The sequence below is a fragment of the Rhamphochromis sp. 'chilingali' genome, assembly GCF_963969265.1.
Source record: "Rhamphochromis sp. 'chilingali' genome assembly, chromosome: 19".
NCBI classification, from domain to species: domain Eukaryota; kingdom Metazoa; phylum Chordata; class Actinopteri; order Cichliformes; family Cichlidae; genus Rhamphochromis; species Rhamphochromis sp. 'chilingali'.
In genome coordinates this window covers 17,364,355-17,508,533 of record NC_137946.1, presented here as the reverse complement: position 1 = coordinate 17,508,533, position 144,179 = coordinate 17,364,355, and the positions used below count along the sequence as shown (strand labels likewise).

Below are 144,179 nucleotides of genomic sequence, written 5' to 3'. Positions count from 1 at the left end.
ATGGCATGTCTTGGCATAATGTCCTTAAAAATTGAGAAAACTGGACAATTGGCAGACTAGAGAAGAAGTGACGGGACTAAAAACCTAAATAAAATGTACAGTAAATGAACAGTATCAGAAAGTCACACCCTTAAAAATTATGAGAGGAAAGAGGACCTGAAACAGAACCTGGGGGATGCATCTGGCCCATCAGTTGATCCATCTAAAGTTTGTTGAAGTCTCATCAATGGAAGGGTGAGTGTCAGGAAGCTATTCTTAAGGAAGAGAAAAGACATGTCTGTCAAATTGTATATGAATTGGACAGCCACTAATGTAAGACAGCAGTTTTTACAGCCATCTGACTATGGAGGCTGTGACATGGTTTAGGGCTGCATTTGATCCTGTAGTATTGGAGATCTTGTCAAAACTGAAGAATTATGAATGCAGAAAGTGTCGTCAGGTTTTGCTCTACCATGCAATACCATATTAAAGCATCTGATTGTCAACAGCTTCATTTTTCAGTATGACAATGATCCCAAACACACTGACAATCAGTCGTGTATTAGGCTCCCCAGAGCCAAGACCTCTTAATGTCGAAGCAGTGGGAAATAATGTTGACAGAGAACAGAATGAAATGCAACCAACATCCAAATAAGAGCTTTGAATGTCCTTCAAAAAACCTGGTTAACTATTCATGAAGACTACTAATAGAAACGACAAGAAAGCTTGGCTAAGAGAGTTCAGGCTGTGCTGAGGAATAAAGGTGGTCATGCCAGCATTTGACTTTCAAGTTTGTTAGAATTGTTCCGCCTCTGTTTTTCCCCTTGTGTAATCATGCATGAAATACTCTACATGTTTCGATAAATTGCTGCATTCTCATCTTTCTAGGAAGATATAAAGACTTGAAGGGTAGCTCAAGACTTTTGCACAACACTTTACTCAATTGTAAAATGAAAAAAGGGTTTTCCACACTACAGTCAGTTTAATGGAAATATGCAAAAACAACAACAACATGTTCTACACACTTTAGCATACATCATTATTACTGTACACTGACATTATAGCTTATAAGTGATTTTTAAAGAAGCCAGAGTCCAGAAAGATTTAAACCTGGGTCCTTCTTACTGTAAGACAACAGTGCTAGCCACCGCTTCAAAAATTGGGTTATTTTACACAGGATCACAGCTGTTTTGGAGATGGGTTATCTGTGGTTTCTTTCATTGGTCTTTAATTTCACAGATCTTTATAATAATAATAATAATAATGGATTGCATTTATATAGCGCTTTTCGAGACCCTCAGAGCGCTTTTTACAATGCCACTATTCATTCACTCTCACATTCACACACTGGTGGAGGCAGCTACAGTTGTAGCCACAGCTGCCCTGGGGTAGGTTGACAGAGGCGAGGCTGCCATATCGTGCCATCGGCCCCTCTGGCCATCACCACTAGGCGGTAGGTGAAGTGTCTTGCCCAAGGACACAACGACCGAGACTGTCCAAGCCAGGGCTCGAACCGGCAACCTTCCAAGACGAACTGCCAACTCTTGAGCCACGATCGCCTCGTCGACCGCTCTTTAGTGAGTTTTAGGACCATCTCATTTGTGTGGTCCTCTTCTTTGTGTTGGTTTAACGTCCAAATTTCAGCCTCTGTGTTAAGTAACAACTCTGCCCTCTGTGGGTGTGCTTTAGTATGTGATTTGAATGACGAGGAAACTCTTGTGGGCCACTGCTGTTTGTGTCTTTTCCTATTTTACAGTGTAAAATGATATATAGTACTCATAATAACAATAATCATATATTTCACAATATTGATAAGCTTTTATTTTGTTTGTTTGTTTTTATAAAGTAAATCAAATCTATAATATAATAGTGAATATGTAAAGACATACTGGTGACTCAGCGGTGCATTAATAGTTGTTTCACAGAAGGTGAACAGCAGTAAAAAAGTGCTCCAGTAATTCATGTGTGCCTTTGAGCACATTAATACTCAGCCCACTCCACTCCCTTGCAGGAACCCGCTGATCATTAGCGTGTGATTGAGCCTCTCATTGAAATTTGATGACAGAAAGAAGTAAATGTGCAAGCATAACACAGACACAGCATATTCTTGATGTGACTGTACAGTATGTGTAGGTTATGAATGAAAGCCCTGTGATTAGTGATGGGCTGAGGAGTTTCAAACGGCTCCTGCAGTCATTCATATTCTGAGGAAAGAGCTGGGAAGTGAAAATAAAGGGAAAAAGTGAGTGTTTTATTCATGAACAGAAGGGAAGTTGAAAGCAGTGCGAAGCCAAAAGAAACTCTTTCAGGCTTTTTTGGAAGAGGGTGTGAAATATCATATTGGAACATTTTACTAATGCAAGTGTGCTGGGATACACTATGAGTTTTCCAGCTGTTCATATGGGATTTTCCTTGTTCTTTTTTTAAAAAGTGTTGTTGTTTTCTTCTCCTCTTTTATTTGTTTGTTTGTTTGTTGATACCAGTCTCTGTCACTGCCTGCTCGACTGGACACGTGGAAGCTTGTCCTCTTCTTTTAAAGCAATGAAAGTGTTTTACAGCTTGCAGACATGTTAACAGTATAATCACATACACCATAATTAGCTACAGCTGCTGCTACTGCAAATGTGTGTGCACAGTGCTGTCCACCCAGATTATAGCCTACACCCGCCGTGGTCCCACCCGCGATTGGCCGGATACCATCAATTTTTTATAGTTATGATTGTGCAGTGAATCTTGATTTATTTCATTGAGGTGGTTTAACACAGGGGAGATAGATAAAATGATAAATACCTGGGAGATGATATCTGAGAGGCAGTCAAGTATGAAAACATTTTTATAAATGATGATCTTTAAAGAAATGTGAAAACAAGCGTGTGCTGTTTCTGGGGGACAACTAGTGAAATGAAATGTGAATCATTATCTCTTACACTAAAATGTACAGAAAGGTATTTATGCACTCACTTTCATGTTCACAATTATAGAGAAGCCTTCTTTAAATTCTAATTTAATTTAAATTCATCCCAAAACTGGATGGTAATTTGGAATAAAAAAAGTGTGCTGTTGACAAAAATTGCTTTCCCAAAAGCTTATGTTGGACGTCCTCTTCATTGCAAAGTTGTACCACCTTAACTTTAAATCAAGGGCCATAATTCAGCTGATTTTTATGCGAAAAATAACACATACATTGGCCACTTTATTATGGTACCTTGCTAATACTGGGTTGGACCCCCTTTTACCTTCAGACCTGCCTTATTTCGCTTACCTTCAGTAAGGTGGTGGAAAAATTTCCTTGTCCAATCTTGGGTGAGCCCGTACAAATTAAAGCCACAGTTTCCTGTTCCTTTATGGTCTTCTGCTGCTGTAGCTCATCTGCTTAAACGTTTTACATGTTGTGGATTTAGAGATGCTCTTCTGCATGCTTTGGCATCATCTGCGTTATTCTTGGCTTCCTATTTGCTCAAAGCAGTCTGGACATTTTCATTTAATCTCTAATATTAACTGCCCCTCACTGGATATTTTTCCTTTACTTGATCATTCTCTGTAAACCCCAGAAATGGCTTTGTGGAAAAATCCCAGTAGATCAGCATTTTCTGAAATACTCAGACCAGCCAGTCTGGCACCAGCAACTGTGACACATTCAAAGTCACTTAAATCACCTTTATTCCCCATTCTGATGCTCAATTTGAACTTCAGCGGGTCATCTTGACTCTGTCTCCAAGCCTAAAAGCACTGAGTTTTCTGTTATGTGATTGGCCAATTAGTTATTTGTGTGAAAAAGCAAACAACCAAGTGTAACTAGCTGAGTAGCCACTGTCGATTAACCCCTCCTGGTTTTCCTCTCATTGGTAGTTAAATCAGTAGGAAAACTTGTCAATATGCAAACAACATGAGGTCAATGAACACATGTGGAAAAATGGAGATGGCGTGAGCACTGGTAGGGTGAATACCACCACGCTTTCCTGCTACCAGAAAAGAAGAATTAGCCATGTGAAACACAGAGGAGGTAAGAACACATTTTTACTGTTGTAGAAAGTGAGAGAGAAAGTTTTGATCTCTTGGTTCGTCAGCGGCCACATGTGAGTGTGAGTCTGGCTGTACCGCCACTGTTTACTGGAATCAGGAGATGTTTTTTACTTACTCATTCATTATTTTGCAGACTCACCTGTTGACTCACATACAGATTCACGCACATTTAAAGTCTATCGCACACAAGATGTTTTTCCCCACTCATACTGCACATAAGAAATTAGAAATCAGCACATTTGACATGTGCGACCTGTGCAAAGTTTGACAAATATCATAAATCGGTTTATCAAACTGAATATCATCACTTCCATGGCAAAATGTTCATTATTTTCATTATGTACAGCACTTTGGTTCAACCCGTGTTGTTTTTAAATGTGCTTATAAATAAATTTGATTCATGATTTGAAAATACTGAATTAGTTTTAACTTTTTGTATACCTGATATGTCCTCATGGTGGCACCAAATCCCAAACCTAACCAAGTTTAATGTTTCCAGTAAAGAATGCGCCACGGCGTTAAAATCACTGACAGGTTACTTGTAGATTATTGATCATCTCATCAACATTGAATGTTCTTGGCTTGGGGGCAAACGATCCAATCCACTGACCTGCTTAATATCAAGCAGGTTTTCATCTTGTTGCTGATCTCTACAAATACACAAAAAAAACAGACATCATATAAAAACTTCTGCAAGCTTCCTTTGCTCTCATTACGCTCTTTAAAAACTCCTCAAGTCCTCTTTGATATCATCTCTTCTAAGAGATATGATGAGACCACATGATAATAACCATGGCAGCTTTTATGTTTATTTAATGATCTAAAACCTGCTTGAAATCATCTGCTGACTCCATGTAGTCTCCTCTGCTTATTGCAAACAGGACCTGTAATGAACACGCCAGTCACCACCAAGCCCTGAGCAAATGGCACTGATGTATTTTCTCTAAGAGACCACAGCAGCCTTGATTGCTTTGTTCATCAGCTAATGAGAAACGCTGCTAATAGACTGATGTTCTCTTTGAAGTGTTTACATTGTAGATAGACACCCCACCCTCTTCTTAAACAAAGAGGGTTTGACCTCACAGGGGTTGTTTAACACCCAAGCTGAATGCTCTCCATTAAAAGATACTTGATTAATGTGTTTCCTTTGAAGCAGGCACACGTGCTCACAAATGTCTATTTCTTGTATGCTTTTTGAGATCATGTGAGTTTAATATTTTGATTAACGCCAAAGCGTAGCAGGATAGACCAATCTTCAATTGGAGCTTCTGTCCATTCAAGGGTCAGTTAGAAAAGAATTATGCAATATTTTAGTTCACTATGAATCAATCAATCAATAAATAAATAGGATTAAAAGAAGAAGGTGGTGTTTTTGGATGTTTTTCTAGCATCGTTGTTTAGGAGCCAGTTTAAAATTCCATTAAGACAACTACTTGAGCTGGCCTTCAATTTCTTTAGGTTTAATATCTGTTACCACAACCCTGAACTGGACAAGCAAAAGAAAATGGATGGATTTCATGATTAAATTAATAAATGTCGCTTGCACATTCACAACAATGATAATAATACATTCAAGACCACTTTGCATGGAGTTGCAGAGTTGAAATGGGGTCAACACATGATGTAGGCATGTCAACTGAGCTACCTCAGTGACAACCTGAGCAAAGGTATTCAGAGAGGAATGCTCCGAAATGTGAGTGAATGCTCTGCAAAAGAAAGTGGACCTTGAGTTAAAAAGCTTACAACATAAAGAAGAACATGATGATTTAGATGTCAAAGAAAATTATTTATTCACAAAAAAAGACCAAATAAATGTAAAATAGGTAAAAAATGTAGAGGGAGAAAATTAGTAGACAAACAGAAAACATGTTTATGGGCAGCTGACATCTTTACACAGGTGCCCATGGTCTGTAATGGGAGACCTCAGAACACACAGACCAAACATAGACACACAATGGCACGTAACTTTAGGTTATCCATGTCAAGAGGCTGTCCTTGAGCCTTCAAGCGTTTGACCCCTACTTAAAGTAGCCTACGGGTAACTCTCATTAATTGGCACAAACAGCTATTACCATAGCAACAACAGTCTGGACTCTCATTTTTTTTTAGCTGTAATGTTTTACCTTTGAACCTCAACTGACAGTCTGATAATGCTTCTTACCACCACTGATTCATCACTGATAAGCATTGATGTAGATGCATGTTGAACACAGTATTAAACTCTCCCACTGAAGAATTAGTAATTCCTTGTGAGGCTTTTGCAATGCTGGAAGCATTCAGTGTTCCCCCTGTATGCCAGACATGTTATTAATGCTTCCTAAGTTTATTTTGCTTTTGAAACCAGCTACCTGCACTTGGCAGAGCACACCATAGCTTGTTAAAAACCACACAAATGTACAATGTACACTCGCATAATAGACACAGATGTGGTCAAATAAGAAGGCTGTGGCCAAAAGCATTTGCCTTAGTTGCCAAGACTGGTGTTTTACAGCTGTATTTGTTCCTGAAGCTCCAGGTTTATAGTGCACTCCACGTTACATCTAAACAGCGCCAGAGTATAAAGGGGGCTAGCACATACCCCCTCATCTCAACCATGCCACACACACACACAGGAGTATGAGGCCTGCCCATACACACTTAGCACGAAACAGCCGACATCAAAGCAAACACACTAATCCAGCCAGGAAACTGTGGATCCATAGATCTAATCACAAAAGTGGAGAAAAATGCAAATTAAATAAAATAAAGAGTTATCTCCTAAACATTTACAACATCTGGTTTTAATCACTTTTTAATATGAGCAATGATTCTTTACCTTAACGTTATTTATAGACCTTTAGGGATATTTCTCTCTAAAAACATTTGCCCAGTGGTACTTGGATTAGTGAGCTCATCGCCGAATTGCTTACAACCTTTCATAGACAGGATTTTAAATTCAAAGTATAACTACATTTCATCTCATTATAAATAAAGTTTTGATATGCTATTACAATTGCACAACACTATAAACCGCAGTTAGTTCGGTTCGCAGAGAAGAGCCGAGCAGCCACCTGGTGGGGCTGTGGGAGAGGGGAAGTGGACGGCAATCAAACAAGCAACCACAGAAACACCAAGCATTCATGGGTTTAAGAAGCATTCATATCCAGCCAACCACCACACAATGAAAGGAATAACACTTTTTTTTTCCATAGACATTCCACGCTGTTGTCTTCCAAAATGTGTTTTTAATGTTGGTCTTCTATTATGAAGCTGTAATAAAATGTTAGAATTACTTTTCCTCTCTCATTTGTGACATAAATTGATAGGGCCATATGAATTCAGTGGATTGAATGAGTTAAATGTGGCTTTGAGGCTTCAGAAATTGTATGTATGTAAGCCCAGGATGAGTTAAAACTGCTACACCGTTCAATTCGGTGAATTATACACTTTTGTACACAGTTCCAGCCAGTCTGTTTGGCCTCAGCCTTGTACACCATTTAAACCTTATGGAAGTGTCAGGAAGATTGCACTGTGCATTGACTCCAGTCTGGCTTGGTATGGATCTTTCTATTATACTGGTCAGCTGTCAAACCAAACAGAAGAAGGAGAGGCAGAATTTAGGGCAGATGAGCAGCGGAAAAGATAGGATACTTGGGTTTGAGAGCTGAAGTCCTGTGTGAGTCCCTCTGCAGGACTAGGCATCACAACAAAAGAGATATTCTAAATACTTCACTGACATCTGAAGCAGTTCTCACTGTAAATCCTAAAGTTGAATAATTAAAAAGGTAGAAATCCTTATTTGCCAAATGATTGATTGGAAGCAGAACCAAAAGTCAGCATTTACCACTGTAGAGGTAGTTGAAATATGCCTCTATCAGCCACAACAATAAACTCACTCCATGGATGCATAATAGGCTATGGTTAAAAGGCGGGGTCATTGCCTTGGGCTGTTTGTACTGTAGTTTTTTCATCATAGCAGGATGTATTGTTCTGCTGAATGAGACTGCTGACATGAAGGAGTGCCCTTGTGATGAAGGGGTATGCTTGGTATGCAACAATGCTTTTAGGTGGGTTGTACTTTTTAAAGTAACATCTACATGAATCACAGGACCCAGATTTTGCAAGCAGAATGCTGCATTAGAAGAAACTTATCAGTGCTATTCTTTATCCTTCCATAACCCCAATCAGTCGCGGCAGATGGCCAACCCTCACTGAGCCTGGTTCTGCTGGAGGTTTCTTCCTGTTAAAATGGAGTTTTTCCTTCCCAGTGTCACCAAAGCGCCTGCTTGTAGGATGTTGAATGATTGTTGGAATTTTCTGTGTCTTCTTTGTATTATTGCAGGGTCTTTACCTTACAATGTGAAGCATCTTGAGGCAATTGGTGTTGTGATTTGGCACTATATAAATAAAGTTGAATTGAAGTGAATTTATTAGCATATCAGCACAATGACTTCATACTAACTTGCAAGTACGGTGGTGGAGGCGTGGTAATTATGGCTTTAGGGCTGAAATTGAGTATGCATGCAGTAGGACAATGACCCCAAGCACACCAGCAAATCTATATCTGAGAGGCTGAAAGAGAAAAGAATCAAGGTGTGGATTCACCCAATTGAAATGCTGTGGCAGGACCTTAAAAGAACTGTGCCTAAAAAATAATACAAACCTCAAAGAACTGAAGCAAATGTGGATCACTGCTATTCTTTTCACCAGGCATTGCTTATAATGGTTTGTCTGATCCATGTATACTCATTCTTTGAAAGCATTTAATGTCATATCCAAATTTATGTCAAACGACCCACTGACAGACCCAGTGTGATTGCAGGCATTACAACTCTTAACAAGCCAGAGATGCAGCTGCACAGATACGCATACACATAAATAAAGACAAGGAATTCTACTTTTTCTTCAGAACGACAGAATGAACCACATAATATGTGCAGCTAAATCTTCAAAAATTTATTAGCTGTTTAGAAAAGCCGCACCGAAGAAAAAGCAAGAAACCACAGAACAGAAGACTCTGTAATGTGTAAGACCCCATCTTTCGCGCCAGAATATAACATCTTACCCTCTCCTCACCTCCCTTACCCCGTTGTACCCCCCAGCCGTAACATAAGAGCAGTAATCCAGATGTGCAAGACATGGAGGTGGAGAAAGAGCCTATCCAGCCCCCCAGAGATTTCCAGGTCTGTTTGGTCCTCAGGTGCCAGGCTCTGCTGACAGAAACCTGGCAGACAACAGATTGCTATCACTGGTCATGCTCAGTGGCAGCTAGTGTAAATGATTTAGAGGCTGATTCTGCCTTCCCCCCCCCCCCTGCTATAATATATAACATATCTTGCACTATGCAACTTTGCACCATCACTTTACTGCATTGGACTCAGCATTGCAATCACACCATAAAAATACACAGTCAACATATTTGGTTTAAATGAACTGAAATCGATTGTGATGACGAAAGTAGCTGCTTGCAGTCTGCCTGCATAAAACATTGTTCCACAGTGTGATGACGCAAAGATATTATCTACAAATATTTCTAAGGCCCAAGCACTGATTTTGTTTCAAAATTTTATTAAAGTTGAAAAATATATTCGCCTAAGCTTCTGATGAGTGCATTAAAATGTAAACTGGTTTCACGGGACTATTAATACGGAGTATATCCCAGTTTGATGTCAACAAAATGGAAATTCCATTGGGATGTTTACTTTAATAATGGTATTTTTCCATGTGTGCTGGGCCATATCTGTTAGATTTCGTGCAATCAGTCACCGGACAGAATTGGTAGATCCCTCCAGGGTCACCTCCCCCCCAAAAGCACACAGAGAAAGATGGATGCTTTCAGTCCTTTTAAGCCATTAAGAAGGTGAGTAAACCTCGAAACCCTTTAAAATGACAAAACCATCTCCCTCCTCTGCAAAAAAAGCAAATAATCTTTCCTGTGCTCACCTTGTTTTCCTCGTCTTTTGTCTATTCCTATTCTTTCTTCTATCATCACAGTGTTTTGCTTCCTTCCAATAAGATGGAAGGAAGCAAAAGCTAACTGTTGACTGGGTGACTGTTTAATAGAATGAAAATAGATAAATTGACACAGGGTGCTGTGTGTTTTAAAGTCATCCATTTCAAACAATCAACAGTGAACCTGCTGTGAACCTCAAGGGGGTTAATTTATACAGCTTTACAAGGATCTTGGTTTGCAGGGGGTTGCAGCCACCCAAAACAGCCACTTCCTAAGCTTGTCTAGTATGGGTAAGGCTGCTCATCAAAATGAACTTACCCTTCAAATCTGTTGAAATAAGGCCAACAAAGGGCATACTCAAAAAACCTGCCCTTGCATTCCTGAGATCCTGCACATCCAAAATGCCCTCTGTCACTACTGTCTTGAAAAATACAGTTTTCATTCATGTGCAAAACTAGGCATACACTTACTGCTTCCATGGGAATTAAGAAGGTAAGTAGCAGCCAAGTGCTGCCCATCAAATAGACTTGATTAGCTGATCATCAGCAAGTGTGACCATGTAGTTTGCTGGTCTGAGCATTGAGGTGTGTTGACACAGTGCTGTAATCTGGAAACCCAAAAGGTCAAACTGCAATGTTCAGAGCTCAAATGAAAACAAAACAGAAAACTACATTTCAGACCCAATCCAGTCTTTAAGTGATGCTATGATGAATCCTGCTTCCGGGCCCAAACTACTCTCTGTTTATCAGGGTTGTTGGGTTTTTCACATGTTTTAATCCTTTGTATCTTGTTATATATAATCTCAACAAGGCCCTAAAAACAGTTAGTGATCACTGTTGGCCTCTCTTGGTTTTTATTACCGCTATTTATTTTAAAGTTCAGCTTTTAAAACCGTACGATGTAACTACAGCCCAGGCAATGCAGCAGTTTATTAATAATGACTAACCTTATATTATGGATGGATTATCTTAATTTATATTGGAAGTGATAGCAGAGCTGTACGTCTTAATTTTTTTTTTAGAAATCCTTCAGTCAGAACATGGTGTATTATATTTAGATGGGAACTAGCGAGCTAACTCCCTGCTAACTTCTAACTCTGTTAAAGTTCATAAATTCTGTTTTCGTGGATGCCTGGATGTTAAACTTAATTGTTACACCTGGTAGAGCAGTCACACTGATCATTGTATTACAGATGAAAGAATTTAGACAGTTTTTCAACTCTCAGTGATCCCGCAGTGATTGTTTGACTCAGGGACTTGCAGCGTAGTTTGGGCGCAGACACAGCTAATGACGTCAGACCGGATAGGCCACCAATAGCATGTTAAATTGAAGATGACTGGCCATACTGGCTACTTGCTTGTGCTGTTGTTGGTCCATCAGGCAGCCACAGAGAAGAACAAAGTGATAACATAGAAACACCTGAAATGAAATCAAGTACAAAAAAAGAGAAGTGTCCACTGCAGCCACTTTCTGTAGTTCTGATACTAATATATATATATATATATATATATATATATATATATATATATATATATATATATATATATATATATATATATACTAGGGGTGCAACAATACTCGTATCGATATTGAACCGTTCGATACAGTGCTTTCGGTTCGGTACGCATATGTATGAACAATACAAAATGTTTAATTTATTTTATCAACTTTCCTTCTGAGATGCTGTCTGTGTTGAGCGCTCAGTGGATCTGCGCTCGACAGTGCAGCCTAGGCGGAGTAGTCGAACACTGATTCACTGAGCGCAGCGCAAGCTAGCGAGACAGAAGTTAAGCTCTCCTTGCAGCATGGCAAATTGAACCTCCCCCACCCTAATTCAGATCTGGCGTTTGGAACTATTTTGGTTTTCATGTGAAGTATGACCCTGAAGGTAAGCGCGTCATGGACAAAAATAAAACAGTATGTCGGATGTGCCACGCAATGCTCAATTACATGGGTGGGAACTAGTGCGTTAGCACAGTTTGCTCGTTAACGTGTTGACGCCGTCCAACCCCACGCACGGGGCGATCCGCGGTAGCTCGTTAACGGAGATTTGCCGTGTTGTGGCGTTAAAGTCATTTCAGATTAATGCTGACAGCACTAGTGGGAACACAACGAATATGACTGCACATTTACACCGACATCATCCTAGTGCAAAGACAAGTGGAAGCAGACAAAAACAAGCGCCCAACAAGCACGCATGCTACAAACTTTACCCGAGTCATTTAGACAGCCGTTAGCACATGATTCTCCTCATGGGGACTTGATATGTTTAATATGCTGCTGAGAATATAGCCCAGAAGAAGCGTATAGTATAGCTTTTATTTTGGAAAGAGCCATTTCTCTGTAATAAACTCTCTTTTCCAAAGATGAGTGATTTCTCGATCAGATTTTTTTATTACTTTGTTGTTTCAGCAACATTAAATTTAAAAACTGTACTTTTGAGTTAAAATATATATTTATAATTTTAATAAACAAATTAAAAAAGCATGAACATTTTTTTGTATCGAAAAAATATCGAACCGTGACACCAAAGTATCGAACCAAACCGAACCGAACCGTGAATTTTGTGTATCGTTGCACCCCTAATATATATGTATATATATATATTTTTTTTTTTTGTGCTTCTCCCATTCCCGGTGAACTACACTGTTGCTCCCATCCCTATTGTGGCCCACTTGTCAGCTAGTAAACACTCAATCAGTGCATATATCATCCACATCCAACAACATGCACTTTGATTTTTGGAGGACTCCAGGGGAGCATGTTTACGGTGGTCAGTTGAGTCATGCAACGGGACAATGACCCCAAGCACACCAGCAAATCTACAACAGAAGGGCTGAACAAGAAAAGAATGAAGGTGTTGCAATGGCCCTAAGTCCAGACCTGAACCCAATTAAAACAATGCGGTAGAACTCGGCACAAATGAATGCCTGAAAACCTCAATGAACTGAAGAAATGTTGTAAAGAAGAGTGGGCCAAAATTCTTCCACAATGATGTGAGAGACTGATAAAGTCATACGGAAAACAGTTACTTCAAGTTATTGCTTCTAAAGGTGGTTCTGCAAACTATTGAATGGTGCATTGTGCTTGGTTTTTCACAGGATTCCACAGAGCCCTGTGAAAACGTTCTTTTTCACATGGTTTTCTGTGCGAGAGTCTGCCTCTCTCTCACTTTTACATGTGAAAGTGAGGATTGTAGCTCAGACAAGAGGCTCTCCCCACCTACTTGTTTGTCCCCCCAACTTGTAGATTTTAAAATTCAGAGATTTTGTTTACTCGTGTATCCATTCCATTTTGTAACTGGCCCTGTGTTTGATAATGTATCCCTTTTTACTGCGGTTCTTTTTATGCACACAGATGAACACTGAGGATATACCCCAATGTCTGTTTGTGAAGATGAGGCAACCTAGCAACTCGCAAATTGGAAAAAGAAAAAAAAGTTCCTTGTTTTTTATTTACAGAGTGAAATACATTGTTTGGATTATTTGGATATGAGATATACCAACATCCAGCTCTGTGTGTATACTCTACTCTGCCAGAAATCAGCAGCTAAACTGCAAAAGAGTACAATCCCAACAAGTTGTAGTTTTCAAAGAAAACAACAAAACAAACACATCACAAAGATACAACACATTGTGTTGAGTTTTACTCTAGAATAACCTTAAATCTCAAGCTTTATTTTACTTCTGAATTTGCCTTCTTAAATAAGTGAATGTAAGGAAAATTGCCCTCACTCTGAAAAATAATAATAATAATAATAATGGATACTTTATTGATCCCCATGGGGAAATTACTTGTTTTTCTCTGCATTTGACCCATTCACTCAGTGAAGCAGTGAAGCAGTGAATGGGTCAAATGCAAAAAACCTGCAGATATAAGAGCTACTTCTAAAGCGTACACTCACACACATGCACACAGGGAGCTGTATTTTGAGATGGTAGATCAGAGACATGTTGACCTTATATAGTCATGGTCTAATTTTTCCTCACTGTGCTGCTGCCTGGACTAAATCTTGGTTTTGTTTAGAGAATATCAAAACCTGTACACCTGGGTTAGCACTCGCAGGACTCAAAGAGTGATTTTTTTATAGCCGCTATGATGATTGCAAACCAGTGCTGATCTGTTTTTAAACTCACAGTGCGAGCCAACTTATGTCATAAATTTGAGTTGTTTTTATCACAGAGACCCATAATTAGAAAACCTCTCTTTGTGGTTTTGCAACCTTTGGTTACAGCTGCTGAATCTCAGTCCATCCAACCATTCTTATGTACCTGCCACAGAGGTTTCGCTGCGACCTGAATTGTGCTTGTTTATGTTCCGCTTTACGGCGAGCAGTGAGTGAGTGAGCTGGTTTTTATGTTCCCAGCAATTTCTATCCTCTGAACATTCGCCGGATCAGCTGTGGAGATTAAACCAGTCGAAACTTGGGGTAAAAGTAAAGCGTGCCCCGCATTCTCGTACGAGTCCTGATCCTCCTAAAGGGGGAGAAAAAGTTCAGGAAAGCGGCGTTAACTTTATTCTTGGTGAGCGCAGCTTAGAACACTGCCCATCATGGCTTCTCAAAGCCTTTCATTGTGGCTTACTCTTAAAGCTGCTCATGTTAACCCCACAATTGCTTCTGATAGCACTAAGACATACATCCTTCACGGTTGAGAAATATGCAGCACAGTGGTTATTGTGCTCCTCACTCACATCCACCTCACATAAGAGTGCATACAGCATATCTAGGGTAAGACAGAAAAGGGTTTTACCATTGTATATTTCTCTGCAGAAGCTTAAGAACCAGTTAAATGCCCCCAGCTGCCTGAATCTCAGCTTGGTTTAGACTGGCAGTTTACAGAGTGGTTTTTTTTTTTTTTAATCATGCATTATAACTTAGATGTGGAAAGTGAACTTTAATGTCTTCTTTTTGGTAAAAAAAACAAAAAAAACAAAAAACAAAAAAAAACAAACCCCCACTATCAACTCTCTTTCTCTCACTTCTTCTACTTTCAAAAATAGGCTGAATGGCAAAAAAGGGGAATGGGGTGGGAGGTGTACTACCTTTCCACAGCTGTTTTTTGTCAGCTGTGGAAAGGTATCAAATAAAAGCATGTTGACTGCAAACGCTGTCGTGTTTCCTCTCATCTCAACAACAAATGCTCCCCTTCCACTTGTTCTTTTATGACATCATCCATCAGGTGACATTCGTTATCGTGCTTTTTGAGCAATCTTTAGTGACAGGGAAGATTTGTAATTCATTGAAATCAGCCAGTGCAAGTTTTTCTTTCCCATCTGACTAGATGTCATAAATCGTAGAAAAGGAAGGAAAAAAAACAGGTTGTGTTTTGAGCCTTATGAGTTACACTTGCCAAGAAATTTCCTCCCAAAATAGATACACATGTTTCCTCTGATTCCTCTGTTTTTTGCTGTGAATGCACATCAGGATGGGCAGATTTTGTTTTCAGCTTACACTTGTGTCCACGCATGTGCACACACACCCGTACCACACACCAGAGGGATATTCTGAAGCTTTACTACAACTCTGATTTACTACCTCCTGTGTCTGTGACTGTTTGCTCTTTACTTCCTGCCAAGATTTTTTTTGTTGTTGTTTTCTTTTTTTGGCTTGTTCTCAAAAGTGTTTTCCTGCAAAAGTGTTCTGCTGTTAGTCGTTTCATGGAGCTGGATATGTCCAATGACGTGAGGCCAGCAAATGTTTACACAAATAAAGTCGCATAGCAACAAAGCACAACATGACACCAAAGGCAGTGTTACGTCAGCTAATATGAGCACTTTTTCTTATTAAATGAACGGGCCGTAAATAGGTGGTTACAAATACAACAGTAGAATCCGACATAAATCTGATTTTAAGTTCCAAAAATATTCTGCAGGGAGGCAGCAGGATACGTGATGGGAAAAATCAGGTGTCTGAGACCCTTTTAGTCTCACTGCATTCCCCCTTCAAAGGTGATTATTGCTCGTCTGCCCCTTTTTACATGAATTAGTTCCAAGAAGCGTCGGGTTTGTTTTCTTTTCTCTCATAGTCAATCATCCTTGAAGCCTTTCTCAGCAGTCATAAGCACTTTGAATTTTGACCTTTAACCCCTATGCCCAAATCATGCAGATCATGTTCTGCGTGGGGGGTTGGGCCCAAACTCAAGCAGAAAAGACAAACGTTCAATGGGACGCCACCTCAGCGAACAAGCAGAACAAAAATAAGCCAGCAAATCATAAATATTTCGCCTTTGCCTTCTTCTTATCTCGCAGTTACAGACCCATATTCATCATTTTGTGACCTCATCTTACACGTCTCGATGTTTTGCAAAGGGGATTTACTCGTCTGCTCCATCTGAGTGAGTTGGCCAGAGCCGAGCTCGCTGCAGCCAACTGAGAATCCAGCAGAGAAATCACCCTCCCTCACATGGGGGTTAACGTACAAACGAGTAAATCAATAGATGAATAAATTGCCCTCTTCACCACAAGAGGACCCAGAGGAGGAATAGAGGATGGGCGAATAGAAGGGCAAAGCCATATCTTTTCAAGGAAAACTGGCCCTGAAGCTTAGAAGGCTGGTTTTGCTTTAATGAAGAGTCTTTCTTCTGAATATAAATGAGCAATAAGCAAAGAGAAAGAAGGGGATACCAATGAGGAAAGTGGAGCATCACCTAAGATAAAAAAAAGATATTGGTACTTCATGACTTATTTATGTGTCCTGTGTGGCTGGTTAGAGTCCCATGGGAAGAATTAGAGGGATGGGAGGCAGTGCACTCTCGGTGTCTCCAGCACCGGGACGTCACATTTGACCTCACTACTAGGCAAAAGGTCTTGGAGGAAAGTTTGCCCTGCCCCGTGGGACTCCTCATCGGTAAGCAGAATTATCTCTTTAAGATTATATTCTTTTCTAACTTTCTCAGCCGATGCATCTTCAGATCTGTGTGGCTCTTCATTTCAGGAATTATTTATGTTGACAAAGAAGCCTTTGTTCAAGAACCAAATCACTCCTTTTAAACTCGAGACACAAAGAAAAAATGGACAGTTTCTTAAGACAAACAAAAGCAGGGAGTATCCCAGTGACTGCACTGGCTGCAGAGTTTGACAGTCCAAAGCAAACCATGCAGACAGAAGCAGCATGCTGAAATAATATTAACTCTGAATACAGACACTTAAAAGCTGATCCAAATGGCTTTTGGCCTACCTCCAGCAGTACTTGGTATTTTCTTTACTCACTGAGAATTTAATCGCACTCAGAGTCGTGTTGACTCAGTTGGGTCACCTTGGTTTAGAGTGGTAACCATTCATTATGGCGGGACCGCTTTGAGCGCTCAACAGTTCTTTGTTGCCGAATTGATTGGAACATTAAATGCTGCTGTGCTACTCTGTGGGTTTTTTTGAACTGCTGGGAAGAGTGCAAAGTGCAAAACAAATATGTCTTTGATAAATGTTTTCTTGTCTTCAGAGACAAGCCTCTTTATATGACGCAACCTCAGACTAAAGTGTAGAGCATTAGACTTAATCAACTTATGATCTTCAAGGCGTATAAATGAAAGGACTTTAAATCATGCATTGGACTAAAAATGTGTTTTCTTTTTCAGCGTGACTCAGATATCATAAACAAAAATTGATTCCGTTATTCTTTTGCCCATTTCTTTTATTGCTCTTTTTTTCTCATATTCCTTTTATCGAGTCCTCAGTAGGAAGAGAGACCCAGATGGCAAGAGCAAAACACGTATGCACAATGACTAAAAACACATGAAAATGTGTAATATTTATCGTTATCCTGCTACCAGTTATTTAATGAGCAGAATGCCCATTCTTGAAATACAGATACCAATGTTAGCACAGTTAATTTTTCGGATTTGTCAGAGGAATTGGATTTGCTGAGTTGTGACCATAACCATAGATCAAATCAGTATCTGAGTTCCAGAGGGAGGGTGCATCTATGCAGACAGACCTGTCATCCAAATGTGCTAAAATTTGACAGCTTTTTATGATAAAATGACTTTAAAGCTCTTTTTTTGACATTTTTGTGGTGGTTTAAGGTATAAGGCCAACTCCTGTAGTGTACTGGCAACACATTTGTTCCATCTGATAGAAGAACAGCTGAATTAGATATTAGCAGTACAGTTACACATTTCCAGTCGTCCGTAGATTTAGCCAAAAAATGTAAAACATGTCTGCCATCAGGTCATTTGATATAGGCCAATAACAACAAGAAGGCAGGCACAGCCCATGAGACGAAGAAGGTAAAGAAACCTGAGTGTTGCATATGAGATGGTTCAGATCTGGCTTTTACCAAGAACATTTTAACTCGTAACACCAAGGGACAGTTTTATTCACAAGCAGAGAGAAGAAGAGTAAATGTAGCCCGCTCGCACTCGAGTCAACTCTCTAAAGCTCACACAAAGTAACACTAAAGCCAATCTGTCTTAGGAATAGTAGATACAGGGAAAAGACTGGGGCAGAAAGAAGGATGGATAGAAAGCGAAGGGCAATAAAAGCGTTCAGGAGGGATCTTTATTTAGTTTAGAGTCAGACTCTAAAGTGAAAGCAGATGGGACTTCAGTCTGGAATAGTTTCCACTTGAAGTCTTGGACTCTTGTTGTTCTGCTCGTTGTTTCTGACCTCATTCCAGTTTTCTTCAACCTGTGCTCTGAGCCTTCAACGAGAGGTTTCGAACCGCAGATAGGAACACATATGCAAATTCAGCCTGCGCTTACAAGAATGTAGATCTGCATGTTTGTACACAGATGTTTGAGAAATGGCTTTAAAGAGTACACAGGCATGCAGGAAACATATGCTTTGCACCAAGCTGGTTGGCTGTGTGGGGTATTGGCAAGACCCTCCACAATGACAGGGTGAGAGTGAGAGAAACCCCAAAAACAAAAACTGTGAGATGCCTTGTTGAGCGCTGCAGCTAAACAATGCCGAGTGAGGTTCATCGGAGGTTAGCTGACAGTGTTTTTGTAGTGGCACACAATACTTTACAGTAAAAGTTTAGAAAATAGTGAGGCCGTTTATTTTGTCTTCTTCGCAAAAATGTTTGCAACACTTAACTGTAATGTGAGACAAAGGCTAGCAAATAACCAGCCACATTATTTATCCTCATATGAACACACCATCTGCATTGTTCTACACAAAGAGGGTGACCTGACTGCACTGTGCATCCTCCATCCAGACAAACCAAACTGCCACCCATTCAAAAAGCCTGAGACTGAAGAATGTGTGAAAGCTTAAGAGCACGTTAATTGGGGGAAAAAATGGACACACCTATGCATTTATATTTGACATTCACAATAAAGGTGTGTTGAGCTTTCCAAACAAACATGAGCTACCATAAGCAACAGTCCTTCTGTGAAACACATTTATTGTGTGTGTTTTGTAAAGCCAGGTGCAAAGGCAAGCGCACATAAACTATAGATGGTGATTAAGCTGCTTCCATCCCATCATCTCTGGCCGTGCTCTCTGGAGAGTCGCTGCTTTGGCCACCTTCTCCATCACTTAGTGTTGTGCTTTTGCATGTTTTATTTTTAGCAGGTGATTAATGGCAGTAGCTTATTTTGTGAACAGTCTCCCACACACCCATTATTCAATGAAACACAAAAGCATCCACACTGAAGTCATTCTTCCGTTGTGTTCGAGGACTCGCCCTGAAGAGCTGTTTTCACGCTCATTTCAGTTTGCGTGGCTGTGCAGGTTGAACGCAGCCTCTGCATCATCCTAAGGTATGTTTGACAGCTGTCTGGAGGGTTGCAAGTCCTCTAGGTTTTCTAAACCTTTTTAAGGTCCACAATTCAAAAGTATAGTGAAATTCCAGTCCTCTGCAGATGAAGCAATGTGCCTTTATGAAAGAAAAATCAGAAACAATAACTGTAAAATAAGTAAATATTTTTTACTATTAAGGGCAGCGTATGGCTTAGTAGGTAGAGCAGGTTGTCTACCAGTCAGAAAATCAGTGGTTTAATCCCAGTCTGCATGTCGAAGATGCTGAACCCCGAGTTCCCCTTGATGGATCAGAGCAAGTGTGTTTGTGAACTAGGTATAGAAAAAAAGCACTGATATGATTGGGTGAATGAGGCTCATAATAAAAAATACTATGAGTTCTCAGTGTAAAAAGTGCCAAATAAGTACCAGCACATCCATTTATTATGTACATTTAAATTATACTAATTTAATTGATTGTTTGTGCTCACACACGACTTTAATCGAAATGAATTAAAAGGAATTTTCAGCCACTCAGGAAAGCAGAAGTGAATTGCTGTGTTCTAGGTCTGCATTGCAAATTGTTAGAACACTTCTTTGAGACCTCTGGGACAGCACACTGAGGTGTAAGATGCCATGAGATGATGTAATGATACATGCAGTGATAAATTGTCTATTGCTGGCAGCTGTTTCTCTAACTGTGCCTACAAACATTAACATACAAACAAGCTTAAAAGCTCATTGCAGGCCACATTGTGCGCATAATAAGCTTAAGTAAGACCTTATTATTACCACACCTACAGTATCAAAGGCAACAGTGCTCCAAAGTGTCTGTGATTGCAACACCGTTACAACTCTGACCAACTTTGAACCTCTCTCACTTTAAAATTCTTTCACATTGATTATCTTTTGCTTGAGACTACCCAAACCCTCAGTATGTATACCAGGTTTAAAGCATTTGGAGAAAATATTAAGATACAAACGTACAGAACTGTAACTGATGCTCAAATCTTGTCTTTCTACCTTCAAAGTTGAGTGGAGAACAACAAGCAGTGATTCCTGTCAGAAAGTTATTACAGTATATCGTCTACCTCGTAGCCTGTAATTCTTCGGTGCAAAGTATGTCGTCTTTGCAAACCACATCCAACACTGGGTTGATTCAGCTATGCTTTATCAGTGCCACTTGTTTAAAATGCTGGAATCACCTGACGGCACACAGCTGCTGATTTATACCTGCACAATCTGCAGATGTGTAAAATAATTTATATTAAGCAGAAATTTTTTTTACACCAAAAGTGTTTTACTCTGTTTGGCTTGAGTAATGTAATGTAATTCTCACCTCATCCATCTTATTCCAACAAACAATCTCTAGGGCCCCCCCCCCCCCTCAAACCCCCACACTTTCTCCCGCCTTCAGTGATGGCTTGCTGCCCTTGACATCTTACTGTTTCTCCGAGTGACATGCCACGCTGCCAGGAATTCAGTTCATCTGAGCTATGTACAACCACAAACCGTATCCTTTACAACCTGGAAGGCTCACACAGCGGGGGCCGAGAGAGGCGTGAGAAGGAGGGGATGGAAGTTCTGCTCTAAGAGGGAGTGAACCAGGCAAAGCTAAACATGTCAAAATTAGCTCCTGTGACTCTTCTAAAATCTGAAAGGCAACTTTTTTCTTCTGGTCGACAAAAAGCGAGCTGATGTTGTTATTCTGTGCTGTGAAGCGGAGAAAGCTTGCAGCTGGAGACTAAGATTTCAAATCAGTGACCGTTAGACTAAGCAGCAGAACAGACTATTTTCCTTCTAAAATATATATTTTCACAATTTTGTGGAAGCCCCTTATTTTTTAAGCATTATAAAAATAAATCAAAAACCTGGATAAACCTTTAAATAAAAGATTCGGTAGGTCTTAGGGGGAAAAAATGAATGTTGTTGGGTTTTGGTTTTTTTTACTATATTTATGTATTGTTCCAAATTTCCCCCCATCTCTTCATGACCTAGAATATAGTTTAATTTGGTGTAAAATGGACCTCTGTGCTCTGTGTATACACTCCCCTGGCACTGAATCGTGTCTATGCTTTACTATGAAAGTTTTAGCCAAGCCCACATCCAGATCTGTTTCTTTCCAAGGTAAAAGACTTACTGTGCAGCCATCCTTCACACTGACACAGCTGGAACAGAAACCTTGAAACACAGAGCGGTGCCGTGTTTCATTGTGCAAAGCCTTAAAAATAAAATATGGCCTAGAAGGACCGAGCACTATGCAGTAATTTCACCAAATCAGAAATAGATAATAACGGATCAAAACATCACCAGCAGCACAGTGACTTGCAACAAAATATTTTTCCTTGCTTGAGTCCCCCCCCCCCCCCCCCCCCCCTCCCCCTGCCGCCATACCCTGCCAGCACTTGTTTTTCCTCAATCAGCAAGTGTTTAAGCCTGTGTTTTTCCACAGGAGATATAATTCAAAATGACAGTGCACTGTGTGATACAAAAGGGATTTTTGGAAAGGTGCAATACCCCAGAGTATCTATCTAAATCTCTATAACTATCAGAGTTTAGGGAGAAGGGAGGTAAAGGGAGTTAGCAGAAGAGGACACAGTAGAGGAGGTGACAGTGATGAGAGTGAACTCTTATGCTCAGGTTACGGGGGGAGTAAACTTACTGGACATGACAGGAAACATGGGAGCCATGGGGGACACCTCGAAGACATCCACAGCACCCCTGTAAATCTTCATCGCTCACAGCTCACTCCACCTGATATCTCTATTATACAGTCGGTGGCTCTCATCGGTTAAGAAGCCAAACCAATTTTTCCGTTCATTAAAAGAAAACACTCAATTTTATCTCCAGCTACACCACCCACTTTGTCTGAAATAATCCTTTTACGTCTTTTGACCTTTTAAGCACCGCGAATGACTTCAGAATAAGCCCCCCCACCCCCCCAAAAAAGTAATAAATCCGTGAAAATAATCCAGGTTTTTATTAGTCAGAAAACAATTTTTGGAAATTGATATGATTTCACATCTCTGCAGTACCACGGCTCTTCTCGCTTTCTAACTCCTTTCCGTGCGAGAGAGAAGAAATGTGGTTTCATTACTCATTTGGGCCAAAACAGATTGTCCTTGTTTTCCTGATTTTTCACCACAGAAACAGCCTATGAAAGAGTCCCTGGGAGCGGTGTAGCGCCCATACACACTGGGTTATAATCAAACACAGGAGCCACAGCATCCTGAGTCAGCTACTACTTCTACTGACAGCTGTGATGACTCAGGTTTTTCAAAGACATACTTGAATGTCATTTCCAGTAATGATTTATTATATATTGGGCACACTGGATTAGTCAGTATCCCTGCTGAGTTTTTTAAAAGTTGGTCTGTCTTCATTAGCTATACCTGAATTAAGATTACAATGACATAAAGGCAGGCCCATTGTGTATGGCATACACTCCTAGGTAAGTTTGTAATATCCTGTAATAGTATGTTATTATTTAGTATGGACCCAACTGTACAGTAAGTGTAATCAGTCTGACCAACAGTGGGCAAAATGGGGATCTCCAAGCAGAATTGTATTCTGTCGATCAGACAAACACTTAAATCAGAAGGGAAACAGTCTCGGCTACATTATTTAACATAGAAAAGTTAAGAGGGATAAACAGTCGAGTGTCCCACTTGCAAAAGGGACAGAACAGCCAGCTGTGCTGCAGGTCAGTCACCTTCTCTAGTATGCTGACAACCTCCACAGGGATCTGTGGGTCAGCCCAGCCTCAGCAGGCCAGCTCTGCCTCCAGTCTGCAGCCTGTAGAAGGCCTTGGTCTACACAAAGAAACAGGAAAACAGTATTCAGCTGGATCTTAACTGTACGACTCAGAGGACCACAAATAAGTGTCTGCTATGAAAGTATTGATTTTAATCTGAACAACCAGTCTAAACTGTATAACAGAACTGCAACGGAGAACCAGGAAAATGTGAGGGAAGTGCTCGCCGTGTGGTGCATAAAAAGACCAGCCTGAGCACATCCATTCACTACTAGCAGCTGTGAAATGCATACAAAAGCACTCCAAAAATCAACACTAATTGTCTATAGCCAATGTGAAGGTGAGCTACTGGGCAGATAATGCCAATCTACACTGTTACACCAGTGCATACCTCAAACCCAATTCCAGAAGAGTTGGGAAAATCTCTCAAATGTAATCATTGATCCATATTTTATTCACAACAGAAAATTCATTAAGGTTCAAACTGAGAAAATGGACCATTTTAGGAAAAATATCAGCTAATTTTGAATTTGATGGCAGCAACATGTCTCAAAAGATTTGGGACAGGACCATGTGTACCACTGTGTAGCATCCCCTCTTCGTTTAACAACACTTGTAAATATCTTGGAACTGAGGAGACCAGTTGCCTAGAGAGGAATCTTGTCCCATTCTTTTCTGATGTTGGAATCTAGCGGCTAAACAGTCCTGAGTTTTCTTTGTCATATATTTCATTTTGATACTATGCAAGCTAATGCCATCCATCGATCTGTCCTCTTCCACTTATCAAAGTCAGGGCCACTGGAGGCTGAGAGGCAGGGAAACTGGTGATCTACCATATATTCAACTGATATTTATGTTGTTTGAGTCTCTCTCTTAACTCTAAACTCAGTCATTTTGCAAACATGATGTTGCTGTACATGTGTCTGTCATAATACGCTTTGCTTGACTTGTAGTCAATTTATTTAAGTGCAAATGGTGTGGATATAAGCCCTGCTGCTTAGCAATACGTCCCCCCTTCAGCTTAATCTAAACAAAGCGTTGAGCAAGTTTTTCTGTGCCTAGAGTACTTAAGTGTTCCTGTGCTATAAGCTGAAATGACAGGCAGTTGGCTTGTCTGAGTGATAAGTCTGATCCCCGTCTCTTCTTGGCTAAAATTCCCCCATACAACTGATCTCCCTCTTCCCATATTTTTCCTTAATTCCTTGTTTTTCTTCTCCACTTTGGACAGAATCCTCTAAAATGATATCTTGTATTAAGTGAAGAGAGAAAGACGCAACGGCTCTTCTCATTCAGCCATTAAAAAGTTTGCAGTAAGTTGCATTGAATATAAAATATAGCTTTTTCTGGTTCAAGCACAGAAAGGACACTTGTGAGATGAATCTGCTAATAATCATTTTAAATTCTTTAAAAAAAACCCAGCATCTTTGCTTTTCGATTGATACATAGAAATAATTTTATTTTGGAGAAACAAAAAAGGAAGTTTACTAAAATCGTAAGTAACCTGTGTTCTGTGGAGAGAAACTAAACAATGGTCTGTCTTCCATCGAGACATGTCGTTTTGTTTTCATTGTCGAAACATTGCACTCTATTCCAGCATTAAACATAAAAATGCTTCTGCAGAATAGCTGCATATAAATGTAATTAATAGGAAGCATGTTTTGAAGAAAAGCAGGGTATTTGCTCTCACATTTCAACTCAGACTTGAATTGAAAAGAAGCAGAAATGTCAGTGAAGCCACAGCCCTGCGGATGCTTGCACTTGACTGATTGGGGATTTCATTCTATTTTCTCAATTTCAATTTTTGTTGATTAGAATTTTTTTTGTGAAAAAGTAAAGAACAATACAGCATGCAATGATTTATTAAGCAAGCTAACTTTCATTATCTTCAACATGCGTGGATATTTATCACACTTGTTAAATACGAGTACAGGATGGACAGTTCTGGCGAGCTACCTTTTTACTGCTTTTATCTAATTCCACTCATAAAATTCCACTCTGATCAGTCTCTCGGAGAGTGTCTGCTGATGGGCACATGCCCGCCAAGCAGAAAATTTACATGTTCAGAAGGACAGATGTTGTTTACAAATGCCAAGGAATAAAATTTAAATAATTGTAGGAAAGCCATAATAGACCAGGGTGAACAGAAGTTGCCACAAAAGAATTCTGAAGGCCAGTTAACTCAGTGGAAACTAATTATTTATGGCTTAAGTTCCTGAATAAATTTGTGTCAGATAATGGTCATGGGAGATTAGAATGAAAAGAGAATTTATTCAAAAGGGAACTTGCAGAAAACTCTGTGACTCTGTAAAAAAAAAAAAACACCTTCTGCAATTGTTTACACCGCATATGGCCAAAATGCAAAACAGCAAATGGGTGCACTGAGATCTGCTGTCCCCACTGATTTGCTCTGCTCTAATTGAATCCATTATGAAGATTTATATGCATGAGGTTTAGCTCAAGAGTTAGTATTGAAAATGCCTGAAAAGAAAAGTTTAAAAATGAAACTAACTGTTTTGGATTTTATGGGGAAAATCTGTGGAGGACAATGCCTGACATTTCATACAAAGAGAGGAATCACTGACTGTTATACCTCCGTGCAAAATCTGGGCTATCACAGAGCAGAATAAATAGCAGGTGTTCACGTGATCTGCAAAGCCGCTGGGAAATAAACCAACAACTGTGATGTTTTAACATGCTCTAGATATTCAATGCAGCAGTATAGACTGAATTTCTCCATGTAAGAAAAGGCTTGACCTGCAGTCTATCAATCTATCAATCATAAATCAGCATAATAGCTTGTAATGTGAAACATATTTTCGCTTCAACTATAATCGCAGTTTTTTCCTTTTATGGGACGGCGCGGGGCCTTTTTTGTTTGCGATACCAGAGAGAAGTGGTTTTGTTGTCCTCTTGCTTTGCCCCGCTGCCTATGGTGTTGATTTAACCTTCATGATTGAGGGCCAAGAGTGTTTTCTTAAGTTCTGTATCTCTGTCAGACCTTTGGCTCACATCTTGCACGCAAAAAAGAAGGCAGAAAATAAATTTGAGCTGTGAGAGAGAACGAGGGAGGAAGAAGGTAGTTTGACAGTGGAATAGATAGAGGAGAAGTAGAGACTGCCACACGACAATAGACTGAATGCAAGAAAAACTTTTGATAGGAAATTATACATGCATATATATGATTTTAAGAAAGCCCTCATGGACGGATGGGGCTGTTAGCAGAAGAGCTAAAACCAGTATCAGTTCCCCTGCTGCTTTTAGGTGCTGTGGAAATATGCAGTCACGGACAGAGTGAAGACAATGAAGAGACAAGGTAGAGAGAGGTACGGAGCCCATTAGACCTTTTGCGAGAAAATAATCCCAGCAATCACTCAGCCAACCTCCCTCCCTTTTCCTCCGTGCTTTCCAACTGGAAGCCATCCACATTACCTTTGAACCCAGTCTAAGCAGATGTGGCCTTTAATTCATGTAAATAAAGAATTACTAACCAAAAATGTACTCCACCCATAATGTCTTGGTCAGTGACACCAAATCATACACATGTTCAAGTGTCCCATTCATGGTCAGACCATGAGATCTTGAATATGTACTTTATTCTTCATAATGAGTAAAAGCAGACAGAAGTCTTGGGGATAGTGTCAAATGATGAGTGTATTTTGACCTTCTGCTGTCTGGTGAGTGTCTTATTCAACCTGCATCACACCTCAGGTGGGAAAACCACAGGGAAATTTGTGAAACGTAAGTCAAAATGCAAAAGACTATTAAAAGGATGGTTATTAGCAAAATATAAAAAGGGAGAATGGTTTGAAATAGCAAATTTATTTGGGTGTATTATCTCATCACTAGGAAGTCTTGCAGTCATGCATAAGAAATGGTCAAAATCTAATAAGCTCATTTAGGGTTTTGCAGTATGTTACTGTATACTGTAATGTTGCATTTAAATATCCATCCATATGTACAACCAATTTAAAATCACCTAACCCCATGCATATCTTTAGACTGTGGGAGGAAGCCAAAGTGCAAATAGAGAACCAGTGCACAGTCCCAGCCAGCCGATTGATTAAAACCCTGGACCCTTTTTTTGTGAGGCAACAATGCTGATTACTGCACCACCACGCTGTCCTGCTTAACTTCAACTGTGTCTGCCAAATTTTAAATGCTTAATATGTTAGTTTTTCCTACTTAAAGGTAAACTTGACATCTGAAACCTTTGATATGAAAAAACATCTTTGTTGAAGTAAAGAAGGGATTTGATTGGTTCAGCTATGATGGCTCATGCTGGCAAACTTTAACTTGGTACAGATATGTGATGGAAATGGTCAATTTGCTGTCTTTATGACTACACTTTATGACGCTTTATGGCTATAAAACACTTTCTATGAGGCACTAAAACACACTGTTACTACTCTTGTGCTTTAATCACGAGAACAGTAAAATTAAAATTGCATAAACTGTAAAAAAAAACAAAACATCATACATCTCACACATCATACGAGGAAAAAAAATAGACTGTTAGGTTGTATTGTCACATAAATGTAACAGACATTTGCAAAGATTTCCTGGAACAGCTTGGCATAGTTCATATATTATGCCTTGCTCAAGGTGCTTTCAGTCTTTTGAAAGCCAACAGATTGAATTACTGACCATAAAGGAAATGTTTGGACCCTCACCAGAATGTTTGACACCTGCACACTCTCACAAGGAAACATTCAGTTCAGGAGTTGGGGTGAAATGAGCTTTATTTCTCAGAAGCTCAGTGTATTTTTCATACTTTATACTTTACAGACTGATTGCTCTACACTGCAATCTAGAGAAGAGTTTATTTTTTCAGCATTTAAAATTAATTATTGCTGCGATTTTAACAATGTACAAACAACTTGCATTAAACACTCACTCAAAAATGTATTTAGAAAAGCTTGAACTGAACCCCAGTCTCTGTGGAATCATTCCCTTCAATCCTTGTAATTTCTCGCTAATTAACAGAGTAGCAGAGTTCAATCGCTGGCTTGTTATTCTGACTCTGGAACACAAACTTTCATTTGGTTTTTATGACCAAACAGGTACTGTGAGGTTTTTTGTTTTTTTGGACAGTCTCCCTTGCCATTTCCACAGCGCCCTCTCCTCCCCTCTACTTCACCCTCCTTTTTCCTGCAGTGTGAAGTGTGAGTGACACTAGTGAGGGAGTCCTGTAACACAAGGTCAGCACAAATGAGAACCAGCCTCACACTGACTCAGCTGGCTCATTTCTTCTGTCATTTTTCCTCTGCTTGACACCACAGAAAAAAAAGTGGAAACTCACTATAAATAGCAATTTGGAGGCCAAGAGCCAAATAGCCCCGGCGACTGTTTTCCCTCCATGGATCCTGTTAGTCATGAAAGTGGCACGACATAAATAGGAGGGAGAAATGAACTCTGCATAGGCAACAGAAATGAGTTCAATGTTGGCAAATTTTGCACTTAAAGTTTCGAGAATTCTGCAACTGTTTGTGGCTAATGAAAACCAGGTGAGGCACAGCAACCGATCAAGCTGATATTTGAAAGTTGATCACATGACAATGTGCTCAGAGATGAAAAACAGGGAGACAAACATCTCAGCCTTTCAACGCATATGGGCAGGACACACATGCACAACGCTCCCTTACAGCAACAAGTGATGAACAGCATGAAACTGGATCTTGGAACCAAAGGAGCTCCTGTGAGGCTTCGAGTCACGAAACGTAGGGATGAGTGTGCGTTTACGGTAATTTCTCCAGGTCAGCCCTGACCTTGGAGTAAAAGCTGATTTAGCCAACTTCCACAAGTCCTCTTTGTAGTTCTGGGACTGTGTTCAAAGATATCTCTGGTTAGATTGGACAGAATCAATTGAGTTATTCTTATAAAACCTTACATGGGACGATCAAATTGTTGACTCCAGTGAAGTGAAATGGAAAATGATGAGCCGATTTTATTCTGAATGCATCTCTTTCAGTTCTATAAATGTCTTTTTAAACAGGATTTCTTTTAAAGGCCATTCCAGTGAGGATGAGAGGTTCCCAGTTTGGATTAAGCAGCAATAACCTTTCCCACAATGCCATTTAAAAAAAGACTGCTTCTTATATAGTGCTTTTCTGCCGTTCACGAGCACTCAAAGTGCTTATGTGCCCATTTACACACATGGGCACATAAGCACATACAAACACTTTATTCTACATCTAAGTACTTTCTATCTAACATAGATACTCTAATGAATTCACTGGCAGAAACTCAGGGCTCAGTATTTGGCCCACGCCCAAGGTACGCACACTGTACCACCAACCATCCTGCTCTACCTCCTGATCCACAGCCACACTGGAAGTGTGAAGTTTGCTTCTTTCAAAACTCATGTTTCCATTTTATAATCTGTATATTTGTAATTTGTAGTGCTAAATTGTCCATGCAGAAAAAAATAAAAGCTTTGGCCTTAAAAAAAAGCACAACATTACTCATTGAGACCCATGAAAGAAATCATAACTATGGTAAAATGTTTTCATAGTCCGTCTGTTCACACTCGTGTTTCATGTGAAAAGTCGGCACTGTGCTCCTTAAAATATTTGATCACCAAATATGTGCGTTGATTCACAATATAATAGGAAAACACAGTAGTTTGTTAGTTCGGGTCATAGGTTTTCATACTTTGCACTCATTTCCGAGTACAAGACAAAATAATTAATGTCTTTGAACTCTTCTCCCCCTTGGATGCCTACTTGGGGTAACCTGTGTTTTTACTATAATGCTCCAGTTGAGCCACAGATGCCTTGTTTTGGTCTTAATTTTCATTTTTAATCTTTCTTTGGTAAATAATAGTTTATACTGTAAATCCCTGAAAGAACTCAAAGCTAGTTAAAAGTTCCCCCCCCCCTCTCTTTCTCTCTGCACTGACCTACATTAAAGAGTAATGCATCAACTGATAGAGTGCATTTATAGTGTCTCGTACTGTATACAGTACATCATCCTTACCAGCAGCATGCATATCTTATTTTGAGGTACCAGTACATTTAGGTACATGTACCGATTCATCACTTAATGAAACCGAACTGATCAAAGTCAAAATGAGAGAGCACCTGGGTTTTAACTACAGTGTGGGCCAAGTTTAATATGATGTTTACAGGCTTGATTCCCATTGAGTGCAGCTGCAGATTACCCAGACCCACTGGAAGGAAAACAAAGTCTTTAACAGTGTGTACTTTCTTGGAATGTAATGAGTGGAGAGAATAAGATTCATCAAAGTTCCCGTTTGCCAGAGCTTCCAAACACTTGGGATCCCTTATCTGGTAATTACAGTTTTATGTCAAAAAAACAGTCCAAATTTTCCTAAAACTTTTAGGCTTAAGCTAGTCTCATTTTTCATCCATTGAATCTTAGAAGATGAGATTAGGCAAGACTGTCTTTATAGACCATTAACTCACAGCGTGCCCAGTGTTCATTGTATACCTGTGAAGTTCTGAGGGGCCTTAAATCAATTTGAAGAGTAAATGTAAAGGAGGAAGTCAAATGGACATCAGTGATGATTCTGTGCATCTTTTAATTTTTATTTTCACGAGCTACTATTTCAGTTTTGATACTCTGAGATTTCTTGGGTTACAGGGCTTTCTTTTATCTAGTTTAAAGCATATTTAAATGCTGCATGTTGTTACGGCTACAAAAAAGTCTAACAATATTTTATGACACAACAGTACTGTACCATGGATTTCAGACTTGGCTTACGTCTTGTCCTGCACTCGGCTCCGCGTAGATTTCTCCCAGATTTTGCAGCTTGAAGAACCAGCCAAGTATGTGCCTGTCGGAGCTGGATCGTAGCCAATATCAGCTGGGGCAGATTTGTTTTGGGCCATGCGTGTCACTGTGTAGTAGCCTCTAAGTACATGTGTGGTTGTGATTATTTGAAGTTGTGTGGGGTTAGTGAAGGAGTCTTGGGAGAGCAGGCTGTACACACAGCTGTGTGTGGAGGTGAACAGGCAAGCTGGGGCAGCAAGCCCCTTTATTTTTCTGGCAAGGCCACAGTTTGGGTTATATGTTTCATTTGCAAAGCAGCCAGATGAGCTACAGTTGTCTGTTTAATATCAGAAGAATGCATTTATCTGTGTGTAATTGCCCCTGTGATATGTTCAAGTGATCATGTTGAAGTGATCATCATTACCTCTCATTTGAGGCCTTGCATTTCTCTCCTACACTCAGGAGCTTCTGTCTCTGGCTCTTTCTCTTGGGCCTTGTCATAATCCATGACTAGCTCCTTCTGTACATAACAATAACAAAGAAATGCTGCGAGGCTGTGCGTGATGACCAAATGAGGCAGAAATCCCAAGCAGCTATGCAAACATGCCTATGCATCATATGAAATAAACATTTTGCAATTATTCATTCAGATCAGTCGCTTCTCAGTTCTCCTCTCGCTGTCTTGACTCCTGAAAAAGATGAAGTACGACTCCAATTTGTCAAAAGAGATCAGTAGGAATTTATTATTTGCTTTAAAAAAAGAAATACAGCTTCTTCTTTTTTTCTTTCTGTCTTCCATTGCTCCACTGATCAGTCACTGGCAGTCATCTCAAACTGAACTCCAAACTGCGGTTCTCAAACAAAGAAATGTTTCTGAAACAGCCAAAGAGCATGTAGTGCTGGAGCTGGGCTCGTGACATGAGTAACTTTAAGCTGGACCAGTGCCAGCTTTGCATGATGGGGATCTGCACGGTTGAACACAGAACAGAGGTAGAAACCAAATCTTGAAAACATCAGGACATCCAATCACTGCAATTAAAATGATGAGTTTGATGATGAGTATATATAAAGAATGAAAAACAAAAACAACATTTTAAGATTGCTAAAACTGAGTCTGAGCAGTGGGTGTGGGTGGGGGGGCTGGTGTAAAACACCTCATCATGCTACTGACATTCTCGATGTGTAAAGTCACAGACATAAAAAACAGCACTGGTGGCTAAATCCTTGTACAATCATTAGGGCTCATGTATTCAGCCTTTTGGTTGCCACTTGTCTGGCTCGTGTGCTACATCTCTCCGGGTTTTGCCATTTGAGAATCTCATCCTGTTCATCGTTGTTTTCTTTGTACTGAGATGAACAACTTCACAGTAAAACGCATTCAGGTGAATGAGTGATGTAACTGATTTTAGGAAGCACTTTCTTTGAAAGACACAGAGGTGAACAGCAAACCGAGTTGTCCCTGAATAACAAAGGGAATCTTCTGTCACGGCGTGGCGCAAGTGCAAGTGCAAGTGCATGCCACGACAGTGCTGAACAGCTGCAAAGTGGAAATACAGACTGATCACAGATTTTTCTTCATCTGATTTATATGTGTTTGATTTAGGATGATCAACAATTTGACAAAAAAAAAATCTCAACACAGCATAAAGTGAGCTGCTGATGGTTTCCAAAGCTTGTGGTTGAAAGTCCTCTTTTCTTATTATAAATAATGCTAAAAACACAAACGCCTTCCTGTCACTCAATTCTGAACAATCACAAGTCTCTATAAACCTAGGAGACACATACAGTACACATAATGTAGCCCACATACATACAAATACACATATATTCAAATACTCAAAAACAATAACCTCTTCATGTGAAATAATGGATCTGAAATCATAAATTTATATAAAAATATAAAATAAAGGTTAAATCCAAACGAGTGTTGTCCGAAAGGTGAGAAAAATAATAATCTCAATTGTTTTTTTCACTATGCGATGCATTGGCAAATCAATGAATCAGTGTCTCTGTGAACACACACCGTTTGTCTGTCCATATGATCCGACGGGTGCGTCCAGAGACCATTCTCAGAGTAGCCACTAGATGGGTTTAATACTGGAGGGTAAAAAAACAGAAGTCCACAGACACAAAGAGAGGAACGAGGTCCTTAGCTCTCTGGCCAGCCAGCGAGGTAACATGAAAACTACACATTTATCTATCTACACACTAAGGGATCTCTGACTGCAGGGCATGGTAAGTGCACATTTTCTATTTGGCTCTTAACCCCGATCAGTTCGTGGAGTCCTGCGTCACTTTGTAGTGGATGGGTGGGCTGCTGCAGTCGAGCCCATCACACATATTCCTGCAAAGCTGCCGACACAATGGCAGTACAAATATTCTACCAGGAGACAGACGCTAAGTATTTTTTGTGGGTATTGCCCACCAAATGTCACTAGCGGGGAATTTGGGAAACCTTGATTTCTTTTTGTGGAATAAGACAAATGTTTTTGAGAATGACAATAAAACTGACACCATCACCGCTTGCTTTCTTTTGATCCATGCAAAAGAACATCCAAATGCTGGTCAGTCATGCTTTGTTCAGGTTGTCCGTCTTAGAGTTTCTCCCTAAATAGTAATGTCATGTTTCAAATGTTTCAATTATATTCTCATCTCATGATCGGGACTCTGTTCCAGTGAGGGCTCCCTGGTGCTGATCATGGACGCTGAGGGCCCTTGGTTGACTCCAAATGGAGAAACAGCTGGCGATCGAGCTGCCAGAGGGGACAGAGACGGGGAGAAGCTCGGTGACATCGCTGCTGATGAAATAGATCCCTCGTGACTGATGGGGGACCTGCGGAGTGAAGCCAAGTGGGGGAATGTCCGCCCAATTACAGGGACTTTGGGAGGAACTGACATGGCTCCTGGGTGGGCCACTGATGTGATGAGAGGTGGAGGGTCAATTCTAGGTTTAGGATCCATTTTGGGCTTGGGCTGGAAGGGCTGGCGAGGGTTCTGACTTTGCTGAGCAGTTTCATCTTTCAGCCTGGCAATCTCTGTGAAGACATTTGCAAGAGGCTGGAACTGAGGGCACCAGTTGAGTAGGTAATCCCAGTTATAGCTTCCACGGAGCTCCTCGTCACTGGCAACAATAGCTGTGAGGGAACCATCTACGGAAGGTTTCCCATCCTCCGGAAAGGCATAATCCTTGGGGAGGGAAATATTGAGACCACGGCCCACTCCTAGGTAACCACCTCCCTCATCCCTGTAGACCGGGAGCTGTCCAGAGAGTAAGGTCCCACTGAGGCTGCCACCTAGCTTCTTTCCTTTGAACCAAGTGCTGCCCTCCAAAGCTGCAGGCTCACAGGAAATATCAGAAAGCTGGTCAGCATCCTGCTGGATTCCAGAGTCTGGTCCTCTGGCAGAGATGTGCTCCTGCATTGATGAGGTGATGGATGCAACGCGGGGATACTCATTTATCATCCTGATCTCATCATCCTCTGCTGCTTCAGCTGATCCTCTACCACTGGAGTGAGAAGGATCCAAAGACCCTCCTCTAGTGTAGGGTCCGCCACCAGCACCACCTTGGTCACCAGCATAGCCTGGCAAGGCCTGGTGGTAGATCCTTTCTCCCCCTGGCCCAGGGCTGCAATCATCCAGTTTTTGCAAGGCAGTTCCCGAGGCAACAGTTCTGTTTCCTGTCTCCTGGCCTTTCTTTCTCCTGCGTGACTTGACCAGGAACACAACCACTGCCATGACCACAAGCAATACGATAAAACCAAGAGACACAGCAACTATGCTAATAACCAGGATGTTGACGTCAGCGGCCAGGCCAAAGTTGGTGTTTGTCACATCGATGGAGACCTGGGCTGTAGTAGTGCGAGATGTATCCAGAGGGCTGTGAGCTTGCACGTCTAAAGTCATAACTCTGGTTTCCCGTTTACTCCGACCCGACCCACTGCTGCTACTGCTGCCTGAACTGTCCAGCTTGAGAAAGACCACCCCAGTGGTTTTGTTTACATCAAAATATGGAGAGCTGGCAGTAAGAGAATAAAGAACAATACCATCCACCCCTTCATCCTCATCACTTGCCTGGACCTGGCCAATGCTTTGTCCTTTCTTGGCTCCCTCTGGAACTTCAAAGGAGAAATCAGAGGATGTGAAGAGTGGGTCATACTCATCCTCACCCGTGACAAACACCTGTACAGTCACAGTGGCTGAATGGTTGCCTGAATCCGCTGCCACTGCGACAAAACTGAAGGTGTTGACCTTCTCGAAGTCAAATGGAATTTTGCTTCTGATTTCTCCTGAGTTCTGGTCCACAGCAAAGCTTTCTTTTCCTGCCCCAGACCGTTCCAACATGTAATACTTCAGCTGGCCAAAAACCCCTGTATCGTGGTCTATCGCGTGCAGAACAGTCACCGCTGAGTTGGCTGGCTGGTTTTCTCTGATACTGGCTATCAGGACATCCACAGGGAAGAACGGATGGTTATCATTCACGTCTTTGACCTCAACAATGACTGGAGCTAGGGCGAAGTGACCCTGTCCATCTGTCACTTGAACAATGACAACATGTGTGGGCTGGTGCTCGCGATCGAGTGCTCGCTGAAGCTTTAAGGCTCCACTCCACGGGTCCACAGTAAATAAGTTCACCTCATTCCCAGAGCTGATAGAATACTGGACTTCAGCATTAGGAGTTGAGTCAGGGTCTGTTAAAAAATACAACAACAGAGTTCAAGTATATAACTGAGAGACCAAACAAGACAGCGAGAAACATTTACAGGTGACTGGATGAAAGAAGGAACACCCACCTGTAGCAGTCAGTCGTATGATCTCAGTCCCAGCGGTAGCACCCTCAATCAGTGACACGGTGTATTCTGCTCTGGTGAATGCTGGAGGATTATCATTCACATCACCGATCGTTATCACCGCAGCAACACTAGAGCTCCTCTGCGGCACGCCGCGGTCTGACACTACCACAGTGAGGTTGTACAGTGACTTGGTTTCAAAGTCAACTCCCTCGGCCAACAGCAGAGTCCCAACCGTCTGAAAGCCCCGTCCCTCCAGGAAGCGCACGCTGCTTTCGATCTGGAATGCGTTTCCTTCATTTCCGCTGGCAATGGCAAAGTCGAAGCCGCAGTTTTCTCGAGAGAGGTCGCTGTCGAAGGCTTCAAAAGTGAGAACTGTCGACCCTGGGATCGTGTCTTCAGAAACCGTAGCCCTGCAAACCAACCAAAGAGTATTATGTGAAGACGGCTGTTCGGGTTGCACCTCAATATGTCCAAATTCTAATGAGCACAGACTGACCTGTACTCCGACTGGTGAAACACAGGAGCGTTGTCGTTGACGTCGGATATTTGAACTTGGACTGTAGTAAGAGAGGAGAGCGGGGGCAGGCCTCTGTCGCGAGCTTCAATGACGATGCTGACTGATGGGCGCTCGGGGTCAAACTCAACTCTGTGATTGATGAACAGAGTTCCTGAAATCAGAAGGAAATGAGATGAACTTACTCATTGTGCCAAAAGTGTTATTAAAAATGAGCGCAGGGAAATAAAATAGAGCAGGAAGCAGCCAAGCTTATCTTTACCATTGCTCGGGTCAATGTAGAAACCCTCCTTGGTTGACGACATCACTTTATAGGTGATCCTGCCGTTCTCGCCGGAGTCCCTGTCAGTCGCTGTTACTGTGATAACTGCACTTCCTGGTGGTGTGTGCTCAGGAAGAGTAACCTAAGAGAAAAAGAGACATTAATTCTAACATTTGGATACAGGAAACAAACACCCCAGCATTGGATCATATAAACCTATAACTCACTGTGTGGAGGGCAACAGGCACTGCCTTCACAGAGGGGAAAATACTTTTTATAATGTAGTTCCTTTATCCTGTGTGTGTTTTTCTTTATACTGAGGTCATTTCCTGAGACAGAGTAGTATATTTTTTACAGGCTCATCTCCACAATGGTCCCCAAGTTAATATTAGGTAGTTAAATTTTATCACACCCACTGTGTGCAAGTCAGAAGTGTACAAATGTGTATTCAATGTGTTTCAAGCCCACAAGTGCATTTAATGTTGTCTACTAGAAATAAACTGTTTCTGAAAATAATTCACTTTCTTTTAAGATCTTATAATTTGTGAATACCTCAGACAAAAACACATTCAAGCAACTTTCTCTTTAGGTGCCTGTTGGGATTTTTAGAAAACAACAACAAACACAATAAAAATAAAATTAACGGCATACCTGATAAAGATCATGTGTAAATGCTGGTGCATTGTCATTAATATCTTCCACCAAAATTGTAATGTTGGCCTCAGTTTGGTGCTGGCTGTCAGTGGCTCTGACAGTCAGGGTGTACCACGTCTTCTCCTCAAAGTCCAGAGGGGCAGTGAGTGACACGCCTCCACTATAGCGGTGAATCCCAAACTTGCCTAGTGCTGTTGGGTCTAGCTGTAAAGAGTAGGAGAGGGCAGGACTGGAGTCGACGTCGTTGCCCGTCACGAGAGTGATTTCAGTGCCTATCAAAGTATCTAACAGAGAAAGAAAGTGGAAATGAACTTATTAGTTGCATTCAAACACACCACATATATTGCACAGGCATGATTTGTTTGATGATGATCCTTACTGTTTGTAAATGTCAGCACTGGGTGTTAACCAGAAACTCCAACAATACCTTTTAAATTCAGCAAAACTTACTCTCTGGGATGCGGATTTCCTGGTGTATGGGAATAGTGGGACTGTTGTCATTCTGGTCAACAATAATGACCGTCAGTGTGGCTGAACCTGCGAGCCGTGGACTTCCTCTGTCAGTTGCTGTAACTACCAGCCTGTGGGTGAGAAGAGAAGGTGATAATCCAAACTGTCCTCTGTTATTACACTTTGGTGCTACATGAATAGAAATGAATTTAACTGGATTGAAAATTATGTGAATATTCCGTTTCAGACTGATCACATTTTGGTTACAAAAGCAAGAAAGTAAAAGTTGAAGTTCTTACTTAGTTTGAGTAAAGATCTCACGGTCCATGATGGCTGCTGTGGTAATGCTTCCTGTCACAGGATCAATCTTGAAGAGGCCACTCATCCTTGATGACTGGATGGAGTAGGTCACCTGACCATTTTGGCCCTGATCCACATCCTCAGCAACAACCTGGAAAGCGAGGACAGAAAGGGAAACAAAGAGGAGGAAATTTATTTGTAGCCTTTGTAGAACTCCAATAGACCAAATATCTCTGTAACTCTGTATTATTATTATTATTATTTTAACATTTATGAGCACCTGTATGATTGGCATTTCATATCCTTGTGCTTCCTTCATGTAGGCCACATAATTCTGCAGCTGGAAGCGAGGAAGGTTGTCATTGACATCCTGCAGGATCAAGTTGAAAGCCATGTAAGATGTAGAGGACACAGTTTCAGCCTTCACAACAAGACGGAGTCTTGGGGTGTCTTCAAAGTCTAGTTCATTGGAGGTCTGCACCCTTATTTCACCTGTGGAACAAACAGTAGGAAGATTTGATTAAAAAATGAAGATCACAATATCCTTATACTAATTAACCATCTTGATAACACATTGCACGAGACATACTTTAAGAAACACTTAAAGGGTGAGTGTTACCTGTCGAAGAGCTGATACTGAAGGCCTGCTTTCTGTTCCCACTGAAGAGGCTATAGCTGATACCGTTACGAGAACCATCTGGGTACTGAGCTTGAGCCTGAGCCACAGTGGTACCTGAATTTTTTCAGTGGAGCAGAGAAAAAAAATGTGTTTGTAATTGTTTTAAAAAATGATATAGGAGAATTAAAACCTGGTGCACTACTTGCTATTCCTGATAACACTGCCCAACCTTTCTCTGCATTCTCCTGTATGCTGACATCTCTAGCATTCCTCGAGAAACGAATTCCACTGTATTCCACCTCCTTCACATAAATGATCACAACACCCTGTGTCGACTGAGCTGGGCTGCCTTGGTCCATGGCCTCCACTATCAGGGTCCTTTGTGCCTGGGTGAGGTCCGCCAGTCGCTCAGTGGCCTGTATCTCCCCAGTTAGGGAGTTGATACTGAAGCCTTTCACTGGGGTGGCGAAACGGTAAAACACAGAACCATTTGCTCCAAAGTCCTTGTCCTCTGCTTTCATCGTAGCTAAAACCCGCTGGGAACGCCTGTTGGACACTTCAATGACCAGTGGATCTTGGATGAAGAAGGGGGTGTTGTCGTTGACATCCAGGACAGTTACTGTCACCTGTAAGGAAGATATCATGTCTGAAATTAGATTTCAGATCATAAATTCAAGCCCATTAAACACCTGAAACAGCTAACCCCTCATTTACCTGAGCAGACGAGTTCCTAGGTGCAGCCGGTGAAAGGTCAACAGCAAAAACCTGGAAGCTGTATGACGCCAGTTTTTCGCGATCCAGAGGAGCTGACGTGGTGATGCGACCATTGTGCTCAACTACACTGAATGCGCCATGCGCCTCTTGACTGAGGAAATACAGAACCTTCCCATTAAGGTCTTCATCAGTATCAGTGGCTGAAACCTAGATACATACAAAAAAAAGTCAGATTATTAAAAACTTTTTTTCAAGTATTTACAATTTTTGAATATATTTATTTCCATTTCATCCCACCTCAAGAACCTGTGCTCCCTCTATAGCATCCTCTGAAATTTCCACCGAGTAGCTACTTTTGCTGAAGACGGGGTTGTTGTCATTGACGTCCAGCACGTTGACTTCCACTGTGACAGTAGCACTGAGAGCAGGGCTGCCTCGGTCTGTGGCCACCACCTCCAGAGTGTACTTTGCATGCGTCTCCCTGTCGAGCCCGCGAGACGTCGACAGGGCTCCTGTGCTGGCGTGGAGTTGAAAATCTCCATCAGGGTCCCCGGCTAGAAGAAGTGGATAGAAAAAAAACAAAAAACCAACCTGAATTCAATGCTGAAAGACGGAGAGGAATGGAGACATCTGTGCCAGCTCTGCACTTAGTCCAGATTTTCTCTCTAGAGAGGTAGTAGTGCTTTTGATAAGACTATATCAGGAGCAAACATTTGGCCACTCTGTGCAGGTTTTATTTGAGATATGGGAGAAACAGGGTCTAGTAAAACACAATAGGGTAAATTAGTCCAAAATCTCCTAGTCAGGACTAAACTCTTACAATAGAGTAGGTACAATATCAGCAAAAATGGGTCCAGGAGTCAATTTTAGTAACACATTAAAATCTCTAAATTCAAACTTTATGATTTTCTGGCCTCTAAAAAAACAACAAAAATGACAAAAATGTAATGTTTCTCCCAGTAAACAGCAATTACAGCAATTGTGGGAACCTAAATCACTCTTTAAAATCTAATAAAATACTTGGATTGGACACACAATGCAGTTTCTCACCAGCAATTCTGTACTCCAGCTCTCCACCAGGACCTGAGTCAGGGTCTGTGGCCTTGAGGATGCAAAGCTCTACAGGAGCCTGGTTCTCTGGCACTTCAAGTCCATAAAACGGCTTTGCAAAGATTGGAGCGTTGTCATTCACGTCCTGCACCTCCACTCGGACTACAGTCTTGGCAAAGTTAGGAGGGAGGCCTCCATCCCTGGCATATACTGATATGAGACAGAAATAAAAGAGATGTTAGAGTGAGTAAAGCAAGTTAAAATAAACTGTTCATATGAGCTGATGTATGCTTAAACTAACACATTAATTAAAGCATTTAAATAAACTCGTAAGGCATTTAATACCTGTAAGAGTGTAGTGATCCTGTAGCTCTGTGTCCAGTTCCTTTGTGGTGGTGATGGCTCCTGTCACAGGGTTGATTATAAAGCCTTCCTCTGATACTCCTCCGTATGTTATTTGTCCATTAGAACCTTCATGAAAAAAAACAAGACGCAAATAGAAATAAAGGCACACAATGGACTTGGCTACATTAAATGTAATAAGGCAGTAATTTCAAAGAATTACAGCTGCAAGTGCCGGTGCCGTAAACTTATAAGGCTCTGGATGAAGATTGTGACCACACATTATCGTTAGCATCTGCATGTGATTGATTTAAAAAGATTTGGTTTCTCAAAACCATTTATGTGTGTGGTTTAGTTCTATGGTTTTGGGGGCTGATCGGCTTCCTTCTTACTCATTAAACCAGCACTGAAACTTGGAACCTTTTTTTCCTTCCATATCGTGACTTTCTTGGCATTATTCCTTTGGCCAAAAATAACAACTGTCTTCAATTTGTACAATTTGCTCATCCTGAACTAAACGAGATCTTACTTTTTAAAGACGTTTTTGTCAGAGCCATGTATTAGCAATTGGAAAATGTCTCATTTTTAGGACACATTTATTTAATTTTAAAATACAATGCAAGCTGCTGCTGCACAGGTATCAAGCTACTAGCTTACATAACATTCTGTCATATGTTAGTCACTGGGAACCTTTGTTCCCATAGGTGGTCCCTTCAAATTCGCACCTCAAAGTTTAGAGTAGTTCATTTCAATACAAGCTCACTTAACATAAACACAGAGCACTTAACAAAAGGTATAAAGATACGATACTCATGAAATATAAAGAAGAAGAAAATGAAGAATTTCAGTGAATGTCTTTGTTTAGCAAGTTACTACTTCATGATTTAGTTTAGTGTTTTAAAACATGATGATATAATAACTCATATTTTACACAGTGTGTATATTCTGTCATTAGAAATTGGTTTGTTGTTGTTTTTGAGGTTTATATCAGTAAGGAAGCTGGATAAATACAAACTTATGGAGAAGTGTTGCGATTAAAGAAAACCAATCAGAGTAGATGGAGCAATATTGGGTGAATTTTACCTTATTTTTGTAAAGTATTTCTTTCTTTTTTTTTTACTAAATGATTTATTTTTACTTTTACTAAATAAAACAAACTTTTTGCAGCTAATGCTAATGTTGGCTTATTTTCACATTCCTACTAGTCTAGTTCACTTAAAACATTAAACAGCAGTGAGAAAAATGTCACCCATCAGTCATGTGACTGAGATAAAGTGGTCTTGTCAAGTCATGATTGGTTTATTTTAATCTCTTGCTCTCCAACTCAAGCACTTCTCCCACCTCTCAGCTCAGCAGTCATGACTGAGATTAAGCTGAGTCTCTTAAACTCTCATTCATTTGTTATAGCTTCATATGTTCAGTCCCAATTATTTAAAAGAAAATTCACTTTCATTTTAACCTCATATATCCTACTAGTGTTCACTGGCCATGTTTTTAGATGTCTAGCAAGTTGAGCGGACAAATTGAAGACATAAATTGCAGATATATTCTGCAGCAAACAGAACATATTTCTGCACATCCTCCCTGCCCTTTAAGCTCACTTCTTCTTATTGACTGCACATACTCTAAACTTAAAACTGTAATAAAACATTTAAACCAACCTTGGTCCCGGTCAGTGGCCGTTACTGTCAACACTGAGGCTCCTGGTCCTTGGTTTTCCATCACCTGTGCCTCGAACTCTGCCCGCAGGAACACTGGAGCCTCGTCATTCACGTCAATCACCTGCACGCACAGCACCTGAGAGGTGGAAAGCTGCGGTATTCCATGATCTTCTGCTACAATAGTGAGATTGAAGATTTCTTGCTCTTCACGGTCTAGGGATTTAAGGATGGAGAGAGAGCCTAGGAGGGAAAGAAAAGAATAATCAGAGAGTGCTGCATAACAGCTTTCGAAAACTTTCCCCCAAATACTTAAATTGAAACAGATACTCTAAAACAGATTTTTTTTTTGGCCTTTTTCTGTGTTCCTTGCTGTTTTTGTGTCTAAGTGTGTGTTTGGATTATTTTTGCGAACGTGCAATTTTCTGTACCTGTGATTTTCTGTATCTTTTATGCCTGAAGGACTTGTAAAAGCAAAAACCTTCACAGCTTTGCTTTATGAGATTTTCCACTGAAAGCCCAGAAAGTACAGCTACTTCATACCAGCTATTCAATTCTGGCACTTTGAACATGCATTGAAATGTGTATCTACTTATTATCACTTAACATGTATGATTACTGTAAACACTGTAAAACAGGCACACAGGTAAACACACGCTTCTGTTCGAGCTGCAATCCCAAATCAACTCATGGCCTTGCCTTAGGTCAATATGCTTTTTTTTAATGCAACACGATCATATGTTTGCATTTAAGTCTGCAAGCCATTAACCGAAATGGGTATTTTATGTAAATCATACCAGTTTACACAGCGTCTGTGATTCAGACTCTTACCTAGATGTCACAAACCAGTCATCACCCTGACGTTCAAGGCAAAGTAAGAGGCCATATGAAGTGTGTGTGTGTGTGTGTGTGTGTGTGTGTGTGTGTGTATACTTTTCGCATGAGTCTACAAGCTTAGCCGGCATGCAGAAGCCTGAGAGACGTGTGTAATTTCTAAATGTTACAGCTTGCCAAACATACATTGTGTGTAGAACTTTTTGTGAGGCTGAGGCTCTGATGTTTCTGTGAGGTCTCGCTAGCTGCCCTGTTTTAGTTAAAAGAAAACAGATGCAAACCATCTAGCGAACTATTGCATTACACACTCGAGCCTATTTTGCTTTACTGATACAGTATCGACCATATGATAAAGGCGGTGTTACCCTTTATCATCAAATGCCATATTAAATATAAGAAAATGTACATTAAAGAAAATGCAGTGCTGTAAAAAAGCCCTCATTTCTTTATATTTTGTTAGGAAAATGTGAAACAGGTGCAGCAATTTATTGAAACGTGTCGCCACACACAGAAACATATTATATAAGTAGGGCAAAAACAGTATATAAGGCAAAACAGTGTTTTGAACAGTTTTTATAACTCTAACAAACTTGAAAGTTAATATTTGGTCTGACCACCTTTATTCTTCAACATAGCCTGAATTCACTTGGGCAAGCCTTCTTATAATTTCTTCAATTAGTCTTGAATATTAGGCTTATTATTAGGCTTTAGAAAACACTAGTTTGATCAACTGAAGGGTCAGATGCAGGTCCTGTGTCAACTTTTTGTTGGATTTTTTCATATTGCTTTAAGACATGACTTTCATGTATTGTTCATATTCTATAAATAATTTTACAGGCCTGCCACATCTTTTTCACTGCACAGCATGGGAAGATATGCCAAGTTTTCAGCTAATAGCTCTTCGGGAGTCACATTGTTGTTGCAAAAATCTGATTTTATGTCTGTTAAAGTGTGTTATCTTTGGCATTTTTTGTAGATTCGACTAAAGAAATGGGGAAAAATATGTGTTATGTGACAGGCTGCTGGTAACAAAGCGCCTTAAGTTGTCTCTTATGCTTAGACAAAAAACTACTTCAATCATTCAATCTTTTGTGTGTTTGAATGATTCATAGGTCAGAGTTAAGTGTTTTAACAAAAACATTCCTTCGAAAATGCTCAGGCACAAGACTTGGACTGAAAACGAGGGGGGAAAAAGCAGCCAGTGTCCAAAGATGAACTTTGAAAGACCCTCACAAACCCTGGAGAACTATTCCTCAACGCCACTTTAAAAAGTTAGAAGAAAGTGTTGTTTCTTGGAAGCTAAATATAAACAAATCAGGGGTGGCTCAAAACTTTTGCAAAGTAAGTAAGAATATTTAATCCACAGCGCATAAATCACCCAAGTATCCATTTATCCAAGCATATTACTTAAATGATGCTCTAAATAGTCAGATATAGAACTTTATAGGCAATCAATAAAATGTAAATTGTAGTTCATAAAATAAAGTAATTGAAAATTAGAACAGCTTGCAGAGCAGATATATCACTTATAAGCAATAATAAATCTAGTGATACCCTTCACATTAGCCCAGGGGTTTGGTGCATGTCTTCACAATACATGCTAATGTGTCACTACAGCTATTAATAACCAAAAGCCTAACACCAACACGCCTGAGAAACAAACCAGAGGTGAAATCACTCCCTGTTAAGGAGCCAGACACTTGACAGTAATGGCGTAAAGACTTTCTTCCATCTGGAAGCTACATTAAGTGTCTGTGTCGTAGTTGTTAATCTCATCCCAGAAAGCGCTGAGCACGCCCACACCACCACGCTCCAACAATGAAGAGATCACATATGAAGAAAAAAAATATCAAGAGCTATCCACATCTCGAGCCCAAATAAAGATTGGTTCCCATGAACAAATCCATCAAGAAAAGGACACCAAGTATGATTCCAAAGAAATATTACACAGCAGCACTTCAGTGTCTAATTTTGATCTTCTGGAAAGTTTTGTTCATCCAGGCGGCTTCCATCAATCATTAAATCCCAAAGAAAAAGGCCACAGGCTTGTCCTGCTGTGTTAGATCACTTAAAGCACAAGGAACTATGTGGTGAATTTTACTCGTTTTTTGATGGAGTGTAAATTGGATAGTCATGGAAAGTTCCCTACGTCTTGAGATATCGATTTCACATTACAGTATTTTCAAATGGTACGCCCCACCCTCAAAGCTCACCGGTGTCAGGGTTCAGGCTGAAGCGACCAGCACTGTTGCCTGCCTGAATTCTGTATGATACTCTGCCATTTTCTCCTTCGTCTGAATCTCGAGCCATGACGTACAAAATCACAAACCTGTCAACGAAGACACAAACCAAACATCATCACGGAAATGCACTTGAGGATTCCAAAGATATTTTATTACCGACACTGACGTGACACTCACCCTACAGGCTGATCCTCCATGACGCTGACTGCAGATGGAGAGCTGAAGACCGGCGCATTGTCGTTTTCGTCTGTCACGAACACTCGGGCGGTGACCGAACTCCAGCGTCTCTGAGAGATATCCACTGCCTGGTCTGTGGCTCGCACCACGAGGTAAAGGGAGGGTGTGGACTCACGGTCTAACTTCTGCCCCAGGGTGAGGACTCCGCTTGACGGGTCAAGGATGAGGAAGTCAGGAGTTTCAGGCCAGAAGTGCTCGATGGAATAGCGCAGCTCACTGTTGGGTCCACTGCCATCCTATAAAACAAAAAGAAAGAATAGATAAATTAGACAGGAAGTGGATAGATTATTCTCCTTCTACTTTTCTTCTGCAGAAAATTTAACAACAACAACAATGATAATGAATTGATCATTAAATTAATAAAATACTTTATTAGGATAAAACGATCAATTTGAAGATGTCAGTTCTGTTAACAGATAACAGAATAACTGATATTTTAGGATTAAACAATGACAAAAAACAGTGAATACAAAGCTGAAAAGAACATGAATAACAACATAACTCAGATTAACTGTGCTTTATTGAAAGCATATTGATCCCATACACTCTTTCCTACCTGATCCACAGCTTGGAAGGTGTATATGGAAGCCCCTGGTTCGATGTTCTCGTGGATCACAATGGTAACGGGGTCTTCAGTGAACTGGGGCGCATGGTCATTGCTGTCCTGCACGTTGATATCTAGTTTCACCAGGTGGCTGCTGGGAAATGCCTGAGAGAAGTCCGACACCTCGATGTGCAGGGTGTATCTTGAGCCCTTCTCATAGTCCAGCTCCCGGACCACGTACACATCGCCCTTTAAGTGGTCCACCATAAAGGTCCCATCGCGATCTGTCCCTCCCACGACCAGGTAGGTCACCTGGCCTTCCAATAGAGCAGATTCATGCTGATCAGGTGGACGGACTGAACCAATGACAGAACCTGGAGCTGCCCCTTCGACTGTGTTCAGGGTCATAGAGAGAACGTTGGGCTTGGGGCTGGACCTGGAAGAGCTGAGAACCTAAAGAAAAGGAAACTAGTGTCAAACAAACCAATTTCCTGAGTATTTGTGGTAAAGTCTTTCCAATAATAATTGTGATTTAAATTGCAGTGTAATTCATCCTTGGATCTGTCCCAAAACAGACTGAAACAACACTTCTCGGTAACAAAAAGGAGGAAAGCGGCAAGAAGCTGTATACGTGTGTTAAAGGATCTGATTTCCTCTGATATTCTGCAGACAATGCATCTATATGGCTCTCACCCCAACCCATCCCTAAACATAGCCTTGGGCTGTCGTCTGTTTCTGTTTTGTTGTTAATGCTATAATAACCTTCACAGGCACTCTCACTGTGCATGAAGGCATTACGTGTAATCCTTCCAGTAAATATCTTGACACTGCCGCATTGTGGCTTCAACTTGAGAGTCAGGCTTTGTGACCTGTGACAAAATAATGAAGGGTGTGATAGTAGGGAAAACTGTAAGTGTTCCAGTTCAAATAATTCAGAGCAATAAGCAACCTCCACATATGCTACAGGCTGCTCCAATGGGAAACAAATATGAGCCAGAGGGCCTTTGACACTTTGAACCACCTCAGGGTTCAACACTGCTCTGGGACGGATCAAAGAGCTCTGAGGAAATATAAGCAGATTTTCTGGTTTCATCATCATGAAATACACACACGGACACACACACTCCTTTGTCCTCAATACCTATAGCGATTAGTGGAGGTTTTTTTCCTCCATTAATTGGATTCAAACTAAAACTAAAAGAGGAGGGACATGATGTGGTTAAGTCTGACCACTTTTTGCACGTATTTGCAGGTGAAATGCGCTACTATCCACACGTTATCAAGGCCCATTTGTTACTACCTCACCCCCACTCACTCACAACTTGACCCATGAGACCTTTAATAACAACCTTTTAACTCTTACTCGTAAGAGTTAAATTCTTGGGGACTTTCCATCAGTTTTTAGAACTGAAAAAGCCTCTATCCTCTATCCTTGAAGCCTCCAGTTGCTATAACTCAAGTGCCTATAGGACTACATCACTACTTTTGATCACTTTTTATTAAAAAAAAAAAAACAAAACAGCAGTAGAAGCAGAAGTATGTTGCAGCTTTTCCTCCGTGCTTGATTGTAGTGCCGACACAAACAATAACTGATTGCACTGAAATTCTGGGCTCAAGCTCCAAATGGATGACTACAGCTGGTGAAAGTTTGTTTTTTAAGTAATTTGCTTAAATGCACTTCCTCAGATCACATAATTTAATGAGCTGGCAGCACTAACAAATGTGCTGCACTGCACTACTTATACTTTTTCGCCTCATTTGCCTTTTCTCTGTACAGGCTAACTATCATGTGTACTGTAGTACATGTGGTGTACAACGGTATCCGTGTGTCTGATTTTACGCGCAGCTAAGGGAAATGTTATCTCAAAATCATTAACTGGAAACGTTACCTCATGCAAGTGTTTGAACGTGTCATTACAGCGAGCGTGTCTCTGTGCGTGCATGTATCACTGCTTGCTACTGTACTGCGGTGTATTCCCTTTCTCTCTGTGTGATTTGATGCAGCTGGCTTTCATCAGATCTCATCTGGGAGCATTTGATTCCAAGGTGCCTGTTTCCCCTCTGTCTAATCTCAGAGCCGCACAAGCAGTGCACAGGCGAAATCTAAGGCAAGCACTCCCATCGTAATTAGCATCCTTTTCCTTTCTGAAACCACATCGCACAAAAACACTGAGCTCCTAAGCTTTTTTTTTTCCCTGCAGTTGAATTCCTGATATTGTATGTTGATATGGAGGACTGACCCTCCTCCAGAAAGTTCACAGTATTAGCTCAGTCTTTCGCACCATGGGTTCTAGTTACCCCTCTAACCTTTGGATCAGGAAACACCCACTAGATTGGATAGAGCTCTTTGTTTATAAAGGCACAGGTTCAGTTTCTCTCTTTCTCATATTTACCTCTTTTCCAAATTCCTTTGACAGTCAAACTGCTCACTGTTGTCCTCAGATTGAGGAAATTACAGCTTGTGTTACAAAAAGAAACGCAGAAGGACTGAGGTGAAGCACAGATGTTTAGGTTCGCTCACCAGACTTTGTGTCCAATCAGGAGACGTCACAGAATATTTTGGAAATTCAGTGCATATGAAGATGTTTGGCAGCTGGATGAGGATATGAAAATGTGCAGATTGTGTTTACTTGTATTTGTAGCTGGCAGGTGGAGCTGAGTGTCGGTGCGCCGTGGTCGGCAGCAGTCACAGTGAAGGCGTACTCGGCTCGCTCTGTCAATCTCAGAGGGGAAGCGCTTCTAAGCTCACCGGTGGTTGGATTGATGGAGAAACGCTCTGCTCTGGAGCCTGAAGTAAATGAAACAAACATTAACGATGTATGTTATGTGGATGCCGTGGCATGTGGAAAAATCTGTAAATTTGTGGCTATAAGATGAATTATGAGGCTCACCTGATAATGAGTAATAGATGGTGCCATTCTCTCCCTCGTCTGGATCTTTAGCTGCCAGCGTCCCTATGACTGTTCCTGATGGAAGCCCCTCAGTCACCTGCAAAGAAGTATTGTTACTCACCGGGAATGAACGCAACTGCAGATCCATTAAATCCTCACTTTTAGGGCAAGTTGCTACGATACCACCTCTCTGTGGGTTTATGTCACACCCCACTAATAAAACCCCAGCATGCATAAAAGAAAATTAGATTCATTGATAGATAAAATTTATCCCCCAAAGCTGCTTGCTGATATAACTAATCTCCCCCTCCCTTCTCACCTGAAGCACCAGCTCCCTGTCAGGTCTGGCATGAATGAAACTGGGGGCGTGGTCATTTTCATCCAGCACAGTGATATGTGCAGTCCCTGTTGCACTGCGAGGGGGCGTACCCCCGTCCTGTACAACCACAATAACCTGATAGCTGGACTGCTGCTCTCTGTCCAGTGCAAGGCGGGTGCTAATCTCACCTAAAGCAAAAAAAAGGACACGAGGGAAGCCGTTGAGTAATTACCGTGTTAATTTAATTTAATTGAGAAAGAGCAAATCATCAACTCCTCAGGGGAAATTATGCCAGTATTATCACTGCTTATGAAGTAACTACATTTCATGCTGTGCAGCACAGTTAAAAAAAAGTGTACTATTATCCCTATTTGTGTTATGGTTACGGTGTTTATTGTTACCTGTTTGCGAGTTTATCTGAAAATGCCTGTCTGTGTGCAGCAGCCTGTAGGTGAGTCGAGCATTTAGTCCTGCGTCTCTGTCCGTTGCAGAAACCCTGCCGAAGCCCGTTCCCGCGTGCAGGTTTTCTCTGACAGCCAGAAACACCCTCTCCTGGCTCAGTCGAGGGGAGTTGTCGTTTTCATCCGTCACTGTTACCCGGACGGTCGCGCTGCCGGTTCTTCCTGCACCTCCTGGGCCCGAGGTGGCAAGAACAGTCAACAGGAACATGTCTTTGACTTCTCGGTCTAAAGAGCTCCGAACAAACAGCCAACCGCTATCTGCCATGATGCCAAAACCTGCGGCATCACCATCAGGTCTGAGGCGGTAGGAAATAGAGGAGGAAGATGATGATGAGGAGGAGCTTCCACCATTTCCAGAAGCTTCTCTGTTAAGTGCACGGACCTGAAGGAAACGCGTGTTTAGAGGGGTGTTTTCACGTAGCTCCACGCGGTACGTAAGGGTATCAAAGTTTGGGCCTTGTGCGTCTTGTGCTTGGATGTGGACCACAAGGGTGAAGGTGGAGCTAAGTTGAGGGGCTCCACCATCCTTGGCAACCACCTGAAGGTCATAGCGAGGGACACTTTCATATGATAAACTCCCAATTAGACGTACCTCCCCACTGCCCCTGTCGACGCCAAATGTCCTCTGGCCACTGCTGCCTGCAGCCCCAGCAGAGACTAGATCGAAGCTGAGCTGACCGTTATGGCCGGAGTCTTTGTCGGTGGCCTGAATACGGTAGATAATCGTCCCCATTTTGGTGATCTCGGGTAAAAGAAGGGACTCTGATGAGGATGGCAGGAAGGTAGGGGCATTGTCGTTGATGTCTGCAATGGTTATGTGTACCCGGCTGATTCCATATGCCGGAGGAGAGCCAAATCGTGCCTGGATCTCCAGGTCAAGACTGGAGCAGGTCTCGTGGTCCAGAGGAAGGGCTGTGCGAATGGTACCAGAGGCACTGTCCACTGTAAAGTAGCCATGAGGGTCTCCAGATGAAATAGAGTAGAAAATATCCTTAGAGCCACCTGATGGAAGACAGAAGATGTAAGGAAATAGTGAGAAATTATGCCACATGGGATTTTCAAATGAAAATACAATAAAACAGAAAACAACTGAGGTTGAAATATTAAGTGTTTACTAAGAAATAATAATATGAAGACCAAGAATCAGATTCACTGAGAGCCTTGTATACCACCACAGCCATCTGTCAACTACACCACTGATTATTCTGACTCAAAATTACATCCCAATTAAAATCCATCATTAACCGTGAGAGAAAATAGGAGTGCGAGTAGAAAATAATCGCCAGTAAATTGTGCACCGTGAGACGGATGTGATTTCTTAATGGAGTGTATACAATTGTTGCTTGGTTATTTCTACAACTACTCGAGAGATAAGGCATCATGCTGCAGCCCATTAGTGCATTTTTGTCCTGGTACTTGTCAGGAAGATGAAAATGGGCAAGCCGCACAGAACTGCTTCTCACTAGGGAAGTATGCAAGTGTTAAAAGCAAGCCTGAAATAACCAAAGCAGACCCAGGAATCCAATAAAGCATGTGAGCGTACAAGGGCCTCACCTGTCTTAGCAGAAGCACGAACCACTCCCACTGCCGTCCCCCTGAGAACATCCTCCGACACGGTAAAGAAGTACTGTGCCTGTTCAAACACCGGAGACGCCACTGAGCCCCCGACGACGCTCACGTTCACTCTGGCATTTACCGGTGCTGTAAGACCGCCCCCATCCTCAGCCGATATGACCATGGAGATTACCGTGTTGGCTTTGCCATGGAGTGAGCGGGAGAGAGAGATCACACCTGCAAAAAATAGATACATACAGACAACAAGTTCATTTTTATGTGAGTCATTTTCACATGTCTTGGTTACGGTCGTAACATACATGATTGTGCTGCACATGCAATAATAATAAAACACTACACACCTGTGTCCTTATTAAGGGTAAAGAAACTAGATCCTCCTCCAGGTACAGTGCGGTAGGTTACTCTTCCGTTTTCTCCGACATCAGGGTCATTGGCTGTTACCTTGACGACAGACGTTCCTGGAGCACTATGGGTACTGAGACTGACCGTGTACAGGACTGGATAGAAGATGGGCCGGTTATCATTGATGTCCACCACCGTGACCCTCACACGGGCTACTGAACTTAGACCACCCTGTAAAGGAAATGTTAAAAAATGGTTTGGTCTACTTTATTTGACTACAGAAAACCCTAAAGTATCAGCAAGCTAAGCCACCTTACATGAGGAGGCACAAAGAAGAAAAGGACAGTGCTAGACTGGATCAGCAGGAGGAATACTGTATTGTGCTGTGTAATCTGCTTTTTTAACCTGCTTTGCTGCTATCAACAGCCCAACAGCTCTAAAAGTTTCTGAAAGTTATTTACTGTAGGTTATCAGGATTATCCACACATCAGTTGGTGACATCACAGAAGCTACATCCATGTTTTATGTGCTGTCTTTAGCAGAAACCACAACTCGAATGATATATCAGAGCTCTGCTGACTTGACTATTGACCCATAACTGGATGCTAAACCATAAGAAGTGCTAGTTAAGTTAAACCAACGTCTCCCTCCCTTCTAGCACAATGTAACAAGGAAAACAGCATTCACTCTGTGTATTACCCCCTAGTGAAAAGTAACAATGCAGGGCTTTTAAAGGTATTAAACTATTAGAACAGTTTCATCTCCATGCCGTTGAATGCATTAGTCAATGAGTTTGCACTCATTACACTATCTCTCTTTATGAGACCATTAAAAACAGAAACAGCTGAGACAAGGGGCAGACGCGAGCTGAGTATTTGGAAATGAGCAGGTAACACTACAGGACCACGATGACTAACAATAACAAATTTACAACAATTCTTGCGTTTCTATTACCTTATGTAAGCCAACAATGATCAAGAGATTCAATGGTTTATTACATGTACTATCGAAATAGGAGTTTCAATTCCTATTTAAGTCAATCCTTTGGGAATAACTGATAGTTTAACCTTATCCCTCTTGGAGTTCCCTCTGATTGTTTTGCCCAGCTGCCGAGGAACTGGATAGTGTCCTCATTAAACGCGTCCTGTCACTTTGATCAGATTTACTCGAGTGCAGCTTTAGACTTCTTTAATTTGCTTTAACCCTGTCACTTTGATCAGAAGAAATATTACATATGCAACAGGCAACGTGTTTTGTCATGAAGCATCTTCAATCAGCTGAAATATCCCTCATCTAGCTACAGAACTAATGCCGTGACTTTCGTTGAAGTTCGAGCCTTTGACTTTTTCCGTCTCCTTCAGAAGTCTATTTCAGTTACAAATAATTAGGTTTTGATTGCAAAAACATGCAAAGCATGAGGGATTACTTCAGCATTTAATGTGCTTTTGCTTTGACTCAAAGAGGTAGCTGAAATGCTCCATATGTAACTGTGGCTGGTTAGCTTAGCTTAGCACGAGGAACACATAAAAGCGCATTTTATTTTCTCTGAAAACAGGAATTTCCAGCAGAATCTCTAAGGCTCACTAATTAACACATATGTCGTTACACTTTTTCTCACATTTAACATGCAGTTCTCACATCAGGAATGTAATTCTCACCAGTCTTAACGCAGTTCTTAAAACACCTACTGCTTCTTCTTCTTCCATCTGCTCCCTTTAAAGGATTATCTACCTCTGTTTTAACCTATCCCTAAGTCTCACTGCCATCCTATAAACTGATGTGAACATTGCATCAAAGCAATCGAGAAAAACTGGGATCTACCCTAATATAAGAAATACATATTGCAGTTTTGCAGGATGGTGCTACTAGTTTTCCCACATTACACAGAGAGCTTTCAATCCTGTCTCTTTGCAAGAAAGTAATGAAGCATATTCCTCAAATGTCACTTGATGTTTCGAGGAATATTCTGGTAAGATCTCAACCTTGCAGAGCTTACAACGATTTTCTGTAGTTACTTACTCCATCTGTTGCTGTGACAGTCAGGTCAAACTTGTCCAGTCCCTCATCCCGGTCCAGAGCTGTGCTGGTGCAAAGTTGGCCAGTCTCCTTGTTGATGGTAAACTGGGTTGGCAATGTGTTTCCAGAGCTTGAACCCAGGTTGTAGCTTATAGTACCAAAAGAACCACGGTCCTCATCTGTGGCCGATACCTGAGGGGAAAAGAGACCAATGTAAGACAGATGCTTCGCCAGTGCCAACTAGCCTAAGAGACACATAAGGATTTCAAAAACCATCACATCCAGCAGGTCCCACAATCTGCATGAAATAAATCCTACATGTGTCATGACTATTATATACGAGCTAAGGGCCTTTCTGTTATCACAATAATGTCCCATAACACAATCACCTCATAGGCCCATACATCTGCGCTTGTCCAAATATCACACACCATAGCACTACTTGTTATGATTTCCAGACTACTATAAAAACAAGCATCTGTGAGAGCAATTCTTTTTTATATACCGCAGATTGTGGTATGTAAAAAAGTAGATCTCCCCAATGGTGTGTTTGAAAAGCTGGCAAAAGAAACCATGCATATAGAAGGGAAGGGAAGGGAAGGGAAGGGAAGGGAAGGGAAGGGAAGGGAAGGGAAGGGAAGAGAAGAGAAGAGAAGAGAAGAGAAGAGAAGAGAAGAGAAGAGAAGAGAAGAGAAGAGAAGAGAAGAGAAGAGAAGAGAAGAGAAGAGAAGAGAAGAGAAGAGAAGAGAAGAGTATGTGGATGTTTATGGAGTCCAGCTTATGGCTTCAAACAAGACACTAATGGATGTGAAAAAGTCAAGTGGCACACGATGGCTTTCATATCACACTGAACTATGATTCAGACTGATACACACCCCGACTTGAGAACCACTTAAATACACCTCAGAAAATTTCTCTATTTCTTTCCTCTAAACAGGTCTGCATGGCCCAACCTCAGACCCATTTGCTCATATTTACCTAACATCCTTTTTGTTTTACCACACAAACTGAAAAGCACCCACCACATAAATATACATTAACCCGTATGTGCTGACAAATTCTATTAAAACATTTATAATACCACAAAGATTTCCTTGCAAAACACAAAAAAGGAAACGGCCTGTGTTCTCTGGGGTGCTGCTTCTGACTGAAGTTCTGCACGACTCCATAACTTTGTTTGGTGGCATTTATGGTCCTTGTTAAAAGTAACATTGTTGCTCAGATGTCCAAGCCTTGAAGGTGAGCCAAGATCCAGGAGGCCTCACGACATCGCTCCCTCTCAGTAGTACAGTCGCTTCTCTTACGGTAAATCAACAACAGTAACTTACAACATCTGAAATCTTGGATTTAGGTTTTTATTTTTTTCTGACAAAGGAAGCTTGTCTAAGACACAGTATTATATAGAAAAAAAACAGCTTTTATTTTCAGACCTGGAGAATATTGGATATTTTTTGTTTAAGAATTAAGCAGTAATTTTATAAGAAAACATTTTAGAAGTTACAGCCCTGGCTAACACCTGGTCTTACCACACTCAGTGCAGCCAGCAGATTTTTGGGCTAACACTTCCTGTTCTAGTCACTGCCTACTGATGAGGACAAAAAGCTATAAGAAAAAGCTAAACCAGTGTCAGATTATAGCTGATAATTTCAAAACTTAATTATGGTGGCTGCTGTCATTCTTTTGTCTCCACACAGATCCAGAACCCAGACTACAAACAGAAAACACACAGGTTATCAAACATGGCTACAATGACCAGTCAATATACATGGTAAATGGATTGGTATTTATATAGTACCTTTCAACTCAATTGCAGCACTCAAAGCACTTTCTACTGCAAGTCCATTTCACCAGGTCCCATACATTCATACGGTGCTCTTATCTTCACCTAAGGACTTTTATCTAACACTCACACACACACAAAACTCAAGAGTTCAGTATCTTGCTCAAGGATACAGCAACACGTGGACAGGAGGATCAATCCACCAAACTTCTGACTGGTGAACAGCCTGCTCTCCCACCTGAGCCACCACCATCCACAGCCATCAATTACAAACTTCATCATATAAACATTTCTGCATTTCTTCAGATATGTATGTTTTTGTGTTGGCACAGGATTTTCCCTCCCTGCTAGCTTCTCAAAAGTCATTTCAAATCATAAAATATGCAAGTAAAAGACACGTTCCTTATGTCTGTGCTTGTTATTTAATGACTTTGTCACACATCTGAATCTTGCATTCTGGCCCAGAACCCCACAGAGGACAGGACCACCGTAGCAGACATCCGGCTCGTCTTCCTTCCAACTCAGCAACACATGTCTTCATCATTACACTTACCTATTAGCTACAGATGAACACTACCACCTTGACTCATACTGTTTCTCATATAGGAAATTAAGACATGGTAATATTAGTAGAGCTCATTTACAGTTGCTGCATTACCATGGCGAGACAGTCGTGGATTTGAGGGGTTATACTGTGCCTCTTTTTTTGGGGCTGTGTTTACACCTAAGGGGGATTTAGATCATCGCTGGGACTTCCTATTGAGTACAATGTTGAGACTATGCTATCTTCAGGATCTAGGTTCATGTCTGAATGTTCATCATATCTTCCCAGCTGTCTGTGATGGATTAGCCACCTGTGGTCACAATATTTGGGCCATTGTCCACGTGCTTGTATATATGATGAGCCCAATTTTTTCACTAATTATAATTAAACATCCATGACCGCCCACTTGGACATGTCTATATTTACCCCAAAAGGTATGTCTCCATAAAGACAGGGCAGAGGATGTTCTACCATAAGTAGGACAACACAGGAGGTGTAATTAAATTTGCTGGGCTTATATGACACACATGGGTTATAGTATTGAAATACTCTCTCTTTTTTTTTTAATGGACTTGGACTGGAAAAAAACCTGCACAGGGAGTCTGGGAAGAAAAAGAAGAGCAGCACATTGATTCTCCACGCACTAAAATGTAAAAACCTAAACAGTATGGTATGGATTCTTCATGCTGGAAAAATATGCAAGACAAAAACACAAGACTGTGGTAGAAAATGGCTCGAAAGCTCACTTTCACATAAACCACGGGAGCTATAAAAAAAAGACAAAATGATTTGTGCTTTCATGCTGCTACAAACCGTATACAGTACAGTGGCTGTGTTGTTCAAAAGCCAGTGTGTGACAAAAAAAAAATGCAGAGTTAAAACTTTAAGAATGGAGCACATGACAATATCTTTAAATGAGATGTGTAGCATCAAATCAACAATCCTGAAAAGACATGAGCTTACAGAGTCATCTCTGTCATCAGTCATTTTTTCCTCTGTCAATCCATCTGACAGTATGGCACCATGTTTAGTTTAGACTGCACAGGCCGGCAGGATGGATGCCATAAGATATCAGAAATTCCCCCTCCAATTTGTTGCCATAACCTACAGCTCTTATCTCGACTTACAAAAAAAGTAGCACAGGTTTAAAGCCAATAAGGTAATCTTGTAAACACACACACTCGACATGTCTTCATAAATCAAGGGGTCTGGTAGGCCAGAAAAGGGTTGCTGCCAGGGACGAATCGCTCCAACGAGGGAGCCTGCTCTGTGCTCCATGAACAGCCTGCTTCGTCTCTGCTTAACTACTCCTTATCGTACATCCTGGAGGTAAACATGTAGCTACATAGTAACACAAAAACAGACACCCGTCTGTACCTTTTAACATCTAAGTCTCTCTGTGGGTTTGTGCATATTTAAAGTCAAGTTATTAGAGAATCTGTTTTGTAAACAAAAAGTCCAAAAAGATTCATTTCCTTTTTTTGTGAAGCTCTATAGCCAGACACAGAATTAAGAAGCACATATGGTGCTCGATATGACATGAAAGGACAATAATAGTGGTTTTGCAAGTTGATCTTTTACATTTTAGTGGAGCAAAGAGAAACTAATGGCTGCCTGGAAGGTGGTAAATGCCTGAACTGTGGTTCACTTTGGCAGTAATGCTAAGTATACACAATTTGCAGTTAATGGGCTAAATCTTGCAAAACCACTAATGTGGTTACTTTCTTTGGGAACGCTGATATCACACCTGACGTATGAAAAGGCAGAAATTTTTAGAGAAAAGATTGAAAAAATAAGGCAGGAATTTACTGATAGCAGCGGGTTAAGATAACATAAATCAGCCATTAGTACGAGGAACCTCATACCAGGGCTCCGTGTGCAATAAAGCCGTTTGGATGGAAATATTCAACTGAGTGAAAAAAGCAGGCAACATGGCTAAAATGTGATTTTATTGTGACTAACCTCTAGATCTTGTATGTGAAGTCCTAAATGCTTTCCTCTGAAATTCCATATTTATAACTTCCTTTCTGGCCTTTCTGGTACCAAAAGTCTTACAGAGCACTTAGCAGTGAAACACAAAATGACTTAAAAGAAACAAAAGAAACAATGCTTCACTTAAGCATCTGAATTTGAAATGCATCAAACACTGTTACACATAAAAACACAGTTTTGATTTGCCTATGGTGCAGTCCATTGACTGACTGTATATCTGTTAAAAGGCACAGCTGAAGTTTGAAGTCAAAGCCTGCCGAGGGCGATGTGAAAAACAGTCGCGAAGAGCGTGCCGAGTATCAGATTCACCCAGGACTGAGGCTGGGAGCTTTTTTGTCCACAGAGAGCCATTCATCCTTGGCTGGGACAGTAGAAGAGCGATCACTCAGCCAGACCTCATCATTCATTTGCCTCACTCTTCTTCACAACTGTTCCCTTTTTTGTGTCCCTCGTCTCTCTACCTTTCCACTTAGCTTTTCTGTTATGCGCCTACTGTCACTCTAATTCTCTCTGAAAAAGACTGGATGTCTCACCAAGGGTCCACTTAGATGTCAGATACACGCCTCACGCTCTGCCATTCAGCGCAGGTCATGAGTGAAAGAGATTTATCTGTCAGTATTAGTTTGTGATGCAGAGACGGAGCGGTCTCCTGTCTGGGGTGTGGTGTAAGCTAACAGGTAATGTTTAATGATACCAGTGGGTCAAAGCCTTTTTCTTTAGAACTGCCCATACTTTACTTTCACACCTCAATAGATACAAGTATTACATCAGCTGACCCCATTTCAGGTTTTATATGCTCTTACTTCTGTACTAGATTATGCTTTTCCTCTTTTCACCTTATTTTATGTCCTTTCTTTCATTATACTCATGACTTTATACCTTTTGCCATACTCTTTTTTTTTTTTTGCACTCTTTTCCAACCCATCTTTTTTCATCTTCTCCAGATGTGGGCGCAGGTCCAGATAGATCCTGCTGTTCTCTGCAGTTTGTCTCTGTAAAACATCAGCTAATGTCAAAGGGAGCTTGCGCACAGCTTCTCGGACACAGCTGCGGTTCTGCCGCAACTCAGGTTCTTTTACAGCTTCTCATGAGAGAAACAGAGAGGGAGAGAGAGCATCTATAAGCTTTGATGGTAAAACCTGTAAAACACAGAGAGCTGTCCTGATCTAATCTACTTTTTTTCCCTTCTGACTAGTGCCAGGCCTGAATGTTTATAAAGCCATCATCAGTGGTTGAGTCAGACGGGCCAAGAAGAAGCCTAATATCGATGCTCTACGATGATATCACTACTACAGCTACAACTTATTAGCTTTGGCCACCATCTCCGTGGCATTTAACTGCCACTTATTCTTAGTCATGTTTACTTATTCTCTGACAGTTTTTTCCTCAGTTACATAAAAGAAAAACTGTTGTTCTTAGGATTTTTTTTCTAATCTTCATTTTCTAGTTTGGCAAAAGTGAGATTTTATTTATTTGAAAAAAACAAACGGTTGACTGTTTACCATGACTTTCCATGGTCTTGCTCCTTTCCTTCATTAAACTTGTTTTAAGGATGTCACTGCACTGCCAGATTACAAAATTAGCTTTAATGAGCGCGAGCATATTATAGCCACTTTAAATAATGGCCCCCACAAAAAAAAACCCTCTAAAATTATACCCGTGCTTAATAAAATGGAATTTTTCTTTACATGAACAGCAGTGACCATAAAAGAGCATACTGGATCTGGAGCTAGCTAGTGAGCAGAATGCATCACTGCTGGGTAATTGCACATACGCCGAAGCTGTTTGATTTAAAAGTTATTTAAAGGTTACGCCGTGTCAGATGGAGAGAAAGCATTCATTTAACTTGTGTTGCTCTTTTTCCACTCGTACATTCCTTTGCTCTCTAGTGAGCTGCATTCCTCATATTAGGCATTCTCGAGTCTCAGAATCAATCTCTGACTTGCTGTTGCCAATGAGCTAAGGCACTATGGGTACAATTAAGATATATGGAAGGGAAGGAGCGCAGGGAGGGGAAGGTGGGAGAGGGAAATGAAGGAGGGGAAATATCCTGGCAGAAGAACAAAAGGCTGGGCTAACGATAACACGAGACCTTGAAATGGGAAAGAGGAGGATTGAGGCCTCATCTCCCTTCTCCTTCAATATCTATTCCTCCCTTGACCTTTCCTTTTCTTTTATACAGTCTCGACTCTTTTCTGCCCTCTCTCTCGCTCTCCCTCTCTTTCACTCGTTCTTTCAGCACCCTATTACGCCAAGTACTTGTTGTCTTTCATGTGGAGTTCACGGCTGGAAATGATTAGGAACATCAAACCTCTGAAAGAAAGGGAAGGGGAGGGAGGTGAAAGAGACCGAGCAAGAGCGAGAGATTGATTTCTATATTTGGAAGAAAGAATGCTATTACTATTAATGAACATAATAAGGGGTGATGGTCACCAAAAACTCTGTTTTTCCTCTGTCTCCCACAAATGTGCATACATACTTGTATACACGCACACAGCGAGGCACATTTCTAAGATGGTCCACGCTGAAAGCTTAGCAGTAAAGTGTAGCGTGGGTAGAGCTTTAGCCTGTGGAGTTTAACATGCGGACATGTGGTGTTTGTTAGGAAGTTTATCTTTGGGATGCTTCACATGTTAAAGGACACCAGGAACGCTTTACCAGTGTTGGTTTACCAACGTGCTGTCACTCCCTGCTCATATTTAAAGCTTAGTGGCAGATGGGTCGTAGCAGAAATCTGTTCCTCTGAATGGGCGGCTCACTTCAGCACTTTGAAACAACAGAATGGTGATAGGAGTGGCCATTTGGCTTCACTGAAGTGCAATTATACATTGCTTAAAATCGTGGACAAGGCAGCGCAGCCGTAGGGTTCTGCTGACCAAAAGAGATCAAGACCACAATAAATGAAATGAGTTACGATCGAGCATATGATCACACCACTTTGTGGACATGATTACTTCAGATTTTCTTCAACTTCTCTTTCACTTAAGCTAGAAACAAAGACTACTTACTCTGATACATAAATTATCAAAACAATCGGCAGTTATTTCTGACTGCTCCGTTGACTATTTTTATATGAGGTTGTTTTTTCCCCCTAAACACACTCAGAATATTACTTTAGATTTCGATTTTTAGTACCATATGACAACGTCAGCCATCAGAATCAAACTATCAGAACATGAGTCAAGAACAACTTCGCCATCTCTTTTCTGAAAAAAGGGTTGTGAATGGAGGTTAAAAGAGAGGTCAGCAGGAGATAAAAAGCTGTTTACAGGGATGGACAGTGATAGAGGAGCACAATGTGGGATGACATCACTGTACTGGATTCTGTGGAGTGATAAGAAACGCAGGAGATTTAGATGGTAGCGATCCTATCTTGTGCAAAGCCCTGCAATCTGGCTACTCTTGTGCAATTTTACGTGCGCTGTGTACGTGTGTCTCTGTGCCTGCCTCTCCCCCTCCCTTTTTCAAAGTGAATTCGCTGGGCTCTGACTGACAGCTGGCTTTATCAGACCTATTTTTTACTTATTGTTAAATATTTATAGCCGTTTAAATCCCATCTCAGGCCTCAGTGCACCGACTCTGACTGGTGCGGCAGCTGCTAGCAAAAGACCTGCATATCTGCGAAATACCAGACATTTTATTGTGGCTAGCTGCTAACAAGAAAGCTAATGAGGAGACCGAGGTCAGATATTAAGATCAAAGCAGGAATGTTGTGTGTGCCACCCAGAGATAAAAAGTAACTTTAACTTTCAGGGATGTCACAGCCTCACACCAAAAATTCAGTAGTTAGTACCATAGAAAATATAAGAGATGGATGTAGCTACCATGACTTTACTCACTGGTTTCTAAAATCCATTATGAAACCACTGTCGCCATCTTGGTTGCATTTTTAGCACATTTTTATACCACAGATAATCCTTAATTGTTGTTTGACTGATTGATGTTACTAGTCATTAAATTCATTTTGGCATTAAGGTACCATAACTATGAGTTCTGGTGACATCTGTTTTAACTTGTGGTCATTCAAATGAGCTTATTATGCTTTTTCTTTTTTTGTCATGTTTAAAACTGTGGACAGTGTTTTAAATAAAGAGGCTACCATATATGCAAATAACCCATGTGCGCCAAAGGTTTAGGCTTCACATAGCTCTAAACATTTGATTTCTGATGTTGTCAGGTAGAGGAGATATGCTTAAGCAGCAACCTGCTGTTAAAAAGATTCTCTGTTTTTAGATGGTGAACTGAGGGGATGCACCAATACCCGCAGTAAAGACGAAAAATAAGGATTATTGTGACCTGTGAATCATGCAACGCTACTGTAGTGGAGCCCATGAAGAAAAACATGAAGTTTAAAATAAGCATAATCATTCCTATTTAAATGGTCCTGAGCCTGTGTACAATAGAAGCTGTATGTTCTGTAATTATCAAGAGTTTTCAATATTATAGCTGCTTTTAAGCATAATTAGGGAAATCAATATTGCACCCTTGCAAATGATCCTTATTCCGCAATCAAATTCAGATATTTGTGAACTTAATGAGGCTGAGCGCTGTTATGCTGCTGATCAACAGTGTAACTGTTCTGTTTTATCTCAAAGTTATCACACTACTGCATGAAAGTAAGTTTTTCAGGGCACCGTCTTTGATTTAAGCAGTAAGGTCTGTGATACAAAGCAACCAAAGATTGTCACTTATTGTCTTTCGGTTGCAAGTTTGCTTCAAAGATGAGAAGAAAACAGTAATTAAAAAGTAGAGCACAAAGACGGATAGGCGCTGGACCGGCTCAGATGCGGGACTGTTGTCTGAGACTGTCTGAACTGTTGGGCTTTTGAATGAATGAAAGGATGAATGATTGAGAGTGAGCGGCTCACAGTTGCCTCAGGGACACCAATCTGGGTAATTTTAAATCCTCCAGCGATCAAAAACAGCAGTATGTGTTTAAGAGGATGCATCTGTGTTTCTGCTCCAGCCTTTGTCTCAGAATGGGAGCAGACGTGTGTGTATATATATAAATTTTGGGCATTTCAGCGGTTTATCCAATAAAAACATGACAAAGAGAAAGATCTTGGAATTTCTTTCTTTCTTTTTTTTTTTCCTGAATTGCCACACCACAGGATTTTATTTTCTTGGGTGCTGAAGTCAGTGCCTGGAATTTGAGGGTTAGCATCTGCTTGTTGATTACTGTTTCCAATTTGTATTTTATGTTCGTAGCGCATCTGCAAGGAAACGGAGAAATAGACAGAGACACGGTAATAAAATTTGGAACTAGTCATATTACCACTTTCTTTACCCCTTTAGGACATCTGCTATCATGTTAACCCTAGAACACTATCGCTGGGTGATTTACACCCGAGAAAATACATTTACATGATTTCTCCCCCCTGCAGCTGTTTGCGTGTCGAGGAGCCTGTACCATCACCAGGGAAGTCTCAAATGTCCCAGGAATGGGTGGACCAAAGACCAGCTTTCCAGAGTCATTATTTTGTTTCAGGAGTTCTATTTTTCATTTTGTTAGACATGGCACAGTTGAAAGTAAAAGAAGACCACTCTAATTTGTCATGTGTTGTCATATTTTGATATATTTGATTACTTTTCATTGGTTATATTATATCGGGTAAAAATCACCCGGCATTAGTGATCGTGTTACTATTTATAGCGATAGTGTTCTAGGGTTAAAGTATATACACAGCAAAAAATAAAATGTATTATCAAGTGAAAACAGTATTTCGGTGCTTTGTGAGACTCAGTAAAATCAGTTGTCTGTTCTGCTGGTCATTATTTCATTGTGTGGTTTTTGCAAACTAGAAGATGTGTATTCCTATATACAGTATTTTTGTGTGCCTGCGTTTTGTGGAAAGTCGCAGTGCACAGTGAGCAGTTCTGATTAAGGCTATTGATTAGTCCATCTGTGACAGCAAAAAGAAAGCACAGAAACGAGAAGATCAATAGGTGTGACTTGATCGATCTATCATGAAGACAGCTGCTGAGGGAGTAGAAAAGGATTTAAATCTTCTCTGGAGATCTAAAAGCATTTCTAAATAAGACTCTGTCATCAACAAAGTGAAGACAAAAAATCTGAAAAAAAATGTAGTCCTAAGTCAGCCATGCTCTCTTGGAAGACCCATCTCCATGTTTATGTACTCCTGGTGAGCTTATCCTGACAAAGCTGATGTTTTACAGACTTAAAATAAACGTCTTTACCACCATCTTTTCATTAGTCTCAGATGTTTAGACAAACTTTTCTAATCTCGGGCCAGCAGGAAAAACTCCTGCCCTCTCAATAATACGGTTCAAGTTCATTCACAAATAGATACACACAATGACCTCTAAACACGCGACACAACGGTTCAGGTTTATCCTCGTTGATTGCACAGCTTCGCTCCACTTAACCAAAATAGTGTCTATAAGCCTCTGCAACCCTCCGCCAATTTAGTCCAGCTTCCTGGATGTGATCCCTGTGGCCACTGGACAGATTCATCGTGGCCTCATCAGTCACGTGTCAACAGTCTTTCTGCAACACTAAGGACAATGGAGGTAAATTAATTAAGACCAGATGGCAGCTAAAATAAAGCACAGTTTTGATTATGGCAACTAGATTTTAATCACAAGAGCACCTTACCGTCAACATTCATCCATCCTAATTCGGGCTGGGCCCTGATTCAATAGTGTCATGATGAATAAAACAATTTCCCATAAGCTTTCTTTACACACTGAAAAGCTTTGTCTGGTGAGAGACATCATTACAAAAGGGTTTTTTGATTGTTTAATGCTGCATGTAACTTTGCATACATCTGACTGATTGTGAGATGAGATATTAAAAAAAACATGGCGTGTTAACATTGTAATTTTTGACCACAGTGCCACAAACTTGCAAAACACTTATTTCAAAAAGTTGTTTTTTTTTAAATTTTAGAGCAACTTGGGAATTTTTGGATGTATCAACTGACTGTGACCACCCTATAAAAAAAATTGTGTTGTGAGCTTTTGTTTGAAAAGAGAACCCAAACATGACTCACTGAAACGCCACGCACGTCTTTCCACTACTCCCCACTCTCCACCACAAAAAGAGTCAAAACAAGGCAGATAAAAATGGCTGGCCTCAAACAGCCACAGAGGTAAACTCCAAAAATCATTCATCACTGTCCCAGTGATTCCTAGTGTCACACGCCCACAGTGCCGCCTCATTGTCCCGCTTTGCCAGATGGAAGGCTTTAAAACAAAGGCTTACTACTACGCTATTTATCTATCACTATCTCCTGCCCGTGCGCTACGACTTGCTTAAATCTAGCCAAACTGGAGTTAAAGGATTCTATACTGACATGTTTCCAATTCAAACTAAATTGCGGGTGTGTAAAATAAAACTGATTGAACCCAAGTCCTCCCTTCGGTGGAGCAGCAGTCTTCGAATCCAGTCGAAGCCTGATTTTCTTCACATAAACATTTATGTTTCAGTGTCATTTTATTTCTCAATCTGTAAACCAACACGCAGCTATGTGGGAGGTTCGCTCTAATAAGGCGGAGTGTGTTTATCATTACAAGTGAGATGGGTTTTATTGGGGACAGACTAAACCACCTCTGTTTGCCCTCCAGGAATGGTCGCTCATAGAGCCAATGCTCATTTGACAATATTAGTTTCAGGGACGAGGGTCATTCCAAACTGTGCGCCTGTGCTCAAGTGTGCGCTAAGCGCGTCTGTCTGTGATCAAATCAGCGAGCGTCTCAAGGGTCAAAGGTGAGACAGATTTCCAGCTGCGGCTCTCTTTTTTCTCTAACCTCCAGAGACCATGTGCATTCGTGTAACAGGTCAGCCGTAATGAGACTTGAATGTGTCACTGTCAAAACAGGGGAGAGAAACACCTGTTATCTTTGTACAAAAGGGGGAAAAATGGAGACTTGATTATAGGGAATCAAATTGTGTCATATTGGGCAAAATAAGTGTGTAATCAAAAACACAGATGATGTAATTCTGTACAGTTAATCTCACTTTTATTTTTCATTTCTTTCTTTTATATTAGAGCCACACAAATCGCTCAAGAGTGCACATGCGGGTTCACTTTCCCTGAACCCCTCGTCTATGTCTGTGCTTTCTCCAAGTCGCTTCGTGTTTCCCTTGTTCTTCCTGAGGTCGGGCGGTTACTGACCTCCACCTCAGGGAGGTGATAATAGTAAAAGATAGCAGGAGCACCCCCTGAGCTTTGAGCTTACATCTGGTATTGGGTTACTCTGATAGTTGTTGACAGCAGAGAGAGATAGAGAGGGAGAGAAAATCAGAGGGTTTGTGCAAATGCTGTTGTGTGATTTTATACACAATTTTATACCAAGTCTGCATAATTTATGTAGAAATCACAATAGAGAGGAAACACGTCTGTGCACAGGGTGATGTCACGGAACTGGGGACAATAAACATTGTTTAATATTATACAAAACAGCATTTAACAAAGGTGAAATCCAGGCCAGACATCAACTAACACTCCTGTATATGACAGCCACTGTAAAAGCTCACTCATGCTCTTCCTGTCTCTCTTTCACACACACTGTACGTACACCAGTATCCCTGTGCAGCCACATGCAGAAATTAATACAAATCCTTTGATTTTTTTCCCATGTTCACATCAAGTTAAGTCCTGCATGTCATGCATGATAGTAAAAATTATGATTTATAAACCTTTTATAACACTTGTAGTTGCACACTACTAAAATATAAGCAATGTTCTCAGGTCTCATAAAGGCAATCTTGGAAACAACCAACAATAGGACTTTTGGGGGGGGGACACTGAAATACAACCAGATGTTCTGTAGTTGACAACATTAGTCACACATTTTACTGCACAGATTAAACCTTGATGCCTTTTGTCCAATTTGGACATTTTCTGGCCACCTGGACCCAAAAACTACAAGTATTACTTCAGTTTTATTGCAATTCATCATTGCTCTTCAGGCTTCAAACAGAAATCACCACATTGTTGAATTCTTACGGTGGTCGCTTGCCCGAAAATGTTTGTATTCTGAGGTCATGCAGACATCTGTTACTTTAGAACTGATATGCAAAGAGGACGAGAACTTCACAAGCTAATAGTAAAATTGTGTAATGTGTGTGCATTCGTGCGGATCATTTCTGCAGATATCACCCTGACCTCGTGCAGTTACTGCATTTACATTTGCATCATGCTTGTCAAACAACAGGCAGCAAAGATCAACAGGTGTTAATACTGGACCTCAGACTGACAATGGAGCTAAGTTGATTGTGCAGTTAGTAGTATAACTGGATTAGCTTGTCAATGACCTAGCTTGAACCACAGCCAGCATAAGAGATGGGTCACTTGCAGGTTACTATTGAGGGAAACAGAGACGTTCTTCTATCTTTGTTAATGCTCATCAGCATCTGAGTCTAAAGCTGAAACGAATCACGGTCTGCAAATTTAATACTGAGAAGGTAGTCTAACGACTGCAGATGGTGCTTGTTGGTCATTTAGAAAGTTAGACCCACTACGCACCCACACGAACACACAAACTGCTGAATGATCACCAAGCTATTACATCTTAATGAATTCTATTGATTAGCTTTTTTCTGCTGAAGGTTCAGGAGACAAACTCTGTCTGCTCTACACACACACCCACACACACACACACAGTTGTGCGTAATTGACCTGCAGAGACACAAGAAGCCTCCATGTGTCTGAGTAGAGAGTATTAGACACCGCGATTACAAATTCATACACAGCCTGGGGGGGTGAAAAACTAGCTTATACTTGTTAAATTAATTTCCTGACTCTGCACATGTGAGGTGAATATGAGGAAGTGGTGAGAAACACAGTCCTGATTCCTAAAGCACCTGTTAAACCACAGTTCGTGCAGAACCAAAGCCTGATCCAGCAGAAAGGCAGCCAAGTTACTCTTGGGATAAACTGTTCTGTCCAAAGGTATTTCAGCTGCTTAAATCTTCCTCACTTTCTGTTGTTTTCCCATTGATTCAGTCCTCGTGCTTTTCATCTGTTCTCATGAGTTTCGTGAGAGGGGATTAAAGTTAATTGTTCCTTTGTGTCGGCAACTTTCTCTCTCATTTGTTTCTCTGTCCCTCTGATATTGCCGCTTACTAAAGACAGCCACTGATGACACTGATGGCTCTGTCAAGCAGCAGGGAACCTCGCAGACTGAAGCAAGCAGCAGAGGGCTTTTAATACCCAATCATACTCGGTAAACCAGGTTGTCAGTGCTGTAGAACATCTATCAAATGTGTAGAGGTGCACAAACATGCATGTGGATGATGTTCCCCACAATTATCATTTCATCCTCCACGATCAGCTCAGCCAACTCAAATTTCCAAGAAAAACAGGTTGGCTATGCATGATGTAGCCCTGGGGTCAGAGATGCAGCCAGCTCATGCTGGGAGCAAATCAGGCAAGAAAAATGGGGGGGGGTTAGTACAGTACAGTAAATGGGGCTATTGCTGCAATTCTACAGGCGTGCAGAAAGAAGACTTAAATCAGCTGCCATCCGCACTTCATCAATCAGCTCTCTGGGAAATAACTTCTCAACACAAAGACAGACCTGAAGCACAACACAGCAAAGCAGTAGCTTCAAACAAAAACATTGTGGACAAGAACCGGGGAGACGGAGTCTGAGCCACAGATTACTCCATTGTCTCCAATAAAACGCTAGAAAAGCACACCACAGGTATTCAAAGGAATGCTGAATGCTTAGACAGTTACTTTATCTGAGTGTTGGGAAACTAAAAATCTTAATTGCTTGAACAGAAGTGTGGAAGCAAAGATAAGCGGGAATAAAGATTCATTTAATGCTGACTAGTCTCTATACAGAGACACTTTGGCTTCAAACAAAGAAATAATAAGTCTCCGGCGACTGATAAGTTGAGGGGCTTTGTCTGTCTTCATCACTAAATATTTCCTATTATTTGTATCTCAGCTGCTTTCATCCACAGCGCTAAATCATTTTCACGCCATCTCTGACATCATCATAAAAAAAACTTTGTCCATTACCTCATGTCTCAGGCTGAAAGTTTTAGCTAATTTACCCACACACAAGACGGGAAAAAAAAGTCCTAATCAATTGTAAGGACAATTGACTGCAAATCAAATACAGAGGAAACTAACTAATATGTCCTATGACTACTGATATGTTGTCATCTAAAAATCCCATATATCGGCCAAAATTTTTTTCTTTCAGATACATAAACATAGATTTCCCTACCACTGTTACAAGTAGCTATTTATTTGAGTCCTTAAGAAGAAAACATAACAATACAGTTTAAAAACACTCTTCATTTGTGAACTTCTAGTCTGTTAATCAGCCCTAACTGTCTCTGTATCTTGTATCCTTACAGTTTATGGAAGCAGCTTGCTAACCAAGCTTGTTAGCATTAGCTTATCACTTAGCACTCCGCTAATGCTAACCAAGCTTGTTAGCATTAGCTTATCACTTAGCACTCCTCCTTCTTGTTGACATGTGGCAACTTTTGTCTCTAAAAAGCCAACATTGTGCCGACCAGACTGGGTCATGATTTCTAAAGCAAGACATTGTGTATCTCAGATCTTTTTTGGCCTTTTTTTGGCCTACCACAAAGCGACAGCAAGACTTTTTGTTTTCTTCACACAGACAGTATGCTGTTTGAAACTAGGCGACTCACACCAATCTCAATGAATAAACAGCACTAAATGTCAGAAAAGCATGTGAACTTTTCCTTTGTGACTGTATAGAAAATGGTTTACATGGCTCATGGGTCAGGTAGGAGGGCCTCTACGCAGGAATTTGCTTAGCACTCCAGGGAGTTCGGGACAGGCTGCGATGAAGACCAAACAGAAATGTTGGACATGATCAGTTGCACTGTGCCGTATAAATCATAACACACTCATCATTGCCATCCGAGATAGGAAGAAAGGAGGTGTAAACAGAAGTCAGTCAGGAGTTAAAGGGATGGAAGAGCGATTACACTAATGTGTATGATGCTGAGAGATGAGGTGATGACGTGTAGTGAAAGTGTCGGTGTCAGGATGCGTTCAGAGGAGTGGAAATTGTTACACTAAGTGTGCGTGAGGAAAAGTGCATAAGAAGGGAGGGAGAGAGAGAGATGAACTAATGTGGTGTTTTGAAGATATGAGACAGGGGGAAGAAAGACAAAGCAGCGGGGAAAGACCAGAAAGTCAAAAGAAACAGGAGAAAAGTTTGCCTAAGGAAAATGGTGGTAGGATAAACTGTTATCATTGTGTAGACTTTTATTTGAAATGTGCTTACTAAATGGGAAGACTTAACTCTTTCAGTTGTCCATTTCGGCATCAAGTTCACCCACAAAGGAGGCGATGAAGGTTAGGAGGTTTAGCTAAGAGTTAGAGGGGGGATTAGCTTCAAGTCACGGGGTAAACAGACCTCCAACACAGTGAGTCAAGGGGTTCAACGTAGGAGGCGCTGACTAAGATGCACTAAGCCACACAGTAATGGGAAATGACGGGGTCCCAGCTATCACATGGCTGGTCACACTAAAGCTGCCTAGGAGTGGGATGAGAGGGGGTGGCGGACTACGGGTGGCGCAGATTATTACCCAGATCAAAGCAAAGTTAGAGCAAATTTGGGTTTCAGTAATGAGAAAAAAGAGCCAATATGTGAGACGAAGGAAGGATGAAGATGTAGAGATACAGTAAACAAGTTAACAGCTTAAATAATAACAACCTCTAGTCATTGCTCACCTCAGACTCCCACTTTTAGGTAAAGAAAACAGGTTTAAACAGGAAATGTGCATCTGCTGTGACAGATTTGCATCCCACTGCTCCCTACTTTCCCAACCCCCACTATACCATACTCCTGCCAAAAACAGCTTCTGCTCATGCTTCCTCTCTGTTAGCTCACCCTTAAGTGTATTTACTTGACCTCCAAAAGATATCAACATGATGATATTTTTTCTCACTCCTAAACTCCCTCCCTACACACACGGCTCAGATAGCAGTATCGTGCCTTAGCCAGCAAAGCTTACCCTCGCCAGGGTCACATTTAGCTCAGCTCAGCACTTACAAAGGAGAACCACATAGGGACAACTGATACAGCTGCAGAAGAGAGACAGTGGCGAGAGCAGAATAAGATATAACAGCAGAAAGGTAAAAAAAAAAAAAAGAGACAGGGATGGAGGGGCGAAGCTTACAACAAGCTAGCTTTGGGGGAAAGGGGGATCTGTGTTATCTTAAAAGGATTATTGGTTTTTATCCTTTATTACACAGCACGCCCGCTCCCTGTATTAGCTGCAACACCTTAACCAACACATCCATGTATGAGGAATCACTAAGTGCTAGCATGCGCAAATGTATCTTTTTAGCACGTTATGTAGCAGCTACATGTCCATGGGACGTTCTACTCAGCAGCAAAAGTCCAGCATGCAGCTTTATGCCCCCATGTGACAAAAGGCCATCCCTTACAGGTATCAATGAAGCATGAAAGGAGGCTAATTTCAGTGACGGAAACGACGGCAGCTGCTTGAACATGTAGAAACAACATGCCACTGTAAATTTCCATCTCAAACACATTGCTCCCAAAGGGGCCAGTCAAAACAGACCCGTCAAACTCAGTTAGCAAGCCACTATAGACACACAATGGCGCCTTGTGTGGAGGGCCAACCAAAACTTCTCCCAGGTTCCCCCTTTCTGGCCCATCTCTTCACTGACAGGGTATTCACCTTTTAAGCTGCTTCCTTTTATACCTCAGTTTCCCCTGTATTATATCCCACTCTCCTACTCGAGTCCATTTTTCGATCCTGGTCACCCCAGTCTTACTTTCATGGTCTCTCTGTCTTCTGACTCTCTTTTATTGACAGCTTGTCTCCACTGCCTTGAGCTCTAAAGGCAGTGTGTGCAATATTCTTTGCTGCGAGTAAAACCCAGAAAGCCAGGGTAATTGCCTGTTAAACTACAAACTGATTTCTTTTCCTTCACTCCATCCTTAAATCAATTTTATTTAAAGTGAATGCAATCCATCTGTATTTTTAAATCTTTACATTTCTGTCCAAGTCATCTTTATAGAAGTGTTTCAGGTTTTAACATTTTGTGCATTTTTTTTATTCTGTTTTCAGTTTTGGTTACAGTGACAGGGTGTGTCGCATTCATTTTTGGGTGTGTTTTTTTTTTTTCCACTCTCATTTTGGTTTTGTCTGAGGAAGCGAACCCAAAAATATTTCTGGTTGAGTATTATTTTATTTTCAGGGTGCACTGTGTTTCCTCTGCTGTACATTCATCCAGCAGCGGCTGCACCGCACTGCGGGAAAAAGTCAGCCAAGCTGTAAGGAAACCTGACAGATAAGATACTAATCATCATCACTGTCCTCCCACAAACACAGCACTTTTTATGATTTTTTGAACTCCTGTGTAGTTTCATTTTAATAAAACTTTATGTTTCTGTACTGCAACAAGCTCTGAAAGCGAAAATGGGATTGTCATCTCATTTTTTTGTCTTAAACAGACCACAAGCTAAAATTGACTCCAACTCCTGCTGTTCCCAAAGACACAGCACACAACCACCGTGCACACATACTGTAAACAATGTTAGTGATGAACAGATGGGGATGTTCAGTTGTCCCCCCTACAAAACACTAGTTAGAAAAACAGGAAAACAGCTTCAGAATTACAGTTACTTCTGAGAAGAATACTAAAATATTTAAAGCTTCTAACCATTAGATTATTCCCATGATAATTATTTTATTCTCAGGATGGCACTGATATTATCTTTCAATCAATGTCACATTAACGAGGCTGTGAAAAGTCTAAGATTTAGCTTTTATGATGCACACAACTGTGCGCTGATGCCAACACTGATATGAATATTTGCATGTGACATCATCTGGCCCTAACCCACAAAGGGACTGCCAGAAACCCTTAAAAGCAGGAAAAATCTATTAAAGCCTTCCTCGGTCGTAACCTTGCCAGGTCTTTTCAACCCCCGGTAGTTTAAATCTTTGTTTTTGCCTCTTCCATCTTCTGCATCCCACTCCCCTCCTCCTCATTTTCTGCACACTTCAGTCAGTGCCAGCCTCTGCTCCCTTTGTTCTCTACTAGGTGTGGCCGATGACAGAAGGCTAGGGGGCAGTAGACTCAGCCACTGCTCGAACACCGCTTCACTGATTTGCTGCTTTGAAGCTTTCGCTAATCTCCAGCACTCGCTGTGGCACACACTGGCACAGAGATGTACAGCCCTGAGTACATGCACGCAGGCCTTCAAACATCTTTGTGAACGTCTCTGAACAAAGCATGCAAATGGAGTTATGCTGTGGCGTGTACAATAAGAATAAACAAAGAGTTCTAAAGCAGACATCTGGAAAACCAAAATCTGCAGGTGCACAATTAGGATTCATAATTAGGATTACAACAGCTTCCATTAAAGAAATAGCCCCATCATTGTGTTTTAGAAAAATGGCAAACTGAGCAGCGTCAGGTTCAGAAAACAAAGAAGGCTGAGTGGGGTCACACACACACCCAAACTCAGCTGATTACTTCACTTAAAGGTATTCATCATTAACAGTGTCTCTGTGTCTCTGAATGGGCCACAAAAATTAGGCATAATGGTTTGCTAAAGACTTCACTTTTCCCCTACACTTAACAAATCGCATGGATGGTGTAAGAAAGTTTTCTCCCAGATAAGATGAGATTTCAGCAATTTCGAAATGTTTTCTGACAAAATTCTGAATAAAAATCTGAAGAATGGAAACTGACATCTCTTTTACTGGAACATGAGCAGAATTTACCACAGCAAAATGCCAATCTGAAATAGAAACCATGAGCACCCTGTGAGTCACTGTTTCGGTATCCTTGGACACAAAAAGTGTTGCCTCGTGGCATTCTCACTTCAAAACCCGATGCTCTGATTTGCTCTTTGGCACTCGGCTGATGCAGATATCTGTCTGCAATCATCGCAGCAGTTATATATAAATACTGTTTTTGGCTGTTTTTGTCTATGCTGACAGAAATAGACACATTCAATAAAATTCATACATATTTAGATTTGTGTCATATACAGAGCTATTTTGGTATCCGACCTTCGAGTCTGATGAACCCATCCACGGTGAAGCCAACTGTTGTAATTAGAGTAAAATCATTCTACATTTCTGCTATGCCAGACTTTTTGATTATATATGATAGGAGCTAAAATGAGCCCAAAAAGTTGCACTCAATCAATGCATCATTGCTGCATGGCACTGCACGGATTTTTCCATTACATAAGTTTCCCAGGCTACGTGAAATGTATGACAAAAACAAAGTTCTGCACAACAATGAGCCATTCCAGTTTCCTCCATATCCCTGACATGAATGTGAGTGGGTGTTGCATGAATTAAAGCACTAGATTAACAAGCAAGATGATAACTGAATCTACAGAAAAATGGCGAAGATAATAGTTTGACAGGCATAAAATTGTAGCTTTTGCATCAACAAGATTGACATTTCTTTGCATGGTGTCCAGTGTATCCTTAAAACAATGAAGCATAACAAATTGGACAAGTGGAGGACAAGAAATAACAGATCTGAAATAAATTATCTACAGCTGATAAACAATATCAGGAAAAATATCTGACACAGGACCTGAGATTCATCTGGAGGTTCAGTCGATCCATCTGCTGTTCACTGAAGCCTCATCAGAAAAGGTCTCAGTGGAAGGTTTGCTGTCAAGAAGCCATACTTAAGCAAGGGAAACAGGCAGAAATGGACTGAAAATCAGTGGCAAACATGTCCTATAGAGTGATGAATTCAAAAATGTCTGAAGATTAGAGAGAGTTCAGGGTATGTTGAACAAGTGATGTTTAGATGTGCTAGATATGCTGACTGTAATGAGTTCATGTTTTCCTGCAGGTTATTGAGTGAACTGAAAAAGAGATTTTTGGTGAATTAAATCACAAATCAAAAAGTTGGACTATCTTTCAAAGACCTTTCAGCTTTTGCCCTGGCCTTGATTCCTTGTTTGGGGTAGTGATGGATTTCCAGTTTCTTGGACCGGACACTGTGGTGTGAGACTGTCTTAGAACTGAGACAGGAAATGATGCAATAACTCAGGAACTCGCCACTATTGTTAGGACCAAAAACCGGAAGCTCTGCTCAGGACGATATGCTCAAGAACTGGACGTCTGTGCTGAAATCACACAAGAAGCACATCCACATGGAGGCACCACAGAAAGAGAACAGACACACACCCTCAAATATTCTATGTGAACATAAAGATATGCTGATGATGATATTTCCTCAAAAAATTATCAAGAATTTAATGTGTTACATTTGAGTATAAATCTGTACATTTGAGAGTCTACATATCTGACAAAGTATTAATAAGAAAGAATAAAAAGCTGTCTGCGCATGCTGAGAAAAAAAAATTGGTTAATCAAGAACCCATGAAAGAACTATTAAAAATCTGATGACGACCCAGGTGAGGTGAACCTGAGTGCATGCTTTGCAAACAGAAAGGAAGAAGTCTTTTGCCAAACTGGATTTTGCACGTTTTCATCCCCCATGCTTTTTCTGAAACCTTGTGATTGAAGACGATAACCCCAGCAGTCACTTACTCACTAGACTGACTCAACAATTGCAGTTTGCTGACATGCATTTCACACCTCTCCTGCACAGAATCAATTAAACCCTCTTACTGTATAGCCCCAGGAGAATATGCACAACCCTCCTTCTCTCATCCTTTCTGTCACACACACAATACGATTTCCAATGTCCAAGTCTCTGTGTTGCACACAGCACTGGTTTACACATCTTAAACTCTTTATCAACATCCCAGATTCTCCAAATTTTCTCATACCAACCGAACATAGACGCGTAGGAAACAGAATTGGTAGACACAGCGTAGAGCCTTGAAATGGCCTCAAGGAAGCCAATGCTTAGCTACGTTGAGCATGCTCTCTTTGTATAGCTTTCTCTTTGCTCGTACAGATCTGCCATCTCCATTCACTCGGCGAGCCTCATTATAAACGAGAACAAAAAGATGCATGTCAGTCAGAACATGATGGAAAAAATGGAATTACTTCATGCTACCCGCAGCTACAGAGACACTGTGCTCAAACGTGCGTGAAAGTATAAATATGTGTACATAATTGAGCACCCAACAGTGACAGCGAGACTATATTAGGCGTTAGGGATTACATGTGAAAACCAATCTCGCCCAGCCATGACCAGTGCTCTGTAAAATAATAAAGAATAAAATCTTTGCAGACAGAAGCTGAGGTGGAATGGACATATCGTTGGTTCATTATGGGAGTACACTCGCAGGAGGACACATCTGGATTCTTCATGCAGTCATATCAAGTGGTCTCTTTGCATTGGGACTTATATGCAGTTTGCAGTTTGTGTGTCAAAATCCATCAACTTTGAGATAGATAATAACTGACAAAGTTTTAATGGCCTTGCTGTGACATTAATAGGAATAATATTGTTATAATATTATTAGCACAAGGATTTAATATACTGCCTTCCCATTGTTTGAATTAATCCATCTATCTTAATTAATGCAGCTGTTTTTCTATCCCCCGTTCCATCTTGGTCCTGTTATCCAAGCAAACAGTGGCGACAGCAGATAATATAAACCAAGCTTGTTGTTTGCTTGCGTCTATATCCCCATTGCGAAATGATTTGATTGCTCCCTTGATAAGGTAAAGCATAATATACAACAGCTCGTCGCTGTATGTGATATTCTCAGGCTCTCCAGTCACTGATTCAGAGGAGCTGGAAGGTTGCACATAAGCTTTGAAAGTAAAACGAAAGAGCCTTGATCAACATGCTGCTCACATATGATGGCATTAGACACAAAACAGAATTGTAAGGAAACTTTGATTTGATTCTGAAATATAAAGACCAGGTTTAGGGTACGGTCTGTTTCTGTTCCGTCAATACAACATCTAAAGTGTACCTCCTTCTGTCAGCTCAGGGAATGCACTGCCTGGAAGAAATGAATCGGTTGTCTTGACATTAGAGTGTAGGAGGGGAAAAAAATCTCCGAAGGAATTCAATTCCAGAAAATTATTTTCAGCATGGCAGAGTTCAGAAAGAGGGGGGATAACCCTGGTACTTGGCTTACCAAAGTTAGAGCTAGGCGTGCTGTGATGTCGGTAAAGTCTGAACAGCACAGACAGACCGTACAGCAAGTGGACATGTAGTATAAACATCTAGGGCCAACGTTTTGATGCATTCTGTCTGGTTTTGGGAAAGTGGTCCTCTAAACAGCACCTTCATTCCAGCACATGATCAATAGGCCTGTAAATGTTGTAGCACTGACGCTACAAGGGGCATAAAATATTGAGGCGCAAGAGTGAAACACAATCTCCTGGGATATAGCATGGAGCAGGAGGGGGGTAACCCTAGAGAGCCAGGCAGCATTATAAACTACCCTCAGTTACTCTACACCAGCGTTTGAGGGAGGAGACAAAGACAGAGAACAGAGCCTGAGACTCTATCTCGATGATTTGATTGATCTTTAATTCAGTTTGTGATTGTTTCCCTGATATCATTTTCAGCACTTCATCAATAACACTTGTGACTGTCACAGGCAGTCGCTGGTAAAATGATCTGTCCTCACAAGACAAAATACACATAAACAGACTAAAGGAGATTATGTGTAATTTGTTTACATATAAACCATTACATAGCTCGAACACCGGCTTCCCATTCAACAACCGCTGACATGACAAATTACCTTTAAGCACTCCACTTCCACTCACCCGCATTCTTACAAACACTCTTCCCAACCCTGGCTCCACATGATTTACTTGCATGTATATACACCAAATGAAGTCGAACCCAATACGCACTGTATGCACAATACATCTAGAGCATACACTTCAGGTAACTTCAAAATGCGGCCCATTGTGCAGTAGTGGAGCTGAACTCAGGTTACTGCGGGTGTTGAATGACAACTAGGCATGAATGAGCGAAAGTTAGGCCTGAATGCGAGTCCAGCTTTACGACACGAGTAACATGATAGGCTGTATTTACGACAAAGGAAGCTGACCTCTGCTCGGTAGGAAGCTGGGTCGAGGGAGAGGAGGCAATTCAAATATGACTGTTGGAATGAAGGTTCTAGCTTGTTACAGCTTTAATCCAGTGTTTCGTATGTTTATACGACTTTTTTTGGTATGAAATAAGCACAGAAACACTGATACAACAGGCAAGTTTACATTTTTTTTAAATGGTTGAGAAGAGACAAACCCCTTCTGCCGCACATGTTCAACTCCAAATTACACCTTTCCTGATTTACGGACTTTGGAACTGCACTATTAACCCCGTGAGGATCTCCAGCAAGGACACAGAAAAACATGCTAATGATCACTTTCTCAACGAAAGTGAGACCCTTCAATCAAAGTATCAAAACCTCAAAACCTATTCAACATGAGAATAGTTTACCTTGTTACCTAATTTTAACTATTTTTGCTCTGTTTAGCAATTGACAGGTGTAGCATTTAATTTATCTTCCATTTCGTCCCACTGATGAAAAATAAAAGTCAAAACCTTGTGTCTGTGGCAAATTTCACAGGTGCCAGTGTGTGACGTACTACAAAAGAAGTTTATGCAGGCCATCTAACCCAATCTAACAGTAAATTTTAGCATTATGTGACAGGGGTTTTCGCTCAAGGCTTGAGTAGTTTCACTTCCCCTCTACATCTTCTTGGACATTGTGCGAGAGAGATGGAGCTGACAGATGGCTTAAGGTCCCAACTCACCACCTTGCATGAGCAGCAGGTCCCAGGCTCAGCTCTTATCCCCCTCCCCAATCTTTATATCAGCCCCCACTCTTAACCTAATCAGCGAGATGTATAAACCAGACAAGCATATGTGAATATTTACATACGACTTCTACGTCTATCCCTAATGGTAAAAACGGCTAAGAGAAGGAGGCAGAGACAATAAGAGTGAACTTAGTTGTGTAACACAGACAAAGAAACCGAGATAACAAAGCTCTCAATATTCTACCATCCTTTAGCCTAGTCAAAGTCTTCCTTGTGCCTTCTTTTATGCTACCAAGCCACTGCCATTGCAAATTCAAATCAGCAATTAGACTAATTTCCTCACAGCTGACTCACCCTGGAGGAGGTCAGCATTAAACTGTATGCCAGATGGAGAATACAGAGCTACAGTGCTGAGATCATTGTTGATAATTCACTCTTTCCCACCATTCAATATCTGAGGGGCAACACGAGGCGACGAAACATGTGACAGTGTTCATGTGGCTGTGCCAGATGACTTCCAAGTGTGTGTGAGGGGAGAAAATGAAGAAGATGTGACAAAAGTCAGAAATTAGTTTTCAGTTAAAGAAATAAATCGAGCCTCTGATGCGTAGAAAATGATTTTAATTTAAAGTGTGACGAGTGGAATCTGGATGCTATGCATGAAATACCAAACAGAAAAGTGATCATTGCGAAACCAGTGCACTGCAGATAGGCAGAGCCCCTACTTGATATGCTGCCTGTGTTAGGCTACACTTCTGTCCAGGCCCTCCATCACAGAAAAATTAGGCAAGCAACTGCGCTTTACCATGACTAAAACGATTTAGGCAATGAGGTGAGAAGGGAACATAGTGGAGCTGAGGAAAGGAGGCGCCTCACGTATAGCTGTAAATGATCAGTACTCTGGAGTTAGACTGAGAGGGTGCTGAAGTTTAAAACTGGGAGGGGTGGGTTACATGAGATTCTGACCTTAACCTCAGAGACCCTTAGGGGAAGTACTAGAGAAACCCATTTGTGTACACACATAGACTCAGAGGTTTATTGAATGTATAAACACGGCACATTCTCTGCTCTATATGGTGGGTTAAGTATTGAACTCCTCCATGTGTGTCTGGCTCACTTCACAAGTAGAAAAAGGCAAAGTGAAGAAGAGCAAAAAAAGAGGAAAAAGAACAGAGCCAAAGACACAGGCGGAGAGCTTGGACTATTTGAGAGCTGTCCACAGTAAATCACCGTAATAGTTCTCTTTGAAAATTCCCATAAGAGCAGACCAGCAGAGCGACGCCACCAGCCAACTTAATAGTGCAGATTAAATCTCTATAGCTGGACTATAAAATGACTTTTCTCTGTTTCCATAGGTCTTCTATAGCCTGCATCTCACATTACCTCTGTCCTGACTCTGTGGTCTGCTGACTAACCAAACCTGACTCCTTACTCCCAAACCTGACTCCTGTCTCTCTCAGGTGTCATTAAGCCTAATGCAGTGGTTTCCAAACTGGAGACAAGGTACCATAAGCTAGCTAGAGGGGCCACTAAGGGTCTAAAGTAATATAAAAATGGTCTGGCACTCAGGTGCTGGAAATCATATTAATGATTCAATATGTCTACAAGAATTACTGTTTCAATTATTGCTTCAGTTTACCTGCGGTTATCTATCCACCTGATTCCCAGCTTTCACATTCAAATCCATGTAAAACTGGCCTAAAAAAAAGTTCTTAGGTGAAGTCATCCTGGGAAACCGAATCTATGTCTCCACGATAGAGTCAATGACCAACACAAAACTGGAAAACAAATACAAAAGTATAGTCGCACTTCCTGTAGATAAATGGACTGGTTCTTACACGGTGCTTTACTTTACTTAAGCACTCAAAGCAGTTTTTGACAATATATCTCATGCACACACACATTCATGCAAGCACTTTTTCTATGTCTAAGTGCTTTCTACCTAACATTTATACACAATCACACTCGGGGTTCATTATCTTGCCTAGGGATACTTTAGCATGCAGACTGGAGCTGCCAGGGATCAAACCACCAACCTTCCAATTAGTAGATGACGTGCTTTACCTCCTGAACCACAGCTACCTCTCACCCAGCAAAAATGAGTTCAGGTTGTGCACAAATAATCAATAGATGTAAAAGTGTAATTTGAATATTAAAAATCAACCAGTTACCTTGTGCACGCAGAAGGAGCTGAACTTATTTTAGGGCAATAAGCTCTTTAAAGTAGAGCTTTCAGGAGAAGGCTTGAACTGAGAAAATATACAATTTAATCTTTGGCTAATATATTTAAAGCTGTTAACCAAACAGCCAGGATGCTGAATTATCTATTTCAGATAATAAATGCTGTGGATTCCTTCACATATTTCTTTTCACTGCAAAATAACCTTGTTCTTCTAATATGAATATGAATTTGTGTGGCAGTTGTGGTTACGCCCCACAAATGGAACTGCCAGCTGTAATTCTGTCGCAGATGTTAAGAAGTAAATGTACCTTTGTCTCTCACGCCTGAGAAACCTACAATATCTGACATATCCATCCTGTTCTGCCCAGCTGAGCCCAACCCACTGCTGAGTGTAGCACACAGGCAGAACCCAACATCTCTTCTTCTGTGGTTTCCAAAAAGGAGAAGCGAGCGACTGATGGCTTAACCAGAGAGTGTGTTTACATCTCTGATTCAGGACTGTGATACCTACAGTAGTCTTCCATTGTTCCACCCAACAGTGGAATCCAGACGAGTCTGCCTTGGGCTGGGGACGAACCAGAAGCATGAGCTGTGGAATTTCAGTGTCATACTTACTGTAAGTCACTTCATAAGTTTGCAGTCAGACATGAAATAAGTGTGTGTTTTGTTTTACGTCCATACACTCCAGCCAAGGTGATCTCTGAATGAGCGTGATTATACAAGCCTCTACATTTGTGAGACTGTGTGCTTATGTGTTTCTGTATATGTGTAAATGTGTGTGTACAAGTCAGCAGTGACCAGCTTGGGGAGAGGGTGCACAGTGAGAGCACACATACAAAATGAGTGAATGACTGATTTATTAGGTGTATAATTGCCACAGCTCTCCTCTATCTTGGCTGTAGATTTCTGCGCGATGTCCAATGTGTGTGTGTGTGTGTGTGTGTGTGTGTGTGTGTGTGTGTGTGTGTGTGTGTGTGTGTGTGTGTGTGTGTGTGTGTGTGTGTGTGTGTATCGGAGTGGGCAATGTGCAGCAGAGTTGAATTAATGGAACACTCACCACGCTAACTCCATGCAGACCACCAGCATGGTGTTAACCTCATATAATGAGACGGAAAGGCCATGAAATTGTGTGTATAGCTGAATATGAGCCTGTTTGCTCCTCCACCTGCATGCTTGCCCGTTTATTCGGCATCTTCTTTTACTTTTATTTTTAACTCCTCATGCAGAGGCATAATTTTATCTGTAACACTGGTGACTCAGTGGATCTCATTTAGGATTTCAGCCAAATGGTCTCTGGTGTATGTCATGCCCCAGTGATGTTAAGTCAAAAGAGTGAGAGGGAGAGACGAAAAGCTCACATGCATGCACTCTCAGATGCCCAAAAAGCTGTGCCAGACGAAGTCTTATTCATCAAATTTGACCTTGTGAAAATGAAGACTTGAGTGGAGTTCTCTAAATCACAGAGATGAAATGGCAGAGGGAAGAAGGAGCCAAATCACTTTATTACACAGTGCACAGGCTGGTTTGTATTCAAGCCATGCCTGAAACCAAAACAGATGATGTAAAAAAAAAAAAAAAGAAAGAAAGAAAGAAAGAAGGTGGTTAGGAAAAATGTTCCTCCAAAAATAGGAGGACCTGTTTTGCTTTTGGAATAAATATAGATCTAACCAAGGGATACAGATTTCTCACTGACAAATTCTTTGCCAGATAATATGATTATTTGTCTATTTAAACCCAAAATGTCTCCTTAAAGCCCTGCAAAATACTCCCAGTAGGCCCTACCTATGCCTTCATTCAGAAGTACTGAATGAGCCACTGATTGGATTTCAAGCCAAGGTTCAAGTCCTCACTCTTTTGAATGTTAAACCACTAAAAGAAGCCTCTGAATTCTAAGCTTTAATTATGTGTCTTCAGGGCTGTGCAGCAGGGGGACATTAATTAAGCTAAATGATCCTTCCTCTACAAAACACTTTGCAGCATTCACGATGGAACAAGGAGCAGAATTGCTCCTGCAGCGTGAAATATAGGTGTGCTTTGTATGGAGCTGTGGGCAGCTCCATGGGGTTCACATCCACTCCACTGTGAAAGAGAAGCAGCTGCAAGAAAGGCCAAGCTAATTTGTAAAATGGTGGATGTGTGACTGGTCTGAGGACGGGAAATGAAAAAACACTACGAAACAATCAGCCACAAAAAAAAAGGGATAACAGAAAGAGTCCACTCTATCCCATGTTTCAGTTTCCGTTTTCAAAGCCTATCCCTCCTTGCTCCGCCTTCATATTTCTCAGACACGGCTGGGATGGATGAAGCTCTTTAGTGGCACTCTGGGATTAGGCACACACATATAAACACATACAGACACGCATATGCATGCATGTCCTAAAATGTTCGCAAGTGCTACACATGCTCACACACACGCACGGGCAAGATACTGGAGGCAGCTTGTGAGGTGATTGTTACCAGATGAGGCGGGTTGTCCATCCACCCTCGCTCAGAGATAGACAAAAGATTACGCTGACTTTTCCTCATCCCCGCCTGATTGTGCGTCCGTGTGCGCATGTGGATGTACAGATGTGTGTGTGAGACAGAAAAGGGGAATTTTCAAGCACCTTCAAGTTGTTTTTTTAGGGGGAAGGGGCCTTGTATCTTAATGAATGAATGCTAAACCCCCCTTTTTCCAATGGATGAGCTGGCAGCTGGCATATGTATGTCCCATTCAAATAGAGTGACATGTTTAATTTGACAATTAAGAAAACAATGGAATCCATTTAGACACACAGTTGGAACACAGTTGGAGGCTGTGTATACTTCGTGTGTGTGCCTGTGTGTGTCCCTCATCAGTTCTTTACAGAATTGAAAAAGACAGAAGGGGAAGTATTGTGGATGCAGTAGCCTAAAAAGCTGCAGTAAACCTGGACTGTCAGTTTAGATAAGCAAGAAAAGAAAAGAATCCATGAGTAAAAGCAGGCAAGACCAAAAAGCAAATTTATTTTTCTAATTCTAACCACTGGGTCTGAGCTGCTGCTGCTCTACCAGTCAATGGGGTGCATGCATGGACTATTTATTGTTGTGGAAAGCAAAGTACTCATTACCTCAGTTTACCTCAAAGCAGCAGCAGACCACAGCGATTTAAAGGTGATGTAAATAACGCCAGCGCGTGCTGTTTCTTTACAGCTGGCTGAGAATCATTAACCTCACATTATGTCACACTTCAGGTGCTGAGAAAGCAAGCTGGGGTTTTACTCATAGACACACGTAGTCTGCCCAGCAAGTGTGCGGTGAAATTATGTTACCCATAATCGCACACAAAACACAGGAAAAGTCCTACGTAAGTAGTTTCCTACAAGCTAAATAAAAAAGACTTCGCTATTTCTGAAACGGCTCGAGTTAACTGTGAAGATTTAAGTACGTGTTTTTGCATATTCCAGGATATGAGGAACCACTAACTCATCTGAAGTGACCCCCCCATTTTGGCTCGACACCGCTTATCAGAAGATACAGACGGGTACCCCCCCATGCCTAATTCCTTCTGTCTCACCCTCTTTCTCCCCTTCCTCTACCACCTCCTCTCTTTTTCTTCCCTGTGGTCCTGAGAGTCCTGTTACCATGGTTACGGCTGAACGATGGCTCCAACCCTTTGAAAGCCACACACACATGCACACTTGCACATGCTATCTGTATGAAGTAATGGCAACCATCCTTCACGTGGCTGAGTGTTCGTACGAAGTCCGTCTGCCTGCTCCTCTCTGTGCCCAGTTACAATAACATGACCCCCTCTCCCCTTGACAGAGATGAAAAATATCACCGGGCAGAAGATTCATGTACATGCACAAGAGAGCCTATGCTACAGTCATTCTCAGCTAGTTGTTAAAATTTGCAAAGACAAAGTCCTCTGCAGCTATTATCCTCTAATGATAACATCTAGTGCATCCTTGTGCCATTTTGGGATACCACTCTCAGTTCAGAAGTGCAGTGGAAAAGATAATAAAGTGAGTGACAGTCGACTTGAACATGAACAAGACTGAGATTGAAATATTTGTCTTCTTTCACTTTCCCTGCATGGCTCCCCTATCCACTACCCGTCTGCTCCACATCCAATCCTCCACTGCACTGCTCTGCTTCTTGATAAATATGTGCTTAAACGTGTCTGCAAGGAAGGTAGACCACAGACAAATAGCCTCCTTCAAGGGTACTGAGACAGATAGAGGTGAAAGCATGCATACAAACACGCACGCACACACACAGATACGAGCAATGGTGATGAATCGCTTTGGCCCCACCTCCCCTGTCCTCTTTCTACTTCTCTCATTGTCATGGTAACCATCAGCACCTCTACTGCATCCTGCATTCATGCTTTCACACCAGCCATCCTTTTCATCAGATTTTTTTTTCCTTATCCTCACTCCTTGTCTGAAATCTGCTGAGTTGCGTTCCTTTCAAAGCCTTTTATTTCTTTACTATGAATCATCCACCTTTTCATTAGGTGTTCACACAAAAACAGTACATGTGTTGTATATTTCATATAATACTATAATAATGTTCCACAAAGACCTTTTGTGAAGCTTTTCTTGTATGCTTGGACCAACTAGAGTTGTGCAGTGAAAGTGCTCCTTAGGAAACTGGATTTTTTTTTTTTAACTTAATGGCTTTGCCATTGTACCTCTCAGCCATGCTCACACTACATCTGTCTTATGTAGCATCAATCAGCATCAAAGGCAGCTGAGCTGAAATTGTGATGTGACCTATTATGTCAGTTACTCCCTAATTTGCTTCATGATGATTCAATTCAAGGCCCACATTGGGTTCTACAATGACGTATAACCAACCCTCATTGTCAGAGAGGGAAAACAGCTCCATTTTGACATAGGGTGTCTATATCGTGACACACCAGGCCTCCCTCCAAACTTGTCATATATGAGCATTTGTAAAGGAACTTGGCCTTCACATCAAAATGAACTGAGTAAGAATCACTTTTTAGTGTGCTGGGTTAATGCTGTCAAGGGGCACATTTTTATCAAAATCACAAATCTTTTCCAAAACCAACAACAAGCAGCTGTGAGTGCCTGAAGCTAAAGAGCTAGATAAAGGGAAAAGGGAAAAGCAAGTGAACCAGTGCCACCCTTTCAACCTCCAAATGCAAATTTACTCTTTAAAAAAGGACCTTTGACATTTGCTGCCGCATCCAAACAAGGGAAACCAATAAAAAGGTGAAAAGGACAATTAAAAGGCTACAAAGGCTGAAATTTTGAATCTTCTCTTTTAATTTAGATTATTATTCAGCTTCAAGATTTTACACTCACTAATCCAAATGCGTTAACTCCCTTATGTGCACATTAGACACAAATAAAATTATCATATTGTAAGATAAGGTGCCAAATTTTGCATTTTATCAGCAGGCTTCACTGAAATGTTTATATTGTGTTATGTGTTATCGCCAAAATAAACATCACCTGCACTGCACTTCCTTGGACTCTTGATCTGTATGACTTGAAAGAGCTGTTCTTTAGATAAGAAACAAAGCCTTGAGAGAAGAAAATATCCTTTCAATGGATTCGCATTAGCCCTTGTATCCGGTATTAGAGGCGCAGATCTGGCACTCTGAGATCCTTGCAATCAAGCAGCTCCTCTGTAATCGTCCCCTGGAGCAGGGCACAAAATACTCTTTACAGCCTGCCAGCGGTGTGGGTGTTTACCAGAATGCACATGACTGCAGGGAAGCGTGTATGCATGGGTATACATAAAAGTGTGTGAGTCTGTATGTAGTTTGTGTATGTGAACACCACTTGACAGCATCAGAAATCACTTTCAGCTTTCTAAATTGATATTCCCCTACAGAGAGCTGGACGCCGGCCAAGAGACCAGCGTCCCTGACTGCTGGGGACAGAGAAAGAGACTGCATCACCAACAGGAACGCTCTCCCTCTTTTACCAGTCTAGACTGGAAATAGTTTTTTATAATCATATACAAATACAACTGCAGACTTTCTCTATTTTCACGCCTTGTATGTTCTACAAACCACGTGATTTAAAATATCTGGCTCGCCTGCCGACCATGATTCAGTCCTTGCATTCATTTGCTCTGAATGATGTTTAAAAAGGGCTTTAAAATCTATTTCTTTGCATTTTTTTTTCAAAAGAGATGTACACTATTTCTGACATCTGGCTCTTTCATGGCTACAAACCAAAGCCATTTTTCTTCCTTTCTGTGTGAAAATGAATGAGTGGGATATCGGATTGAATAAAGCTATATCTCATTTCATCTTCCAACCATCCAACTGTTCCTGCCTGCCACAACAGTCCCGCTCTGCTGAGCCATGATGTGAAAACATTACGCTGCGCTGAGTGACAGCAGCTAAGACACCAGATGTCGACATCTAAAGTCGGCCGGTGCGACTCCTTGTTACTTTTCCTTTTGTCAGTTCCTTTGATCATGAAACAGAAATTTCTTTAGCATATTGTGTAAAAATTCTAACTTTTCTGTCATTTAATTGTTTATCCATTACTTAATTACCCTGGCGTAGTAACGGGTGGGAGTGTTCAAAGTCTTTATGCACTCCTTCACATTTTCCAAAGCAGTCTGGTGTGCCAGAGTCTGTCAGGCCGAATTTGACCCCCAGGCCTAATGTTTGACATCCCTGGTTTACAGTAATACACACCTCATCTACCAGTTTTTTTAGATAGTACAGTTTGGCTTGAAAACATCATCCAGAGGCACTTTTACTGCTAAATTCCATATGACGGACATGTTATTTGAAAAAAGGGGGTGTTTTTTTCCAAGAACCTCCTAAACTGTACAACACATACCAGGGTGTGTTAGGCCAGAGTAAATCTAATCCAAAACCACAAAACTGTATTTTGTCTACATGCAGCAGAAATGTTGGTTATTGTAAATTGACATTAAATCTAACACATCCTTGCTTTAAAAGTGAAATCACTTACAGCAGCGAGACAAAACCTGGGCCAAAGCAGAGGATTTACCTAAGCTCAGCCAGCACCTATCGCCTAAGCCAAACGCCTGTAAATGTACTCGAGGTTAAAACATCACACACCGACTACTGTTTCTTGTCAAAAAGATTCATCTCGGAGTCCTTACGCGATTCCAACACTAACACCTTATGCATCATCTAACTTCTGTCGTGGACTTTGTAATTGCTAGACTTTTAATAAATTGCAACATGGGAATACTGACAGGCAAAGTGACAGGAGAGATGAAGGAACAATAGACCACCCCGAAGCAGCTAAAATGTGGGTTGAATTTTGAAATGCAGCCTGCAGAAGAAGATGTTTAAAGTTTTTAGACAAAGCGTGTCTCAACGAATCCTTCACATGACTTGGTTTCTATCACACAGCTGTTCCATCTGGTTGTTGACGGCCCAAAAACACTTCTGTTGTGTTTTGAGAGATTTTGTTTTTTTCTACTTCCAGTCTTTTCTTTTTTCTATTTCTTTTGTGTTTGATTTCACTTCTGTTGTACTTTTTTCTATTTGCTGTTGCTGTCTTTAGTTTGCAGTTCGTTAGTTTGCACCGTAGTTATGCTGTACAATAAACCCATACATATGGCACAGTGAGTTTATATCTGCACGTATGTTTTATATTTGTTAAAAGTATGTAATAACTAAGTAACAAAGTTCAAAGAGGAAGCTTAGTGTACATATATATACTTATCAGTCCCAACTAATCACAAATAGCTAGGAGAAACATCCCAAACAAGAGCTCAGAAGTCTTGTGGGGGTTAAAGATATTTTGTAAATGTTGATATTTGAAGCTTTTTTTTTTAATATTCCATCGAGGGCTTATTCACAACAACACTGATTTGGTCTAAAACTATAAGACCACCATCCATGAGGGATACATTTAGAGAGGGGACATTAAAGTCTGCCATAAGCACACTGTTGCCTTTGAAACAGTTTAATTCATGCCTCAGTACTTTTTTCATTTAAAAGGAAAAACGATAGGGAACATTATTCCTCATCTTAAGGCTGCGATTTGAATTGAGGTTCTGCTTGTCCTACATTGACGGGTTCACAGAGTGCACTAGGCTGCAGTGCAGAAAAACATCACCAACTCTGAACTCTGAAGATGGGACGTCTTCTGCTGATGGAGGAAAATTAATCATCAAACTCCATAAATCAAATTTCCTCGTGTTTACTGATTTTCTCTTCCAACCTTTCTGATCATTCCTCATTGAACCATTAGTCGTCATCACTCTTTCACTCATTCCTGTCCATTCGCGCTCGCAATTGAAGATTTGCACAGTTAATCCAAACAGATCACAGCAGTTGCCCATACAAACAGTAAAGCTATTTCCACTCGTGTAGTGCTTCCAGCCCTGTCTGACAGACCGCAGCCAGCAACCACAAACACTATGCATGTTCACATGTACAGAGGCTGACAGTGGAAATAACTCTTCCACTCACTGTGGTTTCTATCCTTAGAGCCCATGCTTTATGGTTTCATCATATGCTCCTTTTCTTTTTTCTTTTTTTTTGCACATGCATTTTTCACTTAAAAAATAATTATTAGCTCTTTATCTAATTACAGCTATACAAAAGCAGCACAGAGTATGTGCATATAAAGTACCTCATTTCTGTATAGTTCAGGAACACCAGACAGGAGTTGAAAAAGAGGGAGAAAAAGCCAGTAACGGAGGTTAGTGTGGGCAGGTGAGAAATAGTAAAAGATCTCCTGTAAAAGATTCCACTATAGGGGAGTGGAAACTTTTTCCCACTCTTTTTGATGCCGCTCAAACCTTTAATAGTCATCTCATGGTGAGAGCCATCCTTATAAAAACTGAAATCGGATGAAAAGACGATATAAGGTGCATGCATGACAGACGTGATGTGGACCATGCTGGATATAAAACCCATTTTACTGATGAGTGAGATTTCCGTGCTATCACATAGACTAAGCAAAACCAGCCACGTTGTGTAATGTTGGTTTTTCAAAGCACTATATCTGGAATACTAATATTCCCCCTCTCTGCTACTCTGAGCATCTCTCCATATTTGAGCTCCTGAGGTGAGAAGGAAGTAGAAGAGGACAACAAATATCTACATATGTACACTATAACATATACGCAGACAACAAACTGCCCAACTAATGCGAAAAAGACAACAAGGCAAACTGGATTACACAAATGAAATCATCCATATATGACACAAACAAAGCCCTCAGAGAGAAAAATCATGGTCACACCCAACTGGGACTTCAATCTAAAATCTATCCCTCTGTAAAGCCGACAGAAACTGATATACTGGGAAACAAGCACTCATACTGCCCTTCTCCCCTAACTTATTGACCACCTGCTGTTCCAAACTGCAGAACCCCCTCCCAAAGCAAATATGACATAAAGATACACAGGAAGCATGCTAATTTACACCAACTCTACTCAGTGTGTCATGAAATTAGATTAGTGTGACCTAATGAACCTGCTGCTCACGTGCGTTTGTGCCCTTTTCTGTCACTTTGTATATGTGTGTGGCTGGGTTTTTTCCCTTTCCCTCTCAAACTCCACTGTCGGGTAGAGAAAAGGCAGATTCAACCAATAACAGATGTGACAGCAACAAAATGGATGCTCAGAGACAAAGTATGGACAAAAAACATTGCACAAAGGAAACACAAAGCACGAGCTGCCCAGGAGAACTGGAATAAGGAGATAGTCCTAAGAGAGATAAAGAAATCGTGCATCTGAGTGTGAGTGTGGCTGCAGTTTTCTCTGTGTTCTGTATGGAGGATCCAGTGCCTGCAGATGTTTGATATCGGCCTGTTCACCAGACGACGGGAGCTATCTCGACTGTTTTCTTGCTAAAGCTGAATGCCTCTACCTTGTCTGTTTCAGACTGCTGATAGAAACCCTCTGCACTAAAGATAAGCTTCACATTTTACCATTGTGTCATGTATACCCCTTCATCCATTGCAGAGACGATAAAATGGTATATGTTCAAGAACCCCTCTGTCATTTGAAAGACGAGTCAAGTATTGTTGAAATATTTGAAACATTGGAAAACATCATAACAACCAGCTGACAGTGTGAGAGAAGCTGCCCTTTCTCACACGTAGCACACAGCAATCGATAGTCTGCTTTAATCTCGTTCTCGTTTCCCTGGAAAATACCCTTGCTGATTTAGGCCGAGACCAAGATAGAGCATGCAGGAGACAGTACACATGACATCCACTCACTAACTGTGAAGTCACCAGAGATATACCTGAGCTGTTCTCACATGAGCAAAACTGGACTTCAGACTGAACTTAGACTGAGAAGCTGACAGGTTAAAGACTGTTTTAACTCCCAGATGGCTAATTCAGGAATTCACATTCTTGCATGCTCCTCTTTCGGGTAACCTCTAGAACAGTTCATGGCAGCAAGATGTGCGTGTTTGTGTGAAAACACCTTTTGGTTAGATCCAGTGTATCCACGCCAGAAAAGAAAAGTGAAAGGAAGTAGTCACTACCAGATGAGATGAATGCAAGAAAGAGAAAGCAGTCAGATTGGAGAGAGACAGAAAAAAGGGGTGAAAGAAGAAAAGCCCTCACTGCCATATGGTACAGAGCATTGGGCTTAATGAGGCGTGAGGCCATCCCCTCCACAGAGGCACTGGCCAGTGAGATCACACATGAATGAATACTCTGATAGGTTTACAACACAGCATATGCCAACAACTTGTGATATGGAATCAAACTAATGCTTGCATAAAAACAAAAAGAGAGAGAAAAATGAAAGCGTTCTGATAAGATTTCAACATTTTCAATCTGATTACAACCGAAAATATTCTAGCAGAAAGAGATACTGTCGAGATCAGAGGAAAATCTGAGGCTCTGAAGCTGTGCCACCATCAAATAGAGAACCACTTTAAATGGGCAGGGTTTACATTGTTAGGTTATATAGTGCAAGTCTTGTTATATGCATCACTTCCACTTCCTCTATATAACAGCAAGAGTGTTTTATATAAACAGCTCCTGAAGTTCTTAGGAGGCTTAGGGTTGTCCATATCAAATCCCAGGAGCAGCATATATGCACTGTGAGGCCTCTCACCTGTAAATGCAAGAGGAGGAAGAAGAAGAACAGCACTTATCCATGTATAGGACCAAATTTATGATGGACTTAAAAATGCTGCCTGCTCAGTTAACTGAAAATAGGGCCTTAAAAAACCCTCACAGCTCACAGATTTGCTTCTGCATGTAGTCCAATACATCTATGCATTGAAAAGGTTAAATTGGACCATATCCCATCAAAGCTCAGCTCCACTTCCTGACATCCAAATCACACCCTGCTGGAACTGCTGGAGACATTTCCTTCATTACCACAGCACTACCAACTTGCACACATATCTTAAAATCTCCTTTTGGACACAATGTGGTCAGGATTCATTAAAAATGCCTCACCGAGTTGCTGAAAGGTACATAAAATACACAAACGAGGAAAAATGAGATGCTTTCACCAGCAGCATCCTGCTTAGTTACATTTCCTTTATACATCTGAATCAGAAATATCACTAATGCCGGGTAAAAGGAAAGAATATCGTTTTGGGTAATATAATAATAAACTTTATTTATAAAGCACACTTAAAAACCAAGGGTATGCCAAGGTGCTTAACAAGTAAGATAGAGAATAGGAGGAGGATAATAAAAATAGAAATAGGACCAAAGCAAGTACTAAATACGCAAGCAGATAACTGTCACTGATACGAAGCAACAGGTACAGAGCAAACAAGAATTTAAATGAGCATAAAAGTGCATGATATAAAATCATAAAAGAAATATTAACTAGAGGGAAAGGCAAGATTGAATAAGTGGGTTTTTAATCGTGATTTGAACAGTGCAATGGAATCAGATGCGCGGAGGTCGAGAGGAAGGGCATTCCACAGTACCGGGGCAGCCAGAGCAAACGCACGGTCACCCCGGGACTTCAGTCGAGATCTGGGTTGGGTCAGAAGTAGTTGAGTGGCAGATCTGAGTGTTCTAGCAGGAGTATGTGGTTTGAGAAGTTCACTAAGATAACTTGGCGCTAATTTATTAATAGTTTTGAAAGTAAGGAGTAATATTTTAAATTGAATACGGTACTTTATGGGCAGCCAATGCAGGCTAGCTAGGACAGGAGTAATATGGCAAAATTTCCTGGTACCAGTCAAAAGGCGGGCTGCTGCATTTTGGACAGTTTGCAATCTAAGAAGAAGAGAAGAGGGAAGACCATAGTACAAGGAGTTACAATAATCCAACCTGGAGGTCACAAAAGCGTGAATAAGCCGCTCCAGGTCCTCATGCGGAACATAATGCCTAGCCTTAGAGATAAGGTGCAGTTGGTGGAAGCTAGATCTCACTACAGCAGACACTTGCTTATGCTTAATATAATAAAATCACATAGAATCACATTAGATCTACTCTCCATTCGAGAAACAGTCGCTACAAAAAACGTCTGCAGAAATAACACCAGCTAAATAAAACCAGAACTCTTGGATTATGACACAATTTGACACAAATCTTGCCTCTGTACACCACCACAGTGTATTTTAAACTAAACAATCAAAGTGTGATTTAAATTTTTTTGGCAAAAAACAGCATCTAAGAGTGTCAGAACCATAATCAGCTCTTTTAACTCACCCAGAGGCTCTAAGGGGACACAACAGTACTACACAATAAATTCTAACATCAGCAGGCTAGCACCTTCACAAAGGCAATACTAGCATGTCGCTGCTAAACAGGGATCATTTATAACATGATCACCATTCTAGTTTGACATATTGTTTAATTATTATGCTATTACAGCTAAGGTTGGTGTTCAGGTCATTAGATTTGTATGCATGTGGTCAAAAACCAGCGTCCTGGCAATATGAAAGCTTGACCCAGTGATACCACTGTATGAAAATTCAAAACATCAAATCACAAACTGATCCAACAAAGAATATGATTGAGTAGCATCAAATTTCAAATGACATCTATTCCATGTTTTTTCATAGAAATAAATTCTCATTTTTGGGCTATAAAGCAAGCAACACCCACAGTCGTAGGGCTGATCTTTTAAATCACAACAACTAGATGCTTTACATTTTAATTTAAAGACAACCCCAACAATCAGATGGCCCCCTATGAGCAAGCACTGATGACTGATTAGGGATGAGGGGAAGGAGAGGGGACAAAAGACACACTGTGGCAGTAATCAATCTAATATATTCTGCAAAAAGGTGTCCAACAAAAGAAACCCTTGGGGGTAGCATATAACATTTATAAAACCAGAGAACCTCCCCTGAGTTCAGACCTTAGAAAGTTATTACTACAATAATTTTAAGAAGTAAAGCCCACCTCTTTATGCCAACAGTTTACAGGCACAAGTCGAAAACCAAAATGGATTTTCTTCATGGTATCTGAGCCTCCAGTAGCAAACAGGTGACGAATTCCGAGTGAGTGTTGATGGATGTTATGAGAATAGTTCACATAGCAGACACACCATCCTGATCCCTCGTCACACACATCCTGTCAACAACGCCGGCAGCTGAGAGACGTGTGACTCGGAGAGAGAGAGGCCGAAAGAGGCAGAAATACTGTACCAGACAAAAAGCATATGAGAAGAGGGGCCAGCTGTTAACAGCATGAAACGATTCACCAACTTTTCAGTCTCGCTCGCGTCTTTGTGCAAAACCCTGCATTTGTTGTCGACTATCACCTGTTAAATGCAAATTGTGGCATGTGATGACAGCGAGCGCTGAAAACTCTTCTCTTTTTCCATTCAGCTATTGATCCAAGTAAATTCATCACACTGACAGATTAATCAAAACGCCCAAGTCACGGGCGAGAGTTTCAACAGGCGCGGGCCTTATTAAAGACCAGCTACTGCTGTGCAAGAGCAAGAGTGAGGGAAGACATCAAGCGGACAATAAATTTCATCTTCCTCACACTTTTTCAAGCTAAATAAAAAACTATAGTGTGTTTTGAGACTGGGCTGGAAAAGGGGAATGGGCTCCAAGTGGAAGCTGTGGTTTGTTCTGGCTCTGGTTTCCATGGGGGTTAGATTCAGCGCAACACCAGCAGGAGACTGGGAGACTGGTTTGGTGTTACAGGAAGCTTATGCTGAATACCTTCCTGCCTTCAGTGAGTCACAATGTATCTCTGGAGCTATTGCTATTGGTTTATCAAATGTGATTAGTCTCAGTGTGGATGTGTGTAAGCGTTCCTTATAGAGGCTGAATAGAATTTAGCTGTGGGATCTCTGACTTTGGACTTCACAACAAAAGGGCTGATTGCTCTGACAGATAGACACACTGTGTTTGCTTAAGTGGTTTTCTGGTAGGTTCAGAAAGACTAACTCCACCTGTTAAAAGAAACCTCCCCCACCTATATGTTTTTCACTTAGTTTCGGTTACCTTCAAAGGCATGCCCATATGTGCTTGTGTGAGTTGCTGTGACAGCACAGAAAAAAGACTCCTGCCAGCTGATGGATTTGAACTCAAGAACTTCTTGGTCTCAGGTGATGGTGCAACTACCGCACAACTATGCCTCAAACAATGACCCAAACTTCTCAAGCGTGATAGGGCAATATTAAACGACAGTCACAGAGTCATATGGTGGCAACATTCAAATTACATTTTTAACAGTTTGGGGTACTGGATCCACCTGACTGACCTGAGACATCTAAAATTTATTCGGGAAAGCCTTAAGGAGTTGGTGTTACATTATTTTGTAAACTAAGTTTTCATCACAGGGCGTTACCCTACCAGCGTGTTAAATTTCGATGCTTTGTCATGAAGCACGCAATTGCTGTAATTCAAAGATATATTGTCCAGTCTGCACAAAACTTAACAGGTTTGATGAGAGTCGTGCGTCAAACACATAGTAGTAAGAAACTTTTAGAGCGCCTCAAAGTGGAAACAGGAAATGTTTTATATTGTACTGTACTGTATGCACCTCAAAGTGGTCTGAATGAACTTCAGAATATTTTGGTGTCTAAGCCTAACAAAAAGTGTCCACTTAGGAGTGACAGCGTTTTGGATTAGTGAGACTGTCATAAAATCATCATGTTCTCAGTTGCCTGAAGCCAGCAGCTCTAATTTTATAACTCGAGTTTACTAAGCAGATTTGTGTATTTGGGCTGTGGTACTAGAGCGCTTCACTGCTTTTGTAGAGCAATCCCAACAAGCCATTTCCCATCTCTTCATATAGTACATTTCCCAGAAGAGCACATCTGTGTCTGTCTGGATGAGTGTTTTTCAACAGCCCTGACCAGGAAACCACATGCTGAACATCACAGGGGAGATCACCTGCTGAAAATGAGGTCACATACACATACACAGACATACTGGATGACATACGGACATGCGCATACTCGTATATACACGCACAAAAAAAACTTGTGCTTTCCGCTTTGTTGTTTTGTTTTTAACTATCGAAGCTAATTTATCTTTTTGTTTTGAAATCATCATTTCACTTTTATTTAATTTGGACTTGATTTGCTTTATTCTTTAATCAAAGCAAAGCATCAATTCGCTGATGTCAGTTGAGGCTGTTTTGGAGCTACGACCAGAGTGTGCGTGCTACTGCTTGTGAGATTAACAGTGCCTTTCCAGCAGTCAGGTTATGCTGGAACTCAGCATGTCATTGGATTTGACAGAGGCTCTGCAAGGAACAACCCACACAGATGGGAAAAATGCTTTAACTCTGAAAAACATAAATTTTAAACGAGTAAGAAATCTGAAAGTAATCATATGCACTCAGTAGAAGTAGCAGTCATTCAGAAAGAATGATGACATGAGATCAGATGATTTCAGCGACCTTCACATGCAAATTTTTAGTTTTTAAGGACTAACTTTGCTTGCTTTTCACCACCAGTTACAATCTCCAATGTTCTCATGACCTTTACCTTCTCAGGTTGTGAACCCGATTCCGACGAATGTGTATGCCACACACTCGCACACACACAAACACACACAGCCACTTTTTAACCTCACCAGCCTGGGAAATACTTTAAGGAAGCGGAAGAAAAGGAAAGCGAGGAAACTGAGAAATAAATAACCCCTTTGTGTCGTGGCCATATAAACAGTGCAGCACATTACAGATTACTAGAGTGGCCAAACTGATAAGAAGCTTCCTACACACTGCATGTACTATATGTGTGTATGTGTAGGTGAAGAGTGAGCGAAAGCAAAATCAACCTATGGAGAAAGATGTAACGAGACAGAAACAAGGGAAAAACTGGGAGAAAACAAATGACAATGAAAATAAAGATATGACAAAACAAAAAGCAAATTGTGGGACTCAGGAAAGACTGGAAGAAAAGCAGCATATAGAACGTTCTTCATACATGTCTCCTGATAACACATTTCCTTGTTTAGATATTAAACATTAGTTGATTTCCCCCCATTTTTAAGTGTCCGAAATCCAAACTTAGCCAGCCGGGCCAGCGTAGTAATTCCAAACTCCAAACAGTGATTGCTAAATATTGTAAATATTTGTGCAATTCTGCCATTGTCTTGACTGTGCGGAGCGTGACAAATCTCACAAACGGCTAATCTGTGCCAAATAACACCGCAAGAAAATATGTAAACTGAATCCAAGCAGGCCAGCTGACCCAAATCTTGACTTTCCCACTAGCTGACAGTGTAAAAAAAAAATGATGCTAGTAAATCACAATAATTAAATGATCAGTTCAAAACAAATCTGGAACAGGATTCATTAAGCTATGATGTCAGGTCTCAGATTATTTCGTGCGCTTGTGTGTCCATGTTGCACTGGCCAAGAAAAAAGTTAACACCAGCTGCCATTATACTGAAAAACTGCAGCTCTTGTGGGGAGACTCTCGCCTGGAGTTTCTCGGCACAGATGAAGCAAGCATTGAGGAACGTGCCGGAATGACTAAATCAAACCTTATTCAATCTCTCTGGCACACTGGAAAACTACCCGTGATGTCTGGCATGGGATTAGCCTGCACCTAGTGCCAGAATAACTGCCGGCTAGGATTAGAAAGAAAAAAATCAGTAACAGTTGATTACAACTGTTGCAACAACTGGAATGAGGGTCTAGAGGGTTCATTTAGTTGGTTAAGGGATGTAATAATGCAAAAGGACAAGCTAACTGAGGACAAAGTACAGGGTTCAGACAAAATCACCGCCTGGATCTGACTGTGAAAACATTTAAAGGTTCCATCTGTGCATTTCTTGTTCTTTCTACATATCAATCCCTCTCTCCTCTGCTGTTTTACTTCATTTACATCTTATAGTCCTCATTACATTTCGTCACGTCTCATGTCTTCCCAAAGGAGCCAGCCCATATGCCAGCTTTTCCAATGCATGGTAAGTGAACCTACAAGAACATGAAACTCTACTAGTCTTTCTGGTTTTAATACGGCACCAGAGCCTTTTATTAGAATCTCAGTGGTGTTTTAGGCCCAGCAGTGAGCTATCTTAAAATTTTTGAAAAAGGGGTGGGGTGGGGGGGGTTCTGCCTCATGTCAAAGCGTTTAAAACTGGCTTGTAAAATCTGCTGGTCTGATCTGTGCACGATGCCATGTTAAGACCTTTCTGGAAGACAATCTAGCTCTCCTTTTTAATCAGGCGAGGTCCGCCTCATATATGAAAGCTGCTGAAATCGTGACGAAAACAAGACAGTTAAGCCGAAGCGAGGTACTGCACCGATACCAAGGGCTCACCCCACATTTCTGGCTAAGTTACCATGGCAATCCTACGAGGTGAGAGAGAGGACACACCAGAAGAGAGTAAATCTCCTCAAAGGAGCTTCAGGAATTCAGGTAAAGACTCCCTCCCTGCTTTTCTTTTTCTTCTTTCTGTTAGATATAGTTTCCCTTTAAATGAGATCATTGAATATCCCAGACTTTATGAATCACATCACAATGTGTCAGTGCTTCCAAGTGCCCCATCCATTGTGAAGCAGGATTTTGAGACTGCTTTTCACTTCAGACGTGACTTTGATTTCCAGACCACTTTATATTGATGTATAAATCAGGCCTTTGCCAGGGGAGTAATCATAGTGGGTTTTACGGGGAGTGTGTTTGTGAAAAGAGAGAGGGAATAAAGAGATGAGAGGACTGGGAAGACAGTGAATACTAGGTTTTGGCTGCGTAAGTAGGACAATAGTTTTGTGTTCAACACACTGCAAGATAGAGCTCTCAAAGAATTAAAAATGTCAGTTCCTCTACAAAATGAAGACAAGTAGAGAGAAAAATAGATAAAAGATTTATAAGTTAGAAGGAGAAGCAAAAGGCTGAAGAGAAAACTTTCTCTGTCAGGGTTTCTCCTACCTCTAAGAAGCAAGTCCCCGCTGGGGTGTTTTCCTTGATGGAGGTATTGTAGAAGTTGCTGGAGAACACCGGCGTGTTGTCATTAACATCCTGCAGCACAATGTCCACTTTCGCTGTCGATGACAGCGGCGGGCGTCCGCTATCCATCGCAACCACAGTCACACTAGGCGCTGGCTCTGATTCAAAATCCAGAGCAGTTGCTGTGGTAATGATCCCAGTAACTGGATCGATCGAAAACCAATCAGAGTGAGAGTTTTTGCCCTTTAGCAGGCTATATCGCACATCCCCATTGGGGCCCTGGTCCTTGTCCCTGGCAGTAACCTGAAGAACAAAGGATCCAGGATACACAACCTCAGGAATGGTTTGTCTGTACGCCTGCTGGTCAAACAGAGGGGGGTTGTCATTGACATCAGTCACCTGGATGGTGAAAGAGGACTCTGCTCTGAGCGGGGGTGTGCCAGAATCTGTGGCCATCACCCTCAGGTCATACGAATCCCGCTCTTCTCTGTCCAAGACCTGGTCAACATATATAAGGTAAATGATACTGTCCTTGGTTGTAAGAGCAAACTTCCCATCACCACCCTCAAGAGACACATTGACGTTGGCGTACTCTCCATAATCTGGGTCGGTGACAGATATCCGAGCTACATATTGGCCAGGCTGGGCTCCTTCTGAGATTCTTGGAGAACCATCCTCACTGAGGAAGATGATGGTCATAGTAGGCTGATTATCATTGTAGTCACGGACATGAATAGTCACAAATGCATTGGTCACCTGTGAAAACAAGTTATAGGATTTAGATAATTCTTCTACTGGGAATTCATCAGCGCAGCACAAGTTCTTCACATTCATTATATTAGTTTGTACTGTTGGTATGCTTAAATTGACTATTTAAGACTAATTTAGGCTAAACATGTTAGTGGTCAGGAAAACAAGCTCCAGCAACACTTCATCATGTCACCACGTGTTGACACTGATGAAGGCTACAGACTGAAATGTGTTGGTCAAGCAATAAAGTTGTTCTTCATACTAGAGGTGCTACTAGGCCTACAGTCACTCTTCTAAACCAAAGTGATGGAAAAACAAATTAGCTTTGACCTGATGTGTCATGGTCCTGGGTCTTTTGACCCAGTGTTTTAAGTTTGAGTTTATTTTGTTCATTAGGTTATGTAAGTTCATTTGGTTATTAGACTCCTTGTGTTTTCTTCCCCTGTATTTAAGCTTCCCCTCACCCTTCGTGTTTCATGCTGCGTGTCTTATGTTATCAAGTTTGTATTATTATGCCTAAGTGTTTCTAGTTCTTATTATTTCCCCCTCCGTTTCCGACCATGTTAAATCTCCCCTGCTCTTCATGCGTTTCATGTCTGTGTCTTACGTTGTCAAGTTCTGGTTGTCGTGTCTACGTCTGCATGTTTCCTGTTTTATTTTGAAAAGGGGTCTTGTGTTCTGTGCTCATGCGGTTAGTTTTACTCTTGCCTGTGCATCATTATGTTTATCCTAGTCAGCTGTTTCCTCATGTGTCTCCACTTCCCCTAATCACCTCCTGTGTATTTAAGTCCTCTGTTTTCAGTGTGTGATTGTCAGGTCGTCTGTTGTCCACGCCATGTTTCCTATGCCATGCTTCCAAGTTTCTTGTCTAGGTTTTTCTTATTGTTTGTTTAGATTTCCCAGTTTAGGTTTGTGTTAATTTTGCTTCAGTTTGCCTTGCCCTTTGTTTGTACCTTTTCTACCAGCCATATTAAACGGCTCGCCTTTGTTAACATTTCAAGTTCTGTTCCCTGTTCCTTGGAGTCTGCGTTTTGGGTCCTTTTCTCAATTCATACAGTCTGCCCTCGCCAGACTGTGACATGATGATGGTGATAGAGGAAACTCAGGGGATCACAAATCCTGAAACAGACTAGATAGCAATGCCATACAATATTTGTCTTAAAAAAGGTGAAACCAACCACAATGTGTCACTAACATTCATCGTCTGGGAACCACAAAATTGAATGGAACCAGCGAGGAATCCATGTCTAGATAATAATGAATTTGGACCATCAGTATCAATCAATAGGATTCGTGCTCTTTGCGGCTCATTAGCAATTTCTATCTAATATAAGTATATAATACGATATGCTACAACCTATTAAACACACTGCACGGCTTTGTTAATGCACTATAATGAAGGGGCCACAATGCAGTTACCTCAGGGTGGCTGGCATTATCCCTGGCCTGGACCACCAGTTCATGAACCCTCTTAAGCTCATAGTCCAGGGGTTTATTCAGAGTGATGACCCCAGACTTTACATCAATGACAAAGTAGCATTCAGGGTCACTCTGACGTCGGTTGATTTCATAAAGCACCAACCCATTATCACCTTCATCCTCATCTGTGGCAAACACCTGCACAGACAGCAAAAACAAAATCCTGATGAATGTGGAGTCAAAAACATTATTTTAGAACCAAATTAGAGCACAAAAACTAACCTGAAGGATACTGCTTCCCTGCGGGAGACTTTCAGAGATAATAGAGTGGTATCTGCTTTGATTGAAGACTGGCGCGTGGTCATTTATGTCAGTCACAGTCACCTCCAGGGTCATAGATCCCATCTTCCTAGGTGAGCCCCCGTCAAAAGCCTCTATTACCAGGGTGTACGATGAGCGTTTTTCCCTGTCAAGCAGTCCATTGACTACCAGGTCTAGATATAGCACCTTGTTAGCACCTCTCTTGGTCTCAAGTTTGAATGTCTGGCCTACATTGCCCTCACGAATAGCATAGCCTTGGGTGGTCAGCTGGTCCTTGTCTGCATCGGTCGCTGGCTCCAGAGAAAACCTTGTGCCCACAGCTGTGTGCTCAGGGATCTTAAGAACAGCACTCTTTTTTGGGAACACAGGTGCGTGGTCATTGATGTCGTTGACAGTGATTGACACTTCAATAGTGACCCCAGTCATTGTAACAGCAATGAAGCTATAGTGGTCCCTCTGTTCACGATCCAGACGGCGTGCAGTGGTAATGATGCCTGTGGTCTCGTCAATATTGAGGTCATTGCTGACACCTGTGCTTTCGTGGTCCGAGATGAAATAAAGACTTGCAGTTTCACCAGGCGGTAACCCAGCACTGATGTCCCCAACAATGGTCCCTGCCGGTTGCTCTTCATCCAGCTGGAGTTCTAGTGCACCGAGAACAGTTGTTGTCTGGACCAGAACAAGGATGACACAGAAATAAAAATAGACCTTCTGATGCCAAAGACGTGAGCGCACACAGGGTTCACTGACCCAAAACCTCCCTCTTGACCCTTTACTTGTTATCGGCATGGCTGGGTTCTAAAACTCCTGGAAGAAAAGAAGAGAGGGAAGACAATATTAGCCACAAAAATATGACTTTTTAAAAGTGCAGGTATATTTTATGAAACCTGAATTGAGCAAGTGTACAGCGCTTTTCATTCGCTATTGAAAATTCCCTCTTGAAAATTCGCTGTTTTGCATGAAACAAAAAGAGAATGTTCATCTCTTTTTTATTTTCACTGAGTATGTATCTTAAATCCCCGCATGACAAGGTGCTAACACATTTATAGTGGTATAGAACAGATATTAAAGACACTGCCTGATGAATTTCAGCTTTTTCCCCATAAAATAGATATATATAACATTTTAGACAGAAGTTTCCAGCTGGATCTGGAAGCACTGAAAGAGCATGACAATGGACGTCTGAGTCTGTCCAGGATCCACAGTGGGTGGACCAAACTGAGGACAGTCATAACTTATAATTATCCACAGGATAACAACTTTTATCCACTCTGTGACAATATCTTAAAGTGGGCAGAACATAACACACTGGGAATTAAGATCTGTTTGTCAAATATTTTATAGATAACACAGATCAGAACAGCAAATGCTTACAATAACGCAGAAAGCCTGGGAAAGTATGCCTATAGCTTAGCCTCTTAGCCTCTCTGGTTCCCCAAACTTTAAATCATGCACGCTTCCATAAAGTATCCTCCTCATGCTAATGCCAAATCAATGGAAGTAATGATGAACAACTGTCCACAAACCCCTGCAGAGTCACACGCTTCTTGCTAGCAACTGTTTATGCTTAGCCTCTTGTGCCAGAAAGCGGTATGGTGACATGTCGACAGCAGGAACCTTAATCACAAGATTTTCGAAGTCAAACTAAAACTCACCTGACAGTGTTTTAAGCTAACCTGCGGCATAACCACCATCTGGTTCTTCCAGCAAGTTAAAACAAACACCAATAATTATCTGCAAATGGAAACTGACCCAGTTTTGACACATACTTTTGCATACTAGCATAAAATCCTGGAAATACGCTCATAAATGTTCTGGCAAGTTTAACCGAACAAGTTTAACTGGACTCTCACGAGATAGATGCACGTTTTACCCCTTGGCGAAGTCTACAAATATTTAGATTACTTTCAAAATGAGACCAATTGTTTATGCACGTTTCACTCGTATTTATAAGGGAAGATTTATTGAGCATATAACTCTTCAAAACATCCTGCAATGAGGAGAACCGTCCAGCCCTGACACAACTCATTCATCACACTTTTGAGACCAGAGAGATGATGCTTTAACAATATTCTACGGCGATCTGAACATTAATGCCTAAACTCTCTGCAATGTGAATGATTCCTGCCCCTGTTGCTGTTAAATTATCAAAACTATAAATGTGCGATGCAGGCAAAAGGCCAGTAGCAAACTAGAGACAAGTTTTCAATGGCGGGCGGTGGCCCTTGCTGGATGGCCATATTCACCAAAAAAAATCACTCCCATAGTGCATGTATAATCTGGACAGTTAACTTTAGGAATGTCTTTCACCTCTAGAGAAAAAGCCAGCCTGCTGCTGGCTGCAGATTTCGCACATACATTAAACTAAAGAATTCATAGTCTCACACACAAAAGGACCATACACTTACCCTTTTGAATGACTGCTATCTCATATACAATAATCAGAAGGAAATGAGTTTCTTGCTAGTAGTTTAGATTTACAAGTCTCCTTAAAAACTTTTAAGTATGCATATGACACAAATAAAACATAAAACAATATTTTATGTGATGAATCCTCGTGCTATCATCCACTTTACCAGTCTTTCTACTGACTCTGACCTGCGGTCATTTATGAGGCCTCTGAGGAGGAAAGATTAATAAAGGCTATAGCTCCACGGGGACTGGGGAAGGGGACACTGATACTGGCCCCTCTGACTGACCCCTACATCTGGTACAGACGGCTGCTCTGGACAGTTGCTGCACTCCTACACAATGCTCAGGCTGAGCACATGTCTCCACACAAAGCCCTTCTTTTGTTGTCTCTGTGTTTCAAAGTAGTTGTCAGTGTTTGTGTCTGTCTGAAACAAGACGAAAAGAGAGGAGAGAGAGAAGTTGAAAGAGGCCTGGGAGACAATTAGGGGTGTGATGATAAAACAAAGCCTTTTAACTGCAGTGAGGGAAACTCAGAGTCATAGCTTGGGCCTTTTGAGACGTCGCTCTGATGAAATTAACTCAGTACCATAACACAGCCATTGAGCAGACCAAGGAGAACAGCATGAAAAGAACAAAGCAGAGACGTGGAAAAAGCAGATTTGGAACACAATAGCAAAAGTAACATTCATTGCAGTTTGCTTTGGCTTGGCAGGCCTGTTGCCTTTAGAGACCACTGGACTGTGCAGGCAGAACTTATGATGTCAGAAAGGGTGTATTCCAGTCTTTTTACGTCTTTTCTCTCTCACTGCTTCAGTTGAGTGTCAGTGAAAGGTAATATTAATGAACTGATCGCATGGCTGCAATCTGTCACTGTCAATGAGCAGTCTGTCCATGACATCATCTCCACCTTTGACATGGGCTGCAATACACTTGTGTTTGCTTTGGACAACACGAGCCGACGAGGGATGGAGAGTGCAGGGGCTAAAATAGAGCTCGTATTGAAAGTACTCTGGCTTTAACAAAGAGTCAGCGGAGTAAAAGATAATCACCTGATACACTCCCTCTAGTGGCTCTCTTTAAAATTATGATGAATTATGCACGGCCAATTTAAAGAGGTTTGGAATTTCTCCTAATCTTAAAAAAAAACGTAAGACATAAAGGGGTTCAAGCAGCACAACAAGCAAGATTCAACCTGTCTGCAGGCTTTCATGTGTGCATGACATGTGCATGCAAGCAGTGACATCATCTGTGTGCGACCACATTGACAGACAGGGCAGACCCTTAGGGCTCCACGCAGTCTCAGCCACATTATATCTGGCATTGCACCCCCATAATCTCCTTCTGCTGTGTGCAGCCCTCAAAGCCTCAAATGCATGGGCCTCCGCTCTTAAGCGCTGCAGCCAAATAATAGAAAACCATAGCGTTTTCTATATGTGACCATTTAAAGCAGTACGGTATGTGCGCGAGGATGTGTGTAAATGTGTTTATACTATCGAAACTCAGTTGTCAGGAATAGCTTCTCCACGTGCGGTGCCATCTCCCAATCCCTTGCATGTTCTACTCCTCCTCCTCCTTCCCTCTGTCCGTTCCCTCTAATGTATTTAGCAGATCTGGCTGGGCACGCCATAGTTACGCTCAGCCAAGCCAAACAGGACTCAAAGTCACAAAGTTCCAAGTAAAAACAGGCTGCTCTGTATCACCGATATCTATGCCATCTTGTGCTTTGATGGAACAGCAAAAGGGTTGCATTAAGCTGGTTTCTCAGTGGTTAAAGGGTAGGGCTTTGCCTATAGATACTTGTCACTTCTGGAACTGCTTCCGTGTCACTCAGAACACTGGCCAAACTTTGTGATTGACAGTAAAGACAGAAAGAGAAGAGAATAAAAGGAAAAGGTTTCATGCTGTGTCAAAAGTCAACAATAAAATGTGCCACAAAGACAGAACACTGAATACAACCATCTTTTTGCATTTTTAAAACCCCATCTGTTAAAATCTAGTGTATCATCAGGCACAAGACCTGCATGCTTGATAACCCCAACATGGCAATGCTCTGGTTTGTAAAAGTATGACAAAGCATTTTCTATGCAAGTATACGGTTACATTTAAATGACTGAGAATGAAAGGTTAGGTCAGTTTGTAGTGAAACAGGCTGCAGCGGTCTGCAGTGCCAAAAAAGCTTTGTGGGACAAGGGAAGGAGGGCTGAGTCTTGCAGGGGGTATAGGATGGAGGAAAGCTTTGTTCTTCAGTTTTCATGTCACTTGGGTTGTGTGTATGTGTGCGCGTGTGTGTGTTTAGGAGCACAAAAACAATGACTGCTGTGTCCCCTTGAGTTGCCTTGCCATGCATATCTGGATATAGACGTCCTATTTCTAACCCCAGTTGTCACCAGCAGTAGGCACATGTGCGTGTGAGCCGTCTGTGTGTCTTTGTGCATATTACGTGTACCGTAATTGTCGGGCTATAAGCCGCTACTTTTTGCACAAGCTTTGAACCCTGCGGCTTTTAGTCAGGTGCGGCTTTTCTATGGATTTTCCATGATTTTTGTGATATCGTAAGACGATTTGTTTTGTTTGTTCCGCTGTTGTACGGCACTACGTTGCCTGGCGGAAGGATCGGGGTTCAAGAGTGGTATGTTAGTCACATGTCCGTCCGCCAGGCAACGTAGTGCCGTACGAAGTAGCGCGAAAAACAAACTTCAAAGTAGCGCTACGCATTCAGCAGGAGGCGTGGATGACGAGCGGCGATAAACTTGCGAAAAGCAAGTTATGCCCAACTCCACCGGTGGATTCTGACAGCGTGGAAAAGTGCGAAAACATCCACGATCACCAACGGATTTTGAAGGGCTGGACTGCTGCATGATGGAGAGGAGGACACCGCCACGGCCCTTCTGAGGGTGTTCGACTCTGACACTGACAACGAGGATTTCTTTGGTTTTGAAAGTGACAACGAAGGAGAGAAGCGGAGAGTGGATGACGAAGCCATCCTGAGCCTGTTCGTTTCCGACATTGGAGAAGAGGACTTTGGTGGTTTTAGAGCGCAGGAAGAAGAGAAAGATGGTGAATGACTGACTTTTCTTCTTGTTAAAGCTGTGTCACTGCACCTGAGCCTAAAAGGTAGTCCGAATCTATTTTTCTGGTGTGCTGTAGGTTACTGTTATGTACTACATGTGCAAATATGTACCCATAACTTGTTTTTCAAAATATTAATAAAAGGGGTGTGTCTCCAAACAGCCATCTCTTTCCTGACAATTCCCTTTGTGCATATTCTCTTACATATGATAAGTCAACATTGAAACACCTGCGGCTTTTAGTCAGGTGCGGCTAATGTATGTACAAAACAGGATTTTCCCCTGATTTTAGCTTGTGCGGCTAATATTCAGGTGCGCTTTGTAGTCCGGGAAATACGGTAATTCCCTGGCTCTGCTTTTACTTTTCCTCAATTTAAGAACCTACACTAAAGGTGAATATCAATTTCAATTCATTTCCACAACTGAATCAACCCCCACCCAGTGATTCTGAAGGATAACAGCACCAGGCTCTCAGACAGCCAGACGGCCACTGTCTGGAAAGTTGCACACACACTGAAATATACATGTTTGTGCTACACCAAAACACAATCAATATTAATACTACTACTCATAGAGCGAGTTCATGACTGTGTCATATGACTGGAGTACATCACCCAAGGGATGCATGTAATTGTAAAAGCGCTCACAACCAGTGAAACGCAGCCTAATTCCAGTGTGAAGACTGGTAAGCCCTTAGTAAGTACATTTGAATTAATTATGCTGGAATAAGAACCAGTTCCTTGGCACTCCTCTGCTTTAGACGTCAGTCCTAATCCATCCACAACCAGATAGTGTAAAAAAAGTGAAAGAGAACGTGCTAAAACTGGTCGGGCGTTGGTCTCCTGTGGATAGTGTCATAATTCATCTCACATATCTTATTATAATTTGAATAAAATTTCTGACTTTTAATTCTCTTCCTATCAAATTGTTACTAAGAGCTAAAAGCTCAATTACAAACTCTCTTATAAGGACTCATTTATTACACATTTATCTCAACTTTATGAAAGGTTTTGGTTTGTTTTTTAAATTTTGTCCATAAAACGTTGCTCTGGAGTTTGATTTTATCACCTTTTTCCTATGTCGAGTGACATGAGCATGGCTGCAGAGGGTGGGCAAGGGGAAGTGAGTTCACAGAGAGCACAGCGGTCTGTGCCAGGAACCTACTGAGAATAAGAATGAAGTCCATAATCTGTTTTCATTTGTGGCTTTCATGCCAAATCAAATAGAAAATGAAAAAAGTTCAAACAATAGGCTTTCTGATTGAGGATGTAAATATAAGAGAAAAAAAACTGTCTAATCCAAAGGTATTTGGAAAGTTAGTTATTTGCCTCCACACTCTTATTTGGATATAAAACCATGTCATGACTTATTTAAAGGTGCAATCTGTAAGAACTTTAAAATAGATTTTGAAAAATGAAAACACAGTTATTGTTATCGCCAGAATGTGAAGACTTAACAGCTACGAAGTTATGACAAACATGTGCAGTGCTGCAGAGATTTCTACTGAAGTTAGCATGTCAACCAGTTAGCGCTGGTCCAGGTGGGCTAATGAGTCAATGTAGCACTTGGTCTGCTTTCAGTCCAAAATGAGAGAAAGGAGCACCTTCAGACAAGGAGACTGCATTTCCCTTTGCTAACACATGAATGTTTAAAAGGAGGCTACCCAGTCTGGCTTTTATACTTTGTCTTTCTTGAGTCTCACAGTGCACAGCCTACATTTGAGCCAGGAGAGAAAACAGCTCCATTCACACGAGAGATTGTCTGGTTGTTGGCGATTTTTCTGTGTTATTGTAGACTTTTCACCTTACATTATCAAGTGCAATTTGGCGTGATATAAATAAAATTGAATTTAATAAAATTCACAGGTGACACTGGTGGATCGGAGATAGCAGTACTCAAAAAATGATTGCTTATTCTCTTTACCAAATAGTAATAGTATCCAAATCTTAAAACATTTGGATCTGGCTCTACATATATATACTTTCTATTTTGCTTTGTTGTCAATGTATCAGGTCACATCCCAAAAATACACTCACACACACATTCTTCTATGAGCTGGGGCAGAATAAAACCAATAACAGCTCTTGGGAATCACTGCCTAGCTACATATTCTGAGCATTACTTAGACTTACTTATCTGTAATTGTGCTAAATTCCTAGAAGTCATTACTGGCTAAAGTTACGAGTCCATTTCAATTTAGTATGCTGCTCCAAAAATAGACAAGTTACGCTTTAATTTTTGCACATTACTACTCAAATTCTTACTTCAATGGGGATACCAGCTGAAGCAAAAAAAAAAAAGACTGCAAAAGACATAGAACTCTGCAGCACCAAGATGACAATTCAAAGCTAGTGTGATGACTCAAGATTTGTTTATTTACTCTCACAGAGGCTGTCAAGCCAGAATGCAGACACACGCAGTTACAAACTACACCAGGTCCCCAGTGACAAAACGTCCTAGATTTTACCGGCCAACAGAGAACGGCGCCGTGCAGATGGAAAGAGCAGAGAAAGAAAAGAAAATAGAGATGCAGCAGAAGAAAAGTTTGATTTAGAATAGGATTTCTTTAAAGAAAACTAAACAAAAAGGTTAGTGTGAGCGAACGCACAAATGCAGACTGACATGTACACACATAAATAATGTGTACCCTGTGGACCATCTGTGAAGCCATGGAGCAAGTGAAAACACAGCCGGAGCTGCTTCGCTCACCTCTTAACCTTCAAGGCCAAGTGAACGTGCAGTGAGCTTAGCTCTTCTGATGAATATGTGTGTTTTTTCTCAAGGTTTTAAAGGTTTTATGAAAAGTTTTTTCAAAAAAGAGCAGCATAAGAGAGAATTCAGTATGAAAATAAGACAAAAGACAGAGGGGGAAGAAAGCAAACAAAAAAGATTATGTGGTGAAACGTTTAATAAAGTGAAGCAGCAGCTGCCACCTACATCACTCGCTGCCCCTCACCAGCAGAGCATGTTTAATATCCCATATGGGCAAGCTGTCGAGCTGAACCTTATCCATGACTATGTCAAACAATATTACACTGCAGGTGAAATGAAAAAAAAATACCATGACAGGAGCTCATGCATTCCTTTTTTTTATTCATGGTTTGCATTTTGAGCTCTGTACGTGAGAAGAACATCTATTTTGTCCAGTGAAAAGAAAACACCGACTGGAAGCAATTAAACATCAGGAATTATTGTTGAATGTGGAAGACATTAAAATGTAACAACAGCTACTTAATGAGTCCATTTGGTTGCATAATGCTCTAAACCATAGTGCTCGGTTACAGAAATATTGTTACACTGGAAGTTTTTATTCATAGTTTGTATGTTTTATTCATTATTTCTGGATGTTATTATTAAGTAAATCCATATAATTACCAATCACTGTACACTTTATTATGTTTAAATGAAAACCTGAACAAATAAATTCCATTGTTGATTTATATATATCTGTGTCTATCACTAACACCCACACATACTTGTGAGAACACTTCATTGACTTACTTTAATTCTCTAGAGGCTTATCCTAACCTTAAATGCCTAACCCCGACCTTTAACCCCTCTTCAACCCAGTCGTAATTCTCGGCCTAAAACTTTAAAATGAATCTTAAACCTTCTGAGGATTAAACCTGGTCCCTGTAAGGGAGGTGTACGAGGCAGACTTTTGTCCCAACAAGTGATGAAGCGCAGAGTGTTATATCAGAAGACTCACAGAATCAGATAATGAAGAAAAGATGAAGAAAAAGAGGAAAAGTCCAAAGACAAAACACCCAGCTGGTAGCCAAAACATGGTTAGTAAAAGGGAAACGGCACACTGTCTTGCAACTTAAACATATACAATGAGATACACAAGTGTGCGAGTGCACACTTTAATCTCCTTCTGTATTCCATCCAATGAAATCATCAGAGACATGGCCTAACGGCAAGCCAGGCACAAAGTCGTATCAGGTCATGTTATTGTTTCAGAAAACACATAAATATTAATCATGGTGATAAAAATGTTTTGTTGAAAACCTTGCCAGCTATCAGAGCAATTTCTTAGGGTGAAGAAAGGTCAGTATCTTTGTTAAAAATAAAAAAAAAACAACCTAAAGAGAGACATTGAACTTTCTTTTCTGGCGACTTATCTGGGAAACTATCAAAATGTGTAATTACTCATCTGTAGCTGAGGACAGCGCCTTGGCCTATAAGTTATTAATTTCTCCATCAACTCTTGGGCTGGTGGTGCGCCGGCAGCTGTTCTCCAAAGAAAATGCCTTTGTATCATGTTTCTCCATTATATTTCTTGTGGTAAGCCTGGGAATTAAAACTGTCTATCTTTTGTTTTCAATTTGTTCAACACAGTTGAACAGACATCCAAACACATCAATTATATGACGCTAATACGACAAAATTAAACACTGACAAAAAAAAATCTGATGAGATAGACAGCTTGAGGCTTCAATAGAAAGCTTAATGCATGAAGCTCACTCTTTGACATAAAAGTTAACAACAGACAACATTTTTCACAACCTTCAAGGCTGCTTTTCAAATTTTTCAAACTTCATCAAATTCTCATTAACTGAGCTCAAAATCTTGTAAATGGTAAATGGACTGGTACTTATAAAGTGCTTTTCTAATTTAATTGAGCCCTCAAAGCACTTTATGCTACCCTTTATTCACCCAATCACACACAGATTTGTGAAAGGTCCTTTTTCAGAGGTGTGTAAGTGTGTGCAAACGTCTAAAATTTGCACATGCACTCACACGGATGCTTCAGGGGCCGCTCGGGGTTCAGTATCTTGTCTATGGATGCGTTGATGCACAGACTAGACTAGACAGGGATCAAACCCCCGACCTGGTAGATGCCCCACTCTACCTCCACTCCCACACTCCTGCACCTTCTACCTAGGAACCGTCTACTGATGTGGATCCAGATTCCTTTTCACATAGTTCACATATAAAAAGTGTCTAAGTTATCAAGAGCCCCAAAAACTTTCTTCCCAGCCAACTTTTTTTTCTTCCCTCCTTTTTGTTCCAAACCGCCCACACACACATCCAGCAATGAATCCCTTAGCTTGCATAACACATTGCTTCACCTGAGCTGCGATGCCCTATACAGCTCTCAGCTCGCCGCAAGTGTTTGAAGTTACCAGAAGCTCAGATCATCTCACTTACTTCATTAAAAACACATGAGACGCTACACAGACAGCTTCTCTCTTCTTCCCCGCTCGGCGTGCTTGACTCTGAGCGCAGACACTCCTTATCCATAAAGCGCTCACATGGGCAGGAGCCAGTTACCGCATTTCATTCATCTTTGTTCAGAGCCTAAATTCATCCCTTCGTGTGTCTAATGAAATGAATACATCACTTCATTCCAATACATGTGAGTAGAAGTGGAGCATTTGCCAGTACTAATCATCTCCTCACTGAGGGAGAATCAATAAAACAATCTCAGCAGAAATCTTTCTGCTATTATCTAAGGCTACAGTGCTGCAAAGATAACAAATTACGTAACTGCCACTAATAGTGTTATACACATATGTACATGAACGAAGTTTAAGTTTTGGACTGTTGAGTATTAGAATATTGGAAATTATAGAAGGGTTTTCTAGTAGTTTCTGACAGATTAAATGGTTACTGTGTTAGTTAAGAAAACAGCTGAGAGATTAATTGCTAATTGCAAATAGTGATTAGTTGCTCCCCTAATGAGAGATCTCAGCTATAGCCACACACTTACTTTCGTGCACACACGCATGCATTTACCCATTCATCTGCTACAACAACAAGGCACTCACATTTCCAGTGGTCTGGCCACACTTCTGGAAGTCAGTGTCACACCAACTTGAAACTTGAGACAACATAAAGCTTTAGAGGTTTCCATCTGCAGCTTCAATCAGGAATATAGCAACCCATTCAAAGCAGTCAGTCTTCTAGGTCTTAATCATGAATCAGCTAAAAGCCACTCAGTTTATGGGATAATGTTTGATGTTGAATTTTAAGATGAGAGTGTAGCAAGGTAATGCATTTCAAGCTTAGCGCTTTGGTAAAGTAGGGAAACTGGTCCAAAAGCCATGCAGAAAGCCTCTTCTTTTTTTCTCCCCATTTGTCTGTAATCTTTCATGTTCGGTTTATCATTACAGTAGGATCCCCACTGCCAGGACAAAGACCATGAATGAAGACAGCAGTTCAAAATATGGGTTTCAGAACAAACCAAAAGCTCAGCATCTGACAGGAGAGTCAAGCCATTTCCTTTGAATGGTTGAGACTGTCCTACAGTAATATCTTCTCCAGTGCCACAGATAAATGGATTTTCATTCCATACATTGAAAGGTAAGATCTGTATTTCCCAAAGAGGGACAGACTACAGAGAACTCTGAAAATAGTTTTCAGTGTGAGCTCAAAGATGAGGCAAGACTTTGGATGACTGACTAACGGGGGTTTGATGAAGTTTGCTAGTATATTCATAAGATAAGCAAGTCTATGACCACACAGTGGGAAGAATAATCTTGTACTTCATAACTCAAAAATGATCTTCCGCAGTTGCAGCAGCAAGAATGCGGCTGTTCTACACAGAACTGTGATTTTCATTTTGGGTAATCCATGCACATGTAAGCCAGGATTTAAAGTGGGAAAACTTCACAAATCATAATGATAACAAGATGACCAACTTGGCGATTGTAGCTGTTAATCAAGACGTGGGATTATAACAAAGAACAATCGAGGAGTAGTTAGCAGATGAGACTCCTGATCAGCAGAAATCTTGCTTCTAACTCTACTAGTAAAGCTATTAATAACAGTCTGGCCTTCCTGTGTGGATGGTGATGCAAACAAGAAGTGACTTTCCAGGAAAACAGAGCTACTCCCTCACACAGCACTGCAGCCTACAACTGCTTATGGTCTACACCCTCCGTAATAAATTAAGATGGCATTAAAGTCCCAAAATATTGGGTCTTTGGCTTATGTTATGTCTACGATGGCAGACTGAGAGGTAAATAAAAACACCGACACAGTCTCGAGGCAGCAGCAGCATGCAGTGAGTAAAAAGATGGAGGGTAAATATTTAACACACGAGCTACTCATCGTGGAGCCAGAGAGAATGGAAACAACCTTTGCTGTTTATGTTTGTGTTTGTGTTTTGCTGGCTGGTAGTGCGTCTGCATCATATTTGCATACCTGAGAGAACACGAGTCTAACTTGGCATTTATCACGTGTTAGGGTTTGTTGTGTATTTGTGTGTGAGTGTGCATGCAAGAGGAAGAGTTAGATGGAGAGGAGTCTGTGAGTCACTTTCCGATATTTGTGCTCAGACACTGATTTCACATGCTTGAGAAACAAAAACCCAGGAAAAAACAGTTCTGGGATACAATTAGATTTTTTTTTTTGCTTCAGAGGCATCATTTGGATGGGGAAGATATTTTCAGTTTTTCTCACTTCGCTCTCCCTCATTGGCAGCACTTGGTGGTTTGAGATGATGAGCTGAAACACAAAAGATTTTACCCGCTACAGTTTTCTCTGCAATACTGTATGTGTATTGTTTTCGCAATCTTTTTTTTTTTTTTAAATCAGACAGTGAGAAAAGAGTTATGGGATTATATCACGCAAGTAATGAAACCTGACTGGGAAAAGAGCTATTTTTCTTTCTTATGTGGCTTTTGTGGGAGTTGCAAAGAGGACAATGGTGTATACAGTACTAACAGAATTTCAGTGTCAATGTGGGTGGCAAATGCACAATTTGATTACCCTATGTATTTCAGGGTAAACTCCCAAACATTGCTTGAGATTTGCAAAAAAGGAATAAAGCGGTAGCTTGGACAATCCCTTAAGGAAGAGCATTAGAATGAACAAGGAAAAAGAAATTGATGACAGCTCAAAAACTGAAATAGAACAATATTTGGCTGTATGTCAGTGTGATTCAGATGTAGGATTTCAAGATTGAAGAAACAGAATGAGCCCCACCCAGCATCAAATTAAAAGCTAATCCAGCCTCCAGATATACTCCTCTTGCATCAGGGAGCATGAATTTACCAGGACGAGATAAAAACAACTGTGAAAATAACCCGGGTTGTTTAAAATCCTTCTCCTGCGAAGAAGGATCTGTTCTGCCGAGCAGCTGATGTGAATAATTATAAGTTGTTAGTATAAACTGAGGCTCTGCTCAGTTGTAGCTACTAGTGGCACTAGATATGCATATGGTTCCTGTTAGAAAAATGTCTTGCTGCACGCCTCATCACTCTGCAAGAAACCAAACTCTTGCTGTTTTTATGCAGACCAGAGGCTGTCTCTGAGGTCAGTGTACTGCAAGGCTGGAGCACATGGGACGATGTAAGTGGATAGTGCAATAATGCAAACATCAGTATCCCCTGCATGCAGCAGAAAACCAAGTGCCGAGGAGCTCAGTGGACACCAGATATGACTGGAATAAGTATTGTGGTTAGGAGTTCAAATATGCCTGTGGGTTCCCATTTTTAGCTTTTGGCCATGTAAACATATACAGACAGAAATGGCTGAAATAACAACACTTTTATGTTAGAGGGGGGAAAAGTTAGATTGAGTCAAAATCTGTTTGCCGCATAACAAAACTGCCATGAGCAGTCCAAACTAAACTAAAGTATACAGTCCATGTCTACTGAGAGAGTCCAGCTCCAGTCTGAGGTTCTGTTTTCATAATCAGAAAAGCAGAAATGAGGAGCTACAGCAGCATTTGCAGAGCAGACCCTATGTGTAAGGCACACATAGGGTCTGCTGCTCAGTGGTACACAGCAATATTTAAAATTCTTTCCGCTAGTGATGCCTTGCGGGCATTTTTCATTGTCACACCAGTTGGTCTTCCTGAGAAATACTTTTAACAAACGCTGACCCACTTTGTGCACTTCATGGTGTTTCCCATTAAGTGGTTCTGTCGTCCCTCCAAAATAAAAAGAGTAGCTACTCTGAGCCTGCCAACACTGTGGAAGAAACCACTGACTTGCCGTTACCAGCTCCATAAAGCGTAATTAGCTTGTGTGGTAGTCGACCGGATTGGCCGCTTTTTCATTTCAAATGGGGATGAATCACTCTTTTTTTCCATCCTCTCTGACTGGGAATCAATAATCAATATTAAGTTACAGTGCATCACTGTGATGCGCTGATCTTGTGCTACTTTTGAGTCTCTCTAGTATAGCCTTCCACAGCACAGTACAGAGATCAGCTATCAGCCCATGCACGCAAGGTGCAGATGCAGGGTGCATACCCCTCTGCATGGGAAACCACCAGCCTCCTCCCAGTAAGAGACTGTCTGCCTGCATTTATTCTTTATTCTTATTCCGTGAATGAGACACCACTGTTTAGATAAGTAAAAAGCGATCACTTACACTCATCGGACCCCCGCTGCTCTGGATGTGCACCCTGGATATCCCCTTCACAACCTGATTAGTATGCAAACGGGTTTCCAGTCCCTCACAAACGACAGACAATCCGCCAGGACAGAATCTTGAATGGAACCTTGCTGGCCAGCTGGACTAGGCTTTTTGATGTTCCATAATATCAACAGAAAACGCCAGTAGTGCTAATTCCACAGATGCTCTAATCCCGCTGACCGACAGGTTGGGTATTCCACAGGGAAGGGTTTTTATGCGTCTCCGTCCCCGAGAGTCAGGTGAGCGCGTTTGGATCAGCTGGGAAGCTGCACGGCTTCTTCACTATCTGCAGCAGAAAGGAGACGCTTGTGGTCCTCTGCACAGTCTCTCGTTGATCTTCAGTGTTTCACTTTTCGCTTCTCTCTCGCTCCCTCTCTCTCTCTCTCAGCATCCAGTCATTGAGACACGGTGCTTTTTGGATGTGTGTCTGTGCGTGTTGAGACAGAGTCGCTTCAGGGTACAGTGCACCTCACCAACCGAAAGCCGAATCGTCCGCCACAAGGCCCAGCCCCCTACTCAGCTCCATACCCTCCTCCACCTCTTCCTTCCTCCTTCACTTACTTGGATTGCTAATTTATTCGGGTAGCTACACAAAAGGGGGGACAGACGTGAGGGAGGCTGTGAAATACAGTAGGGAGGAAGACTGGAGAGCAGACTTTGGTGCCCCCCAGCTCCGTTCAGTGGAAGTGGCCAAGTCTTTGAAACAAAGAAGCGCACCATGCGCCATCAAAGCACTAGTCATTATGCAGGTCCCTGTATATATTTTTCCATTTTAACCTTTCTGATCCTTTTTATTAATGACGAAAAATTAGAATCATAGCCCATGTGATAGTGATTCGGGAATGCGGCGTTCTCATGAATATCTAATTGTACTAGCATTTAAATTCCAAGTTTAAATGGTAATAATAAAATTATTATAGTTTACAGTTAAATAAAATGACCAATTACTTATATTTATGCAATTGAATGACACTTTTACACTTCACAACAATGCCTTAAATCCTTTTTTTTCATATGGGAGGAAATACTGTTACATATGTAACCAAATTTATTTTTTGAAGTTGTGTTTAGGGTAATTGATGAGATTTTACAGGCATCTTAAAGCTTGTGACTATAACCTGCAGCAGATCAGGCTGGGCTGAGGTTCAGACACATATAGACCACACAACCATCACCCATGCATGTACACGCACACACACACTACTAGAATCAGCAAGATGAGAGTCATTCATCACCCCAGATTTTAGGTCAAGCCTCTACCTGCATCACTGAAGCAGAGCAATGGAGGAGAGGTAGATGAGGGAGAGCTGTGTCGCAGGAGAATGTGTGAAAAGGGGGCTCGTGGGAGTGGTGGTGGTGTCAAGGACAGCAATCAGTCAGTCCCCTCTTGGTTTAGGAGTCCACCAGAGATAGATGTGTTGTTGCAGTCAGTATAGGGGAAGTGGTACTTTAACATTTTTACCACTAAGTGCTATATTTAACCACAGCGAGTGGGACATGATGGCCAGACACCATGGACTCAAACCCAGTGAACTCTACAACAGACCCAATTTACACTAAAAACTGTTTGGTTAATGGCTAAAGCAGGCAACAGTGATTTATGAAACACAAACAAGCATAATCTCCCCATATTATGATGTTTGTCACTTTGTGATTGAACCATAAGTCATGACAGTAGTGCAGTGTGCTAACGTTAAAGTATTATCTTATACCAGAGGGAAGGAGAAGAGGACGAGAACATAAGAAATTCACCTATCACATTTTATGATGTTGTTTGAGTGTTAGGTAAAAGAACCAGTTGATCCCGTGTAAAAAAGAAATGTATTTTTACCTCCTGGCTGAATCCGAGGCCACAAAATCACTTGAACTGGATATGACACGGGATATAAAAATCTATAAAAACAGGCACAATTGTTGCCTGGAAGTTATGAGCTCAGTACTTACCATGCTGGGTTTGAAAAGCATTACCTGGCAGAAAAGCTCTGACAAGTTTAAAAGGTGCAAAGTCGTGAACGGATCAGACAAAGGTTTGCTCGCTGAGAATTAACTTGAAACTGTTAGGAAAATGATACTGGTGGCTACTGGGCAACATATATGTGGACACAAATATGTGGGTTATAAACCACTATTGACCAACCAAAGTCCAACTCTACTGTAACCATATTCTAGGTGTTTGTGAGTGAATTCATTTAGCCTTGATTCTGCTGCATGAACACTTGCCTCAGCCTAACAATTACACAGCTTTAACCAAGAGCAGATGGTTTGGGTGTGACACTTTTGGTGGGACTCACCACCATGGTGGAGACCACTGCGAGATTTACGTCATTGCCACACACGTTCATAAATGTAATATCTCAGTCAAATACTGACACCCACGTACGCACAGACACATACTCCTACATGCAAACATACATCGTGACCATGGAATATCGTGAAAGGATTTATTTGGCTCCTGTGTCTATCCTGTCTGTCATTTCCTCCCTCTAACCACAAAATCGACATCCTGACTATGATAACCCCAATCAGCTGGAGTTCATCAATTTGGGGGTTATCAATTTATAGAACGTAGAGTACGCTTGGGGAGTGTGATTGTGTGTACAGCGTCTCTTTATGTCTGTCTCCACGTTGGTTGAGTGTGGAGTGAGTGCATATGAGAGCATGAGGGTGGGAATGGATGTTTGTGTCTGTGTGTGCCTGTATGTCTGTGTCTATATGTCAGGTTGGGTATCAGACGCCACCTCTCTGGGGACACCTCAGGCCCTCCAAGATTTGGAGGCCTATCTCCACCCACCACCACTTCCCCTGCCGGTGGCGGACTCCCTCAGGTGTCGGTGTGTTGGTGGTTCTTTGTGTCTGGGGGTGGGCGTCCGGGTACACACCGGCTCACTCCTTGGCGGCCGCTTGTCGGGGCCTGGGGCCTGGGGCTCGCTCGGGCCCCTTTGGAGGTGGGGTGCCCCCGGCCTCTCGGCCTGGGGCTCGGTCACTCAGGCACAGCTGGGGGCCGGCGGAGCTCACGGGCGCGTCACTGCAACTCCCCCTGACTTCTGCTCCGCGGCTGCTGGGCGAGCCCTCATCTGGGACTCTCCTCAGCTCTTACTGGAACAGTGGCGCGGCTGCCCCTCTGTTGGTCTTCCATGGTCTCTTGTGTTCTGGGGGCCTCTGGATGTCTGGAGTTTTGATCTCCTCCATACCCGCTTCACACCCTGGAGGACGGGGCTGTGGCCCCCCCACACTCCCTAGCAGATCATTACATGGAGAAACCTTTGGAATGCAAGCATGCTGATCCACACAGGTATGCACACATGGGTATTCACAGACGCGGACTAAAGCTTTCTTGGCTGCTGCCTCAAAGCACACTGTGCGCTGTCTATCTTGCGTGCTGCACAATATCGTTTATTATTTAGTAAATATTGATATCTATGACTAGCTAGTTTATTGTGATGGTGCTTTGTTTTCTCTATTATTATGTTACTCTTTGTTGTTTGCTGTCTCCTCTGTTTGTTTTTTTTGTTTGTTTGTTTTTTTTTTCTCCATACAGGTGACCCAGGAGTTCTTTTTTTTTTCTCTCTCTCTCTTCCCCCCCCTTCTCACCGTCTCTTCTCCCCTTTGGTTTTCTTTCTTTCTCTCCCCCTCTTTCTCTCATTCATTCCCCCTGTCCTATTTATTAAAAAAAAAAAAAAAAAAAAAAAGACAAAGGATGAACTGAAGCTCTGCCATCACGTAATGTCGCATACTGCTGTTTCTGATGTCATTTAAAAGAAAAGAAAAAAAAAAAATTTATAGAACGTCAACACTTAGATAAGCTTTGTATTCATTCCAAGTCTGTACATCCATAGCAAAACGGATTAAACCAGCATCCACAGAAAGGAATAAATTCATATTTCTGTTATGTCTACTAATTTTCATTATCTGGGAATAAAAAACCCCAATCTATAAGCACACTACAGAAATACATATAATGTGGTGGTTAGCTTATAACTACTTACTAGCTGTGAGGTCTTGCATCGTTAGGAGCTAATGGAGGGGCCTGTCTATATTGGCTGTACCACTGGGCTCATTGGCAGGGTACCTCTATCCTATACAAACACTCATGCACAGTTGACTGCAGCTCACTTAGTTTCTTTGAAACTTACTGGAACAAGCTGATGCTATCAGTAAGTAACGGATAACATAAATGTAACAACTTCAACACTATAAATTATTATTTTTCCCTTTGTTTTGAGGTATGAGGTAAATGTGTCTGTTTCCATTTTATGTTATTCCCACTTTCACACACATCAAAATGTTTTCATTGCAGTCCTTATGTTGGTACCTAATATCGTCTGTGCACAAGTTCACAAGTTCTTGTTTTTTGGCACTTCTCTCTGTGAGTCTCTCAGTCACACACACTGTGTCTCTGCAGGTGCCGACCCCGGCTATCTGATCCACCTTTCCTGTGCAACAGGATGGGATGAGGTCACCGCGTCACTCTGTGACTCTATGCCAAAAGAGGAAAGAGCAGTGCTTTACTCAGACCTTCCTTTCCCATGGCCAAAACACCACTGATCCCCTTAATGGGGGACTTCTGTAATTCAAAAAGTTCACTTTGGAGTATTTTTGATTTCTTTAAAAAAAGGCATAAAAATCTTATATCTTATATATAAGACTTTGTCGACAAAGTCTATAAGATTAAAAAAAAATCATATGTTTCTTTTATTTTAAATAGATTCAGGGATTTCAACTGATTGTCTGTTTCTGCTCATAATTTGTCTGGACATCGCATATGACTAGGAATTTAAGGGAAACTACTTTTTGATTCAATTTCACAATAAAAATACTTCGAATCTCTTTTTTTTCTAATGACATACATAGCGGAGATGACAACGTTTACTTTGGCTTTGACTATATGGCTTTGTTTGGGCCAGTTTATGTATTTTAGATGTATTTTAGATATCAGTGCCTAGACATCATAAAACGTCTTGCAGTCAGTAACGGTTAAACAAATATACCGCTTACTCCCATCAGTTAAAGTCTGGTACCCGGTTGTTTTCAAAAATGACTCTCAATTCTTCTTACAGATGAATGAAAGTTCTATGACAAGGCTCAAAATAAATCAGATTGGAATCAGCGCTACAGATAACGCCGAGAAGTAGTGAATCATTGAGAAATGGCCAGTCTTTTCTTCATTTTGGGCTTTGTATTTGTCGAAAATTGGAAAAGAAATACAGACTAATGCTAGTGTTATCCTTTAAAATCTTTAATTAGCTTCCCAGCAAAATGTAGCCAGACTTTTAAAATCCTGGACATTAAAAAATGTTACAGAATAAGTGCCCTTTCTTTTAACTCCAGCAAGACTTTCACTAATACTGTCTTTCTTCTGTTTTCCAAAGTACACCGTCTAAAGTTGTCTTTGTCCACATCTGTGCCTCTAGGGTATTCTTAGAGAGATTTTTATAGCTTACTTTGCTTTGAGGCCATTCTCCAAACCATGCAACCACACACCAGGCCGGTGGATTTCACTCTTCTTTCAAAACTTCTACATTGTCCATTTGTGCTGATCCCACTTAAAAGGAAGTAAAAGTTGAATTGAATATAAATTTAGTGGAGATGCTTTGTTTTTGAAGTTTTGCCATTTTGCTGGGTGTTGGCATCACACTTCCTGTTGGTTATGTGTGGTTTCCGCTTGCCTTTTTTTTAGGTTCAGTGATTTTTACTGGTGCATTGTTTAGGTGAGTTTTCCGCATGGACATGTGCAGCTTCAGGACTATTTTTAGGGAAAGACTGCGACGATAAATAGAATGATAAATGACAGAGCAGGAAAAGGACATTGTTACTAGGAGATGTGAGAGATGGAGCTCCGAAGAACCAAATCACGTATAATGTCTTCCATCCAAAAGGAAATGATGTCTGAAATGAAATGTTTTGACTTGAGATATCACCGTGGCAGCTACTTACCCCTGAAATATCTCCTATATTTAATTCAGTGCTTTCCAAAATCCCTCACTAAATCCTCTTTTCATTTAGTGAAGATTTCCACTAATTCTAAGCTTCATATTTAGCCCTTATCTCGAACTACGTCACCACCATAACATGCTTACAGTTGAAGAAATGTTAAAAACTTTATCATCTATGTCTGAACTGTTATAAGTCTGGAGACTCGATTTCACAGCCTGGCCTTTTTCCACTTGGCAGGCCTCACCTCAACAAGACCTCCCAGCATTAACTAAACATTAACTTACACATTCACACATGATGATTGCATTTTTTTTTTTATTGGTAATTTTTTTATTCCTGACATAAAGAGTCCAAACAGGAAAGTGGCAGTTTAACTTTTGAACAGCTACAATGCCCCTGACACTTTGCATATCTTTACATGGAGGCTGATATCAGAGCAGTTCCTCTGACGAGCTTCCAGGTTTTGTTTAGCGAAGAAAATGAATTGGGTGCAATCTATCTGAGGCTGTTGCATGCTGTTGGGAAGATCACCAGAATCACTTCTCTTATATCTCTCGAGGAGTTCTCCCTTTTCCCTTATTATTTCCTGCTCCAGCCATTATCTCAATCGACCTTCTTTGCACGACTTGGACATCACATCAACACAATACCTGCACGCTGCATCCTCCTCTCCTTCGAACCTGCCTCCCCCTCCTCATTAATTTATCTCTGCATGACACCTCCCTTCCTCCTTCTTCCTCCCACTATCAGAATGTTTTATTGTCACAAAACAAATGCACCAAGCAGGCTGATACAGTAAAAGTACGACAGCCTCGATTTAAGACCTAAAATTGTTTAGGTTTTGAGGAAACTATTTAGCCTCTGGCTGACAGACATGCTATAAAACCTTGCCGACCATAAAGCATGGACTTAACAGTTTTATCATTGTTATGCTGATGAACATTAAACTTGTGCGTACAATAGCCGCAGTTGATTGGCTCCACCGTGCCGTGTGGTCATAGGAAACTGTTTAGTTGGAGTAACTCAAGACACGTTCCATAGAAATAAAATGAGCAGAAGTTCTACTAAAAATGTTTAATGTGTGCATTTAGTAGAGACTGAGATACTGCTGCTGGAACAGTTGCTTCCACTGTCGCATGAAGGTTTGTTACACTTAGTGAATTTCTTCTGAAAAGCTCCTTCTACCACACAATGTGCTTCTAATACAAGCTCCTAGCAAACAGGAAGTAGCCAAAGCTGAGAACTTCCTGTATAAGCCCATTTAGGGCCCAGCTTCTGCACTATGGGCACAGGAGGTTCCTGAATGTGTCTTAAGTGTGTGTGTGTGTGTGTGTGTGTGTGTGTGTGTGTGTGTGTGTGTGTGTGTGTGTGTGTGTGTGTTTGCCATTCAGTATTCCATCTCCTCTGCTTCCTCCACCCCTCCCCCCCCCCCACACTAACACACATTTCAGCCTGCTGATGCACGGCATCGTGGGAAAGAGTGAGTCGCACTTCCACACACCGAGCTGGCTCAGTCACCAAACACATAAAACAGCAGAGACGGGGGCAGATTTAGTGGGTGTTGTGAGCCAGATGTGATGCCATGTTGCACAACTATAGTGACATTTTGCTGTGAATGTGCCACCATGAGTCTATATATAGTGTTAATGACAGACAAGTCTGCATGCTGGAGACTGAAAAAAAGAAAGAAAGAAAAAAGAGAGATGAAAAAAAGGCGCTGCGTTACCCGAAACCTTACATTGCTACATTCTTTGCAGGGTGGAGGAGAATGTTCTGGATCAAATTTATACCCCCCAGAAGGATAATGCTACACAGACACACACCATCCCCTCGCTTTGTTTCATCATCTATAGTTTTCCAAAATGAAATTTGCAGCTTCATGCGACAGCAGTGACTGCTTTGTTTATGTGTGTACGTGTCTTGCGCACGTGTTATGGGATTTCTGAACCTTGGCCTAGCCTGTGAGGTGTGTGCTGGACACTTCAGAGGAAGAGGAAGATGACAAGGTCAAGTACGCCGGGGGAGATAAGTTGTCACTCAAGTCGGCCTTCTGGATCAGCTGCTTCCTGTTTATTGCTGCACTGATGCGTTGTTCTACGCGGCTTTGGCCTTTGACTCCACCGGAACAGAAGCACATCCTGCGACGGATAGCCGTACTGGTCACTGCACTGTCACGCCTCGTCACATGACCACTCTGACCTGACATTTACTCACATTTAGATGGTGCAAGTTTATTAGACATCTTTGGAAGCTAATGAGCAAAGATTATTGCATTTAATTAGGATTTTTGGATTATTTTCTCACCCAAAAATAATCACTTTAATTGTTTGTTGTTTATTTGTTTGTTTGATCGATTGTTTTGTTTAAGCTGTGTACGTTTACCCTGAGACAACAGAGTTGATAGATTATATTCACAGCTTTGCCTGTCTTCTTGGAATCATAAACCAGAAACCTAAGGCTACTTTGTGTCTGGAAGTTGATCAAGAAGAAGTCCAAAATCAGCTCTGTAACTCTCACAGCTGTCTGCGAATGGAGCCAGGGCAGAAGCTGGAGATTTCTTTTACGGCTTTCCTTGAGTGTGATTTATACGTCCAGTCTTCTCCTCCTGTTCCAGCTTTCTTTGATTGTTTGTTTCTTTGGAAGCATTTAGATGTCTTTTCCAAAAAAAATAGTCCTCCACAAAAGGACAATAATCAAGATAAGGTAATGCCGGTTTCCCAACTAGTGCCACACACAGTACAGGCCACAATATGTTTACATTATGGACTGCTGTCTGAGCTTTTAGAGGGATTAGGTCCAGGAGATGGAATGGCTCCAACAGAGTTCACATTTGTTCATAAAGATACTGAGGCTAGTCTGGCAAAATGACAGAACTACACAGAGGCTTGGAGAAAGATGGAACGCAATACTGAAGGCATGTAGAGGCGGTACCACACGTGGGGAACAAACTAGAGTAGCTTAGGTTCTGCACATGAGTAAAAATTTAAGGAAGCTGAACGGTGTAGTTCAAAAGTTTATTTTATATCTTCTGGGCTGCTGTCATAGAAAGGACACTGTTAACAGAATATGAGGATGATTGCGTGAGGATGTTGAAGAAACGGGAGTGAAAAAAATCCAGTTCAAATAACAAGCTGAGACTGATTTACTTGTAGTTCTTGAATCCCTCACAGCACCGCAGAACTTCTATATTAGATCTACTCGGGAACATTCGAGGCATGTCAGCCTGCACAGAGGGGTTTATTCATATCATCGAGTCCATCTCTACCAATGTGGAGCCTCTCAACATGTGATCCAGATCTGCATCTCTCAAAGTCTTCTTAAAAAAAGTGGTTTGTAAAAGAGTAAATATGGTAAACAAAGTTAAGTCTAGACTGCTCACTGATAAGAGCTGGAGACAGGCACAAGGGTTCCTGATGATGTGGTAGTTTCTTATGACTGCATCGTTTCTTCCTAAAAGTACATTGCTAACGAAACGTAATTTTAAAGTAAGTGCTCTTGTCTCCTTACTTTTTTCTTTTATTTAGCAGATTATTTACAGATAATCAAAGAAAGTTTTGTAATAAAAACTCAACAAGTACATTTAAAAGCAGGCTCACTTTTGAACATATCATAGTTTAAAGATTAGCTTTGTGATATCATGCCAATTAATATGACAATTAGCACTGAGCTCATGTTGTGTTTTGCCCTGTGAGCCAGTCCTTGTGTTCTCTTCTCCAATGGCAGCTGGGCAGTCTGTGAGACCCAAATATTTACAGTGCCTTGTCTGTCATCTAAACACCCTTTCTACATGACACATTTATTCAATTATGCTTCATTTCACAGAGACAAAAACGAGTCCCGGCCAAGTTGTGAACATTTTTCCACCAACAACTGTATAGTCCCAATGGTTTTGATTCAAAACAGGCCGAGAGAACTTCTGGACCCACGTATGACATTTGTTAAATCCTCCCTGTAAACCATTTTGACTGGTGAGGAAATCATAAACACTACTTTTGCACGATTCGAGGGCCAGGTACGGCGCTTGGAGCTCGCAATATGGTGAGGTGTTTTTTGGAAGCAGGCCTGTGGATTTTACAAAGAGCACTGTATGAGCTACCAGTGATTACCTACCACAAGGGAGGTATTCTCCAATTTACAGCCGTATTTCTCTGTTATTGGACTTTTTCTTTTTTCTTTTTTTTTTTTACCACGCATATATTTTAAAAGTTCAGCCCACAAGTACTGAGCATTCCTCCCTGCAGCATAAAAATGTCAAAATTCACCAAAATATTTATTTACAACCTTGGAATAGGTCCTCCGATCATTGCAACAGCTATTGGGTTTTACACCTCTTTTAAATACAGACAATTACAATCACTGGCCAAAAAGCTCCAACATTGGAAAATGTTTCTTTCAGCCCCGGTGCCCTTTGATTATACATGTGCTGTAGGAAAATTATAGTGACTTTAGGTTCATCTCTTTGCATATATCATCTGTTTACATCACAACAATGAGTGTGACTGTGTAGAATTACAGGAAGGTTCTGCCTAGTGTTGCACATTGACTATTCAGATCAATAGGATGAAGTTGCTAGCTATGTTGGATGTTTGAAGCAGTTTTCTATTTTTTGTTAATCCTTCCAAGCTCTCGAGAATTGATTTCCCCCCTTTTGTGTCTTCCCGTGTGATTTCTATAAGGCTTATTTCACAAAACAACTACCACATTCTGTTTGTTTTTCAGTTCTTTGGAAGAAATCCAGCTGTTTCTCAAGCCCTTCCACGAAACATAATGACCCAGTCTTCATTTACCCGTTTTCTGTATTGCAATAATGGTGCCTATCAGGCAGACAGTGAGGTGCCAAGGACCTTTTAGTACAAGGTTGACATCATAATGATTTCATTTTTGCCTGCTCTCTGGTTTTCAAAGTCAGTCAAAGAGTTCTGTAAACCTGGATGCTCAGGGGTGCTGACATTTCTTATACGACCCAATCTCAGCTGGCAAACTTCTCTTTTTGTCTCCCTTTCACTCATTCCCCTCCTTTCTTAACCTAATTGCTGCTTTTCTTTTTGAGTTTGCCTCAAAGGCAAGATTTAATACTTTCTTCTGAAATATCCGTGTGCCTGTGCAGAGGCTGGCTGTTTTATGTTGGTGGAGTGCGTCGGGTGCTGGGTGCAGGGATTTTGGGGATATTGAGGTTGTGGTAAGGGGTGGTGGGGGTGGATGGTACTGTTTTATTCCTAAATTTTCCATGCATTAGACTTATTGTTTTACTGCTTCAAGTATCGTTACACTCACACTCTATACACATGCACGTGCCATGGAAGCAGGTCTTAGCACAGGGACCAAATGGCCACTGTGTTTCCCATCACTTTGTGCGCACAGATAGCCGTAAATTGAAAAGCAAGGTGGTGTGTGTGTCGGTGTGTGTATGTGTGCAGCCACAACCAGAAAATCTGCTACTCTGCTTAAGTTGCCCACGGGCTGTCCACATCACAGTGACCACAGATTCTTGAGCTTTGTAATCATGATACACAGGACTATTTTAGTGCAATCTGACTATGGATTAGACAGCAATTTGCCAGGGATGGTAAATGTTTCCATGGAGAGGGTAGTAGTTGCTTGTAAGGAATAATAAACAGAGATTCAGATTGGACTTGACGATCTGAGAGCAGCAGCAGCTGGCGGAGGGCCTTTATTCCAAGGCATAAAAAGGAGAGCGAGAGGGTTTTACATGGGACACAACACCAGAAAACAGAGCAAAGAAAAAATATTTCAGTATTATACTAAATCATCCCCATTTGTGCATGTCTAACTTGTGACTTCTTCCTTATAAACTATTAATCAGTTGGGCGTAATGACAAGCCGACATAGCCATAAATGTTTATACTCTGTCAAGCTTACACATATGTGCCCAAGGTCCACAAACTTGTCACAAGTCTTCTCAAAGCTGTATTCATTACAGAGTTTGTGGTTGCAGCTGTCAGGAAAGTCAACTTGACCCAGCAATTATTCCCTTTAATGAATAAAAACCCCAAAACTCTGTCAGAATCCCTCCAGTCTTAAACACTCAATCATGTTGCTGAGAGACCAGCATGCGACTCAGCCACACATGCAAACACAACAGCTATAGATGGCATCGGAACATCATGAAAATAAACTATATATCCCGGTTAGACAAAAAAGAAGCATTCTGAACTAGAAGCATGGTTTCTTTGGACATTGCAGTATGTCCTCACAGTTGTTTCCTATTGACTAAAAAGACTCCTCTCTCACAAATCACATCAACATGTTTCAGCGGGAACAATTGAAGAAGACGCACATCTTTTTCTATTTTTAAGTAGAATTTTTTCTAAAGTGGTGATGAAATTTGGTGCTATTTTGCTCTCAAATTTATATAAAGGCATGTCAGAGCTCATTTTCAAGACAAAGCATCCAGAGCACTTGTAGAAAATGTGTGAAAAGCACATATGCAGATGGTATGTAAATCTTGCCAAAGAGGACAAATCTGCACTGGCTCTATCAGTGATAGTGGTGTAAATCACTAAAGTTATAACATCACTGTACAATAATTCATGTCAGCAGCAGTGCTGAAAAAGCCAATATGTTACGTTTCTCTCATGAGGTCATTCAGAGAGTTTGTTTTTGTTACTCATCAGTGTCCCAAAAAACACGCACACACACAAAGAAACAGTTTTATCAAATGAAATGCAAGAGTTCATTCCTCCTTTATTAAGTGTTGGAAACTAAAGTAGAACACTGACACTTACTAAACCCCAAATCCCCCCATCCATCTTTTTATAGTTCACTTAAACTGGTCATGAAGCAGCGATGCTGTACAAAAGTCTTGAGTTGCTCTACATGCATTATGCTTGCAAGGAGCCAGGCTTTCTTGTAATTTTTTAAAAGTGGTCTTGAGAAATAGTTCTCCGGGCTTTCTGAAGGTCTTTCAAAGTTTTTCTTTGGACATTGTCTGTTTTTTCACTTTTTTTTAGCCCAGTCCATTTTCAGAGGAAGGTTTTCTTGTTTGTTTAGCCATTTAACACTGACCTATGAATCATTCAAGCACAAAAAGGCATCTCTCTCACGGGATCAATCAGTATCTACAAATAACAACTTGTCAACGAAACTGTATTTTTGCACCAACAAGGTGAATCCCAAAGGGCTATTAGCTAAATTTTGGGCACACATTGGAATGGTGTACCTTGAAAAAAATTTGAGGAAACTGGATAAGTGGAGGACAAAAGAATAATAATGGATTGCATTTATATAGCGCTTTTCTAGGCACCCAAAGTGCTTTACAATTCCACTATTCATTCACTCTCACACACTGGTGCAGGCAAACCACAGTTGTAGTCACAGCTGCCCTGGAGCAGACTGACAGAAGCGAGGCTGCCATATCGTGCCATCGGCCCCTCTGGCCAACACCAGTAGGCGATAGGGTAAAGTGTCTTGCCCAAGGACATAATGACCAGGACAGAGAGAGCTGGGGGATCGAACCGGAAACCTTCTGGTTACAGATGAGCTTCCCAACCACGGTCGCCCCCAGAAGCAGAATCCTTAAATGTAGCCTCATCAGGAATTGTCTCAGTGGACAGCTGGGTGGGAAACTGAGAGAAAAGACTGAGGTACACCAAATTACACAAGAACTGGACTGAAAATAAATGGCAACGTGAAATTTTGTATACATCACTCCATATAGAGAGGCAGCCAAGAGAAAGGTACAACAGTGAGTGCCTCCACCTGTAAAACACAGCAGCGGCTCTGTAAAGATTTGGGACTGCGTTGCATTTCAGCCAGTGGTATTGGGAATCGGACAAGTACCATCAGATCTTGATCCACCATGCAATACTATCAGGAAAGCATCTGATCAACTGCACACATCCCAAACGTATGGAATGCATGGAATAAAAGCATACATGGATAGACAAACACAAAATCTATCATGGTTTGGCCTCCCCAGCGCCCGGACCTCAATTTTATTTAAGTAGCCAGGGATCATTTTTAGAAGAAAGCTTCAAATACCAAATATTGTCTTTCAAGCTCGTTAGAATAATACAAACTATGTTCACACATGAAAAAAAAAGATTGCACCATGTCCCATTTTCCTAGAAAAATACAAAAAATAAATGAGGCGTGGCTCAAGACTTTTGCACGTCATTGTACATGTTAATAATTATGACCGCTGCCTTAGATGAGTGATGAGTGTTTCTTTTAGTTTTTGATCACATTTCCCAACAGCCAGCTTGGCTTCGAAACACTTCTAAAGCCTAAGCAGTGCACGCTCTCACCTGCACTCCAAATGGTTAATTTCCTGAACATCAGAGAAAGTTGGCAACAAAGACAGGAAAGAGTCTGAAAAACTGGGGGGCTTTGATAGTTACGAGGTTATTGTGCTTTGCTAAGCACTCTTTCTGTGTGTGCGTGTATGTGAAATATGGGTGCCATGTGGGGTTGAAGGTGTAAGAGGAAGCCTAGCAGTCCTTCTCATTAGATCCGCTGGCACATGTTGCTTTGATGACTGTTTGTGAACTTCACAGCGAGTTCCAGGTGTTCAGGGTGTGACCATAAAAAGACAGTGAACACAGTAGTGCTTGTTCACACCATGAGAATATCTCAATAATATTTCATTTTGCAATATTTCAATTAGTCCCACAGATTTCCTGTGAAGATTTACCAGGCTACTATTTATTTTCACAGTTGCTATGATGATTGCATTTCAGGGAGCTGAGATTTTTATGAGAGCCTTCACATGGCTTGTGGCTCTTCTTGTTCTTTCTTTCATTCCATCCATCTTTCAACATGCTGTATATGCCAGCATTGTTCAGTTCTGGATTACAGTAAAGGCTGGCGCCCACTGATGTGGGAGTTGTGTGACGAGATCTGGACTGGGGGAACAAGTACGATTTCTGATTGTTCTCGGTAGGAGGAAAGTAAACAGTGACTTTAAGGGATTTTATCAGAAATGTACACTAAGACCTGGAGTAATTCCTGTGTTCTTTGCATGTGCTGCTGTCGTGTGAATGTTAATATACAGCAGTTTTAGTTTTGCACAGTTCCCCTTCTCTGCTGTGTAGCTATCGGTTAGTGTGAGAGAGCCTAATTTGAAGCCGATTCCCTAGAGTAAACATGAGCCACCCGGGGACACTGTGATCAGTCCCAGGCTACAGCGAAGATTTGGGGGTTGCTTCAGTGATCCTTATTTGCAGGTGGTTTTCATTTAAGTGACAGTATCATCTTTAGATTCTTATCCTTAAGTTCTCTTCACATGGCCCCACCCTCTTTTTCCATGTGCCTTAACTCTTGTGTCCCGACTTGACCTCACCAAACTTCTTTTTTTTCTTTTTTGTTTTGTTTTGTTTGTTTTTTTATCCATTTTTGCAAGTCTCTTCCTAAGTCTCTGGCACGGCAGTAAAAGAAGACAGCACTCTTTAGAAGGCAGTCGTGAGTCATCCCAAATAAAAACACATTCAAACGCTTTATCACCTAATTGATGCCAAATGTAGCATTTTTACACAAGATTATTTTTTTAAATGCTTTTTATAATTACAGCAATTAGAAATAAAGCATAATTACTTTAGTCTTGCTGCTGAGACACTGGCAGTATATATCAGGCCACTGAATGTGAATTTGCTTGCTAATCCTCAGCCTATCCTGGGAGTGCAAATTTTCAGAACTAATCTAAATATCCATCCATCCATTCGCTTCCGCTTATCCTTTTCAGGGTCGCGGGGGGCGCTGGAGCCTATCCCAGCTGTCATAGGGCGAGAGGCAGGGTACAACCTGGACAGGTCGCCAGTCTGTCGCAGGGCTAACACACAGGGACAGACAACCATTCGCACTCACATTCACTCGCACATTCACACCTAGTGGCAATTTGGATTATCCAATTAACCTATCCCCACAAGTTGCATGTCTTTGGACGGTGGGAGGAAGCCGGAGTACCCGGAGAGAACCCACGCAAACTCCACACAGAAAGACCCCGGCCTGATGGTGGAATTGAACTCAGGACCTTCTTGCTGTGCGGCAACAGTGCTAACCACCGTGCCACCGTGCTGCCGCTAATCTAATCTAAATAAATAAATAAAATAAAAACTGTGAGCAACTAAAAAGCTTTGTTCCCAGTTTTTTCCTAGCACGCTCCTTTACCTTTATTATTTCCTTCTTTTGATTCAAAGGGATGTTAAAAGGCACCAACTCTGTCCAGGTGCAATACATGCATAGAGATTACAATTTGTATAGTAAATAAAACGAATATGATCATCTCTAACATCAGTGTATGGAAGAGAATGATTATAGCAGGAAGGCAGTTTGCGAAGTCAGCCACATAAAACGTCTTCGTTATTGGTTCAAGGACCTCTTATCTCATGCAGAGCTTCACTTTTAAACCAGATAACGAGGAGATTTTAGTGGTTTTTCAGTGGTTTTTACATCTGCACGGATTAGACACTTTTGGTGAAAACAGCTGAGAGAACACTGAGGAAATCTACCAAGTGATGGGCGTGGGTCTTTTTCAACTCTGTGTCCCAGAGTCAAACTTTCCTTTAAAATGTAATGTGTAAGGCATTTTAATTTGCAGCTTTTCTGATGCCACTGATTACCAACACATCAGGATCACAGTAGTGTTTAGCTGCTCCAGATGTCTCTGCCCTCTTTAAACACCACCATCATCGTTTGAATGATATCAGCAGGATATTATATACCAACACTGATGATCTCAACAAACCTCAGTGCACTTCATATGTAGCCTACGTGTGTGTGTGTGTGTGTGTGTGTGTGTGTGTGTGTGTGTGTGTGTGTGTGTGTGTGTGTGTGTGTGTGTGTGTGTGTGTGTGTGTGTGTGTGTGGCAGTGGACAGAGCTGTGTGCGCCTGCTATCCATTACACTGCATCAGAGAAAGTGTTAGCTTTTTAAAGCGCTCTAAGCACAGGCTGTAATTTGCAAAATCTGTGTTTAGGATGTGTGCTTGAAGCTGGCTCTGTGCATGTGCTGGTAGACTGTTTGGCACACTGGGCTTTTTTTCCCCCTCCTAAAATACAGAGGGACGTAGCAGACCTCATCAAAGCTGGTCTACTGTTTAAAACTCTTGCTGCCTGCTAAAGTATTTCAAAGGTCACATACAACTTTTGGTTAAAGCACAAATTTAACAGTATGGATCTTCCCATTTAACTTTAGGCAAATAAACATATTTTCAACATGTTAAGAAAGAAATTTGCTCAGTTATGCTAAAGATGTCTAACGCCGATTAATAAAAGTTCAGCCCCAGTGAGAGAGGTCACTTGAGCCCGGTCACTAAGTGGAAGGAAATATTTCTGTTGACATTTTGTCCATAAATCAGACAGAACAATAGCATAGAGGACCCTTGGTAGATCTGGATTGGAGACCAGAAGGTACTTGGCTCCAAATATTTCATGGGTTTTTCTTTGCAAAGATTAGGAGTGCTGATTTTAGGAAACCGTAACCATTGTGGAGAAGAGGGAATGGAAAAACCAGTAGCATAAAACACTTTTCTTTTCTATTGCAAAACTGAACTTCCCTTCCCTTATAAAGGTTTTGGCACGACAAAGAGATCAAGTGATTAAAACGGGCTGGTCAGTGTGTTTCACATGGCATTTAATAGCATTTTTTCTCCCTTCAGAAATTCCTCCTCTCTTAAATTTACGCTTTGCTGAAATGTCAGCATTCATTTTACTGCAATTCTCCATTGCAAACTAAAACTAAACAATAGACATGAGGAAGCCAGTCTTGTAAAGAGATAATCAATAAGGTCAAATGATGGTTAACCATCCCTCTCTGCCTCATTTACTAAACATCACAGTCAGCACCACGCAAGCTGTATCACAAATACTGCATCTAGTACTGGTAAGATGATTGAGCCCACAGCCAGATAATATGGGTCACACAAGTTCACATTTCAAAATGGCACCACGTGTAAAGTCTAAAGCTGACAAGCTGCCAGCTTTTTGTCAAGCAAAATATTTCATGGCGAATGGAGGAAAAAAAACAGTTGTTTCTTCTTTTTCCCTTTTTTTTAAAATTAACAAATACATATGCTACTACTGGACATTTCTTATGCATGTAATGTATTGTTTTAGGACTTCTTAGGTATAGTTTTTGATTCGTGTCTCTTAACTTAATCCAGTGTCGTAGTTTCGACTTTATCAGCAAGATTGGTTAAAAAGAAAATTATCAAATTGTCTTTGCTTATGCTCGCTAGCATGGCAGTTACCATAAAACCGCAACTTGGCAGAGGCTGCACATTTCCAGTGGCGTGGAAGTGGTAAGACAAAGTCTTGCAGGGAAAGAAACACACTGTCTTCAAATGCAACATTAAAGGTTACAAGAGTAAGTGAGGCAGACTGTGAAAACGATGGAGTGTAAATGTGTTTGCATGCAAGCTTTTATATATCCATCTTGGTTCTCTTGTGCGTGAGGCTGTGTGTGTGTTTATGGTCTGTGAGTATACTTGGAACTTTTGTCTGGCCATGCTTGAAGACTGACACAAATTGGTATTTAACCGGCGCTTTCCTCTTAGTGAAATGTCGGCTGCATCTGTTTAGCTTGGCACAAGGCAAACTTAATGCTATTTATACATGAAGCTGAAGCACTAGAACAGCTAGCATTAAGCAGCAACCGCATGAATACATGCACTTATTGGCCACTTCATTAGGTACACCTTTCGAGCACCAGGTTGAATCCCCTCGTCTTTACTTCTTCATGGCATTGATTTAACAAGGTGCTGGAAACATTTCTCAGAGATTCTGGTCCATATTTACATGATAGCATCACACAGCTGTTGCAGATTTGTCAGCTGCACATCCATGATGCAGATGGCTTGGTATCCTGCTGAAAACAGTCATCAGAAGACACAATGATCCAAAAAGGATGGACATGGTCGGCAACTATACGCATCTTGGCCGTGGTGTATAAATGATCCTCAACTGGTACCGAGGGCCTCGAAGTTTGCCAATAGTATATCCTCTACACCATTACAGCAGCCTGAATCACTGATACAGAGTCGAATGGATCCACGTTTGTCACAGCAGATGTTCAGACTCAAAGGAAAATCAAACCTTTTCTCAATCTTTGGGAAAAGTCCACAGTGGTGATAGTGTAAAGGGTGGTGTAAGGCTAGCTTATGATTACATTTCAGCAAGCAAAATAACTTTGAGGCAAATTTTGATTAGACAACTTGAAGAGCTTTATTTAAGGTTAGGGGTGAGGTCACTCCCTTGTTTGGGCAAGTAAAACAATAAAAATAATTTGAAATAATTTGAAATTTGAGAGTCTTGGCTTTCGATTTTGAGTAAAGTGAAAAAATATTAGAAAAATATATACAATATCGTATAATTCATTCTCAGTTTACCAGCTGCAGTCTTATATTTGACCTGTGGTCTACACAGCATCGGACAAAATCCTTTGTCTTGTCATTTTAGTCCTACTAATGATGTACAAATACAGATGTGCAAGATGACTTAAATGGCTGCAGCCAATAAAGTTATCATGCACACATGTTTGGTTGTCTGCGTGTGCATAGGCGGATGTGTTTTCTGTACTGTAAATGCATATGTTCATGTTCATATGTGTTTGTGTGTGTGTGTGAGATGCTGACATCAGTCACATGGCTGACATGTGAGCGCAGATGTTAGCAGTGTTCCAGTAGACTCAAATAATTCTGGAATAACAGCTGGCAGAAGAAACCTCTGAAACCAAGATAAAGGCAAAACGGCCTCTGGGGCATTATCTGTATCCTGAGACTTTCCATGCTAGTTGGAAGAGTATCTGCATCTGCAAATACTTCAGCTACATGGCCTCACACACACACTCCAGGAGGTTTATGTCACAGTCATTCTCTACTGGTGATGACACTCAGAACAAAGAAAGCCTCAAGGACATCTCAGAGGTTTCACTCCAGCTGTGAGAAATCTCTCATTGTTGGAGAGGAAGAGAGGACAAAGGGAGGACACCATCGGGGTTGCATGGACAATAAATTTGTAATTATATCCTGCTTTTCCCTTCATCTAAACTCCAACAGACACTGTCATCTACCACTGAACCGAAGGTGACTGAGACTTCCTCTCACTTATGTTTGGGTTCACAACAGAGGCCTAATAGACAAAATAAAAGCCATCTCAAATAACTGCCTTCATTAAAACTGTCCAGATGGATCATTTGACTCCGCTGTTAAACATCGAGGGATTTGCTAAGTCAAACAGATGAAAACAAAACAGTAATATTTTAAGGGTCAGTGACAAGGTTGATCCAACAATGTTGGTTTTATGGTGAATACACCACTTACAGAAACTCTCTTAGCATGCTTTTTATGAATTGGATTTCCATGTATAAAAGGACACTGTCAACAGTGAATTTATTTGTCTGCTTAGCCAAAATTTCATATTATTTGTTCTTCAGTGCCATAAAGCTCAGTCGCTGTCTAAATGCCATTAAAATAAGCCACAAGTTCCACAGAGTGGCATGTTTTCTCATTACCATTAACACAGCCATTTTAGTTTATTGTGTCTAACCCCCTCAAACACAATCCCACATTTGAAAAAACCCCACTAGAGCATGTGCTTTACTCTACCCATAATGATCGTTCACGCAGATAGTTCTATAAATAGTAATAAAGACATTGTATTAAGTCAAATAAACTCAAAAGTACTTTGTCACTTCTTTGTTTACGTTTTTCTCTCGACTAAAAAGACTATATAAAGAGGAGCTACTGAGATCCATTTTTGCAGGAGCACAGCAAAGTTCTTTACAATGTTTGCTATTGCTCAGTGAACACTGAGCATAGTGGAGCACTGAAGCCTCAGATGGGGATGAAAGCAGCAACCCAGCAATTGATTGACTGCCAACCACCTGAGGTTACAGTCACACTGGGGAAAACAGTGGCTGGAGGCGCTGCTCCAGTGAAAGTATTGCGACACTGAGCAATCAAATGTGATCTCTTGCCTTTGAAATGGTCGCTTCAGACGTGGACCAAGTCCGAGTCCGGTTGCAGCCAACTGCCATCTTGCTACAACTTTAGTGGGCTAAGACAGCGGTAAAATAGCAATCATAGTCGGTGTGCAATCAGTTTTCTATTGGACAGAGTCCATTTGGAAATGACCTGAAATCTGTTTGCGATCACAACTGTGGTAAATCTCAAATCTACTACCGTCTACCTCAGACCTGAAGTGCTGTCCCGGAGCCAGGGGCGGACTCCCTCCCTCCAACGCTCCATTAAGTTCAGTTCAGTTCTGGTCTCTTTCTTCAGTAAAATACCAGTATTATTGTGGAGCAGGAATATGTGGGGCTCAGCTCTGCTCAGTGCTCACTCTGTTTTTTAAAGAGTTACAGGATAGAGCCAAAGTTCTGGCACTGCGCTCACAGCTTTGAGCCATCGAGCCGTGCCAATTGTACACTCGTTCTGATCACATCTCCCTCTCTCGTTCCAATTACACGAACACTTCTAGTGGCAACTTTCACACACATATTTGGTGCAAAACGAGTCATGCTTTTCGGTGCGAGTTTAGTGCAATTTATAGGAAACCGCCTGCCACAAACCTCTGTAAATTGGGTTTGTGTTTTTCATTATTTTAAGAGCAGGCGCTCATCGGTGCAGACAGACTCCGACTGATTACAACATGTTGGCAATTTGTCTGCAATTACAAATGAGATTGTGGTTAATTGCAAACCTCAACCATTCTGTTTGAGAGTGATTGTGGCCTGTCCGAGTCAGACCAGGTGACCTGAACAGTTGTCTTGCAATGGACGCCAGCAAGCCAAAAATAAATTATTTCCTTAATTGAATCTCATTTAATAATCAGTGCGGTCAATTGCCAACCATTGGTTTCTCCTGGTTGCATGGAGGTGCCAGCCTATTTTTACTCTAGTGTGATTGAGGCACAAGCTACCACTGCTCTGCTCATTGTATGGATTAGATTTGATTTAAAGCAATTTTTTGCTTTTTATCTAATTTTTCTAAACCACAGTCACCTGAAATTTAAAACAAAAGAAATGAGCAGTCAACAAGTTCTCTATCAATGAAAATATATCGACATTTACCCTAATAAAATGAAAAAATCTAATGTTTCAAAGAACTAGATAAGGCACCCCAGTCATACAATTCATGTTTAAAATGGTTGCTTTATTGCTGTAGAAGAAATAAAGTTTGGCATCTAACCTCTAAGGTCATCAGTTTATCAAAAAACGATTGAAACGTGAGAATAATGTAAAAAGATCCACCAGGGTCTATAGGTGGAATTCAGGGTTGTGGAGGTCAGGCATCGATGTAGGAAAGCAGTGGGAAATATGTTGGCTGAAATACCACCTTATGTTTGGTACACAAGGTGGTCGGGTTGGCTGCCTAAACTAGCTGTCGGGCAATCCAGCATGAAGATAGCTGACTAGATTTTTAGTCAAAATATAAGATTAATAAACTTTCAGAATCAGTATACTTTATTAATCTCTAGGGAAATTATGTGGCTTACACTTGCTCCAGTACAGTAACATTAACAAAAACAGACTATTTAACAATACAATATGTTAAGACATAAGGAATAGCACAATATATACAAATCACCAAATAATAAATATGTACAAGATTGATAGATGTAATTATAAATAAATATCAAGAAAATTGCCAGCACCATTACTAAGAAAAGAGTGTGTGCAAAAAGGATGTAACTATTGCAGTCTTTACGGTGTATTAGATGGAGTTGTAGTACAGGGAGATGGCCACAGGCAGGAATGATTTCCTGTGTCATTCAGTGGTGCTTTTTGGTAATCTCAGTCTCTCACTGAACGTGCTCCTGTGGCTAGCCAGTATGTCATGGAGTGGGTGGGAGGTATTATCCAACATTGTCTTTATCTTGGACAACATTCGCCTCTCCGACACCACCTTAGGAGAGTCCAGCTCCATACCCACAAAATTACTGGCCTTGGATCAGTTCATTAAGTCTGTTAGCATCAGCAACCCTCGACCTGCTGCCCCAGCATGCCCCAGCATAAGGATAGTACTTTATTGTCTGTGTACTCCAAGGTATTTATAGCCCTTAGCTCTTCAGTTTTTTCAAGCATGTTTATTTTGAATACAGTTAGTTTTTAAAAAGCATTTAGATTTTTAAAAAGCATTTAGCCTCAATAACTGGTTTTGGTATTTTGAATGAAATTGGTCAGTTATAAAAAACTATGACTTGTACATTTGGTTTTATTCGTTTCTGTTCTGAGACCAAACGCAAAGGCCAACTAAAATACTGCTAAGACAGAACAAAGTAGCATTATGTATCAACTGATTCTGAACTTTCCACACTGAGGCCATAACACTGATAGTCCTGTGGAAACTGTAATGCAAAGTTAAAATGAGAAACACTCTGTTAATAGACCAGCAAAAAGCCAATGAGGCCAAATGGAGGCTGTAAAAATGAATCTGCTGCAAAGAACAGGAGCAGAGGCTGGCTGAGAGAAAATCTGATAAATACAGATGTGACTGTGTGCTCTCACATCACTCCACACATAGCATGCCGGTTAATTGTTTTGCCCGTGTGGCTAAACCAGAGACTGTATATACAGCTAAACAGAGGGTTTACAGGCTGTGGTTTCTGTAATGTTAGAGTGAAACTGAAGAGCTTCTGTTTTGACCAGAGATACCTCTCAGTTTGTGTGCTAATGTCTTTGTGTCTTTAAGAGCACAGTCTAACCAACTGCAGTGAATGTGAGCACACTTAAGACCCATGTGCACATTAATAAACCCAAAGAGATAATAAAATCTTCACAAGGAAAACTGAGACCAGACAAAGGTCTGGATTCACTAAATGTGATTTTTTTTTTTCTTCTCATGGCTAGGATAATTATAAGAATTTATGGGAATTTCAGGAGGGTCTGCAATGCTGATGGTAATCCCTTCACAATATATTAAGTGTGTGCCCAGTCTATCACTGGTAGCTTTCTTCTTCTTCCTCCATCTTTCCATTTATCAGGTCCTGAGATCTCCCCCACCTTGGGTAGCAGGCTGATTAGTCTGATGCACTGAAGCAGAACCGGGCAGAGTATTGATTGTCACAGTGACCTTTCCTTTGCCACTCTTCTAGAGATGTGGGGGGTTCCATTCTCTAAGACTACATGGCTAAAGACAGGAACCTTGCTCTGCACAAATGACATTCATGGCTTCCAAGACACTGGATGGTAATCACTGTGCTCTCAGCAGGATGACACAGCCAATCAACGGTCTTCAGGCTGGTCCTCCTGCACAGGGCCTCAACTGGAGCTTTAACAGTGTGGCTGCAATAAGTTTATTGGGATAATTGTGAAAATTGGAATTTTCTTCGTCTGACATTTTATATCCATCAACTTAATTTTGTTTTTCTAATCTTACTCCAGCAATAAATATTAAAACCTGACAGGAAACCCCTAAACTGCAGGTTTTTAAAGTGATACTTTGAAAAGGACACATAAGAATGAACATTTACAGAAATATTTATGCTAATCATTATCTTCAACGATTAAATATGACCCTATTTGATCATTGAGCCTATTTTTTATATCATAGCACCTTAATACGAAACAAGTAGCTTGCATTTGAATTTTGTGTGAAAGGGATATGAAACAGACATACAAGATATCCACTGTAAATTGGACCTTAAACAAGTCTAGAGTCAAAGATAGAAGCTAGGAAAGGCAAAGGGGAGATGAGGGGTCTGTGGTTAAAGCATGTGTCAGTAATAGTGGTTAAAGATCTATTTTTGAAACCTCTTTAAAAAAACAACAACAACTTAATTCTCTTATGTGAAGTAGTGTAGAGCAAATAAGATTGATGAGAAGGGAGGGAGGGGAATACAGGAAATAGTCATTATTGGCAGCTAAGACAGAAGACATCTGTGGAAGCAGTGGCAACCACATGAAGCCGTGGGATCCAGATGTGACAGAAAAAGGTGGGCAAATGTGATTATCTCAGCAATACGAGATGAATCAGAGAACAAACAACAATGCAATACTAAAAATTGGGGGAGCCAAAAATCCAGAACTTGATGTGGATATCGGTTTACCTTCAAGGGACTAGAAGCCTCACAGAAAAAGGAGTAATTACTGCAGAGGCACAGAACTCAAACAAACATCCATCTAAACACACACACAGATAACATGTGTTGAGCATTGAATGGCCGCAGTAATGAGGGGGGAAAAAAAATCACCACCACACATCATCCACAGCTCGTGGCAGGAGGAAACCAACACAGCTGAGTGACCTTTGTAGAGAGAAAAGGGGTTGGAAGAAAACAAAAGATAAACGTCATACCAGCTGAGGGTTTAGATAACAATAGTGAAAAAGATGTGCTGGTATAACTTCTGCTGTCACCTTCATCAAAGGAATAAACCGAGACTGCAAATATTGAGCTATCAACATGCTTTGTCTCCCTCCCCTCACCCCCAGGCGGTCGGAGCAGATGTCTGCCCCTCCCTGAGCCCAGTACTGCCAGGAGTTTCTTTCTGTTAGAAGGGAGTTTTTCCATCCCACTGTCGCCAAGTGCTTGCTCATTGGGCAGGGGTGTCTAACATAAGGCCCCAGGTTCCAGAATCGGCCTGGCAAAGACACCAATCTATCCCACTGGACAGCTTTGGAAAAAATGAATTGTCTTCATAAGTTTTATAACTTTTCCTAATGATAAAGATCTCCACCGTGTCCATTTATACAACATCAAAGTGCTTAACCAACATACAAGAAAATTTCTGTTTTTGTCTATTACAGAAGTTAATAATTAATTTTACACATTTATTTCTTACAATTTAAGTCTAAAAAGTTGTCCTGATAGCCTTCTCTCATTATAGAAATTGTACTTTTCTTATTTTAGGATATCTCTGGGATTCAATGTGTAGTTATTCTTCTTTACACTGACTTTTCAGTGCTATACTGAGCATATGCAGTGGATCATGGTGTGAACAAATCATTCTCAGATCATCAAATTGATCTCGACTGAGAAGCCAGGCTGTCCCGCCACCTCTTCGTTTAAATCACGCAAACCACCTCAAATGGGTTTTCATATTATTGTCAATTATCTCCTCCGGGGGACAGAAGGTTGAGATAAAGAGAGGTCTGCTTGCAACTTTCTGGATCAACATCTGAGATTAGGCTCTTGATCTGATGTGATGTGGTGCGCTGCACATGAGCGTAACTGCTGACTAAGCTACTTTAGAAACCAGAAACCAAAGACCCCGATTCCCTTTAATCGTCAGCGACCCCATGCATGGCAGACAGGCTCGAGCCACTACCACGACTGTCTCCCCTTGAGCCGCTTACCCCTGGGAATTCTGCGCAAACCAGTGTTACTCCTCACCACACCTCCGTCTCTAATTTAACCAGAAACCTCATGTTTGGTGCCAAGAAAGCCCTGCCTCAGAAGATTCCCTTTGTAACCTCCGGCACAGACCTAATTCATACGCAGTGTCAACATTACCGTACAATCAAGCTGCAGTCACAGACCTCAAGTCTTGAGGATGGAAATCAAATAACTGCGCATTAAGGTCAGACGTCATTTGGGTTTCCACGAATCAAGCCAATTTAAACCGACGTGCCCTGTAGACCAATAGTGAAGATATTGAAAAAAAGAAGGGAAAAGTATATTGAGCGCACTTTAACTGTCATGTTTTACGTCTGCAATTTTAAAAAGCAACAAGATTGTGTTTCTCTTAAGTGCAAGGTGGTCCTCTATATTAAAGGCAGAAATAGCCTGGTCACCACACTGAACATGAACCTCGGTTGTAACATTTCCTGCTCTCATGTGTAAGTCCCATCTCTCAACACAGCTGCAATCAAAACACCCCAACAGCACAAAGGTCCAGTTTAAACTTTACCTAAACTATGTATGTGAAGCATCATGTGTAGGTTAATTAGATTTACATGAAAAACTCTGATAATTGAATTGAGATTCAAGTGTAAGACAAACTGTTTCATATGCATGTCCACTGAGTGAAGTTCTTTCTGTACAGAAGACAAAGAGGGATGGAAATACTGCGTAATGTTTGTTATTAACATCACACTTATTAGAATATTCTCCACATCACTTTGGGAGCATTGATTGCATTAAATGTATCCCAAGACATGATGTGGCTCTTAACAGGTTATCAGATCATTCAGTTAAACCTTGGCTGGACTAACAAGGTAATGAAGTCCATAGTAATACATTCAGCATATATACCGTAAATGAAAAGTTTAAATGTATGAGACGTTCAAAAGAGTTTTTCATTTTTGAAGACAATGCATGGAAAAAGGAAAAAGAAAACAAAGGAACCACACAGTAGTACTGAGATTAATACTCCAAGTTTCAAGCCTGGACCAAGAGTGGCATCTAGTGGTTGATATACAAAAGACATGACACCACTTCACCATTCTTCTGTTGTGGCCCAGAATATTTTTCCAAATGAGTGAGGTGTTGCAGTAACTTCTGTGATGAGAAGGGGCTGATTTGATAGTGACGTTTACTGGACTTCTGCTACTTCCTGGGCTCTGGATACCCCTGACAAGAGCAAGGATTGCGCTTTAAATGCACACCCAAAATCATTACCAAAGATTATTCAGCTTTTGTCCAAA

General features: G+C 41.2%; 1 protein-coding gene across 1 annotated transcript; it reads right to left on the bottom strand.

The window, feature by feature from the left end:
* Nucleotides 1-31,276: 31,276 nt before the first annotated feature.
* dchs1b (dachsous cadherin-related 1b) lies at nt 31,277-117,240 on the bottom strand. Its single transcript, XM_080867348.1, has 29 exons — nt 116,660-117,240; nt 101,812-102,657; nt 101,530-101,727; nt 99,343-100,116; nt 53,919-54,107; nt 51,899-52,130; nt 51,537-51,773; nt 49,923-50,984; nt 49,522-49,709; nt 49,203-49,299; nt 48,942-49,099; nt 46,324-46,764; nt 45,708-46,003; nt 45,501-45,616; nt 42,457-42,696; nt 40,799-40,924; nt 40,454-40,663; nt 39,701-39,957; nt 39,404-39,610; nt 38,919-39,315; nt 38,690-38,803; nt 38,351-38,562; nt 38,070-38,221; nt 37,771-37,901; nt 37,318-37,604; nt 36,667-36,808; nt 36,387-36,558; nt 35,891-36,300; nt 31,277-35,788 (listed from the first exon to the last, which is right to left on the bottom strand). Exons 2-29 carry the CDS (start codon nt 102,637-102,639, stop codon nt 33,741-33,743), a joined length of 9,921 nt encoding a protein of 3,306 aa, XP_080723474.1. The 5' UTR covers nt 102,640-102,657; nt 116,660-117,240; the 3' UTR covers nt 31,277-33,740.
* Nucleotides 117,241-144,179: the final 26,939 nt, after the last annotated feature.

Bases quoted from the DNA above. Each gene is read 5' to 3' on its own strand.
- dchs1b (XM_080867348.1), bottom strand. From the start codon at position 102,639: ATGCCGATAACAAGTAAAGGGTCAAGAGGGAGGTTTTGGGTCAGTGAA. The intron at 49,710-49,922 runs GTAACAATAAAC...TTTTTGCTTTAG, and splicing joins TCAGATAAACTCGCAAACAG to GTGAGATTAGCACCCGCCTT. The intron at 40,925-42,456 runs GTTGGTTTAAAT...TTTTTCATGAAG, and splicing joins GGCCACTGACCGGGACCAAG to GTTCTAATGGACAAATAACA.